We start from the raw sequence: 140,891 nt of genomic DNA, 5'->3' as shown, positions 1-140,891 counted from the left end.
TCACCGAACATATATATCCCCATCGAAAATCCCTTAATCCCAACAATAAAACTACTCAGACATAATGAACGAAATCAAAGACATAATATTAAGAAGTAGAATAGAAACCAAAATTGATAAAGAAAGAACAAGGGTTCAAGAGAACAAATCTCTCTCTCCCTAAAAGCTAAAGCAAAAACAATAAAAGCATGAAGTAATGATAGATGGTATTCGGTTCCCCCATTTCTAGGGCTCCTAAGACATGTATTTATAGTGCTCAAGACCTCTCTGGACGTCACTTAGGGTTTCTCCAAATGTGGGCTTCAGAAATGGGCTTTTTGGGCTCGGAGGTTGAAGGTCGCGGTCGGGAGTGCTCTGACCGCGGGGAATGGGTGGTTTGCCGCGGTCGGGATGCTCCTGACCGCGGGAAAATGCTTGTTGGCCGCGGGTAGAAGTGCTTGCCGGCTGGTTTACGGGACATCTTGCTCTTCGCGTATCTTTTGATTGAACCGTTGGATTGCCAAGCTGTAAAGTGCACTAGAAAGCTGATACTTCCATCTTTAAGGTCTCCAAATTTGAGCTGGATCAGACGGTGAGAAGGCCTTCAATCAGGGGTGAACTTCTGACGGTTCGACTCTGAGCTGAAATATGGTTTTCTATCCATTTTGTTAAGCTTTTCCCTAAGTTACCTGAAAAGAGTTTTGAAACTACAAATACTAGAAAAACGTAATAAAAGTACTTAAAAGCAATTAAAAACATAGAAAAAGTATTTCAAAACGATCCATAAAAGTGGTCAAAATACGGTGTTATCACTCACCTGGTGAATCGTCGACCATCTCATCCTCTTACTCATCAGATTCTGCACCAGAATTATGAGAACAATCGACTTAACATCCTGATTAATCGATCGGAAATCAAGCTGAATTCAGTTCCTTGCCTCCCAAGCCCTCATCGATGCTGCCCTGCGAACAAGGATAGATGACATGAGCATCGGCCTTAACAAAAGGTTTGATGACCTCTCTGAGCATGTGAAGACACTGGAAGATCAGAGAACCAAAGCCAATGACGTGTTGGATCAGAGAAAAGATTCTGTCAGGGAAGAACAAGACAAAAACAAGTTCAACATTCGGCAAAACGAAAGGGAGCTGCAAACCCTAACCTTCAAGATCGATGACTTGGATAAGGAGCTGAATGAGAGCAAAAAAAAGACCTACGACTACACATTGGAGCTGTGGCAAGACGTAGCAAAGGTTGAAAATAAGACAAAAGAGCTTGATGCTACTTTAGATAAAGTTGTCTATGCTTTAGATGAAGTAGAAGAGAAAGTTGAGAAACTTTCTAAAGATCATAAGGAGTATGATCTAAACTCTGGAATCAATGATTTGGATACCCAAGACATGCCTGACAACAACTGGAAGCAAGAGAACAACGATGGAGAAGAAGAGATTGAAGAAGCAAGCATGGAGAGTCGGAGGAAGCTGACCGCGGCTGCGAGCACTTCACCCGCGGCCAGGGTCACTTCCACCGCGGCCAGGGTCACTTCCACCGCGGCTCCGAGCTCCTAACCCGCGGTGGAGCACGACTTCTCAGATTGGGAGAACTTTCAGCCTCTTTCTGAAACCTGTTCATCAGAAAACCGACCTCATATGACCAGATCTAGGTTGTTTGATCAAGCTGTCTTCTCAATCACTGCACAAGCATCAAAGGAAAATGAAGAATCCAACACTTATGCATCTTGCAACATGGTTTACACTTGTGACAATGAGCTTCAAGGGCAATTCTCAGAAATAAAGAATATGGTTTATTTGTAAAAGATCCAAACCATGGGGACAATTCATCTGATGACAATATAGAACCAATAACCAAGAGCATATCTAGAGAGAGACTAATCGAATTCAACAAGTTTATGAAGTCCATTCCTCTCTACCATCGTTTCGATGACATCTGGAAGCAAGGCTGCCTTCAAGTTTTCTTCAGATACAGCAAGGAGACTGAGGAGAACATTTCTACATATTTTAGAAGAGCCATGTATCTATCTTTTCCTAGATCATCACCTGATGCAGCTGTTTACAGGATCCATCTCAAAGATCCCCAAGAAGCCAGTGACTACAAAAACAAGATCAGCAAAGAAGCACTTGAAGAGTTCAATCAAGTAGTTCAAACTCTGCCCAAGGGAATTTCGTTTGCCAAAGCATGTAGAGACCACATGATAGGCCACTTCTTTTGTGACAGCAAAGAATCAATCCAAGAGATGAAAGACTTGTTCATACACGCCCAAGAAGGAAGACCAGTTCGAACTCTGCACAAAGTTCAAGACAAAGGTTAATTTCTTATCTCTTATGACATTAGAGGTGAAAGATTCCGCAATATTCTTTGTGATTCTGGAGCTTGCATTAACATGATGTCCAAAACAACTGCTTTGAGACTTGGCATTAAGCACATTTCAAGTACCAGGACAAAGATTAGCTTAGCAGATGATTCAAGTGCAATACCAAGAGGGATAACCCGAGACATTCCTCTAAGGATTGGAGATTGCATTGCACCTGTCGATCTATACATAGTGAAGACCAAATATGACTCTTATCCAGTTATTCTTCGATGGCCTTTCTTAGCAACTGCTGGAGCCATCATGGATTGGCCCAACAGAAGAGTTTATATTGCCAGTATCGACAAGGACATCTTCTATGAAGCTACACCACTTAAGAGCAAAAGAGGAGAGCATAAAGCCTAGGCATTTGAACCAGAAGAACTCTAGAGTGATGAAGAATTTGCAAGACAGGACGGGAGGATTTCGAAAAGGACTTGTCTTAGGACAAGATCCTATTTGAACTAAGACTTTTCTTTGCAAAGTCTAGCTAAAGACTATAAACCAAAGTGCTTGATGGGATGCAACCCATTTAGATACTTATTTGCTTTTGTTTAGCTTTCTTTTTCTATTAAAGTTTTGTTTCTTTTATTTTATACAGGCCTTAGTATGCCACAAAAACAAAAGAAGAAACGGAGCTGACTGCGGCCAAAGGAGGTTCAGCCGTGGCCAGCAAGCTTTCCACCATGGCCGCGACGCTTTCAACCGCGGCCAGCACACGTCCTACCATGGCCAGGATGTCTTCATCCGCGGCCAGCACTAGCCGGCTACCCTTGGCCATTTCCACCACCATCTTGATCAAATCTGTTTTGGATCCCTAGCATCCAAGTTTGATCAAGCATCACCACCACAACCACCTCACAATCCATCACCAACACCATGTAAGTTTTCTTTTGCTTAATCTTTTTCAACTCTCACATACTCTATTTCTCATCCTTACCTGATTTATTTCACAATGGGGACAGTTTGATTTAAGTCTGGGGGAGGATTTCATCCCTTTCTAACCACCTTTTCTTGAATACGTCCTTGCATTCTGCATTTTTCTTTAAAATTTTTCATTTTTTTCCGATTTTCTTAAACTTCTCAAAAGTCTTTTGAGTTTCAAAAAGTGTTTCAAAGTTCAAATACATTTTTAGGGAATAATGACAAAATCAATGATGATAACCAACCTGTTTGCTTCTACACCAATCACTCATGAAAGCTCTTTCAAGGTTTAGTACTAGACTAGGCGGTAGATAGAATACTTACACAACGAAATCCCACCAGAGGACTTCTATTCATGAAGATCTTTTTTGACAGGATATACTAGCTCATTCTACTTGGACTTAATCTTGACATCTAATTTTCACATCAATGGTTTTAAAAAGGCATCATGATATACATCTAGGACATCTTTACCTTATTGTTACCACTCTTTGTTGTCCTAGATGCCAGTTCATCTTTTGCTGGTACCACACCCATAACCCAAAACTTCATGTTCTAACCTCTTGCATTCTTTTAAGTCTAATTTGACAGATATGTGCAAAAACGCCAGAGAGGGAGGAACAACATAGTTTTCAGTCACTCAAAAGAAAGACTGAAAGAGACCAGAAGGGAGTGTGTCAGAAATCTCATGATGTCTCAGAAAAGCTCATTCTTAAAGGTAATTTTCGTGCTCCCTAAGACTCCAAGTCAAACGGCAGTTTCCCCTTTCCAAAAAAAAAAAAACGAAAAAAGACAAAAACAAAGAAAGGATTAGAAACCAAAAGCCTAAAGAGTCTTAGAAGCCAAAATCACTTGAGCCAAGGCATTAGGTATTCACTTAAGGAGTTATGGATTCACAACCTAGACAAAAATCTAAGTCTGGGAGAACTATAAGGAGAACCTGAAGAAAGGAGATCAGAAATCTTGAAGCAAGGAGAATGTGACTGAAACTGTGGGGGCATTTACAGTTCCATCCTCTCTTGCTGCTTTGTATAATGTCCTGTCTCTCCAGAAAAAGGTAACCCTAAACACATCAGCTTTACCATTAAAAAAGCCTTTTTGATACCTAATCTTGAATGCCTTGTTTAATATCCTTTTGATGAGAACCACTGAAACTTTTAATGAATGTTAAGAGCTAGTTGACTGGAAGTTAGTTCTAAGGACCTGTAAATACATTGTTTAGCAGCCCTAAACGGGTGTGTGCTCCTGTAATGAGATTTTGAGCCACCAAACTCTGTTTTTCTAGGGTTAGGCGATGGAGATGGGAATTCTTCCCCACATCCATTGTTCTTTTTCCTTTTTATCTTATTAACTTTTCTGTTTCATTCTTTTGCATTCTTCTATGTCTTTCATTATTTATTGCATCATGTAGATTAGTCCCAGAGAGTCAATTTATATCGACAAGCATTTATATCGATTAGGATTTCTATTGTTCTAGACCATATTCTGGATTTCATCTCTTCTAAGTTGTTCATAAAGCATGAGAGTAGATTCATGACCTATTATCTGAGCCTAGGATCGATCATAGCCACGAGAGTGCTTTATCAGATCATCTGTACCTAGCTTCAGAAGAACATAGTCGCTATAGGAGTCGAGAGCTACCTACAGAGAAGATGTGAGTCGACGAATTCAATGCCTAATGCATGATCTTAAGTTTAGCATGAGAGCGAGAGTTAATTGCTAGATCTAAGTGATTAGTTGATTAAGGTGACGCAGTTGGTTAATCGGACATATGTCTATTCTAGTTCAATGCAGATTCCCAGAAACAGATGAAGATAAATCGCCCGGAAGCTAATTGGAAATGCCATCATACATCGATTAGAGTAAACCGGAGAAGTCTAAATCGCTACCTATGAGTTTAAGAGTCTTTAGTTTGAGTCGATATGCTTTAGATGTTCTTTTAAAAATTCATCCTGCATTGCATTCCTTGTGAATATTAGATTAGGTTTAGTTTAGGATCTTAACCAAAAACCCCAAAACCTTTTATTGGTTTATGACTTTGCTTACTTCCCAATTTGTTGTTTCTCGTAGATTAGACATCCTCTCTGTGGATCGACACCCTAAGTCCTATAAATGTATATCTGTGCACTTGCAGACACTAGGGTTTTATAAATTTAACACTTTTGGAGGACCAACGGGCTTGTTAAGAAACAACCCTAGGCCCACAGACCCCATCACTGGCCGCAGGTTAAATGGTCGCATCTGCGGTCAGCTTCTCCCAGCTCACCATGCTTGTTTCTTCAATATGTTCTTCTCCATTGTTGTTTTCTTGCTTCCAGTGGTTGTCAGGCATGTCTTGGGTATCCAAATTATTGGTTCCAATGTTCAGATCATACTCCTTATGATCTTTAGAAAGTTTTCCAACTTTCTCTTCTACTTCATCTAATGCATAGACGACTTTATCTAAAGTAGCAGCAAGCTCTTCTGTCTTCTTTTCAACCTTAGCTACGCCTTGCCACAGCTCCAGTGTGTAGTCGTAGGTCTGGTTCTTGCTTTCATTCAGCTCCTTATCCAAGTCATCTATCTTGAAAGTTAGGGTTTTCAGCTCCCTTTCACTTTGTCGAATGTTGAACTTGTTCCTTCCTTGCTCTTCTTCGACAGACTCTATTCTCTGATTCAACACTTCATTGTCTTTGGTTCTCTGATCCTCCAGCGTCTTCACATGCTCAGAGAGGTCATCAAACCTCTTGTTAAGGTCGATGGTGATGGCATCTATTCTTGTTCCTAGAGCAGCTTCAATGAGGGCTTGGGAAGCAAGGAACTGATTCAGCTTGGCTTCCAACCGATTAAGCAGGATGTTAAATCGATTGTTCTCATAGTTCTGGTGCAGAATATGATGAGGTGGGGGATGAGATGGTCAACGATTCACCAGGTGTGGCGAATAGAGCTCATCTCGGTGGTTTGGAGTTTGCGAGTCTCCATGGTGGTGGTTTGGATGATTCGGCCGAACAAGGTGATCGGAATCACGCCTGGATGGTGATTCACATGCACTGGGAGCTTCACACAGGTTGCAAAACCTTCGCTCGGAATTAAAGTTTCTTCTTGGATGATCCATGCTTCAAGGATTCCGAAACTAGGGCAAGCAGAAGAAAAATTAACCAGAAAAAGAAAAAGTTAGGGTCTTTATGAGTTTGGTTTACTTCCTATGGTGTTTTTGGCAGAAACTCGAGATATATAAATCTGCGGCTTCAACCTCCTCGGTTTAGACCTCCAGCGACTAAAATCTTCCCCGGCAACGGCGCCAAAAATTTGATTGGTGGGCCTAGGGTTGTCGTTTTTTACAAGCCCATTGGTCGTGAAGTTTTAAATTTTTAAAACTCTAGTGTCTGCAAGTGCACATATGTACTTTGTAGGACTTAGGGTGTCGATCCACAGTGAAGATGTCTAATCTGCAAGAAACATCAAACTGGGAGAGTAAAAAAAGTCATAAACTCATGGGGGGTTGGAATTTTTGGTTACGGGATCCTAAACTAAACCTAATCTAATATTTATGGAAAATAAAATGAAATACAAATGAGTTGCTAAAAGAATATCTCAAGGGTGTTCGACTCAAACTATAGACTCTAGACTCATAGTGGGCGGTTTAGACTTCTCCGGTTTACTCTAATCAATGTCAAAGCATTTTCAATTATCTTCCGGACAATTTATCTTCATCTATCTTATGGGATCTGCATGGAACTGGAATAGACATGTGTATGATTAACCAACTTTCATCATCTTAATCAACTAATAACTCAAATCTGACAATTAACTCTCGCTCTCATGCCAGGAATAAAATCATGCATTAACTATTGAATTCAGTTGCTCACATCTTCTCTACAGGTAGCTCTCGACTCCTGTAGCGACTATGTTCTTCAAAGCTAGGTATGGATGATCTGATACAGCACTCTCGTGGCTCTGATCGATTGTAGGCTCAGAGAATAGGTCATGGATCAACTCTCATGCAATATGAACAACTTAGAAGAGATGTGATCCAAAATATGGTTTAGAAACTTAGAAATTATAATCGAACATGTATGCCTATCGATGACTCTTTAGAAACTTGACTCTCTGAAACAAATCTACATGATGCAAGGAATGATAAAAGATATGAAAAAATGCATAAGATGAAACAGAAAAGTTAATTAGATAAAAAGGAGAAAGAACAATAGATCCAGGGAAGATTTCCCTTGTCCATTGCGTAACCCTAGAAAAAACAGAGTTTGGTGGCTCAAAATATCATTACAGGAGCACACAACCGTTTGGGCCTACTAAGAAATGTATTTATAGGTCCTAAGGTCTTCCAAGTCTCATTTAGGGCTTCTCTGAAGAGGAATGGCGAAATGGATTTGAATTTGGGCCTTGTGGCTCGGAAATGGTCCACCGGGGGTGAAAGTCTTTCGGAGCAGGTAAAAACTTGTTTGTCGCGGGTGAAAGTCTTTCGAGACTGGTGAATTTCGTCAACTTGTTCTCCACGTATCTTTTGATTGCACCGTTGGATCTTCATGATGTAAAGTGCTATGGAAAGATGATTGTCTCCTCTTGAATATCTCTAAATTTTAGCTGGATCAGACGGTGAGAAAGTATTCATTTGAGGCTGAACTTCTGACGGTCTTACTCTGAGCTAAAAATGTGGATCTCTTCCATTTAGCCATTGTTTCCCTAAGTTTACTGAAAAGAGCCTTGAAACTACAAATATAGAAAAATCATAATAAAAGTTCCTAAAACTTATTAAAACCTTTGAAAAAATATTTGAAATCAATGGTGAAAATGAGTACAAATACGGTGTTATCAGTCGTCAGTTCACCAGGTGTGGCAAATAGGCTTCATCTCGGTGGATTGGATTTTGCGAGAGTCCTAGGTGGTGGTTCGAATGAGGGTTCCGATCCAGGTGTTTGGAATCACGCCTGAATGGTGATTCACATGCGCATGGAGCTTCACACAGGTTGCAAAACCTTCGCTCGGGATTAGGATTTTTTCTTGGAAGATCCATGCTTCAAGAAATCTGAAACTATGTCAAGCAGAAGAAAGAATAAGTAGAAAAAGAAAAATTTAGGGTGTTTATGAGTTTGGTTTACATCCTATGGTGTTTTGGCAGAAACTCAACATATATATAGTCTTCTGCGGCTTCAACCTTCTCGGTTTAGACCTCCAGCAACTAATATCTTCCTGAAAACGGCGCCAAATACTTTGATGGGCCTCAGGGTTGCTTGTCTTTTGCAACCCCATTGGTCCGTAGATTTAAATTTATAAAACCCTAATGTTTGAAAGTGCACAGATGTACGTTGTAGGACTTAGGATGTCGATCCACAGAGAAAATGTCTAATCTGCAAGGAAACACCAAACTGGGAGACTAAACAAAGTCATAAACTCATGGGGGTTTGGGGTTTTTGGTTACGGGATCCTAAACTAAACCTAATCTAATATTTACGGGAAATAAAATGCAATGCAAATGAGTTGCTAAAAGAATATCTCAAGGGTGTTCGACTCAAACTATAGACTCTAGACTCATAGTGTGCGATTTAGACTTCTCCGGTTTACTCTAATCAATGTCAAAGCATTCCAATTAGCTTCCGGGTGATTTATCTTCATCTGGGATCTGCATGGAACTGGAATAGATATGTGTATGATTAACCAACTTTCGCCATCTTAATCAACTAATCACTCAAATCTGATAATTAACTCTCGCTCTCATGCCAGGAATAAGATTATGCATTAACTATTGAATTCGTTTGCTCACATCTTTTCTACAGGTAGCTCTCGACTTCTGTAGCGACTATGTTCTTCCGAAGCTAGGTATGGATGATCTGATACAGCACTCTCGTGGCTCTGATCGATCCTAGGCTCAGAGAATAGGTCATGAATCTACTCTCATGCAATATGAACAACTTAGAAGAGATGAGATCCAGAATATGGTTTAGAAACTTAGAAATCCTAATCAAACATGTATGCCTTTCGATGACTCTTTAGAAACTTGACTCTCTGGGACAAATCTACATGATGCAAGGAATGATAAAAGACATGAAAGATTGCATAAAATGAAATAGAAAAGTTGATTAGATAAAAAGGAAAAAGAACAATGGATCCAAGGAAGAATCCACTTCTCCATCGCCTAAACCTAGAAAAACAGAGTTTGGTGGCTCAAAATCTCATTACAGGTGTACACACCCGTTTAGGACTGCTAAAAAATGTATTTATAGGTTATAAGGTCTTCCAGGTCTCATTTAAGACTTCTCTGAAGAGGAATGGCGAAATGGGCTTTGATGTTGGGCCTTGTGGCTTGGAAATGGTCCACCAGGGGTGAAAGTTTTCCGGGGCAGATAAAACATTTGTTTGCCGCGGGTTAGAGTCTTTCGGAACTGGTGAATTGGTCAACTTGTTCTCATGTATCTTTTGATTGCAACGTTGGATCTTCCTGATGTAAAGTTCTATGAAAAGCTGGTTGTCTCCTCTTGAATGTCTCCAAATTTGAGCTGGATCTGACAGTGATAAAGTCTATATTTTAGGCTGAACTTCTGACAATCTGATTCTGAGCTAAAAATTTGGATTTCTTCTATTTTGCCATATTTTTCCCTAAGTTTCCCGAAAAGAGCCTTGAAACTACAAATATAGAGAAATCATAATAAAATTTTCTAAAACTGATTAAAACCTTTGAAAAAGCATTTGAAATCAATGGTGAAAATGAGTACAAATACGGTGTTATCACTTGTGTCATAGAACATGAACCCTAGAGATTAACCCTAATCCCAGCGCCGTTTTTTCATATAGTTTTCAACCAATTTTATTTCGAGCTTTTTAGTTCTCTGCTTAGTTAGATTTAGTGACAAACCAAAATCTCATTTTTATCTGAATAGGTCTACGATTGTTTTTAGCATCAGTTAGGAGTCTTCAACACACAAATCCCTGTGGATTCGATCCCTAAGTACTACTGCATTTGATGTGCAATTACAGCTTGTTTATGGTAAAACTTGTGTTGCCCACTGCACTCACATCAAATCAACAGTTATAGTTAACTAACGATAGGACTATAATGGCTCATTTTGTTAGAATCGGGGATATTTTTTTGAAATGTTGTAATTTTTTTTACCAAAAAGTTAATTTTTTTTACAAAATTTTAAATTAAAATAGTGAAAATGATACATCTTTGTTGGTCATTCCCTTCTGTCTTGGTTGATGGATATTCAGTTTCCCCCTTGGTCCTAAACCATGCTCAAGGAGTCGACCCGGTGACATGACATGTATAATGTATTCAGTAACATCTGAGAGGAACACCATAAGGAAACTTCCTTACTTCATCCATTTCGTGAAAGATCACTCCACAAGGCCGCAACAAAAGGATGGTCCCCTATGCATTTCTGGAAAAAAGGAAGAAAATTACATAATTCAGTTTTTCATAAAAAATTATATATCTCAATAATATTTAATCCAAAATTTATTTTAAATAAATTTTTTTAATTTAATTATTTATCGGTGAATTCATATTTTTGTAAATAATTATAAATTTTAGTAACATTTTTATTATATTATAAAAATATTAGTAATAATACAAATTTTAGTAGTTATTTTCAAAATAATTATGAATAAAAATAATATTTTGGTTAGCTTTATTATAAATTGATTTTATCATAAACAATGCTAATTTCATTTGCATACTATGTTTAAATTTTTTTAGGTGATAAATAAAATGAAAAATTGATTTTTCATACCAGTAATTTCTTTTTAATTAACAACATAGATTTTCTAATTGTTAATATTTTATTATTCATATTATTTTGCCATTACTTTAATCCCAAAAATTTGAGAAAAAATAACTTTTTGGTAAAAAAATCAAAAAAATCACAACTTTTTATTTATCAAATAATCATAAACTTTTTATTCACAAAAAAAATCATATTTTTTTTATAGTTGACTAACGTTGGGTTTAAAACGGCTTGGTAAGAAAAGTTGAGGATGAAACGGATTAGTGAACAAAAGTTAAAGATTTATTTTGTCCACCATGCATTTTGTGATATTTTTGGTTTAAAGTTGTGAATTGATGATTTTTTTTTTTTTGGCATTTCTCCAAAAATAAATAATAATAATCAAATTTTGTGGTTCCACTAAACACACTGGGATCGAAAGAGTAGTGTTAGGTTTAAATTTTTAACCTTAACAGAAGACACACTGACTTAGAAAATAATACAGTGTGTATTACGTTTCGTGAAATCTTCCAAACTGCGACAACGTTAAGAAACGTTTCTTAATATGTGAGAAAAAGAAATATAGAAGAAAACATAGTATTAATTAATACTTTGCGTGAGAAGGTTGAATTGTAAATAGATTGAGTATGGCAAATACTTGGCGTGGGATGATTTTTTATGTCAAAAGTACCCGTGGGTGTGTATATATATACCTTACCCTAGTCATTTACCCATTTGCAATCATAACATCTAAACTGAATCTCTCAAAATCTCTAACCATTTAAATATCTTTGGAGCACATAGCGTCCATGGATTCCATCGACCACCCTCTTTCTTCCCGTCTCGTATGCCCTGCCAAACGACCGATGTACAGAAATAGCGGATCTCAAAAAGAAAATTGGTGAGGCATATTATCGCACAGTGGATAAGTCTTATTATTTTTCTAATGACGAAGATGACGAATTTTCACATTCTCACCATCTTCTCCCTCTTTTCTGGTGCAACAATAAAGAAACACTCATACTATCTATTGATGACGAAATAATAGAGGAAAATTGTGGGGCTTGTTGGCATAATACTATCGGCACAACCTATTACTTTTGTAATGATTGTGACAGATGGTACCACAAAGAATGTGTCGAGTCTCCCCCTACGTTCAAATCTCCTTATCATCCTAAACATTCTCTCCAGCTTTACATCTTTGATAATAACAGCAGGGTTGAATGGCTGGAATGCCATTCCTGTAGCTCATACCGTACTGGCTTGGTTTACCATTGATCTATTTGTAATTTTAATTTGGATCCGGTTTGTGTGAGGAAACCCCCACTCATTACAAATCACAAAAGGCACCAGCATACCCTATACTTCTTTCCAAGAAAATCCATCTTGAGATGTGATGTGTGTGGCTTAGATGATAACAAGTCTTTCATCTTCGTATGTCTTCATTGTGATTTCATTGTTCATAGACATTGCATATATTTACCATACGTCATAAAAATATCTCGTCACAAACACCGAGTTTCTTTTGTTTATTCTCTCCCATCACAAGAATGGTCTTGTGGAGTTTGTCGCCAAAAGATTGATGAAACTTATGGGGCATATTCTTGCAAGATGAAGGATTGCATTTATGCAGTGCATTCTAAATGTGCAACGAGACCAACTTTGTGGGATCGAAAGGAACTTGAAGAAGAACCAGAAGAAGTAAACGAAAGTATCAAGCCGCCGTTTGAGGAGATGACCGATGGGACTATAGTTCATTTTAGTCATCCAAAACATGCCATGCGACTTGAAGAAGATGCCAAAATATGGGACGATGGAAAAAGGTATTGTCAAGCGTGCATACTTCCTCTATATAATGGTAAAGCGTATACATGCATACGCATGGATTGTGATTATATTCTCCATGAAGCATGTGCATATCTTCCATGTGTGATACACCATGCATTACATTTCCATCCACTTACTCTAGAACCATCTTTTACCCACACCAAGCGTTGGTGTGACCTCTGTCCCCGTGACTCCTTCGGCTTCAAATATGTGTGTTACAATGGCTGCAAATTTTTGAGTTTTGACGTACGATGTGCTTCTATATCCGATCCATACGTTCATCATTCTCATATGCATCCCTTGTTGATAACATCTAACGAAAATTATCGGGATAGATGTTCGATTTGTGACGGAAAGGCACGAGCAACTTTAAACTGTGATAAATGCGGATTTGTTTTGTGTTTTGGATGCGCAACTCTTCCCCATAAGGTGAGATACAAGAATGATGAGCATTTACTCACACTTTTATATGAAAAACTTTCAAATGGAATCTACTGGTGCGATCTTTGTGAGGGAACAATAGGTCCAAGCACCGGATTCTATAGATACAATGAATGTGAAGTCACACTTCATATTGATTGTTTACTTGGGGCGGATATATTTATGAATCCTGGTTCAAGAATCAAGCTAGGAAAAGAGGAATTCAATGTTGTTCAGAACAATGCTCTCACTCGACCCATCTGTAGTGGATGCCGAAGACGATGCGAATATAGAATAATGTTCATAGCATATTTTGGAGAGATATATTGTTCACTACGGGATATATATTTTTACCACTTCAAGTTTGGTGAGCTAAATCTAAATCTTTTTATATAGGAGGGATATAAAGGAAAGAGGAAAGAAAAATAGAAGAGGGAAATACATGGGCCATTAAAGCATTGACTATGTGGTTCCGGGACTCTAACCGGTAATATATTTCTGTCTTTAACTGGATATGTTTAAACTGTCTTTGATGTTGTTTAGACTTTAGACACTTTTTTGTTTCTTTTTTATGTATGTAAATAGTTTCTCAAGTGTAATAAAATCAGAAATCAATACAATAAAAAAAACAAGTGCTTTCCATAGCTTGACACCTCAGTTTTTTCATTGATTGTAGTTAGGGGCGGATCTAGTGAATGAGTAGGGTTAAGTGCCCCCTACACTCTTTTATTTTTTAAAATATTTAAACAAATTTAGTTAAAATAAATTTAATTTAGTAATAAAATAAAAAAAATTGCCCGCAACTAATAACTTATGCCCCTAACTATTGTTTTTTCTAGATCCGCTACTAATTGTGGTATTGACAACTTATACCAATCAAAATATTTTATTTAATACACTTCAGATTAAATTTATCCAAATATAATGAACTCATCAAATAAAAATTGATCAAAAATCTTTAGTAAATCCAATTTTATAAATGCAAATACATAAATAGAAAACAGGTTAATTAGGCCTCTGGCAATTTAATTTGGACTTAAAATTAGCAATATAGCACGATAATCTATTATATAAAGAGTGGATTGTGTCTCACAAACTTGACACATCAGCTCCTATTATTTTGACACATCAGCTTGAAAAAAAAACACTCAAATTTTTATTCATTAATTAATGGTCAAATAACTCAAATTATTAATCAGATTAATTCAACCTCAACTCTCTATGTCGTATTAATTTTGCAGAAACTAATTACTAGCATCAAAAGTGGAGTACATAACCCGACTTGAAGCGCAAAAAGAGAAATGTCGCAGGAGAAATTTTTTTTACAATCTATTTGTTGGGTTTTCACATATCTTTGGTAAAAACAAAAGAAATGTCCACAGCTCAAAACAAGAAAAAGCTTTGAAGTTTCATGTAAATGAAGTTTTACTTTCTCTTCTGATTCATCGTTAATGATCATAGTTTCACTTTTTTGATCTTTTTGAATCTGCAGCCTCAGGTGTATAAGTCTTTATTTCTTATGCTTCTGTTGATGATGTAGTGGGACTAGATTAAAAGATCTGATCACTGGCAACTATGACACTGAGATAAGAACAGCATTGATTTAGGGAACAAAGATGACGTTAGAATGGAGAAATGCTGGTTTTTTTAAATATCTCGAAGCATGTCAAGTTATAAAAATCTCTTTTAAGCTCATCAACTTTTCTGAACTGATTCATTTTCATGTAAATTTATCATACCCCAGTTTATACCAACTTCATACAGGCAACACTTCAATTACTCTTTTGAATTTCTGGTTGATATTTTGGGAGACTAAAGCCTTTATAATTGAAATTTAACAACACCATGAACTGAATGTACAATGATCCAAAAAGGGTTAACAAAGAAAGGTTAGAGGTTTGAAAGCTATGAGGAAGGAGAGAGGTTGAGGAAAGCGAGAGCTGAGATTGAGAAGAGAGTTAGGAATTTAGAAAGAAAATGTGTGGTTTTGGAAGTGAGGGAAATGAAAGAAAAACTGGAATTGGAGGTTTATAAATTTGAGAAGAAATCTCTGAGTAAATCACAGATAAGGGAAATGGAGAAAGAGTTAAAGAGAGACGAGTTGTATAAGAAAGTTGAAGAAGCCAAGAACACACTAGCTATGTGGAATGAGAGGATCATGGAACCTACTAATAGAGTGCACGTTGACCAAAATAGTTCTTTGGAAGAACAATTATAGTGGTCAGTGGTTTAATTCAAATGGAATATATAGATAAATTTTTAAGAGAGTCGACTCAGTAGAAAAATAGAAATTGTTTAAAGATTACCACATGTCGACAACTACAATTGAAATTTTATCAACAATAATGAATTCATATAATTAGTTCTCTCAATTTTAGAATTAGCATGTTAACTTTTTTATTCTGTAAAAATGTTATGCACATATCAAATAAAACACTGAATTTAGATAATCACAACATAAATTTCTAAAAAATTAAATTAAAATTATTAATTGAAAGAAAACCCGTGTGTATACACGGGTATTCATCTAATAATAATAAAAAAACGGTGCTTAGTGCTTTAGCCCTTATAGGCACGTGGCTGCCGAAACGAAGAGTTGATGCATTATTTACAAACATATGAGAGTGTTTTATCTTTTTTTGTTTCTATATTGGTTCTATATAGAACATTTCAAATAAACTTCAAAAAACATATATAATATATATATATATATATATCATTTAGAAAAATCGCCATGGAATAGAACTAAACGCAATATATCGTGTAGATATGTGCATCATTCAGAACCAAAGAGAGAAAAGAAGATAGTGTTTTATAGATAGATAATAAAACCAAGTATGGAGACAGGTATATAATGAACTAATATTTCAGTATATGTTCTGATGGTGCTTCAAATAATATTGGTATTCAATTTATAAATGAAAGTTTATTTTATATAACTGTGTTTTATATTTGATTATATGATGGTATTTGATAAATTTATTGAGAATACGTTTTGTATGATGGTGTTCTATAGAATGATAGCTTTTAACTCACATTGTATACTCATTTTCTTAGAAATATATTTTTGATCTAAAACATTTAAAACATGTCATACTCGGGAGAAAAAGTCTATGGTTTTGTAAACTATAACTCTTAATGTGAATCAATATTTGTTATGAGCTTGAAAGTAAATATATAGATGAAAGGAGAAAATGTATTTTAACCAATTTAAGAATTTAAAAAAAAACAAAAAAAAAACACATCATTTTTCTTCCTGCACGTGAGAACTAGGTAAAATAGTATATACACCACAAATCTCTCCACGATAACTGAACAGTAGTGATTAGTGAGGAAGCTCACATGAATCAAGGGGCCTTTAGTTTCGCAATACAGAACCGGAAAGCGATGACGACGAGGGCAATCTCGGTGAGTTGTGTTCTGTCTCTCTCTCTTTCTCGAACTCTTGACTCTCAGACATTTAAGAAATGTGCTCAAGCAACAATGTTTAAACTGTAACTTTGGCTTATTTTGGAATATGGATCAGTAAGTAGGGAGATTTTGTTTGACTATTACCACTTGGATTGATTTTCTTAATTTTCAGAGGAGATTCAGATGAAAAAGAAAGTGAAGAAGAATCAAGAAAGAGAAGCAGAGTCCTCTTCACTTGATGCCTCTTATTTTGTGGCTAAAGTCTCGCCTGCGAACCTACGTCAAGACAATAGTACTAACTCCTAATTTGAACAAAAGAAAACCTCTTATACTAAACTTTGTTACTTAGCATATTTCTTAACTATCAGTCTCAGATTCAGAGTCACGGGCAGAGTTAGAGAGAGAGACAGAAGACAGATCATCAAGGTTGTTCTCGTCGTCTAAACAAGACTCATACTGAATCTCACAGCAACTGGGTCCCATGAGTGTGAGTGTTTGACATGGAAAGCCATGTCTTTCTCTTGTCTGAAGATGGCAATGTCACCGACTCGAAGATCGTGTGCAAGAGCGAACTCTTTCCAACCATCAGTGAGTTTCTGGCCATCTTCTAGCTTCACTTCCCATGTTATGTCCGACGCGTCTGATCTCAGCTTCGCGCCTTCGCCCTATATACTTCAAGAAGAAAGCTACAGGAATTTTCTGAAGCAAACATGCAAATGCAAAACAAAACCCATCTCTCAATTAGCTTCTCACACAGATATAGAAAAAGGGAGAGAGAAAGAGAGAGAGACAAAGAGAGAATACCAAGTAGCTATGGAAGCCAGGAAGAAGATGCTTGTAAAAATGTTTATTCACCATCCTCAGAAGCTTCAGAAGCTCTAAATCTACTGGAAGAAAGATTGTAATTAACCAGCTTGAAGGCGATGCTTCATTGTCCTTTTAATTGTAGAGCTTCTTCTTTTTGGTTGGTTAAATCCAAATAAGTAATCTTTATATGGATCCTGTTTATTGCAGAGTTTCTTCGTTTTCCCAATATTTAATGCTTTCTAGATATCCAAAAATATTTGTATTTATTCCCGAGAACAAAATTTAAGTACAGTCGTGGACATTAACCACAAAACAAGAACACTCTGTTTCTCTTTTAGGATTCTTCATCACTTTCTTCTTCCTTTGAATCTTCCCTAAAAAAGACAAGATTAAATCCAACTGGTAATAATTAAGCTAGTTCTTTCTACTTCCAGATCCATATTCAAATATCAGTTTGAGACTACGAAAATGCCTGATGTGTTCAGTGAAAAATATCCTGCAATGTACAAATCTTTCAAGCTTGTAGCCATCAAGGTGGCTCGAAACACTACAGATAAAAAGGTCTCTGTCCGAGTATGTATGTAGAGTTTTGGTCAAACACATGAACTGCATGATACTAAGAACACAGCCAGACACGGCTTGGAAAATTCATGAGACAACAATTTCCATAATCCACGGTTGTGTAACATGGCTAGTGGTGGAGACACAAGTCTAGAATCATAAGCATCAAAATGTCATTAAAGGCACACGACCTATACCTACAACCATATGATAAGTTTGTTTCGATCTAACAAAAACAAAAGCAACACATGTCTCAAGTCTTAGACTGCTGTTTCAACACTCAACACGGAAAGCCCAAGTCGGAGATTTGAGGAACTTCACAGAACTCTCTCTTGAGATTCTCCAATCACTGCCTCCTGCCACACCTTCTGATAGCCCATACTTATAGAAGAAGGTTACATCCTCTGACCGGTCGTTGAACAGAATTGAGTTCCCGGTCACACCACAACCATCAGGAAGCTGCTTGGCCGAGCATGAAACATTTGCACCGTATCCAACAAACAACACACGGTCTCCCAAATCAGTGGTCTCGACCCATTTACCAGCCTCCTCATCTAGCCTACTCACTCTTAATGTTGACCCACCAGCATGAGTGAGAGTGATTCTCTCAACAAGGAAAAGTTCATCATTGTCGGATGCAATCAGATCTTTGCTCCCGTTCAGATGCTCCTCCGGCATTAGGCGAGTCGATATTAGCAAATAAGGATCGATAACGAAAACTTCTCTGTTCCAAAATGATGTATAAAATCTGCCTCTAAATGCGACTAAACCCGTGCATGTATAATTTGGGGTGTCCATAACCCGGAACCACCTCCTTTCAACACTTCTGAACATCAACAAAGTTCTATAATATCGGCGGAGCACAACGAATCCTCCTCCTCCTCCTCCCTCGTTTAGCGGAAGAAAAGCCACGTATTTGTAAATTGTTCTCACTCCTTTAGGACTCCAACGAATGATTCTGTACTGATTACCTAGAGAGAAGATCTGACAGTCGAGCATGTTCTTCAATGTTGAATCAGATCCTGATATCTTCAATGTTGAATCACATCCTGCTAGCTCCACTGTTGAATCAGAACTTGCTAGCTTCACTCTCAGTGTGCATTGAAGAGGAGATGAAAACTCCATATAGTCCCCAGACTCATCTCGGAATATTCCTTCCACGAAATACTCAGAAACCGACTCAACAGCAGTTGGGACTCTAAAGAGAACCACAGGGATCTTCTCGAGGGAGCACAAGCCTTCCTTTTCGATAGGATAAGTGGGAAGAGAGTAACTTGGGCTTAATAGGCAAGAAGGAAGAGGAAATGTGGATCGCCACAAGCTGCAAACAGAGCGAACATGAACAACATCGAAACAGTTATCAAATTTCTCGATGATAATCTGAATTAGTTCTTTAGGGAGCTGAGTCCAGTCTGTTATCGATGATGTCTTCTTTTTTGTTGAACGTTCTGCCATGTTTTTCTGACTGCTGTAAGAAATCAGAAAAGACAAATTAGGCTTGGTTTAGGAAATTTCTTAAACAAAATTTATAGCATAACATTTATGAATCGACTTCATCAACGCAGACTACAATAAAAACTTTTCCTAAAGGAATATAGAAAATAAAAGTACAAAAACCTAAAATCAATTACAATTAAAGAAATCGGTATAACAGGAAGAGAAAGAATATGTAACACAACCCTCAATCAGAAGTTTAGAACCCTAAAGTCACAGAAAACACAAGATTGTAGACGATTTCTCTCAAACGTGACATTTTTGCAGAATTAATCTAAAACCCAGAAGATATTCTCTAAGAACAATCTGAAATTTATTTGTTGTAAGGCCAAGGAAATAAGGAACTGTACCCTTCGATTTCAAGTAATTGCTTGCGTTCGAAGTTGAATCCCGACGGAGATTGAGACTCTGCAATACCACTCTGAAGCTTCGATCTCAATGGTGAGACGATCTCAAAATTCAGAAACATACATTTCGTAATTGAAAGGCTGAGGACAAAACCAAGATGGAGAAGTTGTCGGAGAAGAAATGATTTAAAGGGAATTCAGTAGACAACGACGTCGTTTCGTGAAAATAGGAAAACGGTTGAATGAGGAAACGATTGAATGAGGAAACGATTGAATGAGAAAACGATTGACTGAGAAAACGATTGAGTAGCATCGCCATCTATATTCCGGTTCAGGGTTTGATATCATCCGGTTTGAACATAACCTTTACAGTGACGACCAAAAAAAGAACATAACCTTAAAAAAAAAAAATTAGCTTCAGTTTATACTGAGACTTTAAACGAGAAAAATTAAGCTTCTAGGGTTTTAGAAACTGTGAACAAACATGAATAGAGAAGATTGATTACATAACAGTGCCGATAAACAATCTACTATCTATAAAAAGAAAAAGAAAAAAAAAACTGATCTGAAAGGAGAGAATACAATAGCTACTAATATATAATCAGTGTCAAAAAAAAAAAAGCTAGTAATATACAATCTTTCAAGCTTGTAGCCATGAAAGGTGGCTTTATGCATCTGCTACATATTAAAACTAGATTACTGAGTGATCTAAACTTTCAGCATATCACTGTAACATCACAAATCACAAGATCTTTTACCTAATATCACAAGGACAGTTTTTAGCTTAATCTAGAAAAAAAAACACAAAACTAACAGATAAACCAAACTAAGATTTTACAGGTTAGCGCTCAACTTGGAGAGCCAACACCGGAGATTGGCTGAGGATCTTCACAGGATTCTCTCTTGTGTATCTCCAAGACTCCAACAGTTAAGGTCATCTTCTTCACGTCCTGTTTCTACTCCATATCTATAGGAGTAAGTTACATTACCTGGCCCATATGTGGTCAAAACTGAGTTCCCACTCAGACCACAACCATCAGGAAGCTCATTACCCGAGCATGAGACGTTTCCCAGCTGTCCAATAAACAACACACGGTTTCCCAAATCACTGACCTCAACCCATTCACAAGCCTCCTCATCAAGCCTACTCACGGTCAATGTTAACCGACTAAAATACAATACATCAGTGTTCCTCATCAAGCCTACTCACGGTCAATGTTAACCGACTAAAATACAATACATCAGTGTTACGTGGGATGATTTTCTGAACCAGGAAAAGTTCATCATTACCACATGGAACCAGAAAATTGCTTGAACCACAGTTCGGAATCTCCGAGGGCATCAGTGGAGTCGCTTCTAGACAGTAAGGATCGAAAACAAATGTGTCCCCGTTAAGAAAGTCTACATAAAACCTGCCTCTAAAAGTGACTATATCACTGCAAACAGCTGTTGAGATTCTCTCAAGCCGTATCCACCTCATTTCAACACTTGTTAACACAAACTAATCACGATAGTAGCCGAGAAGCACCACAAATTCTTCTCCTCCTCCCTCTCTGTTAAGCGGAAGAAAAGCCACACATCTGAATTTTCTTGTCAATGACTCAGGATCCCAACCTACCATTCTGTACTGATAGCCAAGAGGGAGAATCTGACAGTCGAGAATGTTCATCAAGGTTGGATCAGAATCTCCGATCTTCACTTTCACTGTGCACTGAATAGGAGGAGATGGAAGCTCCATATTGTTCTCTGACTTATCTTGGTTTATTCCTCCTAAGTAATACTCATAAGTCGACGCAGCAGCAGGAGCTCGGACTCTAAAGAGAAACATAGGGAACTTCTCGAGTGTGCACAAGCCTTTGCTTTTGCGAGGTAACTTGGCAAACGAGGGAAGAGAATAACGTGTGCGTAATAGCCAAGAAGGAAAGGGGAAGTTGGAGCGCCAAGGGCGGCAAACAGAACGAGCATGAATAACATCGAAACAGTCCTCCAGAATCTCTGAGATAATGTGCAGTAGCTCTTCAGGGAGAAGAGACCAGTCCGGTACAGATTCTTTCGTTGCAGGTTGTGACGGAGACGAAGACAGATGCAGTTTTGAAACCTGAAAGAAAAAATGTCAATTTGGTAAGCGTTATACGAAACTTCTTTTAACCATACATACATACACCAAGCAAGGACAACCTACAAACATCGAAAAAAACAGATAACCAAACCAAATTTTTCCAAACTAAAACTCGTGGTTATGCACTGAAATTAAGAAGTAGCAAGCGGGGAGAAGAAGAGTTCGTACAGAATCCGCGAGAAGAGACAAGCCTGACATGACTGATGATGTCTTGTTTTCCGTTATATGTTCTGCAATCTTTGCTGATTGCTGCGATTTCCTAATCTAGAAGAAAGATTAATGAACAGAAAGATTAATCGCATAAATTGAACAGGGGATCAAATCCATCTCCCCAGTTGGATAAAAATTAGATTTTTTTTTGTAATTTTGTACCAACGAGGGAGAAAGAATCCATACCCATTTCGGTTGTCTTCTTCTTCGTTGCCATTTTTGCTGATTTGCGAAATCTGAAAAAAAAAAAAAAAAAGATTAAGATTTCTAGGGTTCACCACCCTAAATCCACCCACAGTAAAGAGAAGTTACAATAGGCTATTTAAGATCTGCTAACAAATATAGATAATTGATTCATTTTGGCGTTAAGCAGAATAAATGGAGAGGAAATGTCATTTGAGAAGAAAAAAAAAAAAAAACTCTTTTCGACATTAATCCGAACAAAGTGCCAGATTCCAATAGTAGAATGACTAGTAAATTCTATCAAAAATTTTGGCTATTTATCCGTCAAAACATTAAAAAATTGATGAAAATTTTTGTTGAATTGAAATTTTTTATCCTACACTTAATCAGACTAATATATATCATTTTCTAAAAAAAATAAATGTAGAGCGATGACGGAATTCCGTCTGATCAATCTCTGTAATGTAAGCTACAAGATCATCTCAAAATTTTTGTGCAAACATCTTAAGAAGACATTACCAAATCTGATATCAGAAACACAATCGGCCTTCATGGCTAGATGTCTCATTACGGATAACATTCTATTGGCACAAAACAATTTTCATGCACTCCGTACAAATTCAACATGCAGAGAAAACTTTATGGCGATAAAAACAGATATGAGCAAAACATATGACCGGATATAATGGTGTGATTTATTGAAGCTTTACTACTCAAGTTAGAATTTTCTCTGAGATGGGTCAAGCTATTGGTGTTCTGTATCTCCTCGGTCTCTTACCAGGTTCTTATTAATAGTGCGCCTTCCGGCAATATTAGACAATCGAGAGGATTGAGGCAAAGAGATCCTCTTTCCCCCTTCCTTTTTATTCTGTACAGAAAGCCTAATATCGCTTCTGAAGAGAGCAGAGGAGGAAGATCGTATTTCTAGGATGAAAGCCCACCAGCAGGGCGCGGAAATCTTCAATATTATCAACACTTATGGAATGCCATCGGGTCAACAACTAAACCTGGACAAATTTTCAATCATGTTTGGAAATAGAGTTGAATTGGACCTGAAGCGTGCTATCAAAAGCACTATCGGTATTTCTACTGAAGAGGGTATGGGCATGTATCTGGGGCTACCAGAACAAATATGTGGATCCAAGAAGAAGGTCTTCTCCTTTGTCCATGATCGTCTAAGCAGCAAGGTTAATAATTGGTCCGCTAGACTTCTTTCCAAAGGTGGAGAAGAAATCCAAATAAAATCAGTGGCTCAAGCGGTTCCGACTTATGTCATGTCCTGTTTCCTCCTTCTACAAGGTATAATGTCTAAGCTTCGGAGCGCCATTGCCAATTTCTGGTGGAGTTCGAAACAAAGTAACAGTGGGATTCACTAGATCGCTTGCAATAAGATTTGCATCCCTCAGGACTTGGGTGGACTTGGATTTAGAGATCTTAATGACTTTAATCTAGCCCTCTTAGCAAAACAATTGTGGAGACTCATTCAGTACCCCTCATCCCTTCTAGCTCGGGTCCTAAGAGGAAGATATTACCGACAATTGGATCCCCTAGAGGACCGCCAAGTCTACTCACCATTTTATGGATGGTGGAGTATGATGGCCGCAAAACCGTTCCTGAAAATAAGGCTAAGAAAGACGATCGGGTCAGGACTCAACACCAGAGTTTGGAGTGAACCCTGGATCCCCAATATTAGGGCACGCCCCGCGAGAGCTAACCCCTAGATCGGGTATCGGGACCCTGGACTATTGGTATACTCTTTTATCCGCCAAGACACTAAGCAATAGGATGTGGCCCTCCTTCAAGAATTTTTCCAACCTGAGGAAGTTCTTATGATCCTTGGATTGAGACCTACTAGTATCTGTACTCTGGATGGATATGCATGGAATCATACTAAATCAGGAATATATTCAGTCGAATTTGGGATATGATCTGATTAAAAGATCAAAGATTTAACAAGAGGCAGAACCTAGTATCAAAACCCTTTTAAATTCCGTGTGGAAAATCCGGATAACTGGAAAAATGAAACATTTTATGTGGCAGTCCTTATCAGGATGTGTGGCTACGTGCCAGAACCTAACTTATAGACATTTGGGCACAAATAAGCGTTGTCCCTGTGTGGAACCCTGAAGAATCTTTTAACCATCTATTGTTTTTATGTCTCCCGGCTTTGCAAGTCTGGGCGTTATCGGACTTCCCGTCCCTTCTGGGCCTCATCCCGAGCACCTCTGTTTATCAAAATATGAGTTTCCTCTTCTGGAAAACAAAAGAGTTAGGAATGACAGATCCTCAAAAGGATATCTATCCCTGGATCATGTGGTATATTTAGAAAGCGAGAAACGACAAAGTTTTCAACGGGAAAGATATCTCCCCGGTAGATACTTTGATCCATACGAAGGTGGAAGCAGAGAGTTGGAATTTAGCAAATCAACCGGAAGAAGATGAAGACTTATCAGCAGAGTTGCCGAGCATTCCGATGATCCCGACCTTTACGACCGTTTCTCGGAGGTTTCCACTTTGCAAGGTGGATGCATCCTGGAATGGCCAAGGGCCGTCAGCGGGTTCGGATGGAGCTTGAAGGACGATAGAGGAGGTGAGACCTTTGAACCTAGCTATGTTAGGCTCTTTAACCATTGTTGTAGCCCACCATATGTATTCCATGCCCCCTTATCCATATCTAGCTACTGACTATGCTACACAACTATCATTGTTCACACATCACATGTGGATTGGTGGATTTCTCATAGTTGGTGCTGTTTTGTAACCAGCTTTTTTTTTCTTTTATTGTTTTTCTCGCTTTTCTATCCTATATTTTTTTATACATTCTTTTTTTTTGACACGTCAGCTAGTTACAAGGCCTGCCGCAGAAGCCTATCGGCACTTCATGCGAAATTGGAAAGCCTATTATGGGCTATGTCTTGCTTAAAAGATAGACGAATCCTTTCCGTCCACTTTCAGACTGATTGTTCAGACCTTCTATATATGACCGAAGCCCCAGTGGACTGGCTGTCCTTCTCATCAGAACTGGAATCCTTCCGATTTCTTCGAGAGAGCTCTTCGGACTTCAATCTATCCCATATCCCCAGAAGTGAAAATATTCGGGTAGATTATATTGCAAAAATAGCCCGAGCAAGAGGCATTATCTTTTCCTAAATCATTTATAACGAGCCAATTGAGGATGGTTCCCGGACCTATCCCTCGACGGGCCAAATGTATTTTTTTTAACAATATTTTTTTGATCTGCTTAAATTGACCTGCATTGAATGATATGTGCACCATTCAAAGCCTTCGTTGTAAACCTAGAAGGCTAGAAGCCACGATCTTCCTCAAAAATCTTTTATTTTTCATCTCCAATAGAAAGACAAATTTCCTTTTATATTTTTCTTCCACATCATTTTATACTCTTTCCACATCATTTCTTTTTCTCAATTTACACTCAACTCCACAAATTGATATCTTTTTCCTCCGACTCACTTTTTTTTTCCTCCAACTCATTTTCTCTTTCTTCCACATCACTTCATCAAAAATTAGTATCACCCTTTTGATTATTCCCCAATTCACTATAGTGCTGAAGTGGAAATAACCATTTAGTAGCGCTTTATTGTCTTCAGAACTCCAAGTAGCGTAACTTGCCCTCTTCTTTGCTGATTGTTGGGTTGGTTGGAGATTTAGAGTATCCTCGCCAGCATCTCCCAAAGAGATTTGGGTGCAAAATTGTGTGGTATCAGTCGATCCACTACTAAAACCGATTGGCTCGTTCGTGGATTGACTGTTAGGATAATTCTTATTAGGTGAAACATTGGTGTATCCCGGAATTGGTGGATAGCCATATGGCATATATGGTTGATTGTATGGGTATTTCATGCCAAACTTTGGTGGCATCATATATTGCATTTGAAAATTTGGATGCATTCCTGAATTCATAGGATTTCTGGGCGTGGTTATTTGGATTTGGTGGTTATATGTTTGGATTTTGTGGGTTTAGAAAACTATAATTCGGTGGAAAATTGTAATTGCTAGATGGATCCATAAGGATGTTGAAGATTGAAAAAAAAAAATCAAAGAGAGTGATAATGTAATAGAAGAAATGAAAAGAGTGTTAAAACTTGAGATTTTTTTTTTGTATCCAAATGACATAAAAGAGAGTTCTATTTATAGAATCTTTTAAAAAAAATAGTGCAATTTTTTTTAAAATTTTTTTGATCAATTATTAAAAAAATTGCATTTAAGAAGAAAGAAGAAAAGAAAGACAATAAAAATATATATATTCATCAATAATTTGTCACGTCTGTGTTTTTGTGAGACCTTTTTAAATTTCTCTTCAAGGAAAATTTTCATTTCCGTAGTCATGTGGCAATTTCTCTTTTCCACTTGCCTAGGTATTGCATTTAAATACACTAAATTTCTCTGTCTATTGCATATAGTCTTATTTGACATTTTTGATAAGAACAAAAAAATATATCAACAAGAACAAATATACTCATATATAATTCAACTTATTTTTTTCTTTTCACAACCAGTAAAATTCTCTCTCAAAAATCTTTCAGAGAGAGAATGAGTTTGTATTCTTTTGTTTTTCCGATCCAAATCGGATTTCTCTTTCCAACTAGTGCATCCAAATTGGATTTCTCTTTCCAACGCTGGATTTCGGCTCTGATTGGCAAATAAAATTTTAAAACTGTAGAGACTTTTAAAAAAAAAATTAAAAATCTTAAAAGTCATTCATTAACCAATCAGACTTTTTTTATTTAACAGTTTTTAAAGTCAAAAAATTGCTCCTAAATTTACTCACAGCTTTTTCTTTCTAGTTTTTCACATAATCGACACTTAAGTTTTAAAAGCCTAAACATGTGACTTTTATTTTTTTTTTAAAGTCACAGTCATTATTTTACAGCCAAAAATCTTTACACTTACAATAAAAAATTAAAATCTACAGTCACAGTCCTTCCCAATCAGACCTTTCATCTAGTTGGATTAATAAATTTCCGTTGAACAGAACTTCTCTTCCATTATCGGTTTTTTACTTGTTTGATGTATCAATTCTTCTTCTTCATAGAGTAAAACACTCTTTGCTAATCCTTAGTGGAGTGAAGAGTTTTTTAGGTTGAAGAATTGATTTGGTCTTCTGGCGATAAAGTAAAAAGTTTCAGTTTTTTTAAGGTTTTTCTCTTCTACAGATCAGATCCGGCGTTGAAGATTCTACTTCTTCTCCAAAAAATGGTATCGTCTTCTCTTGGCTGGGAGTTATATCTCCCTTCATACCCTCATGATGAACCTTATTAAAGGCGAAGGGTTATTGGTCTGGAGCTCGAGATGATCAGCGTTAATCTTATGGAGGCAAGAAGCTTTTTGGATAACCGGAATCTCGCTGTGCAAGGAGTTTATATAATGGTTTTCGAAGAGGAGGATTCCAATCTGTTAAATTTTCGATTTCAAATTCATCGGATATTTGGTTTTCCAGCAGAGCTCTGTTTCAATGACGTTGTCGGAGGCATCTCCTCATCGTCCACCAATCTTCTGCCCTAGGCTGACACGCGTGTTACACGTGTAATAATATTATCCATCATTATCCCATTATGTTAGTGGATCAATATTTGGGCTTAAATTGTAATAGCTTTTGTGACATCCGACTTCCGGTATATGTGAAAAAGGCTTATAAGAATTGATTTGGCTACCTATAAAGTGCATTTATCTTTTTCGATCAAGTGTCTGGAGAGAATTCCATAGTTAAACGTGCTTATGCTAGAGCAATCTAAAGATGGGTGACATACCGGGAAGTAGTCTGTGGTACCGTGCAAGTGAGGACAAAGCATGGAGAAAGATCACGGGGTGATTGCAGGGACAGTAGACAACTCGTACGAGCCTCCCGGACCAAGCGACTCCCAACCATCGGACAGGGGTGGGCCCATGGTCCTAGAAAGAGGCCAACCATCAGACAGTGGTGGGCCAACAGGCCTAAGAAAAAAGACGTTGGGCTCACTGGTAAGGGCGGTTGGTGGGCCAACGACCTAGAGAGAGAAGACGTTGTGCCCCAGAATATACGACGTTTGGCTCATTGGTAGGGCAGTTGGGGGCGTTTAGAGTTGTTAGCCAATCCAGATGAAAGGCAGATTCGGGGTCTTATGGATTTGATAGCCGGTCCGTTTGGTTCCCGGAAAAGAAGAAGGGAGCAAGGTCTCACAATTTCGTATCAGAGCGTCAGGTTAGCCAACCGGCTTTGACCCAGATGGTGTCTTGAGACGTGGTTAAGAATTCGAGGACGAATTCCTTGGAAGTCGGGGAGAATTGTGACATCCCGATTTCCGATATATGTGAAAAAGACTTATAAGAATTGATTTGACTACCTATGTCATCAAAGTGCACTTATCTTTTCCAGAGTTAAGCGTGCTTATGCTGGAGCAATCTCAGGATGGGTGACCTACCGAGAAGTAATCTGCGGTACCGTGCGAGTGAGGACAAAAAAAGATCACGTGGTGATTGTAGAGACAGTAGACAACTCTTACAAGCCTCCCGGACCAAGCGAATCATGACCGTCAGACAGGGGTGGGCCCATGGGCCTAGAAAGAAACCAACTGTCAGATAGTGGTGGGCCAACGGGCCTAAGAGAGAAGGCTTTAGGCTCACTGGAAGGAGTGGTTGGTGGGCCAACGGGCCTAGAGAAAGGACGTTGGACCCCAGAGTATACGACGTTGGGCTCACTGGCAAGGGCGGATGGAGACGTTCAGAGTTGATAGCCAATCTAGATGAAAGGCGGATTCGGAGTCTCATGAATTTGATAACCGGTCCGTCTAGTTCCCGGAAATTAAGAATAGAGCGGGGTCTCACAGCTTTGGACCTTGAGACCATATGTAATGTGCCCATGTTAGGCTTTTATATAATGAAGCACGTTGGGCTCCAGAGTATACGGCGTTGGGCTCACTGACAAGGGCGGTTAATGTGCCCATGTTAGACTTTTATATAATGAAGCACGTTAGGCCCCAGAGTATACAGCGTTGGGCTCACTAACAAGAGCGGTTGGAGGCGTTCAGAGTTGATAGTCAATCCAGATGAAAGGCGGATTCGGAATCTCATGGATTTAATAACCGGTCCGTTTGGTTTCCAGAAAAGAAGAAGGGAGCGGGGTCTCACAGCGTTGGACCTCGAAACCATATGTAATGTGCCCATGTTAGACTTTTATATAATGAAGCAGACGAAAAAAAAAAAATTTGTTGTGGGTTCTTTTGAGTAAAAGGGAACTTCAGAGGGTCTGAATGGTAACACCATTTTTTGCTGTGCAGGAAAAGCGGTTTAAGAGTGTGGTACGGTTCAACTGCGGTACGTGCGGGAGAAAGATAACTGCGGTTTGTATATAATAAGCGATATAAAATAATGTTTGATTGGTGAAAAACACAGCTTGCGGTCCACAATAAAATATTTGAATGGTGAATAAGACTAAAACGGTGCGGATTATAGATAAATATATTATAAATTTATAATAATTAATTAATTGTAATTAAGTTATTTGTTTTGATTAATAAATAAACAATTGTATAAATTTATGAACTTCAATATGGTTCAACTGCGATACATGCAGGAACAAAAATACAATTGATACATAATAAGTTGTATAAAATTAAGTGTTTGATTAGTAAAAAAGTTACTTGCGGAATGTGTGATATTTTATTTTTTTTTTTAAATCTAACTTTTTACATTCACCAATCAAGATTAGTGTTAAGAGTCTCTGTATTTGATTGTGTGAAAAAAAAAGATTTAAGAGTATAGTACGATTTAAGTATGGTACATACAAAATAAATAACCAAACAAAAATCAAACACAAATAGTTAACCGAACAAAAAAAAATACTTGTCCCACTGTTTTGTTTGTCCCGCTGTATTTTACCTGTGGTATAAACTCAAATGCGTAATTGCATCTGTTGTGAGTAATATAATTGTCTCGGAAATCGTGAGCGTATTTGACAAAAAACGCATATACATGTTATAACATATGTGATTGGTAAATCAAAAGTGGTTTTTAAAAACCTTCTTTAAAAACCGCAATAAAAAGGTCGCCATTTAGAGTCAGAAATTGATCAGAAAAGTTCAAGCGAAAAACAACCATAAACAAAATTATCAAAGAAACACTATTAGCGGAAGATTTGGAGAAGACGAAGTTTGAGAGAAAATTTTGTTAAAAGAATTTCTCATTAATTGTCAAATGAAGTTTGTTACAATCATATATACAATTAAGTCTGTTACTAAACCAAACTAAACCAATGAACTAATTAATTTAGAGTTAAACCAGCGAAAAGAAACCGGTAAACTACACTTAGTCTAATAGGCCCCCTCAAGATGAGACAAAGATGTTGCAGAGACTCATCTTGGATTTTAAGTGTTCAAATTGAGCAGGGAACAAAGGTTTAGTAAGAATATCAGCAACCTGATCTTCAGTAGAAACATGGAGTGTTTTAAGCAGGCCTTTGTCCAACTTTTCTCTAACAGTGTGACAATCCACCTCAATGTGTTTAGTCCTCTCGTGGAACACAGGGTTAGTCGCAATGTGAATGGCCGCAGTACTGTCAGAGAATAGGATAGGGACTATTCTGGTGTTTACTCGTAGATCATTGAGTAAAATAAGTAGCCAAACCATTTCGCAAGAAGTTAGAGCTAGAGCTCTGTACTCTGCTTTTGTAGAAGATCGAGAGATAGTCTGTTGTTTCTTTGATCTCCAAGAAATGAGAGATGATCCAAGAAACATAGAAATCCTGTAGTCGATCTTCGACTGTCTGGACAAGATGCCCAATCAGTATCTGCAAATCCCTTTAGAGCTAGATCATCTTCTGCAGAGTAGAAAAGACCTTGGCCAAGACTACCTTTGATGTATTGAAGTACTTTATAAGCGGCTTGAAGATGAGCTGTTCGGGGAGCAGAAGAGTATTGGCAAAGTTTGTTGACAGCAAAAGTGATGTCAGGCCTGGTGATAGTCAAATACATCAGTCTGCCAATCAAACTTCGATATTGTTCTCAGTTAGGAAGCAATTCACCATCAGTTTTGGACATCTTGAGGTTGGGTATCATCGGAATTGAAGAAGGTTTGCAACCAAGCATGCCCGTGGATGTGAGTAATTCTAGTGCATACTTCCTCTGACATATGGAAATGCCTGCAGAGGTTCTAGCAATTTCTAAACCCAAGAAATATTTCAGAGGGCCTAGATCACGGAGTTTAAAACTCTGTTTCAAAGCTTCAGTTAATTGAGTTGCGAGAAGTTCAGTTGTACTGGCGATGATGATGTCGTCCACATACACCAAAACAGCAACATAATCAGAGCCTTGAACCTTAACAAAAAGTGTGTGATCTCCATAACCTTTAGTGAACCCCAATTGAAATAGAGAGGTAGAGAACTTCAGAAACCATTGCCGAGATGCCTGTTTTAGGCCATAAATCGACTTCTTGAGTCTCAAAACTGCATTCTTGGGCAAAGAGGCCCCTTTCCTCTCAGCGTATCCCTCAGGTAACTTCATAAAAATTTCTTCATCTAAGTCACCATTCAGGAAAGCATTGGAAATATCAAGTTGTTTCAGAAACCATTTCTTTGAAGCAGAAACCTTTATCAACAAACGGACTGTGGCAAGCTTCGCAACTGGTGAAAAGGTTTCAGTATAATCCAGTCCTTCTTTCTGGGTATAACCCTTAGCAACCAACCTAGCCTTGTGGCGTTCAAGACTTCCATCAGCATGAAATTTGAGTGTAAATACCCATTTACAACCTACTGCTTTCTTTCCTGTTGGTAGAGTATCAACGACCCATGTGTTTGTTCTTTCCATTGCACTGAGTTCAGTATCCTGTGCATCACACCATTCTTTTGTATTCTTTGCCTCATTATATGTATGAGGGATTGGAATTTTGGTGACGGAATTGATATAGGATAAATGAGATGGTGAAATGTTATCGTAGGATATGGAAGAAGATATAGGATTGATAAGATCAGAATGCATTGAATAGCAATGATAATCTGGAGATGAGCAGGTATTTTCTTTGTACGAGAAGAAGTTGGTGATATAGGGGAGGTATTTGTGTTTGGATTTGGTGATAAGGGAGGGTTATGAGAAGTATTAGTGTTTGAAATGGGAATACCTGAAGGCAAAGAAACCAATGGTGTGAATAGATCCAAAGATGATGCAGACTTCGAATCTGTAGCCAGAGGAAATATGTCTTCATGAAATGTCACATTTCTTGATATCAACACGGTATTGCTCCCAAGTCAAGCAACTTATATCCCTTATAACCAGCAGGGTACCCCAAGAATACACAGGCACGAGAACGAGGTTGAAATTTATGCCTTTGTTTTGGAGAAGTAGAACCATAGCAAAGGCATCCGAATGTTCTGAGCTGTGAGTAGTCTGGAGCTTTACCAGTTAGAACTTCATATGGAGTTTTATTCTGCAGAAGAGGAGAAGGAGTTCTATTAATGAGGAATGCAGCTGTCAAGACACAATCTCCCCAATATCCAAGAGGAATTTGAGCTTGGAACATCAATGCACGAGCTACATTTAGAAGATGTTGATGTTTTAGTTCAACAACTGAATTCTGTTCAGGAGTCTCTGGACAAGAGTGAAATGTTGTTATCCCTTTTTCTTGATAGTAGGATGTGAATTTCAACTCAGGAGCATTATCAGACCTGACAGATTTTACTTTTGTGTTGTATCGGTTCTCAACTTGTTGTATGAAAGCAGGAAACACAGATAGAACTTCATTCTTTGTTTTGAGAAGATATATCCATGTAGCCCTGGAGTGATCATCAACTATAGTTAAGAAATATCGATATCCTTCAACTGTTTCAACTGAAAAGGGTTCCCATACATCAATGTGCAACAATTCAAATGTTGTATTACACATATTATTTGAGTAGGAGAAAGAAAGTTTCTTCTGTTTTGCAAGATGGCAAACATGACAGAAAGCAGGTCCTTTATTCTTATGCTTGGTGGTTCCTAAAATATCAGAGATGGTGTCCAATCTTGAGAAGGAAGCATGACCGAGACGTTTGTGCCAAATACCCACATCTATCACTGCATTCAACAAAGCTGATGAAGACTGAGTATCCAACACATAGAGCTTCCCAATGCGTCTACCCCTTCCAATCGTCGACCCCTCGGTAAAATCCTGTATTTCACAGCAAGGCGTGTCAAATATAACTCTGGAGTTAAGATCTGTAGTCAAGGAGCTTATACTGATCAAGTTCAGACGAAACTCAGGGATGAACAAGACATTGTTGAGAATCAAATCTTCATTGATCCGTATCATCCCTACTCCACTAATCTTTAGGTTTGATCCGGTGGGAAGATTCACATAACTCACAATATAAGTATCCAAAGAGATAAATGAATCTCTATTGTGAGAAACGTGATGAGTAACACCAGAGTCTATCACCCAAGATTGAGTACTTAGAGTGTGTTGAGAGACAGTGAGGATCCCAACAAAGCAATAAGTAGAGGGGGAAAGGGAGATACCAGAATAATCACCAGATTGAGAAGGACTCGCTTCATTAGAGGAGTTAATGAATTGGTTCTGAAGTTGGGAGTTGAAAAGAGCTATGAAACTCTGTATCTGATCCTTTGAGAGATTTCCAATAAAGCCCTGAAGATTCAGAGAACTGTTCTCAGAAACTGGAGTTAAAGCCACTTGAGCAGCAATAGGAGGAGTCGGTTTCTGAGTTTTATCCGAAGAAGTTTTGCCTTTAAGAGTGAAGCCAGGACGAAAACCATGCTTCTTATAGCATCTGTCTGCAATATGTCCAATTGGGTTGCAAAAGGAACAGATAGGACGGCCTTTATTTGGTCCATTCTGAACATAGCAAACAGCATTCGGAGAGAGAGCATTTTCAGAAACTTGAAATGCTGCTGGAGGACTAACAACATTAGAGAAGTTCTTCTGATTCTCATCTTGATCGAGGATATTGTAAACTTCAGCGAGAGAGGGCAGAACTTTCTTCATGATGATTTGTCTTCGGATGATTGAATACGAATCATTAAGACCAGCAAGGAATTTCACTATCTTGGCTCGTTCAGCCTTCAATTGTAAACGAGCACCTTTCCCACACACACAAGGATCATCAGGTTCATCAGTACTCTCGAGGTTACTCCACAATGTTTTGAGAGTTGTGTAGTAATCTGAAAGACTCATAGAGCCTTGACGGAGGTCTTGAACTTCTTGTGTAAGGTTGAAAGTCTTTGGCAAGTTAGTCATATAGAATCGACTATGGAGATCTCGCTAAATATCAGTAGCATCACTCAACCGCAATATACTACAATAAATCTAAGGCAATACAGAGTTTAAGAGCCACGATTTCACCATAGATGTAGACCATATCCTAAAAATGATTTCAGATTCAGCAGGACGAGGTAATGTTCCATCTATGAATCCAGTCTTATTCTTAGCGTTTAGAGCACTAAGCATTGCAGCATTCTAATCATCATAGTTTGAACCATCGAGTTTCATAGAAATGATTTGCAAACCTGGATGATCAGCGTTTTGCATATAGTATGGAGATTGAGTTGGATCCTGAGAATCTGGTATTGCTGGGACTCGCGAAGATCCAAAGTCTTGAGGATTGATCGTTGGATGACTATTCGGAGCTAGATCGGCAACATCAGAAGAGGATCGAGTCGTTTTTCGAGCTGAACTCGTCGAAGCTTTCGAACGAGTGGATCGTCGAGGAATCGCTTTCAAAGACACCATCGAAGCTTCAGGATAAACCGTAGATTTCGAAAATGGAGCTTAGAAAGGACAATGCGAAGAAGAAAACGAAGGAATTAGAGCTTTGATGGCTCTGATACCATATTAGCGGAAGATTTGGAGAAGACGAAGTTTGAGAGAAAAGTTTGTTGAAAGAATTTCTCATTAATTGTCAAATGAAATTTGTTACAATCATATATACAATTGAGTCTGTTACTAAACCAAACTAAACCAATGAACTAATTAATTTAGAGTTAAACCAGCGAAAGAAAACCGGTCAACTACACTTAGTCTAATAAACACAAAACACTAACAGTTGAACATTCAATATAAAGACAACCTAAGAGTAGAAGAAGTTTTTACGAAATAAAGCCATGATGATTCCTTTTGGATAAGAATCAAAGGTCGATGATACACATATTTACAACATAGAACAGAACTTGAAGAATAAAGTTTAACTTAGTCAGTTCGAATTGGTCCTTAATATTTGAATTCTTTTTTCTTTAATTTAATTTGAAATGTCACAATTAGCTTAAAATAATCTACATTATCATATAGTCTAATGCCATAATCGAAAGTGCAATGTCGATTATACCATTATTTGATTATTTGAAAAACTTAGAGGAAGGATGGGAGTGTGCTGCAAGGAGGAGTAAACTGGAATAAGCTCCCCTGTTTTTTAGGAGTTGAGCACGTTTCTTAGAATAGGTTTAGTGGAGTTTGTTTAGCTGAATTCGTATCGGTCATTCAGTTGTAAGGTCTATTAAAGATCAGATATACATTCAGTCTAATACACCGAGAAGTATTCAGACCATTCTCTGTTTCTTTACAAAGTTCTTCATTACTTAACAGAACTTAGGGAGGAGGAACAGTGTCTTCTGCACCAACATCAAAATACATGAAAACAAGGTGAAAAAAAAATAGACACAACAGTAGTATCTGTCTTGAGCTACAAGTCAAGAACGATTAAAAAACAAAACCAACAGATGTCTCAGACAATCCAAACGAAGACTTTACGGCTTAGCGCTCAACTTGGAGAGCCACCACAGGAGATGTACCAAGGATCGTCACACGATTCTCTGTTGAAAATCTCCAACAATTGAGTTCATCTTCCTCGCGTCCTGTTTGTACTCCATATCTATAAGGATGAGTTACTTTCCATGGCTCATAGGTCATCAAAACTGAATCCCCACTCAGACCACAACCATCAGGAAGCTCCTTAGCCGAGCATGAGACGTTTCCAGGCTGTCCAATAAACAAAACACGGTCTCCCAAATCGGTGACCTCAACCCATTCACCAGCCTCCTCATCTAGCCTACTCACTCTTAACGTTAACCGAGAAAAGTCTAATACATCAGTGTTACGAGGGATTATTACCTCAACCAGGTAAAGTTCATCATTGCCAGAAGGAACCAGATAATTGACTGAACCACAGTTCGAAATCTCCGAGGGCATCAGTGGAGTCGCTTCTAGACAATAAGGATCGAAGACAAATGTGTCCCCGTTAAGAAAGTCTACATAAAACCTGCCTCTAAACGTGACTATATCACTACAAACAGCTGTTGAGATTCTCTCAAGCCGTATCCACCTCATTTCAGCACTTGTTAACACAAACAAATCACGATAGTAGCCGAGAAGCACCACAAATCCTCCTCCTCCTCCTTCTCTGTTAAGTGGAAGAAAAGCCACTGCTCTGAATTTTCTTGACAATGACTCAGGATCCCAACCGACCATTCTGTACTGATAGCCAAGAGAGAAAATCTGACAGTCGAGAATGTTCATCAAGGTAGGATCAGATTCTCCGATCTTAACTTTCACTGTGCACTGAATAGGAGGAGATGGAAGCTCCATATGATCCTCTGACTTATCTTGGTCTATTCCTCCTAAGTAATACTCATAAGTCGACGCAGAAGCAGGAGCTCGGACTCTAACGAGAAACATAGGGAACTTCTCGAGTGTGCAAAAGCCTTTGCTTTTGCGAGGTAACCTTGCGAACGAGGGAAGAGAGTAACGTGTGCGTAATAGCCAAGAAGGAAAGGGCAAGATGGAACGCCATGGGCGGCAAACAGAACGAGCATGAATAACATCGAAACAGTCTTCTAGATTCTCTGAGATAATGTGCAGTAGCTCTTCAGGGAGAAGAGACCAGTCAGGTACAGATTCTTTCGTTGCAAGTTGTGACGGAGACGAAGATAGATGCAGTTCTGAAACCTGAAAGAAAATTTTTCAATTTGTAAGGGTTAAACGAGATTTCTTTTAACAGTACATACACAAAGCAAGAACAACCTACAAACATCGGGAAAACAGATAATCAAATCAAACTTCCAAGAAGAAGAAGACTTTAGACTTCGTACAGAATCGGCGAGAAGAGACAAGTCTGACATGATTGATGATGTCTTGTTTTCCGTTACAGGTTCTGCAATTTTTGCTGATTGCTGCGATTTCCTGACCTGAAAGAAAGATTAAGCTTCTAGGTTTTAGAGGACATGAACAGATAAAATTAATCGCATAACAATCTGCTATTGAAACCGAGAATCATATCAAATTCCACAGTTGGATAAAAATTAGATTTTTTTTTTATGGGCAATTTTGTACCAAAGGGGGAGATAAGAGTCCATACCCATTTCATGATTGATGTCTTCTTCTTCGGTGCCATTTTTGCTGATTTTGTGAAATCTGAAAGAAAAGATTAAGCTTTCTGGGGTTTAGGACCCTAAATTCACAGTGAAGAGAGAGAACCGACGATCTTCCTTAAAAATATTTTCTTCAGGATAAAAAAATCAATCTTTATTTCTGTCAACAAAAACAATAATCATAAGGAAGAAAAAATGAGAAAAAAATGAGGAAAAAAATGTAGAAAAACAAATCATTCGAGTTATTTTTTACCTTTTCTTTTTGTTTTTTTTTTAGTAATCGGGAAACTTCAGAATTGATCGGAAAAGTTCATGCCAAAAACATAAACAAAAGAAAAGAAAAACACTAACAGTGAAGAATAAAAATATAAAGACAACCAGTAGAAGAAGCTTTTACGAAATAAAAGCCATGATGACTCTTTTTGGACATGAATCAAAAGGTCAATGATATACATATTTACGACATAGAACAGAACTTAAAGAGGAGCTGTGTCTTCTGCACAAACATCACTTTACATGAAAACAAGATGAAAAAAAAAAAACTAGACAGAACAATATATCTGTCTTGAGCTACAAGTCAAGAACCGATCTAAAAACAAAACCACCACATGTCCGATTTATCCAAACTAAGATTTTAAGGCTTAGCGCTCAACTTGAAGAGCCACTACCGGAGATGTACCAAGAATCGTCACACGATTCTCTGTTGAAAATCTCCAACAATTGATTTCATCTTCCTCGCGTCCTGTTCGTACTCCATATCTATAAGGGTGAGTTACTTTCCATGGCTCATAGGTCATCAAAATTGAATTCCCACTAATACCACAACCATCAGGAAGCTCCTTAGAGCATGAGACGTTTTCAGGCTGTCCAATAAACAAAACACGGTCTCCCAAATGGGTGACCTCAACCCATTCACCAGCCTCCTCATCTAGCCTACTCACTCTTAACGTTAACCGAGAAAAGTCTAATACATCAGTGTTACGAGGGAGTATTACCTCAACCAGGTAAAGTTCATCATTACCAGATGGAACCAGATAATTGACTGAACCACAATCCACAAGCTCCATGGGCATCGTCAAAGGAGTCGGTTCAAGTGAATAAGGATCGAAAACAAAAACTTCTCCGCTAAGAAAAACTACATAAAACCTGCCTCTAAATGTGACTATATCCTTGCAAGTAGCTGTTGAGACTCTCTCAAGCCGTGTCCACCTCATTTCAACACTTCTTAACACAAACAGATCATGGTAATAGCCGAGAAGCACAACGAATTCTCCTCCCTTGTTAAGTGGAAGAAAAGCCACACCTCTGAACTTTGTTGTCAACAATTCAGGATTCCAGCCAACCATTCTGTAAAGATAGCCCAGAGGGAGAATCTGACAGTCGAGAATGTTCATCAAGGTTGGATCAAAGTCTTGGATCTTCACTTTCACTGAGCACTGAATAGGAAATGGAAGTTCCATGTGTTCCTCTGATTTATCTTGGTCTACTCCTCCCAGAAAATACGTAGCACACAACGCAGCAGCAGGAGCTCGGACTCCGAAAAGGAACATAGGAAACTTCTCGAATGTGCAAAAGCCTTTGCCTTTGCGAGGGAGCTTGTCAAACGAGGGCAGAGAGTAACGTGTTCGTAATAGCCTAGAAGGAAAGGGAAAGATCGATCGCCATGAGCGGCAAACAGAACGAGCATGAATAACATCGAAACCGTCCTCTAGCTTCTCGGAGACAATGTTCAGTAGCTCTTCAGGAAGAAGAGACCAGTCCGGGAAAGACAATGCAGGTTGTGCCATTTTGGGTGAAGAGAGCTGCAGTTTTGAAACCTGAAAGAAAAAATTACAACTTAAATGTAAAGCTACATCTATATTGATTTAAAACTATATTTAACCATACATACACACAAGCTACAATAAATAGAATCTGCCAACAAACATCTGCCAAAATTCCGAACTCAAACTCGTAGACTCGTAGTTATGCCAAGAAATGAAGAAGTAGCAAATAAGGGATAAAAAGATTTCGTACACAATCGGAAATGTCTAGTAGCATCTTCTTCTCCGTTGCAGGTTTTGCTGATTGCTGAGATTTCACAACCTGAAAATAAAAATTCAGCCTTTAGGGTTTCGGAAACATGAACAGAGGAGATCAGTGGCATAACATTCTGCAACTGAAACAAAAAATCAAATCCAATTTCAGAATTGAATAATTTTTTTTTTTTTGGCAATTTTTGACCAAAGGGAGAGAAAGAGCCTGCACCCATTTCATGGTTGTCTTTTTCTTCGGTGCCATTTTTGCTGATTTGCGAAATCTGAAAGAAAAGAATTAAATTTCTGGGGTTTACGAAATTTGTAAACAAACATATGAACAGAGAAGATTTACTACTTCAAACTGGTACGAATTGACTACAATATTAGTATAAACACAGACTAGAAGAACATGATTTGCAAACAAATATTTGAAAACAGAGAATTAAATCCGATAAAAAATAGATTTTTCAAATACGAAAGAGTCCTTACCCAAACCCTAAATTTACAGTGGGCAGAAGTTACAATAAACACTCTACTAATCTGCTTCTTCAGTTACGGTGAAAATAAAGAAAAATGATTGTTTTTGTTGTAAAACTGAAACCCCACTATCTTCCTTTTCTTATTACATTACGCACGATCTTCCTTAAAAATCTCTTCTTTTTCCCGTTTTTTTTCTTCATAGATTTACTTTTTTACCGTTGAATGGAGAAAATAGAAAAAACATTGATTACCACAATTCTGTTAAAAAAAAAAACAATATTTACTTATTTAATGAACCCGTAAATGAACATGTTATCATGAACAATCTGACTAGCTTTCATGTGTAACAATGATGTTACCAATCACCCATTAGGCCAAAAAATCGATTTCCCTCCTGCCTGATTTCATGTCCTTTATGATCTGCTCATAGTTTCGTTAGTAAAGTCGTCTTCTGTCAAGTAAGAATTCCCATTAGGGGATCAAGAGGGATTCATGGCACAGCTTTTGAGATAAAAAACCTTAATATTGAAGAGATGGTATCATCCTGACGAACCTAAAAGATGGTATCATCTCGAAATGAAGCATCCAAATTGGTCGAAAACTATAATTTTCTAATTTAACAAAAAAAACCAAAACCAAAACAAAAACAAATTATTATTATATTCCGAAGAACCCCTCTCTTAGGAATTCACTGATGGACATGTTCTAAGGTAGACAAGTAGTGTAGATGAAATAATGTCTCAGAGGATTTTAATCGTTTTGTCACCCTAAGAAACTCGATTGGGGTTTGCAGTATGTAATTGTTTGTGAAGTGTGCAGGACTGATACAGAAACTGACTCAGGGGGATACTCAAGGTTTAGATTCCTAGAGTAATGGTTCTAGTGAAAAAGAGCTGCCTTAACTACCGTCGTACCTTGACGCCAGTACAAGTTTCACGGAGTAGAAAGAAAGCTGAGCTAGTTTTAGAGAAGTCAAGTGATGAAACTAGCTCATTTCCCTCAAACCAGAAAGGGAGGAAAGAAAAAAACAAAAAAAAAAAGAAAAAGAAAAAGGGCAGCTTGAAAATAAAATTAGTTGATCCCCTCAAAAGAAAGATCATCCCTTGGTATGAAAAGCTTCCTTCACCTGTGGATAAAGGTTGAAAACAGGAAAAAAGGATCGATAAAGGCAGATGGGTGTGAAAGCTAGCCCATGAATCAGGATGGCCAAACTCTTATGAATCAGAACAAGCTGAAAGTGTCTCGTGACTCAGAAGCTGTGTCAAATTCCAGCGCACTTAAAAGGAAATTGGTAAAAAATGTGTACAAAAAGTTGTTTTTCAAAAGCCAGTGCATAAATGATAGTTGAAGTGTCACTAACTGCTCTTTCTCACCGGTTTATGTGTGAAAGTGCCCGTGAATATTGATGGTCAAACGTGTGTGTGTGCCTTTGATTCAGTTTGTGTCCCAGTACTTTTGTTATATGTGAAACAGGAAAGTGGGCCAGAATTTTCAAGTCTTGGTGGTTTTGTGGAGACATTCTGCGTGTTGGGCCTAATTTGAGAAAAAAGCCCACAAAGGCGATGGAAGTTGAAAAGACGTGGAAAAATGGAAAGCAGGGGAGTTTTTTTATGGAGAGTGGGGATCTGAAAACTCAGCACAATTTCCTGTTTTAAACCCTAAATCTTTTCTTCAAAAGGAGAATCAAGAAGAGAGTCATTGATCGTGAGAGGAACTCAAAGAGAGCTAATTGGTGTTCGATCTAAGGCAAAGATGACACATGCAGATGGCGATGAACAGAGGCCTCATCTAATCGATGAGCACAATGGAGAAAGAGAGAATCCAACTGATGTGTTTGCTGATCAAAATCCCGAGGCATCAGTTGGACCAGCAGATAGTGCAGGCTCGTTTGCCACCGCAAACGATGGAGATGAACGAAGTGGGTCATCTCCGAACCCTGAGGAGAGGGCGGATGGCAGAGAAAACAAGGCTGACTCCGTGGTTACCCAGAAAATTGAGGATGTCGAGGAAAAATCCGAGGGTGAAGATAGCAAGAAATCTGATGAGGTGAATCTCCCTGCAGTACAAGAATCAGCGAATCAGCAGCAAAAGCTCAGGAGGAGGAGACAGCATCCACCACTGAAGCGTCACTAACCTCGATCTCGGTGAAAAAACAGGCTGCAAAAGCCGCTCGCAAAAAGAAGACGCTGAAGGCCCAGGGTCTTCCAGCTCCTTCGAAGAAAGCAAGAAGTGAACCGTCTCCGGTGCCGGAAGCAGACCCTGAGCCTGTCCCTGAATCGGTGCCACGAAAGCGAACCAAAAAACCCGATCTCGCAAAGAACAGCCGTCTCCCGATCAAGCAAGGTATGATCACTTTGCTACATGACAACTTTGGTGTGAAAGAACTGTCGATATAGGTGAGAAGGATGAATGAGGATACATCAAAGTGATTAAAGACAGCGGCTTGGAGTCAATGGTGATTGGAATCACACCGTACGTGCCGCAGGTGATTCACGAGTTTTATGCAGGACTTCCTGGTGAGCTACCCTCTGATCCAGATCAGGAGATTTGGGTCAAGCTGAGGGGTTTTTAGTACTGCTTCTCACCTACGTGGATCAATCGCGTCCTCAATCTGAACCCACTTAGCGAGGCTGAGGTTCAAGAAGAGTCAGTTTCTGAAGCAGTATCTCTGTCTGATATTGCCAAGCACTTGTCGAAAGGTGGAAGTGGCTGGAGTGGGTTGAGTACAAGGAATCTCTCACCGGTTTTTGCTGTCCTGATTGTCATTGCAGCATACAACTGGATTCCTTCAACCAACAAGAATCACATCTCTGAGGAATGTGCTCGACTGTTGTACAAGCTGAGTCATGGTGTGAGGATGGACTTCGGAAGGCTGGCTTTCAAGCAGATTTTTCTGTGAGCAAGATCATCAAAAAGAACACTCACTGGCTGGTGTTCCCATGTCTGATTCAGAAGATTCTGAACCTGCAATATGAGCCTCAGCTGGGTCAAGGGGAGACTCACATTGTACCATCTCGGTACAAGAAAGATTCTCGCAGTGGTGAGGAGTTCATTAAAAAAGAGGCCGCAGCTGCAAAGAAGGATAAGAAGAAGGGAAAGCAGAGGGCTGCTGACTGAGATCTCCTTTTCCGCCACCTCAGTCGTCTCAGCAGCAACCTGCGTCATCTCCAAGTGTACCACTCCGGTCTTTTCATGCTCCACCTCCTGATGCATCCTTCAGGCCATCTGACTATGCCCCTGGTAGGACTCAAAGTGCACCTCTCGGGGTGATTCGTGTTCCTTTGGCACCGGCTAGTGCAAATGAAGTAACTTTGACATTACGGGATGTGTGTCGTGTGCTTAGTCATCTCCACGGTGTGGTCAACATGGTGATTGACTCGTTTGCAAGTAAGTTTTCTGACTCTGACTTGTATTTTATTTTTATTGTTGACCATTGTTTTTACTTTCGGTGGTCACAAGCAGGGGGAGAAAACATGTGGGAAGAAGTTCCACGAGACAATGCGGGAGATGATGCGGGTGCTTGATTTGTGGGGGAGCACTTGTAATAGTCTAGTGTTTTTTTTTTAATTAGGCTAAGTTTGTGGGGGAGTGTGTTGTACTTTGCTCCTTAAATCCTTGTTGGCATTGTTTGATTCAAGACTTTGTGTTTGACTGTTTCATCGTATGGAATGTGTTTTATTTGCCTTTGGATGTCTTGGTACTTGGTGTTTCTGTAGCTGTTTTTGTGCTGTGTCTGAGAACAGGTGCTTATGATTCACACGAAGCTAAAAAAAGGGAGATTGAAGATGTAGCTGCACCTGAAGCAGTTGCTGTACCAGATGAACTGAAAGATGGAATGCCACAGGCATGAAGTACGTGACAAGCGAAGCATTTGGAATGAGGAGGTGGACGAGTAGCTGATAACACCGTATTTTGACCACTTTTATAGATCTTTTTGAAATACTTTTTCTATGTTTTTAATTATTTTTAAGTACTTTTATTACGTTTTTCTAGTATTTGTAGTTCCAAGACTCTTTTCAGGAAACTTAGGGAAAAACTTAACAAAATGGATAGAAAACCAGATTTCAGCTCAGAGTCAAACCGTCAGAAGTTCACCCCCGATTGAAGGCCTTCTCACCGTCTGATCCAGCTCAAATTTGGAGATCTCAAAGATGGAAGTATTAGCTTTCCAGCACACTTTACAGCTTGGCAATCCAACGGTTCAATCAAAAGATACGCGAAAAGCAAGATGTCCCGTAAACCAGCCGGCAAGCATTTCCACCCGCGGCCAACAGGCCATTCCCCGAGGTCACAACCATCCCGACCGCGGCCAGCCACCCATTCCCTGCGGTCACGCACTTCCCGACCGCAGCCAGCTAACTCCGAGTTCGAAGGCCCATTTCTGAAGCCCGTATCATTTTCCTAGCCTCAATTCCGGAACCCTAGACACCATAGAGTATTGAAGACTATAAATACATATTATTTAGGTCGTTTTTTAGAAGAAAAAAGAAGAGAGACAAAATACTTTACAGAAATTTTACTTTAAGCTTTGTTTTTGGGTTTTAGGGAGAGAGAGATCTATCTCTTGAACCCTTGTTCTTTCTTTTTCAATTTCGGTTTCTGTTCTACTTTTTAATACTAAGTTTTTTATTTCGTTAATCATGCCTGAGTAGTTTTATTGTTGGGTCTAAGGGATTTTTCGATGGGGATACATATGTTCGATGAGGATTCCATTGGCTATTGAGCCGAATCTTAGAACTTTTTCTTCTGAATTCGTTTTTACTGCATGAGAGTAGCGTCATGAACTACAATCTGATCCATATGCTTGGTGACACGAAAGTTTTCATCCGGTGTCAGATCTAGTTTGGGAGAGCAAAACAAACATAGGAGTGGAAACCTACCTATGGGCGATATGTGAATGCTGACGAGTCTTAAACATAATGCACCTCTTCTTTTCCAGGGCCAGAGTGGAAACCTACTGGTCAGGGTTAAGAGAGATAGTTGTCTATGATCACGACAGTGGCGTATTTATACGTCCGTGACTCCAATTCGAAAAGTTTAAGCTAAGATCTTATCAAATTTACTTTCTAGCAATGTTTTGAATCGTTCATACCCCTGAGAAAACTTTCTTGAACCCCAGCGCTTTCTTTCTTATAGATTTACACCGATTTTTATTCAAGCTTTATTCTAGTATCTTTACTCTTTCAATCAATTTTTACTTAGCAATTAGGTTTAGCCATTTTTCTCGTTTTTACTCATTTTTCGTTAAGTTTAGTTATTAGGTCCTTTTAATTCCCGTATTCTCTCTTTAAGATTCGTTTTTATGTTTTAAACACACCACCAAAACCCTCACAAAACTCGCCTGGTTCTAGACTTCCTTACTTCATAATTCTTTCGAAGGCTTTTGCAGGAAAGATCCTCCTTCCCTGTGGATTCGATCCCTAAGTACTACAATCGATCAGCTGTGCACTTGCGGCTATTGATTTCATTTAGGGTAAAACTTGACACCCTCACCACACGACCACATCAGTAGCTGAGTTGGACCAGTAGGAATGGGAGTCTTGGAATGGAAGCAAAGCTGGATGAGAATAGCGGAGCAAATTAGGAAGGATGGAAAATTTCCTTAAACATGCAAAAGTTTAAGGAAATAGAAAATATGCACCAAGCGACAAAAATGGAAGTTGTGGTGTAGGGTTTTGGCGAGTATAGCCGCATAGCCTACTAGTTATAAGTAGACGTGTTAGAGCATTGTAAGTGCTTAACACAACTACTAGAGAGCACTTAGCATAAGGGTGAGAGATTCGAGTATTAGGGTCTGCATCAAGGGTTAAGGGTTTTTCTAGAGTTCTGAGATCAAGTACAGATCAAAGAACGGAGAGAGCTAAGGCGGAAGATCAATGTGTGTCTTGAGTCTGTCCTAAATCGTGTTAGAAACTTGTAAGATTTATTAACAGATTTATTAGCAATAAATTTCAGTTAAAATAAAAAACTCTGTGTTAAGTTGTGTTGTTGTTCTTGAACTAAGACTCTTGCGTTTACATTCTTTTCTGTTGCAGGCTCAACCATTTTCGCTGATTGCTTCGATTTCACAACCCTAAAAGGAAAAGTAAGCTTCTAGGGTTTAGGAAACATGAACAGAGGAAAAAAAATTAGATTTTTCAACTTTGTACTGAAGGAGGAATGAGTCTGTATCCAAACCACGGATGGTGTCTTCTTTTTAGGTGCCATGTTTCCGAAATCTGTAAGAACTATCTAAGCTTCAACAAACAAGAACAGAGAAGATTTAATCACATAACAATCCTAATAAACCGGATTCTCTGAATGCATAAACAAAGACTACAAGAACAAGATTTTGCAAACAAGATAATCCATTTCAAGAATTCAGATTTTTCAATTTCGTACCAAAACGCTAGATTAAATAGAATTTTGGAACCCTAAAAGTGACAGAGAAGAGAAGATGTTCAAAGCTCGAGGTGACCTAAGTGAGTGGGGTTCAGCTTCTGTCTGAAATGGAGGGCCTCACGTGCTTCGTTTAAATTGAAGCGTACCGTTGCAGATTAAACCCAAGTTACAGATAGAAAAGTTGGAAAGAGATTTCTTCAAATCAAATTTTATTAAAAAGGGCCATTGGTCTTGATTGATGCAAATGCATTAACTTTTCATTTGGTTTCACCGTGGAACTGAACAAGAACAAAGCTTCTATAATGCTTCCCAAATCAGCTCCAACATAATCGAATCTTCACAGTCACATGGAACAAGATAACTGCAAGATTTGTATAAAGACTGCGAGGGAATCAGAATAATTATAAGATTTCTCCGGTGACTGATGTATAGTAGTTGTGCTGGATTTCTCACAATTGGGTCCGGCCGCGAAACCCAGAATAATCGGGGTTAGGTCAGATAAATTACCGATTCAAATGTAGGATTCAGCCCTTCAAGAAATTCGCGGATCAACTAAGTATCACTTCGCACGTGCGATCTGGTGAGCTCCGAGATATCTGGTTAAAGTCAAAGATATTCCACTAACAGTTCAGGACCGTTACGGAGATCATGAAATGGTGTAACACGAAGTAGCCCGAGATACGCGGCTGCAGTTCGAATCTCGAAGAGAGGTATAAAGGGAGTTCAAGACACACGTAGAAAACGACACTTTCCCTTTGGAAAAACTCTAGAATTACAGTTATCTTTTTGTACTCTTTCTCTTCGAGAAATCCTGTATTCATCTATGATTAAATCAATACAAATCACTTTTCTTCAATACATTTCTATACTCGATCGATTCAAAGACAAGTCTGGCCCATCGTTATAAATCCCTTCCCTAAAACTATATACAAAGTAATTTTTGAGTGTGGAATTTAGCAACCACATTTTGGCGCTATCTGTGAGGATTTATCAAATTTTCTTACTCAACACTACAAGAAAACATCATGATTTCTGACGGAATTTCCGACGGTTTTTTTGCCATCGGAAATTTCCGACAGAATCCCGACCAAAAACTTAAAATAACCGACGGTTCAGATGTCATCGAAAATCGGTTGGAATTTCTGACGAATTCCGACCGATACTTAAATAGTTGGAGATTTGATTATTTTTCCGACGAAAGTAATAAAAATAATCAAAATTTTTATTTTTTTTATTATTTCCGTCGGAAATCCGTTAGAAATTTAATTAAATTTCCGACAGATTTTCGACGGATGCTTTAAATTGTCGATTTTGAAAACTCTGTCGGAAAGTCGTCGAAACTTTGATAATATTTCCGACGAATTTCCGACGGATATAAGAAAAATAATTAAACTTTTGACAATTTGGAGTCAGAGATTGGCGAATTTGACGAGAGTTCTGAATATTCTTCCGATGAATTTGTAATACTATTTATATTATTATGAAAAATGTAATTTTATTATGTTTTCAAGATTTTAAAATACTAATGTATGCATTCTTTAGTCAAATATAATTTTTGCACCATTTTACCAAAAAGAAAAATAGAACTATATCATTATATATTGAGATTATATGTTTTTATAATTTTTAATAATAAATATAATCACTATTTTAACAATAATAATAATAATTCCCAAACCCTAAACATTAAACAATCATCCGTCGGAATTCCGTCGGAGATATCCAACGGATTTCTGACCGTTAGATAGATATTCTATCGGATTTCCGTCGGAAATGATAAAAACACGTGCTTAAATCGATTTTTACATGTGTTTTTTAAAATGGTCGGAAATCCGTCAGGAATTTCCGACGGCTTTCCGACAAAACAAAAATATTTTGACGGATTTCCGACGGAAATGCGACGAATAAGGGTTTAGAAACATCGAAATTGAATTTTGTTTTGACAATTATGGTTGTTATGATGATATTAGCTATTATAATTGAGTTATATGTTATTTTATCTCAAAATTAGATTATTTTCATCATTTAACCAAAAATATATATCAAACCCTAAAACATAACCTTAAGTTCTATATATCTTTAAGAAAGTTATATGTTGCTCATTAGTAGATTTCAAAATTCATCATAACTTTTGTTTTATGTTGATTTGTAAGGGAAATGTTGTTATATGAATCTAATAATCTATTGTAAAGACTAATCTCATTAATTTTTGCAATTTTTTATGCCCTAATCATTAATCCGTCAGATATCGGTAAAGACTAAGGTTTCGAGCCTGATGTTGTGACTTACGGTATCATCATCAATGCGCATTGCAAGGCTAAGAAGCATGATGAAGCTATTAGATTCTTCAATGAGATGGAACAGAGGAATTGCAAGCCAAGTCCACACATTTTCTGCAGTCTGATCAATGGGCTTGGCTCAGAGAAAAAACTGACACAAGCTCTCGAGTTCTTCGAGAGATCAAAGAGTTCTGGGTTTCCTCTTGAAGCTCCAACTTACAATGCACTAGTTGGAGCTTATTGCTGGTCAAAGCGAATGGAAGACGCGTTCAAGGTCGTGGAAGAGATGAGATCAAAAGGAGTTGGTCCAAATGCAAGAACGTATGATATAATCTTGCATCATCTGATCCGAATGCAGAGGACGAAAGAAGCTTATGAAGTTTATCAGAAGATGAGTTGTGAACCGACGGTGAGTACTTACGAGATCATGGTGAGGATGTTCTGCAACAAAGAGAGATTGGATATGGCGATCAAAATTTGGGATGAGATGAGAGGAAAAGGTGTTCTTCCTGGGATGCATATGTTCTCGAGTTTGATCACAGCTATGTGTCATGAGAACAAATTAGACGAGGCTTGTGAGTATTTTAATGAGATGTTGGATGTGGGTATTAAGGCACCGGGACATATGTTTAGCTGTCTTAAACAAGCGCTTCTCGATGAAGGCCGGAAAGATAAAGTCGTGGATTTGGCTGTGAAGATGGATAGGCTGAGAAAAACTCAACTTCTTAGCTGAAAATGGATTTTCTCGGCTCTGTTTCTCTTCTTGTTCATCGCTTCTACTACGTTTTGTTTATCTTTTTGAATTGTTATGATTTATGGTCTATCCAAAATTTCCAGAAGATAATAGTAGTTAAACTCTTTTCTCTCCGAGCAAAAATGCACGGAAACAGTCGTCCAAACCGTGATCTGTGATGGTTCTTTCTTCATAATCTTTAAGCTGTCTGCTGTCCGAGTAGTAATCTAAGCATCCTATAAAAAAAAAAAAATCTAAGCATCTTAGACTACACTATCACTCTATCATAAATTGTTGTTACGGTATCTCTACTGTTTAGCTTTATTACAATGTTTTGTGATATCTTAATTCAGAATTCAAAACGTAAAAAATAGTTAATAAAATTCTCATCGCTAATCGTCTAGACTTCAGTAAAAAATTTTGTTGGTTTAGTAATTACAAAATAAATGTAACTTATTAGCTGAATGCTCCCTTAAATGCTCATTCCTCCATGTGAAAACATAGAAAAAGGAATATTTAATAGAGCATTTACATCTTCTAAATGCTTTCCTAAATATTATATTAACAAAAGTTTATTGACTTATTATAAATCGGGCCTAATTATAAAGAATTATGCCCATGAATATACACTACCAATCAAGCTCAAGAAGTACAAAACTAATAACTCCAACATTTACACACAAAAAACCCCAACATATCTTTATTGTGGTCGTGTGTTAGACTGTTAGTATCACTCTACTGACATTAACGACTACAAGTCTACAAAACAAACAGGGCCTATGTTAACTTGGTTTTTGTACGAGCGACTCTGTAAAGCTATACACGTATCAATAGAGCATTCGTTGATTAAAATCTCGATTAAATTGAATAATAGTAGTTCATTAAATTGAACACATGATGATGTCGTCAAACACTGTGAGGATGAGATGTCTTCGATAGGGTGTATGACTTAAGTTACATCGCCATGACAAACGACAAGTCAATGTAATTAAAGTAACAATATGTTTTTTCATAGCAAAAGAACAAATTTAAAGTAACAAAAAAAAAAAAATCAAGGGAGGCTATGCTAAATGCTATTTCAGGGCAACCTTTTTATGGAATTAACTTTAAATATGTAAACCTCTTTTTTAGCATATTGTTGATAGGATATTTTAGTATTTTACTCAAAAGTAATTTCATGAATCATGGCGATCAGGTGATGCATTATTTACCTCTGTGAAAGAACATTACTCCTAATATGAATATATGATGCATTATTTGCATTAAGTACCTTCATAACTTTGATATAATGACCATACACATTATTTTTATGATACTAAAAAATAATATTGCCTTACTAATAAAAAATAGTCAGTATATTGAATTTGAAATTCGACCGATGTGTTTTATCTGTGGTTTTAACTTTGACATTAGTCGGCCGCTTTAACAAAACTAAGATTTTCTGTACTGAATTTCAATATAAAATAATAACATTAAAATGGTAAACCATTCTCATTATAGTTTAATTATACAAGTAAAATTGTAATCTACGTTTTGGGATGAAACAGAGTATCTCTTACCCGAATTTTTTTTCACAACAAAGTAGGTATGTGTGTGTAGCTTAGAGTTAGAAGAGAAACATAGAAAAATATAACTTTGTAAAAGGAAAAAGAGGTTCAAGAATGTTATAATTGGGGTGTAATAGAAGAAAACGCCAACGAAGTTTAAAGGGTGGAAAGTATAAAGACACGAACAAAAAAATATCAAATTATGTAAACAATGAAAAATATGTGGAGGGGCTTAGAACTTATTATTCAAACTATAGACTACATATATTAGTTAGATTGAGTTGTCTACTTCGTAAAATCGGACCCCCACACACCTTATTTGCTCATCGAATCATTGCCCCTTAAATTGCTACATTCCTTTCTATCTTCTTTTGTTCTATTACTATTCCCTTTTACTGTTACATACCTAAATTAAATAATTGAATGCGTGAAAGTGTTGTTTATCTATAAACCTATTATTATCATTCATCCGATCTTGCACAAATCCAAAGCGTAGAGCCGATCCTAGATTCACAAGCAAGAAAATGAATTTAAACCAATCGTCAAAGAGATCTAACTCTCGGAGCTCGCAAAGATCCGATGTCGGTTTACAAACTGCCGGATCGAGCCCCCAGACTGTCGCAGTCCCGGACCTTAGAGTCGCAGTAACAGAGCCTGTCGCAGCGACCACAGTTACAACCCAAAACATACCTCCAACGGAGACGGGTTGTAACACTTACTCCCGAGAGAAAAACAGCTCTCACAACCCCGCTATATCCATGGATCTGACACTGATCGGGCCACCGCGCGTTATCCGCCAATATGGCCTGAATCGCTGAGTCAGCTGAGTGCTGAAGAAGCGGCTGAAATACGCCGCGCTATGGCTCTCTTAACCGAGAGACAACGCGAACTCGAGATGACCATCCAATGGTAGTAGATCAAGCTCGGACATGAAATAGGCGAGGATACTTACACCTCTGAATTTCTCACCAGTTCAAACAACGCCGAGCATGCACTTCGCGATCCCCGCTGCTTTGGGACTATCCCTAAGCAGACGACCTCGACAAATCCATTGACGGTCATCCCCGATTTCATCAGGACCAAATGACCTTACGCGGGCTCTCCTGCAGAACGTTTGCCATCACCCCCACTTTCCCCAAGGAACGAATTTCCTAACTAGAGATGGGACGGCATCTCAAACCCAAACTCAGCCCCACGACGTCAGTCCGTGACCAAAACAAATACCGTCAACCAAGGTCATCCGCAGACCCAGCGCAATAACCCGAGAACGAACACAGCGAACATCACTGATTTGTTCGACACCAGGGAGACTCGCTACAATCTCCAAAGAGAGCAAGGTCATGGAGATCATAACGATCTCCGAGATCACAACGATCTCCGAGACATAGTTGATCGGGAATTCTTCGAAAGATATGCCGACCGGACCTACAATGAGATTCAGCTGCTGAGCTCACAAGTTCATCATGCTACCAGCTCCGCGTAGGGACAAGATAATCTAGGAAACTCAGAGAACATCCTTCACACGAAGAATCACCGATGTCCGACTTTGTGACATTGACAAGGTAAAGTTCCTAGAATATGCTGGGAAGGGCGACCCATGACCTCATCTCAGAGCATTCAGGCTCGCCATGATAGGAGCCCACCTAAGCGACGAGGAACAAGAGGCAGGACACTGCCGCTTTTTTGTCAAGAGCCTAATGGGTCCCGCTCAAGAATTGTTCGCTACGCTCAAACCAAACTTCATCGACAACTTTACACAACACGTATCTTTTTTATCGAATCGAGAAAAACCGAAGCTAAACTTTGGAAATTCAAACAAGAACCCGAGGAATCTCTCAGATCCTTTATGGAAAAAATTAAAGCTATCAAGGCCCAGATAACTCATCAAAATGAGGAAGTCGCCTTGTTAGCTTTGCGAAACGGGCTAGTTGTCACGTCTGAGTTCTTTCAAGAACTCACTGTGCAAACTCCCATCTCGTTAGACGATGCATTACATCGAGCCACTGCAGATGAGGAGATCGCAACTCGCAAGGGAGAAATCATAGGTGCCCCGCCCGCGAAAAAGACCTAAAAGCGAGGGACACCACTCCTACGCCATTGATAGCCCTAATTCTAAGAAGGATAAGGCTAAAAAAAAGAAAACTTTGACGAAAACAAGATTTGCCTATTTCATGAAAAGAAAGCACATTCCACAGAGGAATGCGAACTAGATTAAGGCTATTGGCTTCAAAAGGTGATCCAGAGGACACTAAAGAAAGCCGAGGAAAAATTCAAGGAGAAGGAAAAGGAGAAACCTCCCAAAGCTGAAAAGAAAAAGCCCGCCCCTAAGAAAAGGTAGCGAGCTGCCATTGACGAAGCTCCAGAATCTCAACCACCAGCTCCTAAGAAACGAAGTGACCTAATTTTCAAAGACCTTAACATATGCAGAGGATCAATGAAATATGTGGTCACCCCATTCCTGCACCTCGAAAAACAACAAGCTCGCGTTTGGCTAAGTTATGTTCTTTTCGAGGGGGAGTGGCGCCTAAAGCACCAAAGAGAGTAGACTTCATCTTTGGAAGCTCTCAGCTGTGCCGCGATACAATAAACTCGATCAAGTCTCATCAAAGGAAAGTCAAGTCGAACATCGAACCAAAACAACCCCTAGAAGGACCGGATCACGAGATCTCCTTCCTGGAAAGCGAAACGTTCGTCTTGACAAGCCACACGATGACGTACTAGTAATCCGGCTCGACGTAAGCGGATTTGAGATGCCTCGAGTCATGATCGATATTGGAAGCTCTGTAGATGCATTCAAACGAATGGGTTTCTTCACCTCCATGCTTAGGGGTGAAAGACACCCTTGACCGGCTTTTCCGTAGAAACTTGCTACTCCTTAGAAACCATACAACTCCTTGTAGTAGCGGGGGGAGTACGAAAAGCAATTGACTTTGTGATCATAGACCAAAGCGCACCTTACAACGCCATCCTAGGAAAGCCGTGGCTCTATGCCACGAAGGCAGTCCCCTCCGAAAGGGATTCAAACCTTGCGAGGCAGCCAAAAAACTGCCCGACATTTCTATATGAGATGCTTTAAACAAGCCGAACAATCTCTCGCATAACAATTACTGAAAGAGGATGAGCTCGTGATGAGTTGCATAAAAAACAACAAAAACCCTTCTGTGGGAGAACCCCACAGAGAGTATGCATCGACAAAACTCACCTGGAAAAATGCATGGGTATCACAAGAGATCTCTCACACACCATTAGAAACGAGCTGCTAAATTTTCTAAAGGAAATCATCAACACTTTTGCCTGGTCCACCTCCGATATGCCCGGTATCAACCTCGAAGTCACCTCGCATGAGTTAAACATGGACCGCACTTTTAAGCCTGTAAAACAAAGAAGGCACAAGTTTGGCCCCGACAGGGCTAAAGCAGTCAACAACGAGGAAGATCAACTCCTAAAAGTCGGATCCATTAGTTAGGTAAAGTACCCATATTGGTTAGAAAACCCCATTGTGGTCAAAAAGAAAAATGGGAAATGAAGAGTATGCATCAACTTCACCGATCTAAACAAAGCTTGTCCGAAATACAACTTTCCACTTCCGCATATCGACTGCCTAGTCAAAGCTACCGCTGGACACCAGCTGTTGTCTTTTATGGACGCTTTTTTGAGATACAACCAAATCAAAATGCATCCCAAAGACCAAGAAAAAAACGTTTTCATCACAGACCGAGGCACTTATTGCTACCGAGTGATACCCTTCGGACTGAAAAATGTCAGCGCCACCTACCAGCGTTTAGTGAATAAAATGTTTGGCAATCAGTTCGGAAAAATGAAGGAAGTTACATCAATGATATGCTCGTGAAATCAGCAATAAAAACTGACCACTTTGCATAACTCAGAGAATGTTTCAACATCCTCAATCAATATAGCATGAAGCTAAACCCAACCAAATGCTCTTTCAGAGTTCCCTCTAGTGATCTCCTTGGTTACAAGGTAACCAAGAGAGGCTTCGAAGCGAACCCAAAGAAAATAAACGCCTTCCTCAAAATACCGACTCCTAAGACCACTAGGGAAGTTCAAAGGTTGATCTGGCGAATAACAGCCTTGAACAGGTTCATCTCTTGATCAACTGATAAATTTCTACCATTATACAACCTACCTAAAGGAAATAAAAAGTTCATGTGGGATAAGAAATGCGAGGAAGCATTTAACCATCTCAAGGCATACTTGGGCGAACTTCCTATCCTCGCAAAACCTGTAGAAGGCGAGCCCCTTTAACTGTACATCGCTGTATCACCTGCAGCAATAAGCGGCGTGCTCGTACGTGAAGAGAAAAACGAGCAAAAGCCCATATTTTACATAACTAAAACACTGATCGACGCCGAGCCACAATATCCAGCAATGGAAAAATTAGCATTAGTTGTCGTGGTTTCAGCTCATAAACAAAACCTTACTTTCAGTCTCATGCTATCGTAGTTATGACTTTGCAACCATTGCAAACCATACTCCACAGCCCGAGTCATTCCAAACGTTTAGCAAAATGGGCCATCGAGCTCAGCGAGTACGATATCGAGTACCGAAGGAGGATCTTCGCCAAGGCACAAGTCCTAGCCGATTATGTTATAGAACTAGATCCAGAAGCACAAGATGAAGTTTCATTGAACAAAACTTGGTACCTCTATGTAGACGGAGCCTCATAAAGACGGGGCTCTAGGGTCGGATTCAGATCTTATCTCCAACAGGAGAGATGATAGAACAACATTTCAGACTTGGCTTTGATGCTTCGAACAAAGAGGCTGAATATGAAGCCCTCATAGCTGGACTCAAGTTTGCCCTTGGAATCGGCGCACGCGAAGTGAACAGCTCTAGCGACTCCCACCTTGTCACCAACCAATTCCAAAATGATTACGAAACCAGAGATACAAGGATGAAAGCCTTCTCAAAGGTAATGTGTAATAGCGTCGAGCAATTCGTGAAAATTCGAGCTAACTCAAATACCTCGAGGAGAAAACACTCCGGCAGATGCATTAGCCACATTAGCTTCCACCTCGGACCCAACGGTCAAGCGAATAATCCTGGTGGAAGGAGTCGAGAAACCAAGCATAGGTCTTCCACCAAAAAATCAAGCGGTGAACGAAATTCGAGCTCCGCCAACAGATCCGGGCCCAATTAACCAAACTCAAGCCTCGATGGAGTTTGAACCCACACCTGCCGACGTTGTTGTTTGACCCCCCGATGTACGAACCGGAAGAACCTACGCTGGGTGAAAGAACCGATGATGATCCTGAACGATCACGAAGAATACATCAACCAACCGGATAGGAGAACTCATATTCTCCAATACATCTGGGATGGCAAATTCCCATCCAACAGATGGGAAGCCAGGAAACTACGAGCTAAGAGCTCGAGGTACACCATAATGGAAGACCTGTTGTACAAACGCAGCGTCTTCAGACCTTACCTTCAATGCATTTACGGTATCGAAGCTCGAAAAGTGATAGAGGAGGCTCAAGATGGTTACTGCAGAAGCCATTCATCGGAACGAACTCTCGCCATCAAGATAAAAAAACAATTCTACTTTTGACCAACAATGATATTTTACTGCACGAAGTACGCACAAAAATGCGATAAGTGCCAAAGGTATGCACCGATGATACATTCTCCAGCAGAGAAGCTTTTGTCGATCACAACTCCATACCCCTTCATGAGGTGGTCCATACTAATAGGATCTTTAGTGCCCTTGGGACACAAACATGGCAGATTTTTGCTGGTTATGACTGACTATTTCACCAAATGGGTGGAAGAAAAGGCCCTTCAAAACTCGACCGAGATTGAGGTGAAAAATTTCATAAGGCAGTACATCATCTGCAGGAACGGACTCCTATACAAAATCATAACAGCTAGCGGGCCCTAATTCATATCGAGAACGACGAGGATCTTTCGCAAAAGGTGTAAGATCCGCCTCACAACGTCGACACCTCGATATCCTAAAGAAAACAGCCAGACAAAGGCAAAAAATAGGATAATACTAAGACCACCTCCAATGGTAGTCTTAGGACAGGTTCTAATTGTTTTTATGACTTAAAAAAAAGTTTTATTGGTTAATAATGCTTGAGCCGTCTCTTATTTTAGAAATTCAAGAGACTGGGTTGAGCCCCATACGTGGCGCAATTTGATTGGTGGCGTGTTTATAATATTTTTTTTTGTTTTTTTAATCAAACACTCTGATTAAGATAGAGTCTTCAAATGTTTTGAGATAAAAAATATTCTATCTTCTTTCTTCAACTTTGGTGGTATCGAAGTATGGAGAAACGCGATTCCTTCTCCTCTGGCGTTCGATCTTGGCTTGTCGATGGCGGCAGTGACACAAGCTCCTTCTCCTCCGGCGTTCTGCTTAGAGTCCGGTGGATTCTTCTCATCGGAAACGCAACCGTGAACAGAAGAAGCAACTTGATTCATTGGCTTTGATTCATTGGATAATTAAAGAGGTAAAATTATTTCCTTGATTCATTGGCTTTGTTGTTAAAGAATTAGGCATGTGTTCGATTGATTTAGGGTTCAGAGGTAAAACTATTTCCTGCGACGATTTTGATTTGTGTGTGTGTGGTGGATATCAATCATGTCGGATGCTCTGAGCTGGTGGTGGGATCATTGCTCAAATCCTCACTTATCCTCTCCTAATCAGTTTTTTTTTTATGTTTTTGCTTTTGGTAAATCAATCTCCGTATAGGTTCACTTCTTTTGTTTCACTTCTTTTATAGTTTCCTTGTTTTTGTGCTTGAGATTAAAGTGTAATGAGTTCTGGTTTTCATGTAGATGTATCGGTTCACTGTGTTAATGGACATCAAAGTTCACCAAAGGAGTCTTGTCTTTGGAAACTTGCCGCATTAAAACGAAGGTATGATCATGTAGTTTTTTTCTGTTGGCTTTGTTGTGTTGACGAGAATTAGGCTTAGCTTGAGTTAAAGAGAATTAAGCATAGATTGATTTAGGTGGCTTTGTTGTTGTTTGTGATGGATGATGTTGGATGGTTTGTGACTGATGATTAGACAAGAAATCAATGCTCTGTTTTTGTTAGGTTTGCATTAGAGAGTGATCAATGCAAAGAAGAATAAGCTTTATGTCATGTTGTGCTGAATGAAAAGTAGAGTTAGGTGTGGTGGTGAAATTAGTTTCACAATCAATGCTAACAACTAAAACAGAAATTTTTTTGTTCCTCTAACTCAAACTTAAACTCAAACTGAAACTCAAAATTTTCTGTTCATCTAACTTAACCGATTAGTTAAAAGACTCAAACTCAAACTCTTTCCTCTTTAATGCACCACAAACTCAAACCTCTTTTATTTAAGAAACTCAACCTCTTTTGTTCCATTAAACTCAGCCGCTTAACCTTTCTGTTTCCTTCTCTCTTTATTTTTAAAAACTGAGACCAAAGCTTAACTAAACACAATCCTAAACCCTCTTTTCCCTTATCTTTGCCTTCTCCCTTTTTTTTTAAAGACAGACCAAAGCTTGCAATGGACTCTACGAACCCATTTTCTGAGGCTTCAGGCTTCATGGAACTTCTAACTAGCCAATAAATAAGCTCAAGCCGAGGACCAAGTCTTTCTGAGGGTGTGGAAAGTACCATTCAACTTGGTGAATCACAAATGGCCGTTTTTGGTACCCAATGGAGTGATGCTCCAAGTCCAGCTGATGAGAATGTCAAGGATCGCAAAGCAAGGAAGACATGGACTCCCAAAGAAGACCTGGTGCTCATAAGCTCATGGCTTAATACCAGCAAGGATCCCATCATTGGCAATGGGCAAAGAGCCGATGCTTTTTGGAAAAGGATCGCTGTACTATGCTGCGAGTCCAAAGATTTCTTCTGATGAGAAGAGAGGACCAACTAACTGTAAGCAGAGGTGGGCCAAGATAAATGAAGCTGTGTGCAAGTTTGTAGGATCTTTTGAAGCAGCATCAACACAGAAATCAAGTGGCCAACGTGAAAATGATGTAATGAAGATGGCTTTGGATATATACTTCAATAATTACAAACACAAGTTCACGTTGGAGCATTGTTGGAGAGAGCTCCGACATGATCAGAAGTGGGGAGTTGGAATGTCAAAAAAAAAAAAGAATCGATGATGGGTGTACACAATCTTCAAGCTCACACGTTTTTATCCATGGAGATGATGAAGCAGTTCCTCGGCCTCCAGGTGTTAAGGCATCAAAAGCCAAAAAAAAAAAAAACCAGTAAAAAACAATGCCGAGAGTGTGGAAGTTGATGAGAAGGCAGCGGTGTAGTTTACAAGCCTGTGGGAGGTAAGGCAAAAGGATTTTGAACTGAAGAACAACCTCATGCGTGAACAGGATAAGGTCAACAAGCAAAAGATTCTCGAGCATCTCCTTGGAAAAACTGAGCCTCTAAATGATGTAGAAGTTGAACTGAAGAAACAAGCTCATGCGTGAGATGTTGAACTGAAGAACAAGATCAACTGTTTGATTGTTTTTTATGTATTAGTTTACTTTCTATGTATTTCTTTCACTCTTGTTCGGTTTGTCATGTTTGCATTCTCGGTTTGTCTTAGATGGGTTATCAATCCCTAATGCCACTTGCAGTACAAAGGGTATCAATCCATATATGTGGTAGTTAGGCACTAGTTTATGTGACAAATTGTTAAGTCAAATGAGACAAGAAAGGTTTTTTGTGGTGACAAGAAACAAGAAAGCATATAAAACAAGAAACAAGCAAGCAAGATGATTAACTACTAAACAAAGCAAGCAACCAAACAAGATAATGATAAAGCAAATGATGAAAGATAAACCTCTAGATGTGATCATTGATTAGGGTGCTTTAGATACTGATTCATGATGCTAAGAACATAATGCAACACTTGCTACTCTTTAGTCTAGGCTTCTTAATCAGATTAATCCACTCTCATGACAGAAATCCCTTTGCAAATCACTTAATCAAGTCTAACAACCATTAGAGATAACCAAGCAATCAGCAAGCATAATGTTCCAAGCCTAATAAGTGACCAAACAATCTTTAACAAAGAAAGACTGAATCTTTTACAGAAAGACATAACAAGCAATCACATGTTCTCAAAACATTTTAACTTAGAACTCTAATCTAGATTAATCCTCTCATGAAGGCATTAACCTTTACACTAATCCATTTTCAAACCAAATTCTCATTTGTGAAATATGAATCAATGAGCATTAAGAAACAGTTCTAATATGTCATTTATGCTTCAAACAAACATTCCCATGGCATTTAAAACATAAAACCTTAAGTTAGCTCTTTCAGGCATTTCATCAAACACTTTTGGTACATGAAATGCCTATGAACCCAGATTTCACTTTCCCAAGGAAATCTGGCAGTAGGAGCAACTAACTAAGGAAATGAAATGAGAATCTAGAACCTAAACATCACAAATCAAACATCTAAGCACCCTAATCTACACACCTAGAAGCTTAAAAGAAGACTACTCACTAATCATGATGAACACACCATTTCCTTTGCAAGAGGTGATGTTAATCATGATTAGAAGTTAAGATGAGATGAAGAAATGATAAGAAACAGCTTTAAGATGATTAAATCTGCTAGATATCTCTTGATCAAACTCGTTTTTACACTGAAAATGAAAGAAAACAAGAGAGAAAACTAAGAGAGAAGATAACCTTTAGGGTTTTTCTCCCAAAAAACTATTTATACTAAGGGTCTTGGACCGGGTCAGCCCAGGACAAACTGGGTACTGACCCGGCTCAGTTGGGTCTGGTGGCTGGTGTGCGAGATGGTCACGTCCATGTCTGACCCGCACATCCATCTCGCACCAAAAGAAGCTCAAGACTCCTAGATGGTCAAGTCCCTTCTCAGCCGCACATCCATCTAGCACTTCATCTTGCATGTTCTTGTGCGGCTCAGTTCAGCTCCTTCCCCACTCGCAAGACCAGGTCGCACACACCAGAATGTATATGTGCGAGATGGTCACTTCCTTGCCCAAGTCGGTGTAATTTGTGAACACATGTGCTACATGGTTCCACTTCATGTCCAACTCGCAGGCCTATCTCGCACAGCATTGTGGACTTACTCAAATTTGATTCTGGAAGTCTCTACCTTGCTCATAGTCTCCTTACACTCATCTTTAAAGTCTCAACTTGTTTCCAGAGCGTTGAACATTCATGGGTGCGAGTTAATCAAGTCGCAGTACCGTATTGCACAACCTAAGCCTTCTCGGACCAATTTGCATTCAGGGGATAGTAACTTCCAGGATATGGATCCAAATGGCATGATTTCAACTGCATTGGAAAGCGAACTCAAATATATCGAACTTTGGTGAAGGAACCCTCAGCGCTTGGGAAGTGGAAGGTTCTTCGGAGGGCTCATCTTTGCAGTACATTGACACGGTTAGAAAGAGGCTTCTAGACATGTGTCCATTCCGGAAACGTTATCTTCTTGATCATGGCTCAAAATTGAATGATCTCAAACGTTCTGGAAAGAGAACTCAAATATCTCAAATCTTCATGACGGACCTGTAGACTGAATCGGTCTGGAAGCGCATCTTCCTTCGTAATCTTCGGAGCTCATCGGGTCGGTCCTGAAACTGTCGCGAGACAGGTGTATCTTCCGGTGAGCTTAAATCTCATCTCAAGACTCCAAATCCAATGATTAGACCTGTTATGGTTCCGTGATTTGATCATATCCAACTTTGGTGAAGGGTTCGGGTTCAGGTGACGTCGGCAAGGGCTCCGTTCCACCGGTTCTTTGATGCGCGTTGCTTTGGTCCTTTATCCGCTCCGAGACATGTACTGCTTCTTATCGCCGTAAATTTCAGCTCAAAACTGAAAATAGGACGATCTAAAGTGTTATGGTAACTAGACTCGACGCTCTTGATTCTTTATGAAGACTCCGTAGGCTGAATCCTGGTGAAAGTCCTCCTTCTCAGGTGATCAAGTTGAGGGATCGTCGGCTCCATAACACTTGTCCGAGTCTGATGCACATAAGGTGATGGTCTCTCCATGGATTTTGTTCCAATTGCTCCCAATTAGCTCCAAATGACCTGTAAACACTCCAAAAGTGCAAAACTCTCTAGGACCTAATGCAATTTCTAACTAAAGACAAAAACAAAGACAAATATATGTAAAATTACCTAAATGTATGCATGAGACTCAATATTTGGACAAAAATGCAATCCTAAACATGACAAAATATGAGTATATCAACTTCCCCACACTTGTCCTTTGCTTGACCTCAAGCAAACAAGAACAAATGAGAGAGAGAGGTTGAATGCATGGTAGTTCATATTTCCTTTGAGAGAAGTGACCACTAAGAGAATTGAAGTTCATGCTCAATATGCAATGCAAAACCATACTTTGGTGTATCAACTCAACAGTAATCTCCACAAGTTCTCCTATTCCTCAACTCTTTAACATTCATTAAGCTTTTTACCAAGTGGATCAAATGATGCATTGTTTAAACAAACAGAGTTTGGCTAGGGTGAGGTTATGAGACTAAAATGATCTCATCAATGCCTGAGTGAGTTCAATGCAGCAAAAAGATCTCTCTATGAATGACCAAACTTTGGCAGAATGCTAAAGGTAAAAGGCAACCTATGCATACAAGGGCAAGGACTCATCCCACCCCACACTCTACTCAAAGTTTCCTCACTTGCTTACTTTTCACACTCCTTCTCTCACTAGGGGATTCACTTTTCCTTTTCATACACAAGTCTTGGAGTTCAAACTTTCCATAGCTCTTTTTCACTTTCTTTTGTAACCTCTATCCTCTTTTTTTTTTTTTTTTTTAAACATTTGAGCTCTTTGGCTTCTTTTCTTTTCTTTTCACTTAGAGGCTAGACTCTTTCTTTTCAAAACACTAGAGCTCACTTTCTTTGACTCAAAACTCCAAGACTGATTTCTTTTCTTTTTCCATCCCATAGTTCTCACCATTCTCCTTTTATTTCCACTCATCTCTCCTTTTTACACTCACCAACAAGTATTCCCCCACACTTAGTTCTTGCCAAATCTCTCAGCTCCTTGATGATGGAACTTAGCACTCAATGAGACTTGCCCTTGTCGCCCTAAACCTAACACTTTCTGCTAAGTTTGGTCCAAGGTGGCCTCTCAATCACACACAAACAATTGGCTTGAAAGAAGGATGGGTTCAGGGTGAGGAAAATGATCTATTATGCAGATTCAGCTATTTGAGCTAAGGAAGAGGATGGTAAAAACAGGATTCTAGCTCAAATATGTATATTGGTATCCACAAGATTATTCAAACAATGCACCAAATGATAATTTCAAGTCAAGTTCAGGGTTTTCATTTATTAGAGTTGAGTTCAATTCAAATTTGCTTCTCAGATTCAAATCATTTCAAGCCTTGGAAGCACAGAAGTCATTTCACAAGCATATTTAATCTAAATTCTCAAGAAAAAAAACTATCATTACTCCCATGCACAATGCAACCTATATGATGCAACTAGACTCAATCCTAAAAATGTGAAATGCAACTACATGATCATTTTTTGTGTTAAAATTTTCAGATATTTCAATTTTTTTGGTTTTTTTTTTTTTAATATGCACTAAATGCTATGCATGATCAAATGAGACTCAAAAAGGCAAAAGAAAAAATAAGAACATAGAAAACATGATTAGTAAACACAAAGCCTCTCCCCCACACTTAAATAACACAGTAACTTGTGTTATAAAAGCTTGAGAAAGAGGAAAAATCAAACATGAAATGCAAAAGATAAAGGAAAAATGCTAAATGCTCATTTACAAGTGTTTGGAGTGATACCTGGTGTGGTTCTTATGCAAAAGGTGAGTGAGTATCTGCACCAGATGAGGCCAGACATCACCGGAGATGGGTTTGGCTTGGCCTGAACTCCCTTGTGCAGCATGGACTTGTCTTGGACCAACTCGCACACCCAAGTCGCACATAAAGCTTGGTGTTCTGCAGTTATGCGACATGGGCTGCTCTCCTTCCTATCTCGCACACCCAAGTCGCACATAAAGCTTCTTGAAAGTTCTGGCCTTCTTTGTTGCTGCTACATGGCCCTAAAAGACACCAACCCGCACACCCATGTAGGTGTGATTTGCGAACAGGTGTGCTACTTGGATCAGGGGAGAACTGACTAGCACACCCATGTAGGTGTGATTTAGGAACAGGTGTGCTAGATGGGACCTGACCTTGTCCAACTCGCACACCCAAGTAGCACACCAGGCGGCTCACCATTTTTCATTCCTTAAGTCCTTCCTCAGCTTGTTCTCAGACTCCTTTTCACTTTGTCATTGGACCACAACATCCCTAAGTTACCTTAGACCTGAAAACACTTCACAAAACCCATCAAAATATCCTAAAACATGAAAAAGAAGAGAAAATTTTTTTTTTTTTAAATTATGTACAAGGATAAGCTTGGGGTGTCTCCCAAGAGCACTTTGTTTAAAGTCACTAAGTTTGACTTTGAAAAACCTGTCTTTAGCTGGGGTGAGGTTGAGCACTGATGCTTATCAGCATTTCAATGGTCCTGAGCAGGAAAGACTAGGATGGCTGCCTTTGATAACCATTAGACCCTTGTCCTTGATGTCCCATCTTTAGGCCTTTGTTCACCAGCTCCTGAATACCATCTGGGTCCTTATCAAGTATTGCCTTTGTGAGACCTGCCCTTACCTCAGCAAACAGTCCTGATTTCCCATTGCAATCCAGCTTATACTTCAGAGATCCATCATCATCAGCCCAAGGAGTCAGAGTAAAATCTTGAGAAGAAGGGTCAGGTTCAATGCTCTTGTCTTCTGATGCTGAGCCATCACTCATGGTGTTCATCATCTTTAGATCAGCAAGTGTAGGAGACCATGAGAGCAAGATGTCTTCTTCTCTGATCAATGGCCCTCCATTCTCACACTTGTAACCATTGGGGTGAGGGTCTCTCTCCTTCTCCAAAGCTGAAAGAGATTGGGATCCACCTAGAATTCCAGCAGTGCCCACATACTTCATCTCAAGTACCTTAGGGGGTTCTATCTCTTGAACAACTGATCCAAAAAATTCAGCCAAAGGAGGTGTAACAGGGTAAAAGACATCCTTATCCACCTTTGAAAGCACCACTCTTTGAGTATCAAAGTCAATCATTGCACCAGTGGTGTTTAGAAATGAAGTTCCAGGAAATAGGGGGAGCTCTTTGGTCTTCTTCATCTTCATGATCAGAAAATCAGTGGGAATTATGCATTCACCAACTTGTAGTGGATAGTTTCCAAAAAACCATATGGTTTCTTGGAGTAGGAATCTCCAAAGGTGATAGAATAAGGGTAGGACGTTATAGACTTGACCTTTAGCTTCTCCATCATGTCCTTAGACATTATACTAACACTTGAGCCTGAATCACACAAAGCATTCTCAACCCTAAAGTTTCTAAGAGTGCAAGAGATAGTGAATTTCCCTGGATTGCCTAGCTTTGGGAGGGAGGTGGGTTTCATCTGAGTTGATTCAGAGGTGGAGGCACTATCTGTTGGCTTTGCTTGACCAGTTGGCAGCTCCTTTGTTTCAATAGACACTGAATCATTCCTTTGCTGAACAGAAAAAACTGAACTGGCTGCCCCCCACACTTTCATTCTCAATGTCCTCATTGAGTTCATGTAAGAAGCCCATGAAATCCTCTATAATGGCATTCTCATCCACATGAGTTTGTGCAGGTTCACTAGAGACTTGACCATAGAGAAGGTCTTCTATTTCTTGCACAGCAGCTGAATGGTCATCATTGCAGTAGATGACATTGCAGTAATCTTTTGAGTTTTGAAGAGCTTTACCAGGAAGAGAGACTTGTGGTTCAGAAGTGCAGATGCCCTTGTTCTTTTTAATAGCCATTATTTCAGCTCCTAGTGTCTCCAGGTCGGATACCATCTTTTGTTGTCCCATTAAGAGCTGTTGGAAAACAACATTGAAATCAGGACTTTGTTGAACAGGTGGTGGGGCAAAACCAGAAGGTGGTGGCCTTTGTTGCTGGAAGCTGAGTTGGTTATTGAAGCTGTTCCCTTGTGGCTGAGCTGTTGGCTGCTGAAAAGCTTGTTGACCTTCGAAGTTACCTTGGAACTGATTCTTTTGAGCAAAGCTTTGTTGACCTTGTTGGGGAGGGTATACTTGATCTTGGGGATTGGCTACATTGGTGCTTCTATAAGACAAGTTCTGGTTCTTGTTGAAGTTGTTGTAACCCTGAAACTTGTTCTGATTACCTATGTAGTTCAGCTCTTCTTGTGTAAGGCCCACTTCATTGATGTTCTCAAAGCAACTCCTCTCTTGAGACTCACCTACATAGTGTATAGGCTTTTGAGTGGCAACCAGGGCTTTGTCAAGCTTGATATGCAGCTCTTTGATCTTCTCTTCCAACCTTTGTTAAGTACTAGAGTCCTCACATCTGTTGGCTCTATCAAAGTCTTCTCCATAGGTGTCTTGGCTCATGGCTAAGTTCTTAACAAGTTCCATGGCTACAGTGATTTCTTTTGCCAAGAAATTCCCATTTGATGCTGTGTCCAACTGATTCCGGATCTTGGGAACAGCTCCTCTATACAAAGTGCTAAGGAGAGAGGCTTCTGAAAAGCCATGATGTGGACACTGATTTGTGTAGCTTCTAAACCTGTCCCAAGCTTCTCCAAAGGTCTCATTAGAATGCTGAGTGAAGTTTGAAATCTGGTTCCTTAGCTTGGCAGTCCTTGAGCTTGAGAAGAACTTAGATAAAAAGGCAAGCTGGCATTGCTCCCCAGTTTGGATTGATCCTCTTGGAAGGTTCTTCTCCCACTGGTGTGCCTTATCCCCAAGGCTGAATGGAAACTATCTCAGTTTGAAGTTGTCTTCAGATACCCCATTGATCTTTGTGAGATCACAAACTATGTCAAACTGATCTAGGTGCTCCAAGGGATCCTCCATAGGTAAGCCATGGAACTTCTGATTCTGCACCATACTGATCAAAGAAGCTTTGACTTCAAAGTTGTTGTTCTGCACAGGAGGTGGCCGGATTCCTGCTCCATACTGGTGTGCATAAGCTCGTTCATTCTCACCAACAAAGACTGGTGGTGGCTGATGACGTATGGGTGGGTTTGGGTGGGGCTGTGGTGGATTAACCTGAGGTTGGTCTTGGTGCTGGTTACCCTGAGCTTGTCCCTGATGGACCGGAGCTTGTTGAACCTAAATTCCAATCCCATTACCAGCTCTTTGACCGTGATCAGCTTCTTGAGCCTGATGCTCATTCCCAACTTGCTGATCCATTCCTAACCTTTCCAAGTGAACAGCTCTTTCTCTTTGTCTTCTTGTTTGGCTTCTTGTGATCATAAACCTGAAAACAAAGACAGAACTTGAAAGGTGATCAGTAAAACAAAAGAAACTTGATCTCAAAAACTATATCAGAAACTAATGCTAACAATGCCCACAAAATATGGCAACGGCGCCAATTGATAAGTAAGATTTTTAGGTCTTAGATAGGTTATCAATCCCTTATGTCACTTGCAGTACAAAGGGTATCAATCCATATATGTGGTAGTTAGGCACTAGTTTATGTGACAAGTTCTTAAGTCAAGTGAGACAAGAAAGGTTTTTGGTGGTGACAAGAAACAAGAAAGCATATAAAACAAGAAACAAGCAAGCAAGATGATTAACTACTAAACAAAGCAAGCAACCAAACAAGATAATGATAAAGCAAATGATGAAAGATAAACCTCTAGATGTGATAATTGATTAGGGTGCTTTAGATACTGATTCATGATGCTAAGAACATAATGCAACACTTGTTACTCTTTAGTCTAGGCTTCTTAATCAGATTAATCCACTCTCATGATAGAAATCCCTTTGCAAATCACTTAATCAAGTCTAACAACCATTAGAGATAACAAGCAATCAGCAAGCATAATGTTCCAAGCCTAATAAGTGACCAAACAATCTTTAACAAAGAAAGACTGAATCTTTTACAGAAAGACATAACAAGCAATCACATGTTCTCAAAACATTTTAACTTAGAACTCTAATCTAGATTAATCCTCTCATGAAGGCATTAACCTCTACACTAATCCATTTTCAAACCAAATTCTCATTTGTGAAATATGAATCAATGAGCATTGAGAAACAGTTCTAATATGTCATTTATGCTTCAAACAAACATTCCATTTAAAACATAAAACCTTAAGTTAGCTCTTTCAGGCATTTCATCAAACACTTTTGGTGCATGAAATGCCTATGAACCCAGATTTCACTTTCCCAAGGAAATCTGGCATTAGGAGCAGCTAACTAAGGAAATAAAATGAGAATCTAGAACCTAAACATCACAAATCAAACATCTAAGCACCCTAATCTACACACCTAGAAGCTTAAAAGAAGACTACTCACTAATCATGATGAACACACCATTTCCTTTGCAAGAGGTGATGTTAATCATGATTAGAAGTTAAGATGAGATGAAGAAATGATAAGAAACAGCTTTAAGATGATTAAATCTGCTAGATATCTCTTGATCAAACTCGTTTTTACACTGAAAAGGAAAGAAAACAAGAGAGAAAACTAAGAGAGAAGATAACCTTTAGGGTTTTTCTCCCAAAAAACTATTTATACTAAGGGTCTTGGACCGGGTCAGCCCAGGACAAACTGGGTACTGACCCGGCTCAGTAGGGTCTGGTGGCTGGTGTGCGAGATGGTCACGTCCATGGCTGACCCGCACACCCATCTCGCACCAAAAGAAGCTCAAGACTCCTAGATGGTCAAGTCTCTTCTCAGCCGCACATCCATCTAGCACTTCATCTTGGCATGTTCTTGTGCAGCTCAGTTCAGCTCCTTTCCCACTCGCAAGACCAGGTCGCACAATCCAGAATGTATATGTGCGAGATGGTCACTTCCTTGCCCAAGTCGCGTGCCCAAGTCGGTGTAATTTGCGAATACATGTGCTACATGGTTCCACTTCATGTCCAACTCGCAGGCCTATCTTGCACAGCATTGTGGACTTACTCTAATTTGATTCTGGAAGTCTCTACCTTGCTCAGAGTCTCCTTACACTCATCTCTAAAATCTCAACTTGTTTCCAGAGCGTTGAACATTCATGGGTGCGAGTTAATCAAGTCACAGTACCGTATCGCACAACCTAAGCCTTCTCAGACCACTTTGCATTCAGGGGAGAGTAACTTCCAGGATATGGATCCAAATGGCATTATTTCAACTGAATTGGAAAGAGAACTCAAATATCGCGAACTTTGGTGAAGGAACCCTCAGCGCTTTGGAAGTGGAAGGTTCCCCGGAGGGCTCATCTTTGCAGTACATTGACACGGTCAGAAAGAGGCTTCTAGACATGTGTCCATTCCGGAAACGTTATCTTCTTGATCATGGCTCAAAATTGAATGATCTCAAACGTTCTGGAAAGAGGACTTAAATATCTCAAATCTTCATGACGGACCTGTAGACTGAATCGGTCTGGAAGCGCATTTTCCTTCGCAATCTTCGGAGCTCATTGGGTCGGTCCTGAAACTGTCGCGAGACAGGTGTATCTTCCGGTGAGCTTAACTCTCATCTCACAACTGAAAATCCTATGATTCGACCTATTCTGGGACCGTGACTTGATCATCTCCAACTTTGGTGAAGGGTTCGGGTTCAGGTGACGTCGGCAAGGGCTCCGTTCCACCGGTTCTTTGATGCGCGTTGCTTTGGTCCTTTATCCGCTCCGAGACATGTACTGCTTCTTATCGCCGTAAATTTCCACTCAAAACTGAAAATAGGACGATCTAAAGTGTTATGGCAACTAGACTCGACGCTCTTGATTCTTTATGAAGACTCCGGAGGCTGAATCCTGGTGAAAGTCCTCCTTCTCAGGTGATCAAGTTGAGGGATCGTCTGCTCCATAACACTTGTCCGAGTCTGATGCACATAAGGTGATGGTCTCTCCATGGCTTTTGTCCCAATTGCTCCCAATTAGCTCCAAATGACCTGTAAACACTCCAAAAGTGCAAAACTCTCTAGGACCTAATGCAATTCCTAACTAAAGACAAAAACAAAGACAAATATATGTAAAACTACCTAAATGTATGCATGAGACTCAATATTTGGACAAAAATGCAATCCTAAATATGAGAAAATATGAGTATATCAGTTTAGTGAAGTCTTTTTTCAGTCTTGTTTTTTTGTCACTAGTTTCAGTGTGATGTGATCATGTTATGTGTTTTGAGCCTTTGTATTGCAAGGTTTCAGTTGTGTTGGGTCATTGTGATCATGTAATGGGTTTGTTTTTTAATATGATTGTGGATTTCTTTCTTCTTGTTCTGTTTTTAATATGATTGTGGTATCTTGTTATCATCTAAACTGATCATGCGGTTTAATATCTTGCAGGACACCAAGGAGGCAGGGACAAAGGCTAATGTCATCGGTTTTTTTAGTCTTCAGGCCACTGGTTTTAGTGTTTGTGTTTTAGGTTTAGCATTTGGGTTTTGTGGAATAAAAAAAGAGGCAGGGCCAAATAGCACATGGGTTTTGGGTTTAGCATTCAAGGTTGTGATAGTTTTGTGGCAACTTTTGCCGACGTTATTGATCCCACTTCTTTTTGGCCGATTTTTTTGGCCAAGTATTTTGACAGTTCATTTTGTTGGCTTTGTATTTGGGAGCCACAAATATTATTTTGTATTTATATGTCCACACCACTCATTTTTTTCCTTTTCCTCAAAAGTACAATACAGTCGATGCTTTATAATGTCCACCACATAATTATGAAAGGTGTAAACTCATTAATCTTCTCTATATATAGACTCAACGAATCACTCTTCTCTCCTTCAAATACAATCTCTTTATTTTTCTAAACATATTATTCTCTTCAACATCAACTTTCTTTTTTCACAACAAAACACCATACAAAATGGCATCTTCTTCCCATAATAATTTCGATGATTTTATGGATGAAAAAATGGACCAAGCTTTCGATCAAGCATTTGAAAATATATTTGTTGATCAGAGTGATCATCAAAGAGCAACCAAGAAAAAAAAGATCCTATATTGAGAGAGAAAGGGAGCAAGACTACATCCGTTTATGGAACGACTATTTCCGGGATGATGCAACATATCCACCCTATATATTCCGACGTCGTTTCAGAATGGACAAACCTCTGTTCATGCGTTTTATTAAAGGCCTCTCTACTCATGTTCCATTCTTTCAACAAAGAAGAGATGCTACAGGAAGATCTAGTCTCTCTGCACTACAAAAATTTACAGCAGCCATTCGTATAATGGCATATGGTTGTGCAGCTGATGCAGTTGATGAATACCTCCGGCATGGTGAAAGCACTGCAATTTCTTGTTTGGAACATTTTGTAGAAGGAGTTATATATTTGTTTGGAGACGAGTATCTAAGAAGACCCACCCCAGAAGATCTTCAACGCCTACTAGATCAAGGAGAATATCGCGGATTTTCCGGGATGATAGGAAGCATCGATTGTATGCATTGGGAGTGGAAAAATTGTCCCACTGCTTGGGCCGGACAATTCACACGAGGATCTGGAAAACCGACAATCGTTTTAAAGGCTGTAGCTTCACAAGATCTTTGGATATGGCACGCATTTTTTGGACCTCCAGGTACCTCAAATGATATTAATGTTCTTGATCGTTCACCGGTATTTGATGATATATTACAAGGTAAAGCTCCGAAAGTGAATTACTTTGTCAACGGACGACAGTATCACTTGGCTTACTACCTCACTGATGGAATTTATCCAAAATTGGCTACATTTATCCAATCTATTAACCTTCCAGAAGGTGACAAAGCATGCTTATTTGCACAACGTCAAGAATCTGCTCGTAAAGATGTCGAGCGTGCTTTTGGAGTCTTGCAAGCTCGGTTTTCCATTGTCAAAAATCCAGCTCTGATGTGGGATAAGGTGAAAATAGAAAAGATTATGCGAGCATGTATAATACTTCATAACATGATCGTAGAAGACGAACGAGGTGGGTACTCTCTGTATAATGTTGAAGAATTCACACAAGTACAAGCAAACAGAACTTCACATGTGGATATGACGTATTCTACCGATATTCCTTCAAATCTCACTAATGTTATGACCATCCGTAATTCATTGTGTGCTCGAACTACGCATGATCAATTAAAAGAAGATTTAGTTGAGCATTTATGGAATAAGTTTGGTACAACTCAAGATTACAATTAATCTTATTATTTCCGGTTTATGATTTGCATCTCTCTTTTGTTTTGTTTTTCTGTATTCTATGTCTAAGTTTGTATTAATAAAATGTTTGTATTTAAAAAATTACAAAAAAAATTATTAGAGCCTCCCTTAAGAGACTACCATTGGACACTAAACCAATGATAAAATCAATATGGGGCTCTAGTGCATTAAAATGAATAAAAACTGTTAAAGTTAAAATTAGAACCCCTTGTTAAAGACTACCATTGGAGGTGGTCTACGTAACCTCAAGAAACGCATTGTTGCCAGAAAGACAAGATGGGCGGAAGAGTTACCAGCAATTCTCTGGGCATGTCGAACTACTCCCCATAAAGCTACTAGTGAGACCCCATTCTCTCTAGCCTATAGCCTCGAGGCAGTAGTTCCTGCGGAAATTTTTGTAATCAGCCAAAGAAAGACCTTGTGTCCAGACAACGCGGAACTCAACGAAGATGCTCTTCGAGACCATCTGGATCACATTGACGAACGTCGAGATCAAGCAATGATTAGGATCCAAAACTATCAGCGAACTGTAGTGATGCTGCCAATGATTTATTTTGCGGCTTCATGTTTTAATTTATAACCCTAGTATTCTGCAAGTGCACAGCAGTGCATTGTAGGACTTAGGGTATCCACGCTTTATCCATAGAGAAAATCCACGCTTCACCTGCAGAACCTTAGAACTAGAATTAGTAAACGAAGTCTAAAACGAAAAAACAGTGTTTTGGATAGGTTGTTACGATTTATACATGTATGTTAAAAAAGAATTTTAAAAAGGGTTTTAAAACTAAACTAGAAGTGAATAAATCGATGTTTAATATAAAGGATGTCTACAGGATATGATCGATTCAAATCGCGTAAAACAAAGGTCTTATAATTGATCCTAGTAAATTCTTAAAACTCGAGCCATGATGGTATGACTACGCCACTCTTGTGGTCATAACCAACTGTCTCTCACAACCCTGGCCAGTAGGTTTTCACTCTGGCCCTGGAAGAGAGAAGACGCAGGAACTTGCACAAAACTCGTTGATATACTCATATTTTTTCATGTTTAGGATTGCATTTTTGTCCAAATATTGAGTCTCATGCATACATTTAGCAATTTTTATTAGAGTTTGTCTTTGGTTCTAGCTTTGTTTAAGAATTGCATTAGGTCCTAGAGTGTCCTGCATTTTTGGAGTATTCTCAGGTCATTTGGAGACTTTTGGGAGCAACTTGGAGCTGGGATCATGGAGGAACCCTCACCTGTGTACAGCAACTCGGACAGATGGTTTGGTGCCGACGAGACCTAAAATTTGATCGCACGAAGGACTTGCAATGCGATTCAACCTCCAGTGTCTTCATCAAGAATAAATAGGAATGAGTCTAGTTTCCGGAACACTTGAAATCAGACGATTTGGAGCCGTGAACTGGGAGATATCGCCATCGGAAGGAACACATGTCTCGCGGCCCGATCAGGACTTACGCGATGCGCCTCAACGAACCGACGAGACGGGGGCTTTGCCGATGTCATACGGGGTCAAGCCCTTCACCAAACTTGGAGCTAAGGACGCAATCTGGTTTGTGGAGTTGGAAGATCGAGGTTCGGACCAGTGAGAAAGGATTTGTGAAGGATTTGGTGCAAGCGGTCTACATTCATATCGAGAAGGAGTACCGACCAAAATCTGGTCGATATTACCTTGGAACCTTGACGTTTTTGGCTGGCTTTTGGAAGCCAAATTTCTGAAGAATTATCGACAAGCTGCACCAACTGAATCCTGCTCGGTATTGATCCCCTGAAGCTATCCTTAACGCCGCACCGAGGTGAGTTTAGCCGGTGTAGTGTCTTGGTGTAACCAGTCTCAAATTGCCGAAGAAATATCGACGTCTTGCACCGGCCAAAATCACCTCGATACATTCTCGCTTCATGACGTTTTTGTGGGCCTTTTTGGGGCCAAAACCTAGTTTTTCCTAGGTTGGCACAGCAAGAAACCCTACCTATATATATGTTTTAGGCATTATCCAGCAGACTAAGCTTTATTCTTTTTTTTTTTCTTTGCCTCTTTTGTGAAAGACCTAAACTTTGTAAGAGAGATCTTCATTTTCTGGGTTTGAATCAAGAGAGTAATTAGGGTTTAAAGCTGAAATCCATCATTATCTATCATCTCCATCTTCATCTTCCATCCCTTTGTGAGTTTTAATCAAGATAGATTGAGAGATTTCTGTGTTTAAAACTGCAAATCCATCATCATCCACCTTCTCCATCTCCATTTCTCATCATTAATCATGCCAATCTTCTCAACTTGCAAAGGTTTAAGACTGATTAGTATGATTAGTGAGTAGTTTACCTTAATGAGGTTTTAGATGTGTAGGTTAGGGTGCTAAAGTGTTAGATTAGGATTGCTTAGGGCTAGATTCATTGATTCATCTCTCTATACAGCTGTTCTCTAGGCTAGATCCTTGCACATCACTTGTGATCTAGATTCTGAGAATTTCATGCACCACAAATGTTTGATGAAATTCCTGAAAGAGCTGTATTAGAGGTTTAAGCATTTGCTGCATGATGATGTCTTGTTATTTGTTTGAATGATCTTTTAGAACTGTTTCTTAATGCTCATTGATTCATATTTCACAAATGATTATTTGGTTTGAAAATAGATTAGTGTAGAGGTTTATGCCTTCATGAGAATATAAATCTAGATTAGAGTTCTAAATCATTTGAATCATGTCTCATCATTGTCATTAGCATTTCTGGTTTAGCACCAAAGCACCCTAGCCAACTATCATGTCTAGAATCTCATGCTTCCATCATCTCATATTCACATCATTTTTCATTTGCTTAGTTCTTGTTTGATCATTTCTTTAGTTATTAATCTTGTTTTAAATACTTAGTTGTCATTAGTCAATCAAAACCTCACCTGTTTACTTGAATTGAGAAACTGATCACATAGCTTAGTGTTTATCACCACATTCTTGGATTGACAACCTCTTTTGTGCTACTTTGACGAGGGGATTGATAGCCCTAAGACCCAAAAAGTCTTGTCTATCAATTGATGCCGTTGCCAAAGTGTGGTTTGTTTAGCATTAGGCTCTGATCTGTTCTTGAGATCAAGTACTTATTTTTTGTTTTTACTGACTACTTTCAAGTTCTGTTTTTGCTTCCAGGTGTATGAACACCAGGTCCAGATCAAGAAGTTGTGGTCCACCTTTCCCTCTAAACGACAACATCAATCTTTTGGTTCCAAAAAGAAGAAGGGATAGGCGTGGAAGACAGACTAATCAGGCTGATATGGAAGATCAGAGACTGCATGTGGTTGACATTGAGCCGCAGGTTTAAGAGGGGCAACAGGCTCAGGTGCAGCAGGGCAATGGAGCGGTAATGCCGCTGGTAATGGAGCTGGTAATGCAGCTGGAAATGGAGCTGGTAATGGAGCTGGTCAAGGGTTCCATCAGGGTAATGTTCAGCAGGAACAGGTGCATCAACAGCAAGCTTATGTCCACCAGGGACAAGCTCCAGCTCATCAGCAAAGGCACCAGGCCAATGTACAGCAAAGACAACAAGCTCACCACCAACAGCCCTTCCAAAACCAACCAAGGAGATATGAGCAGCCACAGGTCTATGTTGGAGAAAATGACAGGGCCAATGCTCATCAGTATGGAGCAGGAATTCAAGCACCACCTGTGCAAAACAACAATTTTGAAGTCAAGGCATCTTTGCTGAATATGGTCCAAAACTCCAAGTTCCATGGATTACCAATGGAAGATCCTTTGGAACACTTGAACCAATTTGATAAAGTTTGTGACTTGACAAAGATAAATGGAGTATCTGAGGACAGCTCAAGCTCAGATTATTCCCCTTCAGTCTTGGTGACAAAGCACACCAATAGGAGAAGAATCTTCCAAGAGGCTCCATTCAGACTTGGGAGCAATGCAAGCAGGCATTTCTGTCTAAGTTCTTCTCAACTTCCAGAACAGCAAATCTAAGAAACAAAATCTCCAGCTTCACTCAACATAGCAATGAGAGTTTTGGTGAAGCATGGGAGAGATTCAGGAGCTACACCAACCAATGTCCACACCATGGGTTTAGTGAGGCTTCTCTTCTTAGCACACTTTATAGAAGGGCTCTTCCCAAGATAAGGAATCAACTGGATACTGCATCAAATGGAAACTTTCTGGCGAAGGAGATTCATGCTGCTTTAGAGCTGGTTGAGAACTTAGCAATGAGCAATGATATATATGGAGAAGACTTTGATAGAGCCAATAGGAGTGAGAGTTCAAGCAGGGATCAAAGGTATGAGAAGGACTTTAAAACACTTGAAAGCAAGCTGGACAAGGTGTTATTGACCACTCAAAAGCCAATGCACTTTGTAGGACAGTATGAGGAACCTTCTCAACGCTTTGTGAACATCAGTGAAGAGGGTCTTACTCAGGAAGAGCTAAACTATATTGGGAATCAGAGGTTCCAAAGATACCAGTATGCCAATGCCAATCAGAACCTCTTTTACAGGAATCCCAATGTAGCCAACCCACAAGACCAAGTTTACCCTACCTCTCAAGCTCCACAGAATTTTGTTCTTAAGAACAACTTTCAAGGGTCTTTTCAACGAAAGAATCAGTTTGTTCAGAATCAGGGTTACAGTCAGGATCAGCAACCACTTCAGGGTTCTAGTTTCAGTTCACAGCAGCAGCCAAAAGCACCACCAGGGTTCAGTGCACCATAGTTTCAGCATCAGGCATCGATTCAGCATCAGTTTCAGTCAGCACCGGTTCACCAGCAACAGCAGATGGGGGCGGATATGGTTGGGATTCTACAACAGCTGCTTCAGGGTCAACAAGTGTTTGCAAGTCAGTATGCATCTATGCAGCAGGACATGAAGATGCTGAAACAGAATCAGGCATCCACTTCAAGAAGCCAAGGTGGCTTACCTGGTAAGCCTGAACCAAACCCGAAGGAGTATGCTAAAGCCATTACATTGAGAAGTGGCAGAGAGCTACTAGGTATAGAGCACAACAATGTGATCATTGAGGACAATGATCAGATTGGTGGGGAGGCAGCCCCAAGGGATGATCAAGAAGCTCAAAGATAAAAGAAAGGGAAGGACAAAGAGGTAGAAAATCCATCAGAACCAGAAAAACCTTATGTTCCACCACCTCCCTATCAACCTAAGCTCCCATATCCAGGAAGATTCAAGAAGCAGATTGCAGATAAAGCAAGGCCACTCTTTGAGAAGACTCTTAATGAGACACCACTTACAATGCCTCTCATTGAAGCATTTCTGATGATGCCTAAGCAAGTTTCTAAAAGATGCTATCTTGAACAAAACCAAAGAGCTACAGGGTATGGTGGTGCTTAGCCATGAGTGTAGTGCCATCATTCAGAGAAAATCAGTCCCAAGGAAGCTGTCTGACCCATGGAGCTTCACTCTCCCTTGTGCTATAGGACCATTGATGTTTGCAGGCTGCCTTTGTGACTTGGGTGCATCTGTCAGTCTAATGCCATTTTCTATAGCAAAGAAGCTTGGATATAGAGTGTTCAAACCTGCTAGAATCTCTCTTGTCCTAGCTGATAGATCAGTGAGGCTACCTGTTGGGATGTTAGAGGACTTACCAGTGAAGATAGGTGGGTTTGAAGTGCTTACAGATTTTGTTGTTCTAGAGATGGATGAAGAACCTGTTGATCCACTGATTTTGGGCAGGCCATTCTTGGCCACAGAAGGAGCAATTATTGATGTGAGAGGTGGCATCATTGAGCTACAACTTGGTAAAGAAAAGGTGAAGTTTGATATCAAGGACATGATGGAAAAGCCCACCATAGAAGGACAATGCTTCTACATAAAAACCATGGATGAGCTAGCTGATGAGTTTTTGGAGGAGTTAAATCTTGAAGACCCTCTCCAAATAGCTTTAACAAAGGAACATGGTGAGTATGGTTATCTAGAGGATGAGACCTTGGGGTTTATGAAGCTTCTTGACTCTCACAAATCTGAAGAAAGCACTAGTTCTTACTTGAACTTGCACTATGAAGGTCCAGAGGCTGAAGGTGATCGGTTTGGAAGCTCTAATCTGTCAAGACCTCGAGTTCATATCGACCAAGATTCAGTCGGTATTCAGCTCGGTGTAGAGGATGAGAAAAATCCAAAAATATATCGACCAGCTACACCGAGTGAAATGAGGTCGGTGTCTCAGAATTCTATACAAGGGGCCAAATTTCTAACCCACACCAAGGTATATTCAGTCGGTGTGCAAGCTCGGTGTTTGGAGGTCCAAATTGCCAAAGAAATATTGACCTCCCACACCGAGCAAAATGAGGTTGGTGTGAACATGACGGCCAAAGAGGAAATGGGTTCTCAAGAGGGTTCTGAGATGGTTCAGAGGCAAAGCAACAATGCTGAGGGTGAATCACAAGGAGAACAGCTACAACAAGCCTCTCAAACAGCTTGGGAAAGAGATTGGGATGCAAACAAAGCACCTCAAGTGGACTTCAAACCTCTTCCCAAGGGGCTCAGGTATGCTTTCTTAGGTCTCAATGAGTCTTATCCTGTGATTATCAATGATAAGCTGTTAGAGGACCAAAAGCATAGGCTATTAGAAGAGTTGAGGAAACATAGGAGAGCCATTGGCTACTCTTTGGATGATATAAATGGTATCTCACACTCCCTATGCACTCATAGGATTCACCTAGAAGAGGAATCTATGTCATCCATTGAGCACCAAAGGCGTCTCAATCCCAACTTAAAAGAGGTAGTGAAGAAAGAGATTCTCAAACTCCTAGAGGTTGGGATAATTTATCCAATCTCAGACTCTATATGGGTTTCACCAGTACATATGGTGCCCAAAAATGGGGGAATGACAGTAATAAAGAATGAGAAGGCTGGGCTGATTGCTAATAGGATTATAACTGGACACAGGATGTGTATAGATTATAGAAAGCTCAATGCAGCCTCTAGGAAAGACCATTTTCCTTTGCCTTTTATTGACCAAATGATAGAGAGGCTTGCAAACCATCCCTTCTTTTGTTTTCTAGATGGTTACTCTGGATTCTTTCAAATCCCCATAGATCAAAGAGACCAAGAGAAGACCACATTCACCTGTCCCTATGGGACATTTGCTTATAGGCGCATGCCATTTGGGCTGTGCAATGCTCCTGCTACTTTCCAGCGTTGTATGATGTCTATTTTTTCGGATCTGATTGAGGAGAAAGTAGAGGTCTTCATGGATGACTTCTCAGTCTATGGACACTCTTTCTCCTCTTGTTTGTCTAATCTTTCTCAGGTCCTGGATAGATGTGAGGAGCACCGCTTGGTGTTATATTGGGAAAAATTGTCACTTCATGGTCCAAGAGGGAATAGTGTTGGGGCACAAGGTCTCAGAAGTTGGAATAGAAGTGGACAGAGCAAAGGTGGAAGTGATGGTGAATCTGCAAGCCCGAAATTCAGTCAAGGGAATAAGAAGCTTTCTTGGGCATGCAGGGTTCTACAGGAGGTTCATCAAAGACTTCTCAAGAATAGCTAGGCCTTTGACAAGGCTGTTGTGCAAAGAGGTTGAATTTGTCTTTGATGCTGAGTGTGAGGAAGCTTTCAAGAAGATCAAGGAGGCATTGATCAGTGCACCAATTGTCCTGGCCCCTGATTGGTCATTGCCCTTTGAAGTGATGACAGATGCTTCAGACTATGCAGTTGGAGCTGTGCTTGGCCAGAGGAATGACAGAAAAGTTCATGTGATCTACTATGCCAGTAGAACCCTTGATTCTGCTCAAGAAAAGTATGCAACCACAGAAAAGGAAATGCTGGCAATAGTTTTTGCATTTGATAAATTCAGAAGCTACCTGGTGGGATCAAAATTCATTGTGTACACTGATCATGCAGCCCTCAGATATCTCATGACTAAGAAAGACGCCAAGCCTAGACTCTTTAGGTGGGTTCTTATCCTGAAAAAATTTGATATGGAAGTGCAGGAGAAGAAGGGCATTGAAAATGGAGCTGCAGATCATCTTTCTAGGCTGAGAGTGGAATCAGATGTCCGTCTAGATGACTCACTTCCTGAAGAGCATCTATTGGTTGTTAGGTCTTACTTAGAGGTGGATCAGGCTGATGCTATAAGAGAGAGGAGTTTACCTTGGTTTGCAGACATTGTTAATTATCTCTCTTGTGGTGTAGAGCCACCTGAACTAGATGCCTACAAGAGAAAGAGATTCTTCAAAGAAGTGCAAAGGTATCATTGGGATGAACCTTATTTGTGTGTGCTGAACAAAGACCACCTATATAGGAGATGCTTAGCTGAGGAAGAGATGCAACCAGTGCTACAGGAATGTCATGGCTCAGCTTATGGGGGTCACTTAGGAACTTTCAAGACAGTGGCCAAGGTGTTACAATGTGGGTTCTGGTGGCCTACAATGTTCAGAGATGCTCAGGTGGTTGTATCAAGCTGTGATTAGTGCGAGAGACAAAGCAACATCTCCAAGAGAAGTGAGATGCCCCAAAATCCCATCTTGGAGGTGGAACTTTTTGATTGCTGGGGTATTGACTTCATGGGTCCTTTTGTGAGCTCCTATGGGAATCAGTACATACTTGTTGCTGTGGATTATGTGTCCAAATGGGTTGAGGCTGTTACTTCCCCAACCAATGACTCAAAAGTAGTGGTCAAGCTTTTTAAAAGCACCATCTTCCCAAGGTTTGGGGTTCCTAGAGTGTTGATAAGTGATGGAGGTTCTCATTTTGTGAACAAGACTCTAGAGAGACTGCTAAGGAAGCATGGTGTCAAGCACAAGATAGCTAGTCCATACCACCCTCAGACCAGTGGCCAAGTAGAGGTTTCAAACAGACAGATCAAGGCCATCTTAGAAAGGACAGTGAGCAATTCAAGAAAAGACTGGAGCAAGAAGTTGGATGATGTTCTCTGGGCCTATAGGACTGCTTACAAGACTCCCATTGGAACATCACCTTTCAATCTGTTGTATGGGAAGAGCTGTCATCTACTAGTGGAGCTTGAGTACAAGACTCTCTGGGCTGTTAAAATGTTGAACTTTGATATTAAGACAGCCCAAGAGAAGAGGCTACTCCAGTTTCATGAACTTGAAGAGATCAGACTCAATGCCTTTGAAAGTGCAAGGATATACAAGGAGAATACAAAGATCTTGCATGATCAGAAAATTCTCAAGAGGGAGTTTAAGGTAGGAGATCTGGTTCTTTTATTCAACTCAAGGCTCAAGCTCTTTCCTGGTAAGCTAAGATCAAGATGGTCAGGACCATTCAGGGTTTTAGAAGTTAGAAGCTCTGGGGCATTGGTCTTGGAGGGAAAAGATGGAAAGGATTTTGTGGTAAATGGACAAAGGGTCAAACACTATATTGTTTCTGAGAAAAGAGAGGAGGCTTCTACAGTTCCTCTTGATGATCCACCAGCCTGTTGAACAGGTTTTCAAAGTCAAACTTAGAGACATTAAACAAAGTGCTCTTGGGAGACACCCCAAGCTTATCCTTGTATATAGTTTCTTTTCTTGCTTTCTTTGGTCGTTTTTAGGATGTTTAAATCTTTTGTTCAAGTGTGTACAGGTTTTAGAAAGGTCCAGGTGCAGTTTTGAAAGGATTTGGAGAAGATAAAAGATGAAAAATCGGCTGAGGAATGCATTCATATCGACATGGTTCCCCTTGGTGTATTTTCTTGGTGTAACAGGTTCAAAAAGCCGTGAAAATATCGGCCAGTTACACCAAGCAAGTAGAGGTCGGTGTGGAACACAAGATGGCAAAGGATGTCTCACACCAAGGTGATTTCACTTGGTGCATTTGCTCGGTGAAAACAGGTTCAAAAAGCCGCGAAAATATCAACCAGGTACACCGAGCAAATGGAGGTCGGTGCAGTGCAGGAAGGAGCTGGGTCTTGTCTCACACCGAGGTGATTCTGCCTGGTGCAAGAACTTGGTATAGAAAGGGAAGAAATTTAAGAGCACACCGACCTCCCACACTGAGCAAAATCAAGTCGATATGACCATGGTGCAGTCTGTTGTCCAGTGGTCCAAAGGGTGGCTCAGTGAAAGTCAAAGATTCCAGCCACTTCCAGCAGTTTCCCACGACAGTAAAGAGACCCTCCAGCCCTGGTCCACACACAGAAAATCGGTTTTCTCTTTCTTTCCTCCACTTTTGCGAAGAAACACCGTTGTTGCTCTCAAAAAGTTTGATTTCTTGCTTGTTAATCGATTTTCCTGGAGATTTCTTTGCCCCATTTCGATTTCTTGCACCAGTTAACCCAGCTCCAAGGTACATTTTGCTTAAATTGCTTCTCAGGGTCAAACACCCTAAATCGCTATTCTTCTTGATTTTTCTTGAAGAAATATTTGTGGAATTGAGAATGCACTGCTTGAAACTGAGTTAGAACCTTGGAGTTTAGGTTGTGGGTAGCTAGAAATGAGCTCACTTGTGCCCAATTGTTTCTTGAATCCTGATTTTAGACTCTCTTTAGAACTTGTTGTTCTTGAGCTGAAATTTGGATTTTAGAAAATTATTTTGAAGTGAGAATCTCTTGATGCTGCTTGGGAATGCTTAATGTGATTTTGCTTGAATTTTTTTCATTGATTTCATTACAATCAAAAATTATTTTGGAAATTTCAAGGAATTATTTCTCTAGAAACTCATTGTTTGTTTGAGAAATTGTTGAAACAGGTACCATGGCAAGAGGAAACCCTGTTTTGATGCCCAAAGTACCAAGGCGAGACAATGGCAGGGCAGTTGCTTCTGGTTCAGGGGAAAGATCCCAAGGGGTTGCTGCTGGTTCTAAAAACAAAGGGAAAGCAGCGGCTTTAAGAGCTTCAAAGAAACAGAAAAGACTTGAGAGGAGCCCAAGTGTAGAATCTAGTGAGGAAGACATCAATGTGGGTTCACCAGCTGTTGTGCCACAAAAGAAAAAGAAGGTGGCGAAGAAGCCCAAGCCAAAACCTCCAGCTTACTCAGATTATCTCAGAAAACTCCAAGCTTGGCACATGAAGGAACCTACTTCCCTGATCTTGAACTCTTGGGGAAACTTGGTATTCTTGAAGATGTAAAGGCAGTGCTTCAATCCATTGGACTTGGGAGCTTAATAGAAACGCCTCACCCTTCCTACAAAGAGATGACTTGCAAATTTCTTGCATCACTACAGGCTGATTTCTATAGAGAGATTGGACCAGCTCAGCTTGAAGATGGTTTTGGAACCATTGCATTCAAAATTGGACAGGAGCGGTATGAGATGACCTTTAGGGATATAAGTGAATGCTTTGGATTCACTGTTGAGGGAAGGACGTGTGCAAAGAGGTTGATCTACTATGGAACCGACCTGGATCAGCTATGGTGGGCAATAGGAAGTGGCGATTATTCAGCTGGTGTAACAAAGGCGGCTTGTATCAGAAGTCCAGTGCTCATGATGGTGCACAAGATCATAGCTCACACCTTTTTTGGAAAGACAGAGTACTCAACAGTGTATGATGAGGAGTTGATGCTCATTGGAGAAGGTCTTAAACCCTTGATGCCTAAGTTCAGCAGTGGCATGACATTTAACGGTGACCCTCACAAACCAACAATGGCTGCCCTTTTAGTCAAGAAACTTCTCTCAATTAGGAAAAGTGCTCATGACACAAAAATCAAGGCACCCTCCATGCGCTTAGGAGGCCTGATCACTCCTATTTTACTGAGAGCTGGAGTTCAAATGAATGATAAACCAATCAGTTTTAAGTTGATGGATGCACTTCATTTGGCCAAGACTACATTTCTTGAAGGTTCTGTGGGTGATTCTTTTGCCTATAACCTCAGCATTGATAAGAAGGTGAAAGTAAGAGTGTTGCTGCCTAATACTTCCCTCACTTCACTCTCTGAGCAAAGAAACATCAGGTTCCATGTCACCAAGGATCAGCACTACAACCCAGAGATCAACCCTCCCATTAAAACAATCAGGAAGTTGGGGAAGCTGAAAGCACCTGTTACTGATGCTGATGGAGACCAGGAACCGGTTCAGGAGGAGCCCTTGTTGCCAGACCCAGTGTATGGGAGTCATAGATACTTCTTTGACTCCTATGATGGTCAGATGCCCAATGAAGCCACTGTTGCTGCTCATTACCGAACCAAAAGCCTTCAGAGGTGGAACAAGTGGCAAGAAAATAACACTAAGAAGCTGGTGGAGACAGTGAAGATGTTGGGAAGCACGGTCAAGAGCATGAGAGCCAAGATTAAGAAGCTGAGTGCCAAGCTTGAGAAGTTCCAAAGAGGAGAAGTTGGTGAAAGCTCACACAATGGCGAGATGCTTAGGATCTGCGGACCAGAGGATCATTCATCACCAGAGTCAGAGGAGGACGAGATCAGAGCCAAGAGGGACGCCATGAGATCTCCCTCACACCAATCCAGCAATCCCTCCTACTCCATGGGGTCTCCACCCCCATCTCTAAGTCCATGAGAAGGTAACACTCCATCCTTGTAAATATGCATCTAGCTTAGCTTATTTTCTCTTTGCATTTTGTGATTTTGCTTTGCACTTCTCCTTCATGCTTTTATAACACAAGGGACTGTGTTATCTAAGTGTGGAGGAGGGGTTTTGTGTTTACTAATCATGTTTGTTCTGCTCTTATTTTCCTTTTCACTTTGAGTGTCATTTTGCATTCATCTAAGTGCATATAAAAACCAAAAAAATTGAAAAATCTGAAAAAATTTCACAAAAAAATGCTCATGTAATTGCATTCACATTTTAGGTTGAGTCTAGTTTGCATTTTCATATAAGTAGCATCATATGCAAATGGGAGTAATGATAGTTTTTTTCTTGAAGAGAGCATCATTTTAAGAGTTTGGTTCTTTAAAGCATTGCAAAACTGGTATGAAATCAAGTGTGAAGCAGGTGTCTCAATACTTCTGTGCTAGCTGAATCAAGTTGTGAATAGCCTCAACCTTGCTTAAGTAAAAACCCTTAAATTTGACATCTAATTATCATGTTTGTGCACATCATTATGAATTCATGGGTACCACATACATATTTGAGCTTTCTTATCCCTTTTAATCACTCTTGCTAGCTCAAATAGCTGATCTCTCATCTTGAGACAGTTCTCTGCCTTTAGCCAAACCTTTCTTTGAAGCCTAAACACCTTTCTTGTGTGCATGATTTGTGAGGCTTTGTTTCTAGTAGACTTGGTAAAAAAGTGTTGGGTTTAGAGCGACAAAGATAGTGCTGCATGTACACACTAGTCCAACATCAAGGGCTAGTCTAGGTTTAGGTGAAAGTGAGAGCATTGGTTTTGAGTGTGTGAGCTGAAAAGAAAAATATATGAGTGATGAAAGTGGAAAGAACCGGATTGGTTAGGGGAATGAATGCTTAAATGAAAGAAAGTGAGTATGTGCTGAAATGTAAAGCTCATGGGTTGAAATGAAAAGAGTCTCATGAAAAGAAAAAAAAAAAAGAAAAGATTCAAAAAGAGGCTGGATTAAGGAAGAGCTTGTGTGTTAAAGAAAAGAAACTCACTAAGTGGTTGTTAAAGAAAGCATTCCCCTAAGAGATGAAATGAAGAGAGTAATGTGAGCTGATTGAGTGTCAAAGAAAAAATGCCATTTGGGATGAGTAGACTAGAGGAAGAGTCTTGAGAGGTTTAAAGTTGAGTGTGAAAAGCATTTTGGGTGTGGGGTAGATGCAGTTCTATCTTTGTATGCATCCATTGCTTTTTACCCTTAGCATTTTACTAAAGTCTACTAATTTTTGAGTGATCCCCTTTCATGGAATACCAGTTACTTGATTGAGATCATTTTAATCTCATAACCCAGTCCCAAGCCAAATGAGAATTCACTTGATTTGCATGAACATGATCCACTTGAAACTTTAAATGAATGTCAAAAGGTTGAGGTTAGGAATGCTTGTGAAGGTTGGTGCTTCATTTTGGTTCATTTGGTGACAATTATGGCTAATTTTTATGAGTAAACCAGTTTGCATTGCAGTCTAGAATGGGTAACTTGATCAATGAGCTTTGAATTGTTTTAATGATCATCTCTCTTTAAAGAAATATGAACTCCCATGCATTCAACCTCTCTCTCTCATTTGTTCTTGTTTGCCTGAGGACAAGCAAAGTACAAGTGTGAGGGAGTTGATATAATCATATTTTTTCATGTTTAGGATTGCATTTTTGTCCAAATATTGAGTCTCATGCATATATTTAGCTAGTTTTATTAGAGTTTGTCTTTGGTTCTAGCTTTGTTTAAGAATTTCATTAGGTCCTAGAGTGTCCTGTATTTTTGGAGTATTATCAGATCATTTGGAGACTTTTGGGAGCAACTTGGAGCTGGGATCATGGAGGAACCCTCACCTGTGTACAGCAACTCGGACAGATGGTTTGGTGCCGACGAGACCTCTACTTTGATCGCACGAAGGACTTGCAATGCGATTCAACCTCCGGTGTCTTCATCAAGAATAAATAGGAATGAGTCTAGTTTCCGGAACACTTAAAATCAGACGATTTGGAGCCGTGAACTGGGAGATATCGCCATCGGAAGAAACACATGTCTCGCGGCCCGATTAGGACTTACGCGATGCGCCTCAACGAACTGATGAGACGGGGGCTTTGCCGATGTCATACGGGGTCGAGCCCTTCACCAAACTTGGAGCTAAGGACGCAATCTGGTTCGTGGAGTTGGAAGATCGAGGTTCGGACCAGTGAGAAAGGAGTTATGAAGGATTTGGTGCAAGTGATCTACATTCATATCGAGAAGGAGTACCGACCAAAATCTGGTCTATATTACCTTGGAACCTTGACGTTTTTGGCTGGCTTTTGGAAGCCAAATTGCCGAAGAATTATCGACAAGCTGCACCGACTGAATCCTGCTCGGTATTGATCCCTTGAAGCTATCCTTAACGCCGCACCGAGGTGAGTTCAGCCGGTGTAGTGTCTCGGTGTAACCAGTCTCAAATTTCCGAAGAAATATCGACGTCCTGCACCGGCCAAAATCACCACGATACATTCTCGCTTCATGACATTTTTTTGGGCCTTTTTGGGGCCAAAACCTAGTTTTTCCTAGGTTGGCCCAGTAAGAAACCCTACCTATATATATATGTTTTAGGCATTATCCAGCAGACTAAGCTTTATTCTCTTTTTTTTCTTTGCCTCTTTTGTGAAAGACCTAAACTTTGTAAGAGAGATCTTCATTTTCTGGGTTTGAATCAAGAGAGTAATTAGGGTTTAAAGCTGAAATCCATCATTATCTATCATCTCCATCTTCATCTTCCGTCCCTTTGTGAGTTTTAATCAAGATAGATTGAGAGATTTCTGTGTTTAAAACTGCAAATCCATCATCATCCACCTTCTCCATCTCCATTTCTCATCATTAATCATGCCAATCTTCTCAACTTGCAAAGGTTTAAGACTGATTAGTATGATTAGTGAGTAGTTTACCTTAATGAGGTTTTAGATGTGTAGGTTAGGGTGCTAAAGTGTTAGATTAGGATTGCTTAGGGCTAGATTCATTGATTCATCTCTCTAAACAGCTGTTCTCTAGGCTAGATCCTTGCACATCACTTGTGATCTAGATTCTGGGAATTTCATGCACTACAAGTGTTTGATGAAATTCCTGAAAGAGCTGTATCAGAGGTTTAAGCATTTGCTACATGATGATGTCTTGTTATTTGCTTGAATGATCTTTTAGAACTGTTTCTTAATGCTCATTGATTCATATTTCATAAATGATTATTTGGTTTGAAAATCGATTAGTGTAGAGATTTATGCCTTCATGAGAGGATTAATCTAGATTGTAGTTCTAAATCATTTGAATCATGTCTCATCATTGTCATTAGCATTCCTGGTTTAGCACCAAAGTACCCTAGCCAACAATCATATCTAGAATCTCATGCTTCCATCATCTCATATTCACATCACTTGTCATTTGCTTAGTTCTTGTTTGATCATTTCTTTAGTTATTAATCTTGTTTTAAATTCTTAGTTGTCATTAATCAATCAAAACCTCACATATTTACTTGAATTGAGAAACTGATCACATAGCTTAGTGTCTATCACCACATTCTTGGATTGACAACCTCTTTTGTGCTACTTTGACAAGGGGATTGATAGCCCTAAGACCCAAAAAGTCTTGTCCATCACTCGTCAACATTCACGATTCACCCATAGGTAGGTTTCCACTCCTATGGTAGAATCGCTCTTCTCAAGCTAGAACTGGTACCGAATTAAAACTCTCGCAACACTAAGTGTCAAGATCAGTCTTTAGTTCGCCATGCTAAGATCCATGCTTTAAGTAAAAGCTTAGAAGAAAGATTTCTAGATTTCGTCTTGGTTTATCTCGCGAAGATCCCTACCGAGCATATTTGGTTCCCTTCGATGAAGCCTTTAAACTCATACCTCATTATTCAAAAACGTGCATAAAGTATTTAAAATAAAGAAGTAGAGAAAAAGAGACAAGAAGATGAAGAAGAACCATCTCGATTTCGAATCTTGGGTCGGAGAAAACTTCTCTTCAAATCCTTTAAACAACTAATCTAATATGATAAGGTAAAATCAAAATTGAAAGACATAAAAGTAAAAGCTGAACTTAATCATTGCATAAAGGAAAGATAGAACATAGAGAGGGTTCAAGAGAAATCTTTATCTCCCTAAACTAAGAACTAAGAACATAAAAACATAAAAACCCTAGAAAAACTAAATTTGATGACTCCCAAAAGGGATTCTTATGAGGCACACAAAAATAGGTCTGCTTAGATACATATTTATAGGTCTTCAACTCTGTCCAGTCGTCCTTAGGGTTTTGTTTGAAGAAAAGACGAATTGGGCTTGAAACGGGGTCTTGGGCCTGCCTTTTAGTCGGCCCTGGTCGTGAGGCTTCCATCCGTAGTGAATAGGGGTTTGGCTGCGACCAGAGATTCCTAACTGTGGCCAAGCGTGTGTTCTCCGCGGTCATGGCCCCTGGACCCGCGGAGATTTGCTTATAAAGTTGAATCTTCATTGTGCGCTTGCTTCCTTCGCAAGACTGAAAAACATGTCTTCAGTGCATCAAGGATCTCTGGAGATCTAACCATTGGATTGTCTCCAAACCAATTGAATTTGAAAGCTAGTTGTCTCCTTTATATTAAGCCTAATTTTGGGGATTATCGGACGGTGAGAAAGTCCTCATCGGATGTGAAACTTCTGACGGTCTGAATTTATCCAAAATGATATTTCGCTCCAAAATGTACTCATTTTGCTTCAATTACCTGAAAAGGGTCTTGGATTTTCAAATACTAGAAAACTATACTTAAAACACTTAAAATTAAAAAAAATAAAAAACATTTGAAAAGCATTTAAAGTCGATCCATAAAAGTTGTCAAATATGGTGTTATCAATTCCTCCATACTTAAAGCTTTGTTTGTCCTCAAACAAAGCAAGATATAAGCCTAAAAAAAGCCTTTAACAGAAATCACAGAGAACTCAAAATTCTCAGAAACCATACTCCTAGACCATAATCAATCATAATGCATCTATTAGGTGTAGCTTAGAAAATTCTCACCAAAATACAAGTATAACTAGTCCGTTGATCCGTCATAAGAAAATCTACACACTTAGACCTAATTTCCAGTCAATTAGCTCTTAACATTCATTAAAAATTTCAGTGGTTCTCATCAAAAGAAAAATAAACAAGGCAATTAAGGCTAAGTTTTCAAAGGGCTTTTTAGGGGTGAGGTTTAAAGTTTTTAGGGTTAGCTTAATTTCTGAAGAAGCAAGATATTATGCAAAACAGCAAGAGAAGATGGAGTTATTGATGTCCACAGTTTCCGGTCATGTTCTTCAGGTTCTCCTTAGAATTCCCCCTGACTTAGATTTTTGTCTAGGTTATTATATCTCCCATAAATAAATATTTGTTGCCTTGGCTCCAAATAATTTTGACAATCTAAGACTCTTTAGGTTTTTGTTTCCTTTCCTCTTTATTCTTTTTATTTATTTTTAAAAAAAAATTTTAAAAAATGGGAAACACATTTAGATAAAGTCTTAGAGATGCACGAAAATTACCATTAAGAATGAGCTTTCTGAGGCGGCTCAAGATTGCTGATACTCTTCCTTCCTGATTTCATTCAGTCATTCTTTTGAGTGACTGAAAACTGTGTCATTCCTATCTCTCCGGCGTTTTTGCACATACCTGCTGATATAAGCTAAAGAGAAAATACATGAGTTTCGAAAATAAAGGTTTGGGTTGAGGGTATGATACCAGTTAAAGATGAATTGGCCATCTAGGACAACAAAGGGTGGTAAAAAAGAGGAAAAAGATGTCCTAGATATATAACATGATGTCTACCTAAAATTCAATGATGAGAAAATTAAATATCAATATTAACTCCAAATAAAATGAGCTAGTATATTCTGTCAGAAAGAATCTCCATAAATAGAAGTCCTCTGGTGGGAGTTCGTATTGCAAGTACTCTAGCTACCTTCTAGTCTAGTACTAACAACAAAAAGAGCTGTCATGCATAGTGTAGAAGCATAGAGGTTGTTAATCATCATATATTTTTGTCATCATTCCCTCAAAACATATTTATACTTTGAAAACACTTTGAAAAATTGATTTTTTTTTTAATTTTTTTTAAAACAAAAATGTATAATGCAAAGACTCATGAAAGAAAGGTGGTTAGAAAGGGATGAAATCCTCCCCCAGACTTAAATCACACTTTGCCAAGCTGTGAGATAAATCAGAGTGTGGATGAGAAATAGAGTATGTAATGAATTGAAAACATAAAGAAAAAGAGAACTTACCTGAATGTCTCGGTAATGGTATGGTGGTGTGGTGATGGTAGAGGATGGTGGAAAGTCAAAGGTGGAAAGGGGAATGGATGGTAGTCGTCATGCCATTGATCTGGGACAAGAAAATTCATTGTGGGTCAAGCTGATATGACCGCGGGTCGAACAGGTATGACCGCAGGTCGAGCTGGTACGACCGCAGGTCAAGCAGGCACGACCGCGGGTCGAGAAGACATGACCGCGGGTCCACCAGGCATGACCGCAGGTCGGACACCTCTTTTTTTTGGTAAGATTCAACCTGAAACTAAGAAAAACAAAAAACAAAAAATTAGTGAGAAAAAGTTATCTTAGAGTCGATTTATTAACCTCTGAGATTGTGCAGGTGAAGACGATTGGATTCTCCAGCAGCGGCGCCAAAAACTTGATGCTGCCTAAGATTTACTTTGCGGCTTCATCTTTTAAATTTATAACCATAGTATTCTGCAAGTGCACAACAGTGCGTTGTAGTACTTAGGGTATCGATCAACAGAGAATCCACGTTTTACCTGCATAACCATAGAACCAGATTTAGTAAACGAAGTCTAAGACAAAAAATGGGGTTTTAGATAGGTTGTTACGATTTATATATATGCATGTTTAAAAGGGTTTTAAAACTAAACAATAATTGAATAAATCGTTGTTTAATATAAAGGATATCTATGGGATATGGTCGATTGAAATCGCATAAAACAAAACTCTTATAATTGATCCTAGTCAATTCTTAGAACTCGAGCCATGATGGTATGACTACGCAACTCTCATGGTCATAAGCAATTGTCTCTCGCAAGCCTGACCAGTAGGTTTGCACTCTGGCCCTGGAAGGGAGAAGACGTAGGAACTTGCACAAGACTCGTCAACATTCACGATTCACTCATAGGTAGGTTTCCACTCCTATGGTAGAATCGCTCTTCTCAAGCTAGATATGGTACCGAATTAATACTCTCACAACATTAAGTGCCAAGATCAGTCTCTAGTTCGCGACGCTAGATCCATGCTTTAAGTAAAAGCTTAGAAGAAAGATTTCTAGAATTCGGCTTGGTTTATCTCGCGAAGATCCCTACCGAGCATATTAGGTTCCCTTCGATGGAGCCTTTATATTCATACTTCATTATTCAAAAACGTGCATAAAGTATTTAAAAGAAAGAAGTAGAGAAAAAGAGACAAGGAGATGAAGAAGAAGCATCTCGATTTTGAGATCTAGGCTCGGAGAAGACTTCTCTTCAAATCCTTTAAACAACTAATCTAATTTGAGAAGGTAAAATCAAAACTAAAAGACATAAAAGTAAAATTTGAACTTAAAATATTGCATAAAGGAAAGATAGAACATAAAGAGGGTTCAAGAGAAATCTCTATCTCCCTAAACTAAGAACTAAGAACATAAAAACATAAAATCCTAGAAAAACTAAATTTGGTGGCTCCCAAAAGGGATTCTTCTGAGGCACACTAAAATAGGTCTGCTTAGATACATATTTATAAGTCCTCAACTCTGTCAAGTCGTCAGTAGGGTTTTGTTTGAAGAAAAGACGAATTTGGCTTGAACGGGATCTTGGGCATGTCTTTTAGTCGGCCCTGGTCGTGAAGCTTCCACACGTGCTGAATAGGGGTTTAGTCGCGGCCAGAGATTCCTAACCGTGGCCAAGAGTGTGTTCTTCGCGGTCGTGGCCCCTGGACCCGTGGAGATTGGCTTATAAGGTTGAATCTTCATTCTGCATTTGCTTCCTTTGCGAGACTGTAAAACATGTCTTCAGTGCATCAAAGATATCTGGAGATCTAAACATTGGATCGTCTCCAAACCAATTGCATTTGAAATCTAGTTGTCTCCTTTATATTAAGTCCAATTTTGGAGATTATCGGATGGTGAGAATATCTTCATCGGATGTGAAACTTCTGACGCCTGAATTTATCCAAAATATATTACTTTTGTCTTAATTACCTGAAAAGAGTCTTGAAATTTCAAATACTAGAAAACTATACTTAAAATAATTAAAAGAAATATAAAAAAATTTGAAAAACATTTAAAGTCGACACATACCACCATTTTTCAAAACAAATCGTTTTGGTATTATTCAAATCGATTCCAACAAGAATTCGAGCCAAATTTAATCCTAAGTCGACGCACTACTAAACCTGGAACCAACTGAGAAAGAAAATTTTCTAAGTAAGAACACAGGCTCGATGTCAAAAAGAGTAAAGGCCCGCTTAAACAATTACTTCACGAACATTGAATCAAGGCCCAAGCCCAAAGTATTCGACCTAAAGCGAAGAAGCATTTCGCCTAAGTCCAAATTGAGGCCGGAACTCAAACAACTAAAGGCCCATTCAAGTGAGTCGTTTCTCAAAAGAAGTAATAATGAGTCCGTTAAAGTACAAATCCCCTAAAACGGATCCAAACTAACAAGCTGCTAAATAACTGTGAACTAAGGCTATAACTTATTCGCAGAAATCAGAAAAACAACTAAGTAAGAAAAGCAAAGTACTTAGAACTGAAAACAGATTAAAGCCCTCCCAGTCACCAATTCGAAACATAAAAAAGAAGTGGATTAAAGCCCTCTCGGGCACCATGTTTGAAAAACTTACAAGTCCCTGCAACAAAATAAAAGGAAATAACCCTCATGCCGCCGGTTTATCAGTCGCATCCCCTTGAGCCTCCTCATGCACTTCCCCTAGAACATTGCTCCCGAATTGGTTGAGCCCCATCGGGACGAGCGAGTTTGGATTAACATCCATCACCGCCACCAACGATTCTGAGATCGCGGGAAGAATGAGCTTGCTGAGGGAGAAGTCTGAGACCTGTGCATCCTAGAAGGCCGCCGTAAACTCCGCATCTAGAGCCTTTAATTTCACGAGCTCAGTGTTGGGTTGAACCTCCCCCTTTCGCCATACTCTCAAGCAACTCGATGTTGGCAAGCACCTCCTAGAGGTTGATCTCAGCGTTGGCCTCAAGTTTCTTCTTGTTGAACTTTTCCTTGATTGACAAAAAGATCTCTTGATACTGGTGATTGACCTCCCCGTTCCCAGCGTGGAGTTGGCAGTGCAGCTCGTTGTCCCAACCTTCTTTCAGCAAGCGGATCTCCTCGGACAACCGGGTCAATTGAGCCAGGGAAGAACGACTCTCCTCAGCAAGAGCCTTGTTTTGCTCTGAAAGCGTCTTCAACTTTCCCTGCAGCTCGAGCTCAGACGCCTCCAATGCCTTAAAGCGGGCCCGAGAGGACGAAATGTCGATGAACTGGTCAGACACTGCGGCCTCCCAGTCCTTCGACTCTTGGAGTTCTGCCCCGTCAGGTCCTGGACAACCTTCTTAGCAGCGTTAAGCTCGTCGCAGCGAGGCATGTCTTCGAACATCTGCTCGACGAACATCTAATCAATCAACACACGATCTGGTCAGTATAAAGAAAAATGAAACAATAATACAACCTCGAGCTCTAGATAACCCACGCGTTACCTTGAGGAGAAGGAGGTTGGACGAATTATTGAGGAACAATCGGTTGCTGAGGCGCACCAAGAGCTCGTAAAATCCTCCCCCGAGTGAAAAGAGGCTAGGACATCCTTTCTCGACGGAGAGCGGTGAGTACATTATCTGCTATCAGTGGAGTCGTTTCTGTAAACAATACCCAAACAAGGGTTAAAAACGCACTAAAAGAGCAAAACGGAACTCAACAAAAATGCGAAAATCGCCCAACCAGCGACCAACATCCATAGGCGAGGAAGGCGAGAAAAATCAAAATCAAACCGACGCGGCGTTGACCCTGAAAAGGAACGTCATGCCCTCCACTTGTCTCGCTGTGGGACGTCCACGAGGACCCGCCGGTTTTGCCTTGGAGAAAAATAGAAATTCCCCTCGAAGTTGGGATTCTTCTTAACCGAGCATAGAGCGATGATGTAATCCGAACAAAAAGGAATACCCTCTTCTCAAGCTCGAACAGATAGCCCGATAACGTATCTAACACAGTTCGGGCACATCTGAGAAATTATTTTCTCAGATCTGGAGCCGCTCTAGGTTTTTGTGAAGAAATCTTGGGATCATAAAAGTCAGACCGCACTCTTCGAAGTATGTGCAATATCCGCAGCACCACCCTGGTCTAACGGTTTCCGGCGATTCCATCACAGACGGAATCACCATCTCAACAACGGCAGGAAAGCCGTGAATCTCCCTGAGGTTCCGAAGGTCGGCCTCTGAAGTGGTACAAGGTATATGGGGACCGAATATCTCTTCGTCAACGTCCATCTCGAGAGGTCGAAGTCACAATTAGCAAAAAAGGTGAACAATCGAAAAATAGCTAGTACAAATCGAGATTGTTTCCCCAAAACCTAAAAAATGCCTTATGCTATAAAGCAAATCTAAAATCTAAAGATAAAAGGCATGAAAAGAGAAGTTACCTTGATTAGAGCGAGTGGAGCAGTTAAGGAAGAATGTGAAAGGTCGAGGTTAAATACTCGATTACGAGCAGTTGCCAGAATCCTCAAACGATTATGCTCTCTGAAAATCCGGTTCGTCGGATATCAATCATTTCGAATAAAAATCTTGAAAAAGAAGGAATCCGACGACGCTCACGGGGAAATGGGACGTTGCGATAAGATCTCCACCCTCTATTCAAAATTCAAAATCCTAGGAAAATATCACGAAAAGATTCGGGCTCATCTCAAAAAGTGTAAAAAAAGAGAGTGAAGAGTTAAAAAATTTACCGTCTTAATGGATTAATGGATTGGGAGGCAATTGTGAGAGCTGGATTTCTCACGGCTCGACCCACGAAGCACAGAAAAATATAATTTATTTAAATTATATTCATATATTCGAAGTTGAGACAGATAAATAATCAAACAAAATGCAGGATTAAACCCATCAAGTAATTTGCGGACCAACTAAATGTCACCTTGTACGTGGGACCTGGCGTGCTCCAAGCTCCGAAATATCCGGTCAAAGTCAAAGATATTCCACTAACAGCTCAGGGCAAAAACGGTGTAACAAGAAGTCATCTGGGATACGGGGTGGCAGTTCGAATCTCGAAGAGAAGTATGAAGAGAGCTCGAAACATACAAAGAAAACGACACTTCCCCTTCAGAAAAATCCTAGTATTACAGTTATCTTTTTGTACTTTTTCTCTTCGAGAAATCCTGTATTCATCTCTGATTAAATCAATACAAATCTAATTTCTTCAATACATTTCTATATTTGATTGATTCAAAGACAAGACTTGTCCATCGTTATTAATCCCTTCCCTAAACTATGTATAAGTTTATGAGTGTGGAATTTAGCAATCACAGTAATGGTAAGACACACTTAAATACAAAAGGTAATCATTAGTGGGTTATAAAGACTGCGCCATAGAAACCCAAATTTATTAGAGAAAAAAAAATAGACGACCTATATATTAAATCCAAGAGTTTTACTACACAAAGTTCCTCTGTTTCTCTCAATTTGCCATGGAGAATAAGCTAAACCCTAGTTCTCATGAGTGTCTCAGACAAGATACGTCCAATTCCTGATCGGATCTTCCTCAAGAACTTGTGAATTTGGTGTTTGAACATCTCGGCTTTGCTGATTTCAAACGAGCTAAGTCTGTCAGTTTGTCTTGGCACTCTGCTTCGAGACATTCCGTGCCCAAAATCAGATCCCTTGGTTGACTTTTTTCCCTAAAGACAAGGAAAACAGCTATTGCACGTTGTTCAATCCTGAGGAAAAAGAAAAACTTTACAGAACGAAAGCTTTGAGTTTGGAATTTGCAGAGAGTGTTTGTATGGCCACCTATGGAAGTTGGCTCTTGATGCAAGCTTCTTACTACGATCTCTACATTCTAAATCTATTTTCGCATGAGAGGATCAACCTACCTCCTGTTCAGTACAATTGAAGCAAACCAAAGATGATAAGTCTTGAATTACTAGTCACAAGTTGTTATAGCTATACGATTCCCTATGTTTTGGATTGGTGAGAAAACCAAAGATTATGTTGTTCTGTGGGGACTTGTGATATAATTTGGAGAAACCATAGTAGTAAAAGGTTTTTACAACTTTATTCATTAGCCAATAGGTTTATTTATACAAGATATCCGCAAATTATTTACATAAAGATATTAGGAAATCTCCCAAATTAGCATAAGGAAATATACACAAATATGTTAACTTTCCTAACTATAATATTTTCATAACTGAATCTCGATCTCGGTTCATAGTCTCCGTCAATCTCGGTCAATCTCTGTTCGGTTAGGTCGATTTCATTGATCACTCAATACCCCCAGAAATCTCATACGTGGTAACACGTGTAAGATTAGACAAGTCTTCAAAATAATGGTGTTATACCCGGCCGTCGGGTCAAAGCAGCTTCAACATCAAGCTGTATGGTTATCGACGTTTATACCCAGTCGTAGGGTCATCTTCAATGGAAAATACACCTTCGTAGTTATGTATCTCCAACATCTCATCACGATTGTATCTTCGTGGCCTCATCTTTTGTAGTTAAAGAAAAACCTCATGAAGATAATTCCTCGCAGTGGTGAAGGCAGCCTTTGTGGAGGTGGTCACTTGACCCAGGTGAAATGAAAAAAAAAAATGAAATGTTGCATTATAAATTATCCCATATAGACAAAGTGGTATAATTTAGAAGGAGGAATTACACAATAAATAAGAGATCATCTTTAAAATATTAATTTAGAAGTTGTGGATCTATCTTAAAACTAATATAATTTTGGAAAGAAGTTCCACACTAGTGTTTTTTTTTATAAAAGGAAGCTGCATATCCATAAGCAAAAAGAGAAGTTTCAAGTAATTCACATAAAAATTCTCTTTTATTTTTGAAAATCTCTTAAGATGTGGCTAAGTTGTTTGATTGTTTATTTTAAGCAATTTAAAATACAGATTTTTGTTTTGGTGTACATGTAGGTCGTAATTTCAAATATAATGGAACAGTTTCTGAAAAACAAAATCTCCACCATCTAATATAAATTCAACAAAGCGAAACATTTAAAAGTCAAACATAATGGAACAGTTTCTGAAAAGAAGATCTCCACCATCTAATATTGAATACGATTTCAAAATATGAATGAACGTAGAGTACAACATGTTTATCAATTATAAATTTTTTCTTTTTCTATTAAAACTATATAATTTTTCTATTATGATCCATATCAATAATTTTTTAATTTCTGCCTCCGCCATTGATTCCTCGAATAAGCAAAATCAAAATCTCAAGGTCAAAAACAAAAACCCTTTTAGGTTAATGTTTTAATAAGAAGAAATCAATCGTAGTACTTTCACAACTTCCATCACCAAGAAACTAGCAGGTGCTAGCTAATATAAAACCAAACGTGACCATCACTTGGAAAATCAACAAGTAAACGTGTCTATCTTTTTTTTTTTTCTTTTAACAATCAAAAACAAATTACGTATAAAAATTAAAATACTTCATATGATGGTGATATAATACAAAAACCATAGACTATAAAACCCAGATAAATATTTCTTACTTTACTTTTAATTTCCTAGTGTTTATTTGATCTGAGTTTTATTATAATTTATTTAGGACAAGAATAAATACAAGAACACTCTCCATCATAAAAGCAAGAAGCGCGCCCCAACCTCTTCAGCACACTCTGCACATCACATTTTTGGATTAAACAAGCATATTAAGGATAATGTGAGCGAGGTTCTTAAAATAGCTCAAGCAAGCAAAAACTACTTGGAACATGGGAATATTCACATAGTCAACATATATAATAGAGAAATAGGATTAGGTCTGATGGACTTAAAAGGAGTCGACTTTTAGCAGGAGAAAACCTATCAATTAAGATTAGAGAATGTTTATCCGAGAAACAGAGATGAACACAAAATAGGGCAAGGAACAAAGGAAGAAGAAAGTTTAAGTAAGAGATCAAGAAATAACGAGTACACATAAAGCTAAGGTTGTTACTTCAAAGGTCAAAATGCTCATAGTTCTGTGCCCAAACAATGTCTTAACCTTTTTTAGTAAAAGCGGATAGAGATCATATCACTAAGATAAATGAGATGTTTGTAAAAACTTGAATCTTATTGTAGTGGTAGTTACGGATTAAATACCTTGAAATTTTATAATATCTAGATTTGAGAATCAACTACCCAAACTCGGGTACACTAATATTTATTAGAATACTCACAAATATTTGAATCCAATTCAAATCTGTCAAAAACGGCTAAAATAATTAAAATAATAATATAAATTTTCACAAAACAACACTTTAAAATATTAAATCGCATTGTAAGATTAAATAGAAATGATCAATTAATTTTTTATTTTTAAATTATTTGTTAGTCTACAAACTCAAACACAGATATTAAGTCGTTCACCTACTTATAGTAGGCCAATGGTTAAAACATTCATCAAAAGATTTGAGGAATATGGTTTAAATCTTTTCATTGTGATATCATAGTTCGCCATTGTAGATAGTTAAAATGGTAAGAAAAATCAGTTTTTTCACAAATCCAGGGCGGAGGCAGAGTAATCAACCACCTAAAACCGAAAAAAATTTGTGGGATTACCTTTATTTAAGAACAAAAAATATTATTCTGAATATCCAATTATTTTAATCCAAAAAATCAAAACTGTATGTTGATTCCTTCCTTGACATTTGTATGTTAAGGGTTATGCCATCAATAATTTGTTCACTTGTGAAGATCAAAACTATTCAACAGAGTTTAAGTAAAGCACATTTTTTAATTTTGATTAGGGCTTTCGATAGGCATGGACTGGCGCTGCACAAGTCTTAAAGATTCATCTAGATTTGGGTCCAGAATTTCCATTGTGGATGCTTAAAATTCAAAGACAAATGTTACCAGATTTCTATCTACGAGTATATATCATGGATTCATGGTGGCATAATACAAATCATAAACTATAAACCCAGTAAAAATATATATATATATATTACTCTACTTTTTATTTCTTTGTCATTTATTTGATCTGAGTTTTATTGTAATTATTTAGAACAAGGATACAGACAAAGACACTCGTAACCAGCTTTGGAATCACCATAGCAACGAGCCTGCCCCTGCCTCTTCAGCACACACACCACGCCACATTCTTGGATATTACAAGTTTCCTCTTTACTCAAGAGTCTCCTGACAATATCGTGTGTTGGGATCCCATCGTGGTTGCTTCTTGTTTCCCACCACTCCTGTAATCATAATTAACATACAATTTTAGTAACAGATTTAAACTGTAAAATATAGTATTACATTCGTATCAAAAATATTGATATTCTGACATTATAGATCTGACTTGATATTAAAAGGTAAATATAACATGATATTCGTAAAAAATATTATTTGTAATACGTTAAACCTATTTTAAATATAGATATATACTTAACACGAAAACTATGAAAATAGTTAAAACGATTAACGAGAATCGAAAGTGTTTCTTCATTCTAACTAGATGATAGAAATGATTTGATGATGTTTAAACAATCTAAAAAGAAAGAACAAAGTATACTTATATATATACAGAATCATCTCATTTAAGTATGCCGCCGAAAATTGTGTGTTTGAATGGGTCTGGTGGTACACAAATTCCAAACTGTTTTACTAATTTGATATGTAAAAGTTATTGACCCGTTCTTTTTACTATTTTCTTTTGAAGTTTTTGTTGTTGTAATTCGTAAAGTTTACAAACAATAATGAAAGCGCATCAAACTTAAAATATAAATATAAACATACTAGCTTACAATATAAACATAAACATATATATATATATATATCTATATTATTATTTGAGTAGATATTTACATAAATAATTTATTTGTAAGATATTACATAATATTTTACATAAATGAACATTTATTTATAAGATATTACATAAATAAACCTTTACTTATAAGACATTACATAAATAACTTTAAAAACATAGAAAGCTCAATTAAACATTTCTCTGTAAGAGATATATAAATATAGAGCTTACAAATTTATTTTGAATATATATGGATATAAATCAAAAATAAATTTAATTTAATTTATTTAAATATTAAAATATATTTTATTATTTTAAATAGTAGTCAATCCATATATGTGAAAAAAATCTATTTATACTTTTGAAATCTTTTTCATTTTTGTTTTCATAAGTAATTAGAATAATTTTTGAAATCAGTTCAATTATTTTTATAAAAAAAAATTGAAATTTATTTCTAAAACTTAAATTGTATTTTTACGGGTTGATCGAAAATATCTTTTAGTAAATTAAAAAATAAATTAAGTAGATGGGTTTGTCTACTTTAACAATCCTATATATAATTATTATTAACACACATTATAGACTTTATTAATTAAAAATGATAGTTTGATCTCTAATAAAAATTTTGCAATTAATTTCTTATTTTATAGATATATATTTTGATTTGAATCTATTTTGATATGTATATAATTATATATATATATATATATTAACTTCATATCATTTTACATTTAAAACCTAATAATAATTAAACCGTATAACAAAACTAACTCAAAGTCCTATTCGATAAATATATTTATAAGTAAATATCGGTTATATGATATTTATATATATATATGTATTGTTTTATTTATTTATATTTTTTGTTAAATAATTTTTACCACCAATTGTACTTTAACAAAAAATAAATTAATTAATTTAAAGACAATTTAAAACATATTACTCTGCACAATGTGCAGGTTAATTCCTAATATATATACACTAGATTAGTTACCGTACTTGTGCATACAGTAAAAACTCTATAAATTAATATTCGATAAATTAATAAACTCGGTAAATTAATAATTTTATTTGGTCACAAATTTAAATTTTCAATAGCTATATGATGTTTTTTTTACTAGTGAAATTATGTTCTTCTTCTGGTGGAGGATATTCTTGGGAGCCTTCAGGATCATGATTATACAACATACATATCTCCAAATGCCTGAGTTATGTTCTGCAGGTTCAAATTACAAACTTGCTTAGGAACCATTTTATGAAATTTTTGACAACTTTGTACTGAAGTCTTGTTGTGAGATGGTCAGCGAGAGTATGATAACAGGGTATATATCAAACTAAAATAATGCATTGGCTTTAATGGATTCGAAACATTTTCCAAGATCCACATGTTTCAACAAAAACAAGGTGAGTCAATACTAGACAGAACAAAATATTTGTCTTAAGCTATAAAAGTCTAGAACTGAACTGCATGAAAGCCAACAGATGTCTTAGGTATCCAAAGTAACATTTATGGCTTGGCGCTCCACCCGGAGAGCCACCATTGACGATGTGTTGAGGATTGTCACACGATTCTCCCTTGAGAATCTCCAACAATTAGTGCCGTCTTCTGCGTTTTCTGTGTGCACTCCATATTTGTAGGCGTATGTTACATTGCCTGGCTCATCTGTGAACACAATTGAGTTCTTGCTCAAACCGCAACCATCAGGAAGCTCCTTAGCCAAGCAGCAGACATTTCCAACTTGTCCAATAAAAAACACACGGTCTCCCAAATCGCTGACCACGACCCATTCACCAGCCTTTTCATCTAGTCTACTCACTATACAAATAAACCGATTAAAGTTTATTACATCAGATTCAGGAAACGGATTGAAACGCCCGACCAGGAACAGCTCATCATCGCCAGACTGAACAAGATGATGGCATGACCTCCGATCCGGCACGGGCATCATGGGAGTACGTATCAGCGAGTAAGGATCGAAAGCGAAGATGTCCCCATTTAGAAAGGTTGCATAAAACCTGCCTCTAAAAGAGACTAAATCTACGCATGAAGCCTCTGAGGTTTCTTTAAGGCACATCCACCTCATTTCATCACTTCTTAACATCAACAAATCATTAGTGTAGTTGAGGAGTACAACGAATTCACTTCCGTTCTTGTTAAGTGGAAGAAAAGCCACGCCTCTATACTTTGTTGTCCTAGAGTTTGGATACCAACCGATCATTCTGTACTGGTGGCCTAAAGGAAAGATCTGGCTGTCATGTATGTTCATCAAGGTTGGATCAGATCCTGGGATTTCAACTTTCACTGAGCACTGAATAGGAGATGGAAGCATCATATTCATATGATCCTCTGACTTATCTCGGCCTACTCCTCCAAGTAAGAACTTATCAGCAACAAGAGGAGTTTGGACTCTAAAGAGGAACAACGGAACCTTCTCGAGAGTGCACAGTTTCTTGCTTACGTAAGGGAACTTTCCAAACGTGGGAAAAGAGTAACTTGGGCGTAGTAGGCAAGATGGATAGGGAAATGTGGATCGCCACAAGCTGCAAACAGATCGAGCATGAACAACATCGAAACAGTTATCCAGTTTCTTGGTGATAATGCAAAGTAGCTCTTCAGGGAGCTGAATCCAGTCTGGCTTCATGGATGATATCTTCATTTTTGTTGAAGGTTCTGCCATGTTTGCTGATGATGTCGGAAACAAATGCAATCTTGAAATCTGAAATAAATTTACAATTTTTCAGAGTTTGGAAAATTGTAAACAGACATGAACAGACAAGATTTACTCCATATCAAAGAGCAACAAACACACTCAGGTAAAACCAAGAACAAATCTGACTTTCAGACTTTTGGTTTCTCCACATTCGGATCAGAAATTCCTAACACACATTTGGTTCAGTCTGAGAGTGAAGAAGCCACTTACTTGAGAGATTACACACAACACATGAGAGATGAGAACAAATACTGATTAAAAAAAAAAAATTGAAAATCCCTTCACACTGCATCATCAAATTTAAGCACAGGTAAATATAAAGTGAAAATTTTGCTGAATTATATTACACCCATGATATGAAAATATAGATTTCTCTAAGCACCTGCCACTGACCTTCGATTTCAATGATGAGAGAATCTCAATACAGAAACATACCTGTCGTAGAGACTATGACGACGAAACCAAGGAATGATATGTTGTCGGAGAAGAAATGACTCGACTATAAGTCCATTTCAGCGAGAGACTTGAGTGGAGAAAAAACGATTTAGGGTTCAGTAAATTTCGATTTGGGGGTGATGGAGAAGAAAACATAACCGACGTCGTTTACGGTAAAAACGGAAACGATGTCGTTTATGGAAAATAAAACGATTTCTTTTGAGAAACGAATCAGATAATTTATTCATGCAGATGATATTTGTCATTTGCCTTGTGATGTTTATTGATTCTCGTGATTATGTTGATGAATCTCTATGGTTGATCGAGTGAGTTTCGAGTTTTCATATGATTATGGAAGAAAACATACTTCTTTCAAAACCTTTTCGCAAAATTTGAAGTACTTCAGCAAATCCAGACACAACTTCGAGTTCATGAACAACCATTTCATTAGAGACAACAATGGTCGTGGGAAATAGTTTACAACTACTAAGTATCACCATAAGATCAGAGATCACAAAATCATTACTTGAAATCATAAGGAAATAATTTTTCTTTGTTCTAATAAAAACAAAGCCAACAACATGTATCCAAAACTAAGATTTTACGGCTTCTCATGGTCTATCCGGAGAGCCACCATTGGAGATGTACAGAGGATCGTCACACAAGTCTCTTTTGACGACCTCCAAAAGCTAAGGTCATCTTCAGCATTTCCTGTATCTACTCCATACTTATAAGAGTAAGTCGAATTGAATATTTCATTGATGAATAACATCGAGTTCCCACTCACACCACAACCATCAGGAAGCTCCTTAGCAGAGCAAGAGCTATTCCCTGAGCAATTTCCCGGTTGTCCTATCAGCAACACACGGTCTCCCAAATCAGTGACCACGACCCATTCACCAGCTTCCACATCTAGCTTACTCACTCTACATGTTAACTTGCTAAATTCTAACACTCCAGTACCACGAAGGATGATTCTCTCAACTAGGAAAAGCTCTTCGTCACCAGATGGAACAAGATAGTTTTGCGAGCTCAGACGCTCAGAGGGCCTCAAGGGAGTTGCTTCAAGCGAATAAGGATCGATAACGAACACGTCCCCGTTAAGAAAGACTACGTAGAACTTACCTCTAAACGTGACTATATCGTTGCAATCAGCTCTTGAGGTTTTCTCAAGCCGCCTCCACCTCATTTCACTACTCCTTAAATAATACAAGTCATGCGAATAGCCAATAAGCACCACGAATTCTCCTTCTCCTCCCTCCTTGTTTAGTGGAAGAAAAGCCACGCCTCTGTAACTTGTTGCTAATGAATCAGGATCCCAACCGATCATTCTGTATTGATAGCCTAGAGGGAGAATCTGACAGTCGAGAATGTTCATTAAAGTCGGATCAGATTCTCCTATCTTCACTTTCACTGAGCATTGAATTGGAGAAGGAAGCTCTATACCATCATCATCATCATCTGACTTATCTGGACTTATTCCTCCAACAAAAAACTCAGAAGGCAACGCATCAGCAGGAGATCGGACTCTAAAGAGGAACATAGGGAACTTCTCGAGTGTGCACAAGCCTTTTCTTTTGCGAGGGAACTGGGCAAACGAGGGAAAAGAATAACTTGTGCGTAATAGGCAGGAAGGAAAAGGAAAGCTGGATCGCCATGGGCGGCAAACAGACCGAGCATGAATAACATCGAAACTGTCCTCTAGCTTCTCGGAGATAATGTGGAGTAGCTCTTCAGGGAGAAGAGACCAATCGGGGATAGACAATGTGTGCTCTTTCGTTGCAGGTTGTGCCGTTTTTGCTGATGGAGAGGAAGAAAGCTGCAGTTTTGAAACCTGAGGAGAAGATTTTACAGTATCTAGAGTCAAACGAAAATGTTTTTTCTTTCCGGTTAGCAATCCTGAGAAGTAATTTATATGTACACCATAATACAATAACCAGAATCTGCCAACAAACATCGAAAATGGAGGATCAAATCAAAAATTCTGAACTCAAACTCGTAGTTATGCCCAGAAATCTAAGAGAAAAAAGAGTTTGTACACAATCCTGAGAAGTAATTTATATGTAATGATACATCTAGATTGATTTAAAGCTTCTTTATATACATACACCAAACTATATTTGCCAACAAACATCGAATACAGATAATCAAATCAAATTTTCAAACTCAAACTTGTAGTTATGCACAGAAATTAAGAAGTAGCAAAGGGGCAGAAAAAGAGTTCGTACATATTCTGGGAGAAGAGACGAGTCTGGCATCATTGATGATATCTTCTTCTCCGTCGCAGGTTCTGGCATTTTCGATGATTGCTGCGATTTCTTAACCTGAAAGAAAATTTAAGCTTCAAGGGTTTAAGGAAATATGAACAGAGAAGGTTAATCGCGATAAACAATCTGCTACTGAAACAGGAGCTTAAATCCAATTCCACAATTTTAATTTTGTACCAAAGGGGAGGAAGAGTCCGTACCCAAACCATGTTTGATGTCTTCTTCTTCGGTGCCATGTTTGCTTATTGCTGCGATTTCCGAAATATGTAAGAAAATTTTAGCTTCTAGGGATTAGTATACTGTAAACAAACATGGAAAGAGAAGATAACCACATAACAATTCATATTCCGAATGCATAAACACAGAGCACAAGAACTCGATAGTGACAATAGATACTGGAAACAGAGAAGAAATCGAATCCAACTAAAGAATTCGATAAGAAATTAGACATTTTTACAATTTTGTACCAAAATGGTGAAGAAGAGTCCGTACCCAAACCTGGAAGTGTAGAACCCAACCAAAATGGCAAAATGTCACAGAGAAGAGAACGATGTTGAAAAAAAAAATTAAGGGAAAAGTACGAAAACACCCTTGAGAAAACCCTACATTAATCGTCTCACAGTATCACACATATATAAAGCTTAAGCCGCGACAGTCCTCTTCTTCGCCGGCAAAAACCCTAAAAAATCGTTAAACATTTCATCTTTCTCAGCGAAAATGGCTGCCGCTGCCGTTCGCCCTCTAGTTACCATCCAATCTCTGGAAGGTGATATGAGCACTGATCAAGCCACAACTATACCTCTTCCCGACGTAATGAAAGCTCCGGTTCGTCCCGACGTCGTGAACCATGTCCACGCTCAGATCTCAAACAACAGTCGCCAACCTTACGCTGTCTCGAAGAAAGCCGGTCATCAGACTTCAGCCGAATCGTGGGGTACAGGACGTGCCGTGTCTCGTATCCCTCGTATTCCCGGAGGCGGAACTCACCGTGCCGGTCAAGCCGCGTTCGGAAACATGTGTCGCGGTGGTCGGATGTTTGCTCCGACTAAGATCTGGCGTCGTTGGCACCGTCGCGTCAATGTCAATTTGAAGAGACACGCGATCGTTTCCGCAATTGCCGCGACTGCTGTTCCTGCTCTTGTGATGGCTCGTGGTCATCGGATCGAGAATGTTCCTGAGATGCCTTTGGTGGTTAGTGACTCTATCGAGTCTGTGGAGAAGACGAGTGGTGCGATCAAGGTTTTGGAGCAGATCGGTGCTTACCCTGATGCTGAGAAGGCGAAAAATAGTATGGGGATTCGATCTGGTGTAGGTAAAATGAGGAATCGTAGATACATTTCTCGTAAAGGTCCTTTGATTGTTTACGGAAACGAAGGAGCTAAGTTAGTGAAAGCGTTTAGGAACATTCCTGGGATTGATTTGTGTCATGTTGAGAGGTTGAGTTTGTTAAAATTGGCTCCTGGTGGTCACTTGGGAAGATTCGTTGTGTGGACTAAATCGGCTTTTGAGAAGTTGGAATCGGTTTACGGATCGTTTGAGAAGCCATCGGAGATGAAGAAGGGTTATGTTTTGCCTCGTCCGAAGATGGTGAATGCTGACCTTGCTAGGATTATCAATTCTGATGAGGTTCAGAGTGTGGTTAGGCCGATTAAGAAGGATGCTAAGAGAGCTGTGTTGAAGAAGAATCCTTTGAAGAACTTGAATGTGATGTTGAAGCTTAACCCTTATGCCAAGACTGCGAGAAGGATGTCTCTTTTGGCTGAAGCTGAGAGGGTTAAGTCCAAAAAGGAGAAGCTCGAGAGGAAGAGGAAACCCATATCAAAGGTATTATCTCTCTCCTCTTCTCTTAGATTTCTCTCTATGATTGAATCTTCCTTTGGTTTATTATTGGGTTTCTTAGGTATTTCTTAGACTTAGATGAGGTAAGAATCTGTGGTTTATCTGATCTGGCTTGTGTTATTAAACTTGTTCTTGATTCTCGTGTCTTGCAGGAGGAATCAGCCAAGATTAAAGCAGCAGGAAAAGCGTGGTACCAGACTATGATATCAGACAGTGACTACACCGAGTTTGATAACTTCACCAAGTGGCTTGGTGTGAATCAGTAAAATCTGCAACTTTAGACAAATTTTTTGTTTTTTTTTTTTGTTTTGATTCTGAGATCAAAGTCAAAGTCATGAACAAGGTTTTACTTTTTTGTTTCTTTAATGACGGTTTTATTTATCTCGTACTTATGTTTTACCATGATAAAAATCGATTAATTTGCCCAGTGTTAGTTTCCTTCTAACACAAGTCTCTCATATTTGACTTTCGTAGAATAAAAAATTATTGAACAGGTCATATTGTTGAATATAATTCAAGATAAGATTTTCGTATTTTATGTTACGTTGAGAATCAAGTAGACCGTTTTTTATACAAGTAAATTAAAAGATTAAGTTTATTATAATTCTGTACGACGTGCTTAGATTTTTGGTTACAAAAAGTTTATATTTTTTATGTAAGATTGAATGCTAAGTCGTCCCCTACAAAACTAGAAACTTATCATATAGATGATGCTTGTTCGGATTTAGTCTTGATGACAATTTGCAATAATTTCAACAGCTTATCAAAAGTTTACTATATAAATAAGCATACAGATCAATGGGTTTATTTCATACTTGAAACACATCTTCATCTTTAAAGAAACACCAAATGAGAAACAAGAGGGTGTTCTTCTTCGTTTTGTTCTGCTTCTTCTTCTCGGTGGAACTAAGCAGAGGACAAAACAACAAAAGAACCGAAGTCAATGTTGGTGTTGTAACAGATGTTGGAATAATGCATTCGGACATCGAAATGCTCTGCATCAACTTGTCTCTCGCCGATTTCTATTCTTCTCGTCCCCAATTTCAGACAAGGCTTGTCGTCAGCATTGGTGATTCCAAAGACGACGTGGTTGGTGCCGCAGCTGCAGGTACCTTCTCACCTCCTCTCTCTCTCTTTATATATATATTAAGTAGTTTGGATACATTACTGTTACTGTTTGTGATCATCGATCTTCTTTACGCACTGGATTGATTCTCATTCAATTCTTCACATACTCAAACCTGCATTTTCTTGGTTTTTGACATTGTCACAGCTCTTGAGTTGATAAAGAACAAGCGAGTGAAAGCCATTGTGGGGCCATGGACATCTATGCAAGCTCATTTCTTAATCGAAATTAGCCAAAAATCACAGGTTCCGCTTGTTTCCTACTCTGCGATAAGCCCATTTCTTACCTCTCTCCGTAGTCCATACTTCTTCCGTGCTACCTATGAGGACTCCTTTCAAGTAAACGCCATAAAAGCTATCATAAAGTTGTTTGGTTGGAGAGAAGCCGTTCCAGTTTACATCGACAACACCTTTGGATAAGGTATAATGCCTCGTCTCACCGATGCATTACAAGAGATCAACGTTCGAATACCTCATAGATCTGTTATCGCTCTCAATGCAACTGACGCTGAAATCTCTGTGGAGCTTCTTAAGATGATGACCATGCCCACAAGAGTCTTTATTGTCCACATGTACACTGCTCTTGCCACAAGATTCTTCATTAAAGCTAAGGAGATTGGCTTGATGAAACCAGAATATGTCTGGATCCTTACCAATGGAGTAACTGATGATTTAAGTTTGATGGATGAGAAGGGAATCGAGGCTATGGAAGGGGTATTGGGTGTTAAGACTTATATTCAGAAATCCGAAGATCTCGACAAGTTTAGAGCTCGATGGAGGAAGAGATTCCCACGAATGGATCTGAGTGTCTATGGACTATGGGCTTATGATGCTATCACCGCACTGGCGATAGCCATTGAAGAAGCTGGAACAAATAACTTGACTTTCAGTAATGCGAATGCTGGGAGAAATGTATCTGAACTTGAACCTCTTGGTTTATCTCAATACGGTCCTCAGCTTCTCCAGACTCTCTCAAGAGCTCGGTTCAAAGGACTAGTAGAAGATTTCCGCTTTGTCAAAGGGCAACTGCAACCATCTGTGTTTGAGATTGTTAACGTTGTTGGAACCGGAGAAAGATCAATAGGGTTCTGAACTCGATTTTTATTGTTGTAGAGTGTTTAGTCTTTGTTGCTTAGGGTTGCCAAAGTTTTTTGGAATAAATTGCATACATCATATATTTATACTAACTTTCTAAACTGCCTAGCCGAAAATCTCGGGCGAGATTCTCGGAATATTTCCTTATCGCCTCGTGCGGCTGACCGCTTTTGCATCTTGCCTAGGGTTTTCCATGGGCTTCACCTCTCAAGGCTTCTTTACGGCTCGGCCCATCTAGTCTTCTTCACGGCTCGGCCCACTTGCCATGGAGACATGATCTAGCCCACCGCACCGATACACGGCTCGGCCCAAACGTGTTGAAGTGGGGCTCGGCCCATTCCTTTCGATGCGGCTCGGTCCACCTGTTTTCTTTCACGGCTCTCCCCACTGGCTTATCTGCACGGCTCTCCCATTTGTCTTGGTGAGAACGGCTCTCCACTTGTCATGGTGAGAACGGCTCTCCCACTTGGCCAGCACGGCTCTCCCACTTGGTGACCACGGCTCTCCCATTTATCTTTCTTCCATACTTAACCATTTTAAGATGGTTTATCTACTTGGGTGAAAACCGATCTCAACAGAAACTTTTGTCATGGAGACTTTGGGTGACTTCTTTTTGCTTCTTTTTCCTTATTGGCTTTACTGTTTGGGTCCTTGAACATAGGGTTAATCCGGATTTTCGTGGACCGGCTAATTACCAAGCTAGTACCATCTTCTGGTTTGCCTTCTCTACCATGGTTTTTGCTCCAAGTACTTTCAATCTCTCCTCTGTACATATCTCAGCATATAACGATATTTCTATATATCACTTTGCTTAACGCTTACTCTCGAATCGCTGCTCCCAGGAGAAAAAGTGTACAGCTTCGGAGCAAGGATCCTGGTTATCACATGGTACTTCATCGTCCTCGTGTTGACTCAAAGCTACACAGCCAGTTTGGCGTCGCTACTAACATCACAAGAGTTTTATCCAACCATAACGAGCATGAGAAGCTTGCTTGAGAGAGGAGAAACAGTGGGTTATCAGAGAACATCATTCATCCTTGGAAAGCTTAAAGAAACAGGTTTCTCGCATTCTAGCCTTGTGCCCTTTGATACCGCTGAACAATGCGATGAACTTATGAGAAAAGGAGAAAAAGGCGGCGTCTCTGCAGCTTTCTTGGAAATACCTTACTTGAGACTCTTTCTAGGACAATATTGCAACACTTATAAAATGGTTGAAGAACCCATAAATGTTGATGGATTTGGCTTTGTAAGCTTCTAAAACAAAACTTACGTAGAAATTGCATTAAATGGTGGTGAGATCATGACTCCCTTCTTTTTTTGCAGGTTTTTCCAATTGGATCACCTCTTGTAGCTGATGTTTCAAGGGCTATCTTAAAAGTTGCAGAGTCACCTAAGGGGATGGAGCTTGAGCGGGCATGGTTCAAGAAGAAAGAAGAAAGTTGTCCAGACCCAGTCACCAATCCAGATCCAAATCCATCTTTTACCTCTAGGCAGCTTGGCCTAGACAGTTTCTGGCTTCTGTTTCTTATTGCGTTTGTTATCTGCGCTCTAACACTCGGCAAATTCACAGTCTGTTTCCTATGGAACAATAGAGATAATAGGTGGCAAAGGCTTCACCAACAAGACAATGATTCGTACATCAACAACGTAGAGATGTGTCCTTGTTCGTTAAATCAAAGCATCCCTCGGAATCCGGCGAATCCGGCACCGGCAGCAGCAAACTAGACAAACAATCGTTAAGACACTAGTTACAACCAAATTTGTTTAAATCTATCAAGCTTTATGACTAATACTATCAAACAAAATGTTGTAGCTACTCAGCAAAGTTGCATTCTTCCACTCAGTTATAACGTGTACATCTCTGGTTTATCAGTTTCTACGATAGACCATATATAACCATCTCTGTACACAGTTTTTTTTAACGACATTACAAAAGACTCAAAAAGTCAAAGGCATAAGTTTGATAGACTATTTGAAAGTCAATAAAGTGAAGTCCCTTGAAAATTAAATAATTTTTCCCTTAAACATCAGTACTTAAGAAAACATTTGTTTATTGTTTTACATCAGTATTAAATCTTTTTTGTTTTACATTTGTTTTTTTTTTTAAATACGTCAGTACTAAAGCAGCATCTCCACGTGAAAACAGAAGATGAATGTGGCTATTCTCCCACGCTCTCTTCTAGAGTCCGCAAGCTATAGGCTTACTGTCCAATCAAAGAAAACAAGAAAAGTGGTGAAAAGAGCTATCCAAGGCAGATTTTTTTTCTTTTCTTTTTTTTGTAACATCCAAGGCAGAATTTTGGAATGTAGCTCTTGAAGATTTAGAAAACCAACATGAAGAAATAGCCGTTGGTTATCTCAATTGTTTGAGATAAATTCAATATTTTTTAATTATGCGGTTGTATATGGCGTCATGATTTTTTTATAGGTACAATCTTTTCTAGTCAAATTAGGTTTTGTATGATCCAATATAATCTAAGCATATAGCATCAGATTTCGAATCCATCTTATATATATACTAATAAAAGTTGAAGCTAAATGCTTCTAAGGGTATCAACATCCACATAGGATTAAAAAGGGCAATTCTATTGGTCCACATCAACAATCAAAAATAAGAAAAATTTACAAATTTTTAATATTATTGTTAAATAAATAAATTAAGAAAGTTTACAATATCTAATTATTTTTGAATAAAAATTCTATATAAATTTTTTATTGGTCCACCTCAACATTGAAAATTAATTTTTTTTTTCAAATTCCATTATTATTTTAAAATTTATTAAAGATAAAGAAATTATATATAAAATTTTTGTTAGTAATAAAAAAAAATAAATAATATTAAATTAAAAAAAATTAAATTTAAATTAGATGTATACACACATATTTAGAGATTCTTACATTGGTATCCAAATTTTTGTCACATAACTATAATAATTTTTAAGTTTTTTTCTGTGTTTACAACCATTTCAAATTAAAAACAAAAAACAAAAAAAATAAAGTTAGGTTTCACAAAAAAAATGAGTCATTACAACGTAAAATAACCAACTTGACTAAACTATAAGTTTAACTATTAGCTAAATTACAAAGAATATAATAAAACGAGATATAAACAAAGCCATTACAAGCTGCTTTAATATTGAAAAAGATACCGAAAAATAAGTTTGGTCACCGAATTTGAAAAGAATGATAAATTTCAAGCAATCCGAGAAACATGTCAAGTGATTGATACTCGACACTTTTAAAAAACAAAGCACTGAAAATAGAAAAAGAGGTGCGGTCATTAAGACGAAAGAGATTAAGGTATTTGAAGAAGATTTTTGAAATAACATGGCATCTGATACAGTTTTAACAACCTAACTTTAAGCACAAAGGTAACAATTAGCTGCCAAGAAGCATCTAAATACATTCGGTAAGCCTAAAAAACAAGGAGGCGAAACCAAAATCATGACACTTTTGAAAAACGAAGCACTAAAAATAGAGAAATAAGTTTTGTCATTAAGCCGAAGATTGAGGTATCTGAGGAAGATTTTTGAAATAATATGACATCTGATGGAGTTTTAACAACCTAACATTAACCAAAAAGATAACAATTAGCTGACCAAGTAGCATGCGAATACATTCGGTAAGCCTAAAAACAAGGAGAGACCATAATCACTTGTCTCGTGTGGGATCTTCCAGCTTTGATTTATAAATCTATTATTAAAAAAAAATAAAAGTTATATGCCTCTAAAAATGTCCACATATGATGTAAAAGTTTAATTTGATTGGTCTACATCAATATTTAAAATTAGAAAAAATTTCAAAATTTAAAATTATATGGTTAACAAAAAATATGTTTATAGAAAAATAAATATAGAAGCTATATGCCTCTAAAGACATCCACATAAGATTTAAAAGGTCAATTTTATTAGTGTACATCAATAACTAAAATTAAAAAAAAAAATCTAAATTATAAAATTACATTGTTAATACAAAACAATATAGAAAAAATTGTTAATTAAAACTATTCTATTATGAATAAAAATTAAAGCTATGTTATTTTCAAGGCATCCACATCAGCATTTAAAAATTAAATTTTATTCGTATATATCAAAATTGTAAATTTAAAAAACTTTCATAATTCTATTAAGAAAGTAAATTAAAGAATAAAAAATCTCTAATAATAAAAAAACATGATATTAAAATCTTCATTATTACTGTTTAAATTATAAATTTAATTTATTATCTATAAAACTATATATTACTTATACAAGGTCATGTTACTTGATTTTAAGGCTTTTCATGTAGAATTTTAAATAACTAATAATTATAATTTATATTAATTTTTTCACATATGCAAAACATATTTCCATATAATCTCATGTAATATATTATGCAAAAATGATCGAAAAAATTATATTTTGTATATTCTGCTTGGAATTGCAATAGATTAATGTAGAAGTTTTTAGTTTTTAAGATTTCAATTTGTTATTTAATTTTTCTAAATTTATATGTATTAAATTGTATCGACTGCCTACTTAAATATAATTAAAAGAAGTAAGATTGAATATGATGAAACTGAATATAATCATACAAAAATCATTGAAATAAATAAATAAATATAATCTATTAGTTGAAAAAACAGATATAACAAAAATAAAAATGAACATGATGAAGAAAATTCATTCTTATTGAAATCAATGACGTATAATCATTGAAAAATTATTTAAACGTTTACACAATCAATTGATAAAAATATATTTAATTCACAAATTTTGTATGATTTTCTTTATTTTAAATTCAAATATTATTTTGGTTTCAAATTTAAAGTTGTTATTAATCTCAAAGCAAATATTTTATTTATTAGTTTTTTTTTAAATTAATATAACAAAATAAAAATTTGTATCGGTTAAACAAGAGAAGAAAAAAGATTAAATTTTAAATTTTATTATTGTTTTTAAAAAATACATATATAATTGGAAGAAAAATGAAAATGATGAAAAAAATTATCTTCATGATTTAAAGAAGTGAATGTATAATATTTTATCATCATGTCAATATTATGTTTAATAAATACCATTTGACTAATTTATAAAAAAATTTAGTTGATTTGGGTATATTAGCTTATAAGTGTTTGACCAAATAATACGTTTTTGAAATTTGACATATTGTATATAGATTTAAAAAAAATCGTTAAAACCTCAAAATGTACATAAAAATTATTATATTAATATTATAATATTTTAACTTTATTATTAAATCACTAATATATAAAATTTATATCTTAATAAATATAATTAATTGCATATAATTCTTATTAACAAAATACCCATGCATAGCGTGGACGCAAAATCTAGTTAAATTCGAAAAATTCAATATGAAAGACCACCTGTTTCCAGATTCCTCGTACATGATAGCAAAGAACAACGCTGTCAAGAACAAGGAGAACAGGAACTGAATGGTCAGATGAGGAGAGGTTGTTCTCTTTATGTCATATACATAAACTCATTAATTTGGAAAGATCAGATCTAAAGAAGAATAATCCACACATGTATCCATAAAAAGATAACAGTTAGCAAAAAACCTCGACAGCCGGGTCTTAGTATCAAAGGATCCGGACCAATTATGAATATCTTTTTAAATGAGAAATATTATTCAAATTTTCTTCCACTCTGCAATTGAAATATAAGTTTGATCAAGTCGAGTGTCCATACTCTTAGAAACCCATGAATTAGCATTTAATGTTTAATATTTATACATACCATGCGATGTATTTGCACCGAGGGTGATAGCGATCACTCGCGGGATGCAGAAATAGATAGTTAAAGCCATATCGTGTCTAAACTACCAAATTCAACCCGTATATTAAGGAAGAAAGGGACGCATCAAGAACTCGTCTCGTAGCTGATAGAAAATACCAAAGTTGGTGAGACTTTGAAATGCATGACACAATAGACAAGATTCAGATCCAACTATATCCGATCTCAAACCGACTCAACAACTTGACAATCTAAAATCTGACCCAATATACTAATACAAATCAGATAAAATTCAATAAATACTTTAACTCTTTCCATATGAACGCACGGCCAAGAAAACTTTGGCGGTTTAACTTTTATGTAATTTATATAGGCTTGAGCCTACTTTAGAAGTTTGACCCGTCCATGATCCGTTGACCCAGGCCAAGAATCTGGTTTGGTTCAACTCAATTTTTTTTTTCTAGTGTCACATGATGAATATTGTTGATAAAAACAAAAAAAAAAATAACATGTCTCGAGAACAATAACTTTCTGGAAAGCTGACATATAGAAGTGATTTTTCTTGACGTTTTTTTTTTGGACTATTACTCCTCTCCATTTTTCTAAGAAACACAAAGCTTGTTCGTTCGAAGTTCACAGAAGAAGAAAAGAAGAAAACTTCAACGATTTTGTTTGAATATGGCGAATCCACCTCTCTATTCTCCGATCAAACCACATTTCTTCCAACCACTTCTTCCCGGTTTCACCAACCATCTTGTATACTCTGTTTTTTTTTTTTTCTCTCTCTCCGAACATGTTAGTGCTGTTTCTAAACCTCTTGCATGCATATCGTTTCAGGACATTCCTGTTGCCTTCTTCTTGAAGCACTTAGAAGGAAGTAACAAAGGCAAAACGGCTAAGCTGAGATCAGATGCATCAGAGATCACCTGGAAAGTTAAGATTGACGGTCGGAGACTCTCTGTCGGTTGGGAAGATTTTGCTGTTGCACATGATCTTAGAATTGGTGACATTGTCGTTTTCAGACACGAAGGAGACTTGTTGTTCCATGTCACAGCTTTAGGACCAAGTTGCTGTGAGATTCAATATGGAGAATATAGCAATGATGAAGAGGAAAATATGGGTAAACCTCAGCTTTTATATTAGAATGAGTTATTGAGATTTACTTAAATCTATTAATAGAGAAGAAAATTTGTGATACAGAGAAGGTTTCAAGAAAGAAGAAGAAGAGTCCAAAGACAGAAACAGATGATGCAACAGACCAATCTTGTTTTGAAGTTACTGTCACAGCTTCGAATCTAAAGCGTGATGTAGTGGTTAAGTTACTTCCACATTTCTCTTTACTTATTATATACAGTAACTTTGATTTTGAGTGAGAGGTGATTTGAAATTTTAATCATATTGAACTTGTGGGGGTGCATTTTGCAGTATCTTCCCAAAACGTTTGCAGAGGTAAATGGTCTGATAAAGAAATCTGAGATTGTATTAATGAATGAAGAAGGAGAATCATGGAAGATTGACTTGAGACACGAGGATTATTCAGGGCGGTTTTACATGAGCAGAGGCTGGAGAAGTTTCTGTGTTGCTAATGGGAAGAAACCTGGAGACGATTTCACATTCAAATTGGTTCAAAATGAAGAAACACCTGTGATCCAAATGTTACCCTTGAATACTGAAGATCTGCACAAACTTGGTAAGTCATTATAACTTTACCACCATAAAGCTCTCTCATTTCTATGAACCATTCTCCTTGAGGAGTCATAAGCAAAGAGTATCATGTGTCCATGATCCATTCATCTTGGAGTGAATTGAAGTGTCACTTCTTTAAGAGTTAAGAGATTTTTTCACAGCTTAGTATTTGATCTTCATTTTCATAACTACTTGTACATGTTCAAAATCTGTGATAATCTTCCAGAAACAAATTGATGTTATCATCCACAAAGATTAACTTGTCCGTTCATTATGAAACCATTGTGTTTTTGTTTTCAAAAGATTTGATTAGGAAGAGACTTTGCCATGAACATCTGATTTAAGAGCTGATTTAATGCAAATCAGATTCTACAATGGATGCAGAGAAGGTTCCAAAAAAGAAGTGTCAAAAAACAGAAGCAGATTCTTCACCAGACCATTCTTGTTTTGTGGCCATTGTCACGGCTTCAAACCTAGAGCGCGATACAGTGGTAATGTTACTTCCAAAACACATCTTACTTTTATAACACACTAACTTTGGTTTGAGTGAGAAGTGATTTCTTTTTTATATAACTGTAACTCAAACTTATGGCAACATTTGCAGTATCTTCCAAAAAAGTTCGCAGTGTCAAACGGTCTGTTAAAGAAACGTGAGATTGATTTAGTGAATGAAAAGGGAAAATCATGGAGGATAGACTTGAGACACGTGGCGTATCCAGGCCGGTTTTGTATGAGAAGAGGCTGGAGAAGTTTCTGTATCGCTAATGAGAAGAAACCCGGCGACTCTTTCAAATTCAAGTTGGTACAAAATGGGGAAACTCCTATGCTTCAGATGTTTCCTTTGAATATGCACAAACTTGGTAAGTTGTGTTCTCTTTTGTTCTTTCAAGAAAACAAAATAAGTAACAGAAGCTGTTTGTTTCCTCTGTAGAGCCTAGCAATGACACAAGGGAAGGTTTAGAAGCTACCAGCGACGTTATTAGGCAAGGAAAACGGTCCAAAGCTATTAAAACTACCATCACAGAAGAACATAGCACAACAAGCCAAAACCGATTTGTGACATTAACATTTACTCCTGCAAATAGACTTGTAAGTTCCACAACAAAACTCTGTTTTTTGTTCTTTTCTTTTGTTCACTTATTGCCTCTCTCTATATGGAATCTAAGAAATTGAATCTACAGAATTTTCCATTGCAATTCACGAAGGAGAATGGAATTAAAAAGGCAGGGAGGATAACGATGCTTGACAGGTACGGTACAAGATGGAAGACGTCATTGCTGATGAATAAGAACCAAAGAGGAACAATGAGTTTAGGAAGAAACTGGAAAGGTTTCTGTGAGATTAATGGCGTTAAGATGGATGAATCTTTTGTCTTGGAGTTGGTTTGGGAAGAAAGAGTTCCTATTCTTAAGTTTTGTTCCAAAAGTTGAGAAACATATTAAGTGAGTTTGTTTAGATATTTTGGTCGATGGTCATTGCTCAGAGAGATTTAATTTATGTCTTTTAATGGATTTAGTTATGTGTTATCACAATGTCATCTCCGTATTTATATCTATTTATCTATATTATTAAAATAGAAATATGTTTTGTGTCCAAACAAATTTTACTTAATTTTTTTATTATTTTTTGGGATAACTCTTATTTAATTATTAAAAACTCAATTTAATAAATAATTAACTAAAATAATATATTATTAAAACAGAAATATGTTTTATATCTAAACAAAATTTATTTAATTTTTTACTATTTTTTAACTCTTATTTAATTACCAAAAAAATTAATTTAATAAATAATTAACTAAAATAATATTTTTTAATTTATATTCTAAAATAAATTCGAAAATTTAAATTTATCATAGATTTATATTATTTATTAAAAATTATAAAATAAATTCTTATTATATTTTTACAAAAAATAATATCTGATATTAGTTTAGATTTAATTTAAATATTCAAATTTAAGTAATAGACAAAAATAAAAATAATATATTATTATATATTTTTATTAAATAAATTTAAAATTTTCAATATTAAACTTAAAAATATATAAAATATATAAATAATATTAATAAACGGATTATAATTATGTTTTAATAATCGCGATTATTTTGAATTAATATAAATGAACATGTTATAATGATATTTTTATAATTGTTGTACTTTTGGATTAATATGAACGAACATATATGAATAATGTTTTTTTTAATTACAGTCATATATATACTAGAAAAAATTTATTAGAAAATTAAATTTAAACAAAAATAAAATAAAAATTATAGTATAAAATTTGATAAATTAAAATAAATGAGGTTGAAATGTAAATGTTTAGAAATAAAAGGTGTTTCTAATAAAATTTTAAGAGAATCCAACTAAATACAAGTACAACTAAACAAGGCTTTAAAACTTCTTCCTTGTTTGGGCTTCGAAAAGAATTATGCCCAACAAAACTGTGTGGCGTCATCTCAGGAAACACGTGTCGTTCCTTGGCTAATTTGATCTTCTCCACTCACACGTGTCCTTGAAGAGCAGCCATTGTTTGGCTTAACCACCGGAAGTTTTGCTCCAGCCGGATCTTCGCCGGCGAAATAAATTACATGAAGGAAGCATTTTTTTAATTTCGATTTGTGAAGAAGCGATCTGTGTATAAGTGTCATCGCTTAATCAACCCAAATCTCAATCTCTTTTCCGGAATCGATTCCTGTAAGAGATAGAAAATTCAGATTCCTCATAGGATCGGCTCCATAGAAACCTCCAACATCACACCGTTCTTCTCCACTCTCTGATCTTCTCAGCGTCGTGCGAGAAGTTAGAGAGAACACAAAAGCTGCATTTAATCCAGTCATCAAAATCAACTCTACGCGCTGAGATTTTCGATTTCTTCTTTTCCAAATATGCATGTTAAAACTCTCTCTGTAAGAGGTAAATGATAAGTTTTCCTCATCTGGGAAATTTCTAGGGTTTTTAATTCCTCATCTGGGAAATTTCTAGGGTTTTTAATTTTTAATTTTATTTTTACTTTTCTTTTGGTTGAAAATCGCCGATATTCATTTCCGTCTCTGTTTCTCTCCGAGCAGCTTATAGAGAGTTACAACTTTTTTCTTCCTTGTAGCCGATTCTTGTTCTCGAAGCATCAACAAGGAAGAAGCGTGGAGAAAAAAGATACTAGCGGCTAGAGAGATGGTGTTTCATGCCTCAGGTTTAGGACCCAGTTGCTGCGACGTTCGGGACATACCCAGCAACAATGATCAGAACGAGATCGGTAAGTTTGGTTCTTTTTTTGTTTTCTTCTTCGCCTTATTGTTAATCTATGACCTGTTCGCGAATTGAAAAATTGATTATTTTCTGTTAGATAAATTTGTGAATCAAACCCTATTTTGGAAACGAGCCGTTGAATAAAGATTCTTACATGTCCATCTACGCAGGTTACATATCGAGGACGAAGCATCTGCATCTCAGATCAGAAGAAGGTGATGATGATAAGGACAACAAGGGTAAATTCACTTCTGTTTCTGTCTGACTATCTTACTGTAGTGACGAATTTATAAAGCTGAGTACCTGATTACTTGGTTTGATAAGGTTGATTGAAATTAAAGTATCCGAGGACCGAGGTATCACAACATGTGGTTTTTTCCTTTTTCTTTTCTGATGCAGTGCTTGCGAGAGAGAAAAGGGTGAGGAAGAACACTTCGGAAGCAGAAGCTGATTCTTCTTCATCAGAAAATTCTTGTTTCGTGGCCCACGTTACGGATTCAAATCTACAGGAAGACTCTCTGGTGATTATATAACAGTATAGTTAAAATTGTTTTTGCGTACTGTGGTTTATTAACTTATCAGATGAACTGCTGTTTCTAGAATTTTGCATTTCGATTTAAATCTTATTGTTGTTTGGTTAGACCAGCTTGTTTTGGTGAAAACTTGTTGAAAGAAACTCAATATATATGGCTTTGGTTCCGTTTGATCAAGTGTCGTAGGTAACTTCAGTTTTGGTTTGCCTTGGTGTTCTTACAGAAGTAAAACCAAATTTCATTTCGATTCGTTTTGGTCTGGTATGGTTGTTGGTGATAGCAATTACAAGCTAAAATCATGGAAATCAAGAGACTTGGGGTTGATTGATTAGAATCCTATACTGTTAGAGTATCAAGGATAGAATGATAGTTCCATATTTGATAAACTTTTGCAAGAGTGATAAGATATGTTGAGTTTTCTTTTTGAAATTATCGCCTTTAAATCCCAAAGGCAAGAATCACGTCTCTTATTTGGGGAGGGTATATTTGTTTATTTTGTTTGTTTTTGTAGTGTTTTTCTTTTATAATTCTCTTAACACTTATCATATGGTTTCATTTTGATTGGTTCGATTTCGCTTATTTGCCTAATAATTTCAATGAAGTGTTATATTCAGGTTTGCTATATTTTTGTTAACTTGGTTAGTCATGAACTAACACAAAATTTTGTATAACTTGGTGTCATGAGGAAATGCTGAGAAATGCTTGAACCCTTTTTTGCAGTGTTTTCCACAAGATTTCACGAGCTCAATTGGTCTTAAAAGAAAGTGCCGCAAGATTGTTTTAACAGATGGAAGGGAAAGATCATGGGCATTGGATCTGAGGTTCAACAAATCATCTGATACTTTTTACATAACCCGAGGTTGGAAAACTTTCTGTGACGAAAACGGCAAAAAAGCAGGAGGTTTCTTTACCTTCAAACTAATGAAAAAGGGGGAAACACCTTTGCTCAGTTTCTGGCCTTCAGAATCTATCAATGATGGAACACAAGCAGATGAGAACAATCGTCAAGGATGTAGAGACTTAATTTCACCAAACCAGAACCGATTTGTGACTTTAACACTCACAAATGACAGCCTCAAAAGCAGTAGACTGGTGAGTTCATTAACTAAAAACTCTTGTTGGTTTTATCCCAAATCTAGTCTCTTAGAATTAAAAGTTCTTCATCCATATATTTTCAGTACCTTCCATTGCAATTTTTGAAAGAAAATGGCATGGACAAACCGGGGATGGTAACTCTGTTGGGAAACGATGGTACAAGGAGGCTGGCAAATCTTCTACGGGAAAGCTCAGGAAGAATGAGTTTGGGAAAGGGCTTGAAAGATTTTACTAAAGCAAACGGATTAAAGATGGGAGAATCCTTCACATTGGAGCTAATATGGGAAAATGCAACTCCTGTGCTCAGACTGCTCAGTGCGGAACTCAGAAGCCAGAACCGATTTGTGACATTAACACTTACACATGACAGTTTCAAAAACAGTAGACTGGTGAGTTCAGCAATCAACTCTTGTTCTAGAAGGTTAGTTAGTTGTATCACTTGCACTCTTATTGGTTATAATTCGAAACTTTTCCAGGGTCTTCCATTGCCATTCATGAGAGAGAATGGCATGAACCAACCTGGGACAATAGCTCTGTTGGGAAAAGATGGTACAAAGTGGATGGCAAATCTTTTACGAGAAAGCCAAGGAAGGATGAGTTTGGGAAAGGGCTGGAAAGATTTTGCTAGAGGAAACGGCTTAGAGATTGGTGAATCTTTCACGTTAGAGTCAATTTGGGAAGATGCAACTCCTATGCTCAGGTTGTCCGGTACAGTCTCCAAAAGTGATAGAAGGCTACAAGGAGAGCATTGTTGTGAAGCTAGCGAGAAAGAGTCTGTTATCAGAGAACTTAACGAGAGCAACATAGATGAGAGGAGTAATTCATCTTCACTAGTCCAAAACTGATTCGTGACATTAGCACTTGTAACTGAATATGTCAATGCGTGTACATTGGTAAGTTTATAAAAGAACTCTTATTTTAGAGGTGGGTTAGCTTCTATCTTGAATTCTAACCAACAACTAGCGGTGTTTGTTCAAATTTGTTGCAGGATCTTCCAAGTCAATGAATGAGAGCTTATGGTAACTCTGCTGAACAAAGATCAAATGGAGTGGTTTGCATATCTATTGTCAGAAGATGGAATCGTAGCTTTAGAAATTTCTGTGAGGCTAATGGCGTCAAGACAGGATTCATTTTATGAAGAAGAAGACTAAAACCTCGGTATTTCTAGACTAAACTTCAATACTTTTTTTGGTGCATTGTTTCATCTTGTTTATTATTCTGAAACTTAAGAACCGTTCATCGTAAATTCGGTTTTCATTGTAAATTCGACCAGTGTTCTTTTCTGTCACTTTTCAATATAAGTTGATTAGACATCTTCAACGAATTTATCAAACCAAATGGTATTGGAGGTTGAAAGCATTCATGGCCACTGCCACTACCTTCGGCTGGCAAAGACCTAAGCGAAGAGAAAGCAGATAGAAAATCATAACTAAACATAAAGGAAGATTTCAATACTTCAACTCATTATCCATAACCATGTAAAGTAAATTCCAAAGCACATATAGTTATAGAAACACAGTGGTAAATCTGAGTTGAAATGACTTTAAGGAAACATACTTTTTGCCGAGGCGATGGAAGCGTCGACAATGCGGAGCCATGCTCGACGCCAAGGACAATCAAAGCACATAAGAACAAGAATGCTTGTCAAGGCGGCCACATAAGTTGAAGCAGTACTAAAATAGAAGGCCACCATGTCAAGAGGAGCTTCATCGTCTTCTTCTCCTCCATTATTTGATTCCTCTGAGCTCTTCTTAGCCTCACAACTTTTATCCCTTGGTGATCCACAAAGAAGAGGATTTCCCAAGTAGGTGGTCTTGTCGAAGGTATTAAATTGCTTTCCTTGGGGAATGATTCCTGATAAATTGTTGTAAGATACGTCCAAGATAGCAAGAGCAGTAAGGCTGGTTAGTTGGTGAGGAATGCTTCCTTGTAACATGTTATGCGAAAGGTCAAGGCTCTCAATATTCTTTAGGTTGGAGAAGCTGGATGGTATTGAACTCGACAAGAAGTTGCGAGATAAATTCATGACTCGTAGTCTTAAGAGATCTCCAAGCTCTGCTGGGGATAGCCCCACTTAATTCATTGCTTGATAGATCCAACCCATACATATAAGCAAGTGTTCCTCCGCTGAACTCAGATGGTCCAAAATAAGAATCATACCTTTCTTTGTTGCAAATCTGATTTCAACTTCATGAAAATAAGAGAATTCTAGGTAGAGACTCTCTACCACAAATGTGGATCTGTAAAATTCCAACGCAATATCTCCTGATCTGCCTACACCCATACCTGAATTCTCTACTCCGTCTGGTCCAAATGATAAATTATATAGGCATGAAGGTATGGAGCCATTGAGCTTGTTATCTGAAAGATCTAAAAGACTGATTTGTTTCAAATCACAGAGCTGCCTTGGAATAGATCCTATTAGATTATTCCCTCTCAACAAAAGAATATATATGTCACTGGTATTGACAAACTGTGGGATACTCCCAGTGAGTTTATTCCACAAATCAAGTACCTGGACATTTTCCAACAATGTCTTCGGAATTGTCCCTTTGAAGTTGTTGTTCTGTAGAAACAACTGTCTATAGCTCCCACTAACATGTGACGGTAAGGCTCCAGAAAACAGATTTTCAGAGACGTCTATAAAGGAAAGAAAGGGCATGAGCAGCAAAAAGGGCGGTATGGCACCTTCTAAGAAATTGTTTGACATGGATAAGGTATCCAAACTAGAAAATTTAGATATCCAACTTGGAATACCACCCGTGAGAAAATTGTTGGACATGTCAAGAAGTGACAATGAAGTGTGGGAGCTAAACAAACCAACTCCGATCTTCCCTGTGAATAAGTTGCTATCCATTCTCAACTCTTCCAGTGAAGTGAAGCTTGTTCCTCTGGAAAGAAAACGGCCACTAAATTTGTTGTGAGAGAGCTTCAGGTTTTCTAGTGAAAAACAACCTGTGACAAAGCTTCTAGGTAGCTTCCCAGAGAAGTTATTATAAGATAAATCCAGAAATGTAATGTTTACCATCTCACCCATAGACGATGGAAAATTCCCTTGAAACCCATTATTTGACCCGTTCATTCGTACCAGATTTGGAAGCGCATGGCCGATATTATCAGGGAACAATCCATTAATATCATTCGCTGAAAAATCCAAGAACTGCAAATTATGCACTATTGTAGGCATCTGGAAGATAGTGAATGCATTATTCTGCAACTGTAAGACTTCAAGTTTTGAATTATTCACCAACAGCCAAGTAGGAATTTCTCCAGATAATCTGTTGTTGGATAGATCAACTAGACGCAAGTTCTTCTGATACAGGAGAAAGGAAGGGATTTCCTCCAAGCTGCAATCTCCTAGTACAGCAACAGTCAGTTGAAATTTTGGCTGCCAAATACTCTTTGTCTCGACTTGTACCATATCAGATGTTGATGAAAGTTTGAACACCTTAAGCTTTGTGAGGTTGGCGAGTGGATCGAGCGAGAATAAGCCCGTGAAATTGTTATCCAACAATGATAGATATTCGAGTCCCTCAAGGTTGTTGAAATTAGATGGTAGGTTTCCACTTAATTGGTTGGATGAGAAATCAAGAACCTGTAGCTTGTTCAAGCTACATAAACAAAGAGGAATATGGCCTACGAAACGATTTCCACTGACGTCGAGCTCCTGCAAGTTCTTCATTTCACAAACTACTGAAAAAAGACAGTTTCGAAAACAAGAAGATATTGAGAATAATATTATTCGTCTCAAAACTTCTTATCATAAAATGTTGTTACGCTGCTCATCTCCATATGCATAAAAGAAAGAGAAAAAGCAAGCTTGCCTTGCAATTCCATTATGCTAGAAAAACCATTGTAACTTAGATCCAGAGCTTTCAGCCTTTTAAGGTGAGTCAACCCTGCCCCAAGACAAAGAGACACAAAGCAAGACACCTCTAATTTAATATTGAAATGACATAAGCGGATAACCAATTCAATATGTTGGAGATGCTACCTAGCATGGAGCCGTTTAGTCTATTTCCAGCAAGGTCGAGCAGATTCAAGTTTGTCAAGTCTTTTATTTCTGAAAGATAGTCCGAGAGAAATATAATAATGATTAGAACTAAAAGAAAGAGGGAGAAAATTTTAGAAATTATTGCATATAAACCAAATAACCTAACCAAACATGCATCATTTAAAGTAGGTTACAAATGAAAAAAATACACACCTTCAAAAGGAAAAGTACCACTTAACATGAAGCTGCTCTGGAGAGAAAGAGTTTTAAGTGATGTAGCAGCATTAAGAAAGGGAATTATGCTGCTGTTTAAACTATTATATGAAAGATTCAGAATCTCCAGGTTTCTGAATTTCCTTAAGCTTTTATAACCTGCAAACAAAAATCTTGTTAACAGAGAATACAAAAAAAAAAAATATCCCACCCTGTTTTCTTCAATAATTTCAGTTATACCTTTTAGCAAAATGGAATTAAGATAGTTAAAACTGCATGGAACTTAAAAGAAAGCGAGACTGACCGTTAGATGTAATTTTGTGCTAGGCATCAGCCACATATAACTAATTATGCAGATGAAGGTACTACAACCTTTTGATACAGGGGAAAATCTAATTAACGTAGTGTCAAATAATTAGAAAATTTTGTTTCCAAATAGGGACCACAACGGTAGACTAGACTGTTGAAAAAGCTGGTAGATACCTTCAACATTATCAACAAAGCCTTTAAACCCTGATGATAAATCCAGACTTCGAACCTCTTCAAAGGGATGCAGTAAAGAAAGATCTAGGATAAGATTCTCGTTTAAGTTAAAAAATACTCCAAGGGAAAGCCCAATAACCCGCCGGCTTGTATGATTGCACATAATGCCCTTCCACCGGCAACAATCGCTCTTTGTGTCATTATCCCAAGTAGGGAGAACATAGTCTGGCGTTTGACTCTTTGACATAACATATTTCTTGAGCTCTAACAAAGCTTTCCTTTCTTTTTCAATGCAGCTTTTACATCCTTGCAGCTGCACCAACAGTAATGTTACCCATATCAAGTATTGGCCCAAGAAAAGCTTTCCTTCCATTGCAAATAAGGTTTTTTTTTTTTTTTTTTTTTTTTTTTTTGTTAAAGGAAGCAGATGAATTAAACTCCAAAGCAATTTGGGAGTGTACAAGTTCAATACAAATGCCTCCACGCGGTTATAAGAATTCAACACTATGTATTCGTATATCTAGAAAAGTCAAAAGTCATGTGGCAATCAAAATAGACCCACACAATTTTCTTATTGGATTTGTGCAATATTTTAGACGTTGAGTTTTTTTTTTTTTTTTTTTTTTTTTTTTTTAAATCATCGATTTTACAATTTTTTTTTCAATTTAATTTTAATTAAATATTATTTAATCAAATCTTTCAAGTGTGTGCGACTTGTATAATCTTGCAGTACAGCTTTTTTTTTTCTGAATTCATCCTTTTTTTTTGAGATAAAGTGAATACATCTTTTGTATACGAACGACTAAATATTGAGCGATCGGTATCGTTTACTTTGAATTGTATTACAAGATCATAAGTCAAGGTCTTCGTCTTCGTCCTTTAGACAAAACCATAATCGTTAGATACTAGATGATATTGTGAGGGAATATTTTATTATTAGAAAAAATCATATAGTTCTAGTTATATAGCATGTTTTAAAACTTAAATGTAAACCGGTTAATAATATTTTTACTATTAAAAATTTCTGATTATTCTGTACATGAATGTAATCGCAAATATGTAGATTGAGATAATTATGCAATTGCAAACAAATTTCTTGCAATTGCAGACAAATTTCTTGCAATTGTATTTCTGTAATAATGCAATTGCAAATAGATGGATCATAATTGGTTTCATAATCAACTTGTTAGGATGCAGTCCACATAGGATATATAAAAGAACTAACACTGATATATGGGATTTGGGTAAATTCACTATTTTCAATTAGTTTTAAGTTAGAAATCCAGAAAACATGGTGTTATATTTTTGTGACCCAAGTAGAATGACTCGAAAAAAGATATATTACCTTGGGCTGGCAAAGAAGAAGAGAAAGCAGATAGAGAATCATAACTAAACAGAAAGGAAGATTTCAACACTTCAACTCATTATCCATATAGTAGAGACTCTTATTAATAACCACGTAAAGTACATTCCAAAGCACATTTAGCTCTAGAAACACAGTGGTAAATCTGAGTTTAAATGACTTTAAATGATTATATAGGCATGAAGGTATGGAGCCATTGAGCTTGTTATCTGAAAGATCTAAAAGACTGAGTTTTTTTCAAATCACAAAGCTGTCTTGGAATAGATCCTGTTAAATTGTTCCCCCTCAACAAAAGAATATATATGTCACTGGTATTGACAAACTGTGGGATACTCCCAGTGAGTTTATTGTTCCGCAAATCAAGTACCTCGACATTTTCCAACAATGTCTTCGGAATTGTCCCTTTGAAGTTGTTGTTCTGTAGAAACAACTGTCTATAGCTCCCACTAACATGTGACGGTAAGGCTCCAGAAAACAGATTTTCAGAGACGTCTATAAAGGAAAGAAAGGGCATGAGCAGCAAAAAGGGCGGTATGGCACCTTCTAAGAAATTGTTTGACATGGATAAGGTATCCAAACTAGAAAATTTAGATATCCAACTTGGAATACCACCCGTGAGAAAATTGTTGGACATGTCAAGAAGTGACAATGAAGTGTGGGAGCTAAACAAACCAACTCCGATCTTCCCTGTGAATAAGTTGCTATCCATTCTCAACTCTTCCAGTGAAGTGAAGCTTGTTCCTCTGGAAAGAAAACGGCCACTAAATTTGTTGTGAGAGAGCTTCAGGTTTTCTAGTGAAAAACAACCTGTGACAAATCTTCTAGGTAGCTTCCCAGAGAAGTTATTATAAGATAAATCCAGAAATGTAATGTTTACCATCTCAACCATAGACGATGGAAAATGCCCTTGGAACACATTCTTTGAGCCGTTCATTCGCACCAGATTTGGAAGCGCATGGCCGATATTATCAGGGAACAATCCATTAATATCATTCGCTGAAAAATCTGTCAAGAGTAGTGTAAAAGGGTTTTCTTATTCAACTCAAAGTCTTAGGTTAAGCTAACACTAATGATACAATATTAAGAAAGCCTAATATAGCCCAATACCCACCCTCAAACTGGTGTGTGGAGGTTACAAACACCCAGTTTGATCAGAAAAGCATCAAATTCCTTTCTTCCAAGTGCTTTCGTCATGATGTCTGCCAATTGAGAAGTAGTGGAGACGTGTTTGGTGGCGATGGTTCCTCGAATGATCTCGTCGCAAATGAAATGGCAGTCGAGTTCCACATGTTTGGTTCTAGCGTGATACACTGGATTCTTGGCAAGATTTATACCAGGTAAGCTGTCCGAATGAAGTAGTGTTGGAGCAGAGCAATCAATACCAAACGATGGAAGAAGCTCGCGTAACCACAGTATCTCGCAGACGGTGTCCGCCATTGCTCTGTATTCGGCTTCAATAGAAGACCGAGAAACAACATCATGTTTGATCGTTTTCCACGACAGAGGAGAACCTGCAAGTTGAATAAACCATCCCGTAGTAGAGCGACGAGTAATCGGACAAGAAGCCCAATCACTATCACACCACGCCGTGAGAGTGAGGTCCGCATCTGCTCAAAGAAGAATACCTTGGCCAGAACTAGATTTCAGATACCGAACCACTCGGAGGGCCGCGTGCCAATGATCCTGTTTAGGAGCATGCATGAATTGAGACAAAACATGAACAACATACGAAAGCTCCGGACGTGTATTACAGAGATAAATCAATCTGCCCACAAGACGCCGATACGGAAAAGGATCAGGCAACGTGTCCCCCTGTGCCACTGCGAGTTTATGATTCTGTTCCAGAGGAAAAGTGACAGGTTTCGCTCCAAGAAGACCATTATCGGAGATGATGTCGAGAGCATATTTCCGCTGGCAGAGATAAATACCTTTCGGACTTCGAGCCAGTTCAATACCCAAGAAGTAACGCGCAAGACCCAAATCTTTCATCTTAAAACAATTGCTCAGGTAGTACTTGAAGCGTTGAATAAGCACCAAAGAACTTGCAGTGATAATCAAATCGTCAACGTACACGAGAACATGAATACGATCACCGTTTTGTGCAAATTGAAACAAAGAATGATCAGAACCGTTCTGAGTAAAACCATACTCTGTTAACGAAGTGGCAAGCTTTACGTACCAGCACCGAGGAGCCTGTTCAAGTCCGTACAAAGACTTATGTAATTGACATACCTTGCCTTTTTCTCCAGTTCGAAATCCAGGAGGAAATTGCATATAAACTTCTTCATCAAGATCACCATGGAGGAATGCGTTGTGACCATCTATTTGGTGAACCTCCCAGTCATTTGAAGCTGCCTGTTGAAGAAACGTACGAATCGTAACCATCTTGGCAACAGGAGCGAAGGTTTCATTGTAATCAATGCCCTCAGTCTGATGATTTCCGAGCACAACCAAACGTGCCTTGTGGCGTTCAAGTGTGCCATCCGAATTGAACTTGAGGCGAAAGACCCATTTGCAACCCAAAGCTTTCTTTCCTGGTGGAAGATCTTCAACTGTCCAGGTTCCTAAATCATCGAGGGACGTGATTTCATCTTCCACTGCAAATCGCCACTTTTCGTCCTGAATAGCTTCTTTATAGCTTGTAGGTTCTTTAGCCGAAGTGATGGCAAAAAGGTAAGCTTGGTAAGAATCAGAAAAACGCTCACTCGACAGAAAACTTGCAATGGGATATGGAGTTTTTGAGAGTTGTGGTTCGTGAAGAAGAAAACACACATAATCCTCAAGTTTTCGAGGAGGACGTTTTATACGAAACCCACGTCCAAGTTCTTCAGGTGCATCATCGCGCTCGGAGTATGCCAAAATTGCAGGCTGTAACGAAGTGTCAGAAGACGAAACTGCAGGAACCAGATCAGAGCACTCATCTTCAGAGGACTGAATCGCGTCGGGTGAAGAAGAAGACTGCTCATCTAGAAGTGATGATGAGGCAATGTCGGGTAAAGTGCTGTCATCGACCACAAGATCAGGGAGAGAGCAATTCTTCTCTGCCACAGGCTCGCTATCCCATCGAATCGAGGTGGACGACGAGATACGCAGAGGCTGAGGTTCATCACTGTCAATTGGTGAAGACGCTGGAGGAAGTTCAACAAGCTCGAGACCTGAGGTTGATGGCGAGGAAATGAACTCAAATGGGAACTCTGTTTCGCAGAAAATAACGTCTCGAGATACAGAGATTTTCTGAGTCTCCAAATTGTACACACGCCACCCCTTCTTACCAAAAGGATACCCTAGAAAAACAGATTTCTGTGATCGACTAGCAAACTTATCGCCACCATGTTTCTGATTATGCGTGTAGCAGAGGCAACCAAAAACTCTGATGTGATTCAACGGAGGCGGTTTGTTGTATAGTAATTCATACGGAGTTTTACCGTTTAGAAGTGCAGATGGGGTTCGGTTGATCAAATAACCAGCTGTAAGGGCGCAGTAGCTCCAAAACTCAACTGGAAGATGGGCATGAAACCGGAGAGCCCGAGCTACATTCAGGATATGTCTGTGCTTTCGTTCGACGCGGCCGTTCTGCTGTGGTGTTCCAACGCAAGAGGTCTCATGAATGATTCCCTTTGTGCGAAAAAAATCGTCTAAGCAGGTGAATTCTGTTCCATTATCGCTGTGGATTGTCTTTACCTTCTTCTCAAACTATCTTTCGACAAGAGCAACAAAGTTTTGAAGATGGATTGGTGCGTCTTGTTTAGAGGGAAGAAGATAAATCCATAAACCTCGTGAATAGTCATCTAAAATGGTGAGGAAGTACTTTGAACCACAAATAGAAGTAGTTCTATACGGACCCCAGAGATCGCAGTGAATCAACTCAAAAACCATTGACGTTTTATTGCAACTTAAAGGAAAAGAATCTCGAGTTTGCTTAGCTCGGATACATACGTCACATGTTTTAAAATCAAAAACACCACTACTACTTTTTTTTTTCTACGAAAATGTATTTATTAATTTGACATAATAAAATCAGAATACAAAGTTTCGATTAGCCAAAATGGCCAATAAATACAATCAGAATAACAGACATTATTGTACTAATTTATGAGCAACAGTGTTTGCATTTCTCTTGACATGCAAGAAGTTTATTTGTAAATTATACATTTGGAAATCTTTTTTCACATCATGTAAAATGTCCAGACAATCACCTTCAAATTGAATATTAGTATATTCTCTGCTCCAAGAGTTTTGCATGGTTGATAACAACGCCTTACCCTTTGTCTCGAGGCTTGATAATAGACGACCAAGATGAACTGTTCCCCAACTTTTAGCGTAACCTAAGTGGTCACAAAGAATCCATCCTCCAATAGCTCTCCTTAAATTCAGATAATAAGCTGCACCGTAATTGCATTGAAGTGTTTCCACACTAGGCCGAATCCATGATGAAACTCGAGAGTTTCTGATAGGGACCATAGAAGGATGGTGTTTTTTATTGTTTCTATTAGCCAAAATCCATTTTTGTACATCTGCAATTGCAAGATCTACCGCTATATCCATCAGGCTCCATGTAGTTTGTGAAATGGATTGTGATGTCATATCTATTGAGTCAACTATGGACTTCAGATCTGCCGTTGGTATTGAGACTCGATGTTTGATCAGGTCAATGTCGATCAGATTTAATAGCAGTCTGGGTTTAATTTTCCAAATACTGATCAGAATCTCAACATATGACTCAAGAGTAGATATGTCTGGATCCCATATTTGAACCGTTACACAGATGAACGGACATAAACTGTATGGGAAAATCCTTAACAGACAGCAACCGACACATAATTGACACAGAATCGCCGGATTATGGTTGGAGAAGCACTCTCCAATAGAGAGAAAGAACCAGAGACATTGAAGATGAATCACCACAGAGATCTCCTTGGTAATCGACATATGGAAAGAGAAATCCTAATAACCTATAACAAGAGAAACAAAAGTACAGCCGACGCCGGAGCCGACGTCGGCCGGAGATTGTGGCAAAAAACGGTTTTCTCTTTATCGCCTGCAGAATCGTCAATGAGAGAGGAGATTTCACTTTTTAGAGCGACATTTCCCACTACTACTTAAATCAGATAATTGTAGCATCTCTAAAGCTTTCAAAGAAGGATGCCCCAATCGACTGTGCCAAAGTTCCAATGAGGGAGCTCCAGTTCGCTGAATTGCCGCCGCAACATCCATTCCTCGAAAAAAATAGAGACCATTCACTTGTTCACCCGCTCCAATCAGCGTCCGAGTGATGCGATCCTGAACCACACAAATCCGATCAGATATCTGAAAAATGCATCCCTTATCCCGAGTCAGCTGAGATACAGAAATTAGATGGCAATGCAGTCCATCAACAAAGAACACATTTTGCAGACTAAGAGAAGAACCCATATAAGCTTTCCCATGCTTATTCGAAGTCGTAAATCTACCATCAGGCAGTTTAATAAGCATTGGCGACATATCACAGACATCAGTTAGAAAGTCAATGCTTCCCGTCATATGGTTCGTGGCCCCTGTATCAATAATCCAAGACTCAATGAAAAACGTACCAGTAGGAGGTCCTGGAGCTGGTGATTTACGTGCATTGAGCATCTGAACCAATGTTTGCCATTGCTGATCGTTCAGACCACTGAAACCTACACGATCTGCTGAGGTAATGACCGAGTTAGACGAGGAAACATGATTAGCTTGAGCTGTATTGGAAGGTTTTCCGCGTGATGGTGCAGACTAGGTTCCCGAAGAAGTGCTTTGAATCGAATTTTGGACATTCGAGTTCTGTTTGTTGCGAGCACATTCTCCCCACCACGGTGGATACCCAATTTTCTTGAAACAGTTTTCAGCTAAGTGTCCATTCCGGCCGCAGAGAGTGCATACGGTTGTCCCAGCTGGAGCATCTTGACGAGGTTTGTTCTGAGTCTGAACTGCAAAGCTCACCTCGCCGACACGCTCTTGATGTAAACGAGCAAGTGACCTTGATTCCTCATCTTGAACAAGGATATTGTATGCCTCATCCAAAGACGGCAAAGGTGTACGAGACAACAGATTTGATTTCACTGTTGCATATGAGTCATCAATTCCCATGAGAAACTGATGCAATTTATCCTCTTCGCGTTCACGGCGTACGTCCTCCAATGTCTTAGCTTGTTGGTAATCAGCCAGACTGGTCCACAGTTTTGTAAGCTTTCCAAAATACGTCTCCATCGGCGTTCTTTGCTGTCTACAAGTCGCCAGCTCTGTTTTGAGTCTTTGTACTCGTTGTCCGTTTTTCACGGCAAACCGTTTTTGGAGTTGAGTCCAAAGGCTAGCAGCATCCTCGCAGTGTCAGAGAGAGGAGCACAGAGATTCATCAATAGTGAGTTTAATCCATGAGATCACCAAAGCGTTGTTTGCGCACCAGTCTTCATAGTCTTCATCATCATCGTCGGGTTTTGGAATGGAGCCATCAGCAAAGCCAAACTTCTTTCTCGCCCGCAAAGCCAGACGAAGACTCGCGGACCATTCGTCGTAGTTAGGTCCACGCAAAAGAGGTCTTGAGATAATGGTTCCCGGATTATCACTTGTGGTTAGGTCATACGCAGATATCGTTCTTCGTGAAGTCTCAATACGAGATCGGAATCTTGAGGAGATTATGGATCCAGTATCATCTCCCATCGTAAATGAAGTTTCGAAAGAGTAATAGAAAAGATCGATAACCAAAAACCTAGTTTTTAGGTTTGTGTCTCTGATACCATGTCAAGAAACCTTAGTAGTGTAAAAGGGTTTTTTTATTCAACTCAATGTTAAGGCATTGCCTTATATACACGATATCATCTTAGGTTAAGCTAACACTAATGATACAATATTAAGAAGGCCTAATATGGCCCAATAAAATCCAAGAACTGCAAATTATGCACTATTGTAGGCATCTGGAAGGTAGTGAATGCATTATTCTGCAAATGTAAGACTTCAAGTTCTGAATTATTCACCAACAGCCAACTAGGAATGTCTGCAGATAATCTTTTGTTGGGTAGATCAACTAGACGCGCAAGTTCTTCTGGTACAGGAGAAAGGAAGGGGATTTCCTCCAAGCTGCAATCTCCTAGTACAACAACACTCAGTTGAAATTTTGGCTGCCAATTACTCTTTGTCTTGACTTGTACCATATCAGATGTTGATGAAAGTTTGAACACCTTAAGCTTTGTGAGGTTGGCGAGTGGATCGAGCGAGAATAAGCCTGTGAAATTGTTATCCAACAATGATAGATATTCGAGGGACTCAAGATTGTTGAAATTAGATGGTAGGTTTCCACTTAATTGGTTGGATGAGAAATCAAGAACCTTTAGCTTGTTCAAGCTACCTAAACAAAGAGGAATATGGCCTACGAAACGATTTCCACTGACGTCAAGCTCCTGCAAGTTCTTCATTTCACAAACTACTGAAAAAAGACAGTTTCGAAAACAAGAAGATATTGAGAATAATATTATTCGTCTCAAAACTTCTTATCATAAAATGTTATGCTGCTCATCTCCATATGCATAAAAGAAAGAGAAAAAGCAAGCTTGCCTTGCAATTCCATTATGCTAGAAAACCCATTGTCACTTAGATCCAGAGCTTTCAGCTTTCTCAGATTAGTCAACCCTGCCCCCAAGACAAAGAGACACAAAGCAAGACACCTCTAATTTAATATTGAAATGGCATAAGCGGATAACCAATTCAAGGATTATGTACGAAGTTTAATATGTTTATGGACAGTGGCGGTTGGCGTAGATGCTACCTAGCATGGAGCCGTTTAGTCCATTTCCAGCAAGATCAAGCAGATTCAAGTTTGTCAAGTCTTTTATTTCAGAAAGATAGTCCAAGAGAAATATAATAATGATTGGAACGAAAAGAAAGAGAGAGCAAATTGTAGCAATTATTACATATAAATCAAATAACCTAACCAAACATGCTTCAATTAAAGTAAGATACAAATGAAAAAATACACACCTTCAAAAGGAAAAGTACCACTTACCATGAAGCTATACTGGAGAGAAAGAGTTGTAAGCGATGTAGCAGCATTTAGAAAGGGAATTATGCTGCTGTTTAAACTATTATATGAAAGATTCAGAATCTCCAGCTTTCTTAGTTTCCTTAAGCTTTTATAACCTGCAAACAAAAATCTTGTTAACAGAGCATACAAAAAATAAGTATCCCACCCTATTCTCTTCAATAATTTCAGTTATAACTTTTAGAAAAATGGAATTAAGATAGTTAAAACTGTATGGAACTTAAAAGAAAACGAGATTGATCGTCAGATGCAGAGAGCCGTGCCTTAGTTATTAAAAATTAGGCAATGGCCTAAGGGCACATCAAAGTTAACAAAATTATAAGATCACATGTATTCCAAAAGTAAGCTTACATATATAATTTAATACATGTGTTTAGCTTATTTGTTTGAAAAATTAATAATCTTAAATTTTTTTATTGTTATAAGAGAAATTAAACAATTTGGTTATCATATCAATACGGAGAATTGATTAGAAATTTTGAATATGTGAATTTGATGTTTTTGTAGGAAAAATAAGAATAATTTTAGTTTAGAATTTCTATATTATTTATTCTTTATTATTATTATTTTTTTTGTATGTTTTAATTCAAAGTTGTATTTTTTTTTAAGTGTTATTTTATAATAAAGGTCACATTTTTAAAATTTGGTTAATGTCTCTATTAACCTAAGCACGGCACTGGTCAGATGTAATTTTGTGCTAGGCATCAGCCACAGATAACTAATTATGCAGATGAAGGTACTACAACCTTTTGATGCAGGGGAAAATCTAATTAATGTATTTTCAAATAATTAGAAATTTTTGTTTCCAGATAGAGACCACAACAGTAGACTAGACTGTGCAAAAACCTGGTATATATACCTTCAACATTATCAACGAAGCCATTTGAAGCCTGATGAGAAGTCTAGACTTCGAACCTCTTCAAAGGGATGCAGTAAAGAAAGATTTAGGAGAGAATTCTCTTTTAAGGTCATGAAACCAAGGGAACGCCCGCCCACTTGTATGATTGCACATAGTGCCCTCCGCCCCTCCCACCGGCAACAATCGCTCTGTGTGTCATTATTCCAAGTAGGGAGAACATAGTCTGAATCTTGACTCTTTGACGTAAGATATTTCTTGAGATCCAACAAAGCTTTCCTTTCTTTTTCAGTGCAGCTTTTGCATCCACCAACAGTAATATTACCCATATCAAATATTGGCCAAAGAAAAGCTTACCTTTCATTGCAAATAAGATTTTTTTTATAAAAAAAATAAGCAAATGAATTAAACTCTTAAGCAAATTGGGAGTGTGAGTTCAATACAAATGCTTCCACGCGGTTATAAGTATTCAACACGATGTATTCGGCGTATATATAGAAAGGTCAAACACTACAAGAAAATACACTCTTTGCAACCACTAAAATCGTTCTTAAATGGTCGCTAATACCCTATTTACAACTCTATAAAGACTATTTAAAATAGTCGTTAATATTTCATCGCAAAATTAAACAGTTGCAAATTAGACGCAAATTATCAACTAACTTATGACATAGAAATATAGTCGTATAGTAGCGACAAAAGTGTCACGACACATATTAGTTGTTTATTAAGGACCATATTGTAACTACAAAATGGACACTAACAACATTAGTTTTTTATTAATGACTAAATTGTGACATAATATTTAGCGACTAATGTTTGACTCTTTCCCAACGTCGTATAATTGCAACACTTATGTAGTCGTTGATTTGGGACTATTTAATGACTAAATCTTTGTGACTGAATTCTCAATGAGTCGCAAATTGGTTCCAAGTTTGCGATTAATTTAGGACAATTGTTATACCTTTTGGTCGCAAATGCGTCGCTTGTCACCAACTAATTTTATTATGGTTATTTCTCTAAAACCGTAATTAAATCTAAATTTAATTATTAAAAGCCTAAAATTAAATATTAATATGAATATGAACTAAAAACTTGATATATTAGTCAACAAAAAATCCCAAAATATGTTACATAGATTGCTTAGTCGAAAAAAAAAAGACATAAGAAAAAGAACATAGAATTTAGAGTTTAGTTCATAGAGTTAAGAGTTAAAAGTTTGGTGCAGAGGCTGGTGCATTGGTTGGTGCAGTGGCTGGTGCAGGGGCTGTTGCATTGGCTGGTGCGGCTGTTGATGTTGCGACTGCTGATGTTGTGGCTGCTGTGGTGTTTGCTTAAGAAGCCAAAAACGACACAAATGTGGGATCCTTGTCTTTGACATATGAGAGGAGGAACTCCAAGTGTTTTTGAGAATTACTAGGATCGGATTTAGGTCTCTAGTGTTTACAATATTATCATCTCTTTAATTAAATTAAATTACGATATTATTATGTTTGGGTTTCTCATTCATGGTGTTTAGTATTTAGGGTTGACGGTAAAGTGTTTTATGATTTAGTGTTTTTTGAAACTTGAAAAAGTCATAAGACATTGGCTAACTAATTGGTAGCATGTTATAGCCAAGACAAGAGTTCAAATGGCTTGAGCAAAGCGATTTAATTTATAAAACAAGTTTTTGTTGTAAATATATAACTATGAATCTATATATGATGAATATTAATCAACGAAAGTAATTTATAGGCTAACCCTGAAAATATTTATGTCAATTCAAAGTTATTTTTGTCAGTTAAAAATAATAATGCATGAAGTTATTGGTTAAGTTATATATGCATATTATCTTGGTAAAAAAAGTTATATATGCAAATGCCCCTAATTTGTTTATAAAAACATAAATAATAAAATCCTTTAAAAATAAGAAATAAATACAGCTGTGAAAAAGATATATAAATAAAACTTGCAATTTTTTTTTTTTAAAAAAATGCATGAACGTATATATTAAGTAATACATCCATATTATCTTGGTCAGAAAAGTTATATAGGCAAATGCCCCTAATATTTCCATAAAAACATAATTAAGAAAAATCCTTTGAAAATAAGAAAGAAACACAGCTGTAGAAAAAATAAAAAAAACTTACAAATCTTTTAAAAATAATAATTCATGAAGGTATATGTTAAGTTATATATGCATCTTATCTTTGATCAACAAAGTTATATATGCAAATAGCTTTTTATTAAAACATAATTAATAAATTCCTTTAAAAATAAGAAATGAAAAAAAAACCTGAAGCTGTCAAAAAAAAAACCTTGCAAATCTTTTATGTGTTAATAAAAATGACATTAATTAACAATAAAATCTGGGTTTTTAATTTTTTAATGTACAAAATACTTTAACATATTTTAAAAAATTTTTTTATTAGTAATCTTGTATTAAATTATTTAGCTTTTATGATAAGTGTAATCTACCCAGTCAATATTATCCTTCAAATTTAACTTTTCATTGGTCCAGGCATACAGGCTGAGATTATGTTCCCAAAATGCATGCTCTCTAATAAATGACAATAATTTTCTCTTCTAGGAGTTTTCTATGGCTTTCATCTTCTTTTCTTTGGTTTAAATCTGTCCATTTTCAGTTTTGTCTTTCTTTCTCTGCGAACAGCTTCTTGAGAGATATTTCTAGGGTTTTTTCTTCACCCTTTTGTTTACAGAGATTTATTCGCTTAAACATCCACAAGAAATGCATAGAGAAAAGATACTAGCGATTTAAGATATGTCAGGTTTAGGACTCAGTTGCTGCCAGATTCAAGACATCCCAGCTTCAAGCAGCGACAATGACCGAGAAAAGATTGGTAAGTTTGGTTCTATCTTGTTTTTGTTTTTAAATTTCTGTGATCTGGAAGTATAATTTCTCTTTTTTATGACAAAAACTATGACTGGAAATCACTTTATTTCTTAATAGTAATCTAAGATTTTCATTATTTTGTGGAAAGTTTCAATCTTTTCTGACTCTAGAATAAAGATTTTGTATCTCCTTAATTTGTAAATATGCCCTAAATTATTCTTAAAGTTAACTAACTGTTGAAGAAGGATTTTATGGTCTCTTGAATATGTAAATATGCCTTAAACTAGTCTTGTGTGTCGATATATGCACTCTTTGTCTATGTTTAACACAAGTTACATTTTAATACAGAATTTATTTTAATATTTGGTTTTTAACTGATACAGAAATTGCTAGAAACAAAAAAGCTAAAGTCAACAATTCAGTCACAGAATCTGATCCTTGTTCATCAGACCACTCTTGTTCTGTGGCCCTTGAAACGGCTTCCAATCTACAAAAAGATGTCCCGGTGCGTATACTTTATTTATTTTAAAGGAGATCACATACTAATCTAAAACATGCTAACAATATATTGCATATTGGGGTTTGATGTCTCAGCAGAGGCGGAACTAGGTCAATTTTTTATAGAGGTCAATACTCAACATATAA

At 38.1% G+C, this 140,891-nt stretch overlaps 15 protein-coding genes, 1 long non-coding RNA gene, 2 other non-coding genes and 3 pseudogenes across 23 annotated transcripts in view; 11 read left to right on the top strand and 10 right to left on the bottom strand.

Annotated features, from left to right (window-relative positions):
- The first annotated feature begins 16,525 nt into the window (after window positions 1-16,525).
- On the top strand, window positions 16,526-17,505 carry LOC112088244. The gene is made up of 3 exons (XR_002900418.1): window positions 16,526-16,620; window positions 16,796-16,915; window positions 16,992-17,505. It is a non-coding gene; the product is annotated as an uncharacterized LOC112088244 (long non-coding RNA).
- Window positions 17,506-18,026: 521 nt separating this feature from the next.
- On the bottom strand, window positions 18,027-19,993 carry LOC18022116 (F-box/kelch-repeat protein At1g64840). 2 transcript variants are annotated; one of them, XM_024158411.1, is made up of 2 exons: window positions 19,836-19,993; window positions 18,027-19,459 (listed from the first exon to the last, which is right to left on the bottom strand). In XM_024158411.1, exons 1-2 carry the CDS (start codon window positions 19,952-19,954, stop codon window positions 18,265-18,267), a joined length of 1,314 nt encoding a protein of 437 aa, XP_024014179.1. In that variant the 5' UTR covers window positions 19,955-19,993; the 3' UTR covers window positions 18,027-18,264. The 2 variants fall into 2 exon arrangements, with proteins under 2 accessions (XP_024014179.1, XP_024014180.1); XM_024158412.1 differs by having other exon boundaries at window positions 18,027-19,456.
- A 522-nt stretch (window positions 19,994-20,515) lies between these two features.
- On the bottom strand, window positions 20,516-28,187 carry LOC18022115 (annotated as a pseudogene).
- Window positions 28,188-35,848: 7,661 nt separating this feature from the next.
- LOC18022114 (F-box/kelch-repeat protein At1g64840) lies at window positions 35,849-37,790 on the bottom strand. Its single transcript, XM_006404962.2, has 3 exons — window positions 37,670-37,790; window positions 37,404-37,499; window positions 35,849-37,260 (listed from the first exon to the last, which is right to left on the bottom strand). Exons 1-3 carry the CDS (start codon window positions 37,703-37,705, stop codon window positions 36,070-36,072), a joined length of 1,323 nt encoding a protein of 440 aa, XP_006405025.1. The 5' UTR covers window positions 37,706-37,790; the 3' UTR covers window positions 35,849-36,069.
- A 431-nt stretch (window positions 37,791-38,221) lies between these two features.
- On the bottom strand, window positions 38,222-40,070 carry LOC18022113 (F-box/kelch-repeat protein At1g64840). Its single transcript, XM_006404961.2, has 3 exons — window positions 39,930-40,070; window positions 39,699-39,767; window positions 38,222-39,499 (listed from the first exon to the last, which is right to left on the bottom strand). Exons 1-3 carry the CDS (start codon window positions 39,960-39,962, stop codon window positions 38,324-38,326), a joined length of 1,278 nt encoding a protein of 425 aa, XP_006405024.2. The 5' UTR covers window positions 39,963-40,070; the 3' UTR covers window positions 38,222-38,323.
- A 3,956-nt stretch (window positions 40,071-44,026) lies between these two features.
- LOC18022338 (pentatricopeptide repeat-containing protein At1g71060, mitochondrial) lies at window positions 44,027-49,573 on the top strand. Its single transcript, XM_024158192.1, is given in 2 exon segments — window positions 44,027-44,072; window positions 48,807-49,573. Coding segments are annotated over 2 exon segments (813 nt in total).
- Window positions 49,574-66,677: 17,104 nt separating this feature from the next.
- Window positions 66,678-66,784, top strand: LOC112088305. Its single transcript, XR_002900468.1, has one exon. It is a non-coding gene; the product is annotated as a small nucleolar RNA R71 (small nucleolar RNA).
- A 4,538-nt stretch (window positions 66,785-71,322) lies between these two features.
- LOC112088037 lies at window positions 71,323-72,255 on the top strand. The gene has a single exon (XM_024158191.1). It carries the CDS (start codon window positions 71,323-71,325, stop codon window positions 72,253-72,255), a length of 933 nt encoding a protein of 310 aa, XP_024013959.1.
- Window positions 72,256-76,226: 3,971 nt separating this feature from the next.
- On the bottom strand, window positions 76,227-76,333 carry LOC112088280. Its single transcript, XR_002900445.1, has one exon. It is a non-coding gene; the product is annotated as a small nucleolar RNA R71 (small nucleolar RNA).
- Window positions 76,334-83,322: 6,989 nt separating this feature from the next.
- On the top strand, window positions 83,323-91,156 carry LOC112087977. Its single transcript, XM_024158110.1, has 2 exons — window positions 83,323-84,664; window positions 91,006-91,156. Exon 1 carries the CDS (start codon window positions 83,347-83,349, stop codon window positions 84,658-84,660), a length of 1,314 nt encoding a protein of 437 aa, XP_024013878.1. The 5' UTR covers window positions 83,323-83,346; the 3' UTR covers window positions 84,661-84,664; window positions 91,006-91,156.
- Window positions 91,157-93,443: 2,287 nt separating this feature from the next.
- LOC18022337 lies at window positions 93,444-95,348 on the bottom strand. Of its 2 annotated transcripts, XR_002900356.1 has the most exons (3): window positions 94,669-95,348; window positions 94,431-94,586; window positions 93,444-94,345 (listed from the first exon to the last, which is right to left on the bottom strand). XR_002900356.1 is itself a non-coding variant. In XM_024158093.1 (2 exons), the coding sequence occupies exons 1-2, from the start codon at window positions 94,560-94,562 to the stop codon at window positions 94,139-94,141; spliced, it is 339 nt and encodes a 112-aa protein (XP_024013861.1). In that variant the 5' UTR covers window positions 94,563-95,342; the 3' UTR covers window positions 93,444-94,138. The 2 variants fall into 2 exon arrangements, 1 of the variants encoding a protein (XP_024013861.1); XM_024158093.1 differs by having other exon boundaries at window positions 94,431-95,342.
- A 1,061-nt stretch (window positions 95,349-96,409) lies between these two features.
- On the top strand, window positions 96,410-96,958 carry LOC112088036 (annotated as a pseudogene).
- A 5,074-nt stretch (window positions 96,959-102,032) lies between these two features.
- Window positions 102,033-103,936, bottom strand: LOC18022335 (F-box/kelch-repeat protein At1g64840). The gene is made up of 2 exons (XM_006404957.2): window positions 103,826-103,936; window positions 102,033-103,396 (listed from the first exon to the last, which is right to left on the bottom strand). Exon 2 carries the CDS (start codon window positions 103,355-103,357, stop codon window positions 102,167-102,169), a length of 1,191 nt encoding a protein of 396 aa, XP_006405020.2. The 5' UTR covers window positions 103,358-103,396; window positions 103,826-103,936; the 3' UTR covers window positions 102,033-102,166.
- Window positions 103,937-104,298: 362 nt separating this feature from the next.
- LOC18022334 (F-box/kelch-repeat protein At1g64840) lies at window positions 104,299-106,616 on the bottom strand. 4 transcript variants are annotated; one of them, XM_024158574.1, is made up of 4 exons: window positions 106,585-106,616; window positions 106,293-106,340; window positions 106,054-106,149; window positions 104,299-105,659 (listed from the first exon to the last, which is right to left on the bottom strand). In XM_024158574.1, the coding sequence occupies exons 2-4, from the start codon at window positions 106,326-106,328 to the stop codon at window positions 104,427-104,429; spliced, it is 1,365 nt and encodes a 454-aa protein (XP_024014342.1). In that variant the 5' UTR covers window positions 106,329-106,340; window positions 106,585-106,616; the 3' UTR covers window positions 104,299-104,426. The 4 variants fall into 4 exon arrangements, with proteins under 4 accessions (XP_024014342.1, XP_024014344.1, XP_024014343.1 ...); XM_024158576.1 differs by having other exon boundaries at window positions 106,425-106,585; XM_024158575.1 differs by lacking the exon at window positions 106,585-106,616 and adding an exon at window positions 106,560-106,582.
- Window positions 106,617-106,750: 134 nt separating this feature from the next.
- On the top strand, window positions 106,751-108,372 carry LOC18022333 (60S ribosomal protein L4-1). Its single transcript, XM_006404955.2, has 2 exons — window positions 106,751-107,916; window positions 108,084-108,372. The coding sequence occupies exons 1-2, from the start codon at window positions 106,810-106,812 to the stop codon at window positions 108,195-108,197; spliced, it is 1,221 nt and encodes a 406-aa protein (XP_006405018.1). The 5' UTR covers window positions 106,751-106,809; the 3' UTR covers window positions 108,198-108,372.
- Window positions 108,373-108,776: 404 nt separating this feature from the next.
- LOC18022332 (glutamate receptor 2.2) lies at window positions 108,777-111,900 on the top strand. The gene is given in 5 exon segments (XM_024158190.1): window positions 108,777-109,039; window positions 109,205-110,141; window positions 110,693-110,898; window positions 110,994-111,397; window positions 111,475-111,900. Coding segments are annotated over 5 exon segments (2,208 nt in total). The 5' UTR covers window positions 108,777-108,780; the 3' UTR covers window positions 111,877-111,900.
- Window positions 111,901-116,515: 4,615 nt separating this feature from the next.
- LOC18022331 (B3 domain-containing protein REM10) lies at window positions 116,516-119,005 on the top strand. The gene is made up of 8 exons (XM_024158346.1): window positions 116,516-116,645; window positions 116,727-117,009; window positions 117,090-117,202; window positions 117,315-117,579; window positions 117,942-118,066; window positions 118,180-118,435; window positions 118,507-118,664; window positions 118,757-119,005. The coding sequence occupies exons 1-8, from the start codon at window positions 116,568-116,570 to the stop codon at window positions 119,003-119,005; spliced, it is 1,527 nt and encodes a 508-aa protein (XP_024014114.1). The 5' UTR covers window positions 116,516-116,567.
- A 1,015-nt stretch (window positions 119,006-120,020) lies between these two features.
- LOC18022330 (B3 domain-containing protein REM12) lies at window positions 120,021-123,774 on the top strand. Its single transcript, XM_006404952.2, has 8 exons — window positions 120,021-120,493; window positions 120,684-120,833; window positions 120,997-121,065; window positions 121,226-121,347; window positions 122,080-122,451; window positions 122,538-122,843; window positions 122,931-123,347; window positions 123,443-123,774. Exons 1-7 carry the CDS (start codon window positions 120,466-120,468, stop codon window positions 123,297-123,299), a joined length of 1,416 nt encoding a protein of 471 aa, XP_006405015.2. The 5' UTR covers window positions 120,021-120,465; the 3' UTR covers window positions 123,300-123,347; window positions 123,443-123,774.
- A 146-nt stretch (window positions 123,775-123,920) lies between these two features.
- On the bottom strand, window positions 123,921-127,528 carry LOC18022329 (annotated as a pseudogene).
- A 7,851-nt stretch (window positions 127,529-135,379) lies between these two features.
- Window positions 135,380-137,774, bottom strand: LOC18022327 (receptor-like protein EIX1). Its single transcript, XM_024158189.1, is given in 7 exon segments — window positions 135,380-135,942; window positions 136,071-136,145; window positions 136,258-136,341; window positions 136,494-136,652; window positions 137,414-137,448; window positions 137,450-137,720; window positions 137,723-137,774. Coding segments are annotated over 7 exon segments (1,239 nt in total).
- A 2,264-nt stretch (window positions 137,775-140,038) lies between these two features.
- The window catches only part of LOC112088139 (B3 domain-containing protein REM12-like), a 2,887-nt gene continuing 2,034 nt past the window's right edge, over window positions 140,039-140,891 (top strand). Inside the window, exons 1-2 of the mRNA XM_024158350.1 lie at window positions 140,039-140,253; window positions 140,630-140,751. Of these exons, the coding sequence (XP_024014118.1) occupies window positions 140,175-140,253; window positions 140,630-140,751 (201 nt within the window). The 5' untranslated portion in view covers window positions 140,039-140,174. The remainder of the gene's footprint in view (window positions 140,254-140,629; window positions 140,752-140,891) is intronic.

Source organism: Eutrema salsugineum, unplaced genomic scaffold (assembly GCF_000478725.1).
Source record: "Eutrema salsugineum unplaced genomic scaffold, Eutsalg1_0 scaffold_15, whole genome shotgun sequence".
Lineage (NCBI taxonomy): Eukaryota > Viridiplantae > Streptophyta > Magnoliopsida > Brassicales > Brassicaceae > Eutrema > Eutrema salsugineum.
The sequence above is the reverse complement of the archived record's forward strand: the minus strand, read 5'-3'. Positions and strand labels throughout refer to the sequence as shown.

What these genes read in the sequence shown, in the direction of transcription:
- LOC18022333 (XM_006404955.2), top strand. Translation starts at nt 106,810, where the DNA reads ATGGCTGCCGCTGCCGTTCGCCCTCTAGTTACCATCCAATCTCTGGAA. An exon ending in AGAGGAAACCCATATCAAAG is followed by an intron (nt 107,917 to 108,083) that starts GTATTATCTCTC and finishes CGTGTCTTGCAG; the next exon opens with GAGGAATCAGCCAAGATTAA.
- LOC18022335 (XM_006404957.2), bottom strand. Translation starts at nt 103,357, where the DNA reads ATGGCAGAACCTTCAACAAAAATGAAGATATCATCCATGAAGCCAGAC.
- LOC18022331 (XM_024158346.1), top strand. Translation starts at nt 116,568, where the DNA reads ATGGCGAATCCACCTCTCTATTCTCCGATCAAACCACATTTCTTCCAA. An exon ending in TGAAGATCTGCACAAACTTG is followed by an intron (nt 117,580 to 117,941) that starts GTAAGTCATTAT and finishes AATGCAAATCAG; the next exon opens with ATTCTACAATGGATGCAGAG. An exon ending in TTTGAATATGCACAAACTTG is followed by an intron (nt 118,436 to 118,506) that starts GTAAGTTGTGTT and finishes TTTCCTCTGTAG; the next exon opens with AGCCTAGCAATGACACAAGG.
- LOC112088037 (XM_024158191.1), top strand. Translation starts at nt 71,323, where the DNA reads ATGGCATATGGTTGTGCAGCTGATGCAGTTGATGAATACCTCCGGCAT.
- LOC18022334 (XM_024158574.1), bottom strand. Translation starts at nt 106,328, where the DNA reads ATGGCACCGAAGAAGAAGACATCAAACATGGTTTGG. An exon ending in AGACATCAAACATGGTTTGG is followed by an intron (nt 106,150 to 106,292) that starts GTACGGACTCTT and finishes ATTTTCTTTCAG; the next exon opens with GTTAAGAAATCGCAGCAATC. An exon ending in CGTCTCTTCTCCCAGAATAT is followed by an intron (nt 105,660 to 106,053) that starts GTACGAACTCTT and finishes TCTTCTCCTCAG; the next exon opens with GTTTCAAAACTGCAGCTTTC.
- LOC18022337 (XM_024158093.1), bottom strand. Translation starts at nt 94,562, where the DNA reads ATGTACTCACCGCTCTCCGTCGAGAAAGGATGTCCTAGCCTCTTTTCA. An exon ending in CCAACCTCCTTCTCCTCAAG is followed by an intron (nt 94,346 to 94,430) that starts GTAACGCGTGGG and finishes TTGATTGATTAG; the next exon opens with ATGTTCGTCGAGCAGATGTT.
- LOC18022330 (XM_006404952.2), top strand. Translation starts at nt 120,466, where the DNA reads ATGCATGTTAAAACTCTCTCTGTAAGAG. An exon ending in CAATGATCAGAACGAGATCG is followed by an intron (nt 120,834 to 120,996) that starts GTAAGTTTGGTT and finishes CCATCTACGCAG; the next exon opens with GTTACATATCGAGGACGAAG. An exon ending in ATCTACAGGAAGACTCTCTG is followed by an intron (nt 121,348 to 122,079) that starts GTGATTATATAA and finishes CCTTTTTTGCAG; the next exon opens with TGTTTTCCACAAGATTTCAC.
- LOC112087977 (XM_024158110.1), top strand. Translation starts at nt 83,347, where the DNA reads ATGACTTGCAAATTTCTTGCATCACTACAGGCTGATTTCTATAGAGAG.
- LOC18022114 (XM_006404962.2), bottom strand. Translation starts at nt 37,705, where the DNA reads ATGGCACCGAAGAAGAAGACATCAATCATGAAATGG. An exon ending in AGACATCAATCATGAAATGG is followed by an intron (nt 37,500 to 37,669) that starts GTATGGACTCTT and finishes TCTTTCTTTCAG; the next exon opens with GTCAGGAAATCGCAGCAATC. An exon ending in TGTCTCTTCTCGCCGATTCT is followed by an intron (nt 37,261 to 37,403) that starts GTACGAAGTCTA and finishes ATTTTCTTTCAG; the next exon opens with GTTTCAGAACTGCATCTATC.
- LOC18022113 (XM_006404961.2), bottom strand. Translation starts at nt 39,962, where the DNA reads ATGGCACCGAAGAAAAAGACAACCATGAAATGG. An exon ending in AAAAGACAACCATGAAATGG is followed by an intron (nt 39,768 to 39,929) that starts GTGCAGGCTCTT and finishes TTTTATTTTCAG; the next exon opens with GTTGTGAAATCTCAGCAATC. An exon ending in TACTAGACATTTCCGATTGT is followed by an intron (nt 39,500 to 39,698) that starts GTACGAAATCTT and finishes TTTTTCTTTCAG; the next exon opens with GTTTCAAAACTGCAGCTCTC.
- LOC18022116 (XM_024158411.1), bottom strand. Translation starts at nt 19,954, where the DNA reads ATGTTTCTGAATTTTGAGATCGTCTCACCATTGAGATCGAAGCTTCAG. An exon ending in CAATTACTTGAAATCGAAGG is followed by an intron (nt 19,460 to 19,835) that starts GTACAGTTCCTT and finishes GATTTCTTACAG; the next exon opens with CAGTCAGAAAAACATGGCAG.